The 144,179-nt window shown below is 44.2% G+C and overlaps 1 protein-coding gene across 2 annotated transcripts; it reads right to left on the reverse strand.

Moving 5' to 3' along the window:
* Nucleotides 1-32,442: 32,442 nt before the first annotated feature.
* Nucleotides 32,443-119,810, reverse strand: TMEM82 (transmembrane protein 82). 2 transcript variants are annotated; one of them, XM_085609034.1, is made up of 6 exons: nucleotides 119,382-119,810; nucleotides 90,820-90,892; nucleotides 63,753-63,927; nucleotides 36,453-36,864; nucleotides 35,616-35,803; nucleotides 32,443-33,277 (listed from the first exon to the last, which is right to left on the reverse strand). In XM_085609034.1, exons 1-6 carry the CDS (start codon nucleotides 119,461-119,463, stop codon nucleotides 33,197-33,199), a joined length of 1,011 nt encoding a protein of 336 aa, XP_085465160.1. In that variant the 5' UTR covers nucleotides 119,464-119,810; the 3' UTR covers nucleotides 32,443-33,196. The 2 variants fall into 2 exon arrangements, with proteins under 2 accessions (XP_085465160.1, XP_085465159.1); XM_085609033.1 differs by lacking the exon at nucleotides 119,382-119,810 and adding an exon at nucleotides 117,373-117,775.
* Between the last annotated feature and the right edge of the window lie 24,369 nt (nucleotides 119,811-144,179).

The raw sequence follows: 144,179 nt of genomic DNA on the forward strand, positions 1-144,179 counted from the left end.
ATACAAAGACCCAGGGCTATATTGATATACTTCGGAAATGTTTTATTAAGGGAAGAAGTGTATGCTAAAGCTCGCCCCAATTCTAAATGTCAGTTTGAAGGCCAGTCCTTCTTCACAACTCCAGACTATTGTCATATAACAGTGGAAAGGAGATGGAGATTAAGAGAGCTGATAGACCCCTGCCATCAGATGGGGTTGCAGGCTTATTTGATGAATCCAGCGAAATTGAAGATTATATATAAAGACACTGTTAGAGTGTTCACTTCCGAAATACAGGCAAAAGCTTATTTGGAAACTCTAAAAAAGGACAGCACCACTTCATGAATAACAGCCTGTGTCAACTCTCTGTCTCTTTTTCTCTTTGGAACTGTCAACAAGTAATGATAATCAGAAATTTATAGATACTGGCTAGATACTGGCTACACGCATTGGTTTTGATATTGGGATATGGGGGGCACAACAATTGAACGTGTGGATGCCACTATGATATGATATGAAATAATATACCGGTTCAAAAAAAAAATAAATAAATAAGTACGCATAGGGAGGCTGAGGGTCAGACTCCATCACAGAGACCATCGGTCTACTTGCCTTAGTAGGGGGGGGGGCAGGGATGGGAGGGGGGCTGGGGGGGCTGGGGCTGGGGGAAGGTTACTGGGGGGGGGGGAAAGGGAAAAAAACGTCATCATTGCAAAGAAAACATACAGGAGCAAAGAAGGAGAAAAGGAAAGAGAAGGAATTCAGCAGGAAGGTGGAGGTGCAAAAGGAGGATACAATAAATTTTTATGCGGATAATTACAATTAATATATGTGGTCTGAACGATGCTAGAAAGCGGAGAGAGTTCACAGAGTATTTAAAGCTAACACAAGCTGATATTGTATGTATACAAGAGACCCACATAGAGGCATCCCGAAAATATCTGCTAGAACAACTTGGTTATCAGCTCTTAATATATACAACACAAGGTTCTAGGACGCGGGGAGTGGCTGTGCTAGCACGGGGAGGCCTGGTGACAGTTAAAAAGCAGAAAGCAGACTCTTATGGCCGATGGATTATACTGGAATGTAGGGTGCGGGGTTTTGATTTTACGCTTTGCTCCATTTACGCCCCAATAATTGACGACTCAGAGGTTCTCAACCATATTAATGAACAAATAACAAACTGGCCCTTGCCCATCATAGTCTGTGGGGACCTAAATATAAATGGTTTAAACGGATTATGGAAAAATGATCCAGCCCGGTTCACAGGTCGAAAGAAGAAGCTTCATAAAGCATTAATACAGATGATGCAGGACAACGGGCTGACTGATATATGGGAACAACAATGGGACGGGGGAGGGGGAAGGGGGAGCACTTACTACTCTGCACCACACAAATCATTGGCTAGACTGGACTATTTTTTGGTATCTTCTGCACTGTTGTCAATTTCCAAGATGAAAAAATTACCCCGGGTAGTGTCAGACCACAGCCCGTTGATACTTGATATAGATATTCCAAATCAACAAAAGGAGAGGACCAGCTGGACTTTTGAGAGAGCCTTGTTGTACGACCCAAAGTACATAACCTGGATGGATAGCTGGCTAAAAGATTATCTAAACATTAATAGAGGCTCTGCGCCCCTAAGAATTGTGTGGGACGCTATGAAGGCTGGCATAAGGGGAGAGACAATTAGTTATTCGTTAAAACGAAATAAGACAGAGAAAGAGGAAAGGGAGAATAGGCAAAGCACAGTTGCCGCTATCGAAGAGGAATTTATTAAAATAATAGAAGCCAAACAAGAGACGGAAGAAGTATCACAACGGTTAGCGATGGCAAAGGCAGCTGTGGTTGAGTTACTAGCAAATAAAGCGGCAGGGAAATATATGGCATGGAAACAGGACCAATATGAATATAGCGAACAGATAGGGCGTATTTTAGCTATTAGGACTCGACAGGCAGTCACAAAAGGGGATATTTCACAGATAAACTCTGCAATGGGAGCTGTTGCCACAACGCCAAAAGAGATCTGCGCTATCTTTCAAGAATTCTATCAAAATCTGTACAACTCAGAAAATGGCGCCACAGACGGTGAAATTGAGAGCTACCTAGAGACTGTGCAAACAGAGAAACTAACAAATGCGGACAGAGCGATGACGGACTCCAACTTTTCATTAGAAGAACTAAGAGGGGCAATCAAAGATCTGCCAGCCGGGAAAGCGGTGGGTCCTGATTCTATACCTCTCGAATTTTATAAAAAATTTCTACCCAGTATTGAAGAGGATCTTTATCGATTGATGGGCGAGACGCAAAGAGGGGGGATTCCTCCTGAGTCCTGGAGAGATGCAACCATGGTTGTATTTCTCAAAAAGAACAAAAACCCAACCGATCCTGGGTCATACAGGCCCATAAGCTTGATGAACAGCGACACTAAGATATATTCTAAGATGCTGGCTAACCGTCTAAGTGCTTTTATTGGCAAGATCATCTCCCCTCGCCAGCATGGGTTCATCCCCGGTAGGGGCACTGCGGACCATATCCGCAGAGTTTGCACTCTGTTTGATGGGACGGCAGCCTCACGAGACCCTATTGCTTTAATCTTATTAGACGCAGAAAAAGCGTTTGATAGGGTCTCGTGGGGCTTCCTTTGGGCGGCTCTAGGAAAAGTAAATATAGGGGATGTCTGTATCAGGTCACTGAGAGCTCTATATTTGAACCCAACGATAAGATTGCGGATTATGGGGGAGCAGAGCGGGGTTATAAAAGTCGGACGGGGTACCAGACAAGGATGCCCATGTTCTCCACTACTCTTCGCATTTTACATAGATGGGTTTATTAGAAAGATAGAGGCAAATAGAAATATTATGCCGGTTGTCCTGAACGGACATGAAACGAAAATCTTAGGGTACGCAGATGACCTAGCGGTAATATCTGTGGATCCGGCGACAGCTCTATTAGAGATAGAACAAGAAGCTACAGCCTATGGGGCGCTCTCAGGGTATAAATTAAACGAGAGTAAAACTCAAATAGTAGTTAATAAAAAGGTAAGGCTGGTAGATAATAGAATAATAGAATCAGCAACCTATTTAGGGATAACGATAACCGCCGATCTCTCAAAGATAGTGGAAATGAACTTGGGACCGGTAATTAAAAAGACTAAGCGGGATCTAGATAGATTAAATAACCTATATTTAACAACAATAGGTCGATGTAATCTAATAAAAATGATTTTCTTGCCTAAAATATTATATTTGTTCCGTACGATTCCGCTTAAATTCAACAATAACTGGTTCCGCGAAATAGAGGGGCTTACAAATCATTTTATATGGGCTAAAGGTAAAACACGGCGAGCATTGAAATTTCTGTCATTACCAAGAGAGCGAGGGGGCCTAGCGGCACCGGACTACAGGACTTACTATTGGGCAACCGTCCTACAATACATCAAGGGGCTAGTGGGGGGAAACACAGAGGATCGATGGAGAGTGGGGGAGAGCATCCCTGATATATATGAGTTATTGATTAAGGACTCTGACAAATGGCTCCTTACATTCAACGAAGGCAGTTACTATAAGAAAGTCAAGTTCAAGACTGTGGGTGCAGCAATGGCAGTATGGTCAATTGTAAGGAAGAGAACACAAATTGGGAGGACGAACTATTATACTCCGTTATTTAATAATCAGTCGCTACCAATGGTATTCCATGATCCGGTTATGAAGCGCTGGGATATGAAGGGGATAAAAACAATAGGAGACTTGGTGGGAATCACGGGACTAATAACATTCGAACAAGCATGCCAACTATATAACTTAGACCGTAGGGATTTCTTTAAATATTTACAAATAAGATCGGTCCTGGCAAAGAAACAGGGAGGGGATACTAACTATAAAAGGGTAGAAATTATCGAAATCCTAAGGGCTAATAAAGGCTGTTCAATCTCACAGGTTTATGAAGAATTGACGAGATATAAGGAGGATGATTGTCGAAAAGTGATTGATAAATGGAATAACAAGTTGAATCTAACTGGCAATGAGGTTGAAAAAGCAATAAAATTATCAAACTCTGTGTTAAGAGCTGCTACTCTGCAAACTCAGCAATATAAGACCTTGTATGAGCTATATTATACACCACATAGAATTGCTCAGTGGGGGGGAACAACGGGAGTGGTTTGTCCCAGATGCCGAGACGCACAGGCGGATACCATTCACATGTTTTCCGCTTGTCCCGCCTTGGATCTATTCAAGAACACAATAGAGCAATTCTTGAATCATGCTCTCGGGATCAAAATAAGTATAACCAATGAAGTTATGATCCTGGGAGTAACCAGGGATGGCATAAAATCACCTCATCATGAGTTCATCCATATAGCCATGATCCTATGTAGACTATGTGTGGCAGCTATGTGTAAAGACCCTAACCCGCCAACATTTCAACAATGGATGGCACGACTATTAGCAATATATGTATTAGAAAAAGCTTTGTATGACAAAAAAGGATGGAAGACACAACAGATGGGGAAACGGATATGGTCACCAATTTCCGAGTGGAGAAATAGATTTGAAAATGACTGAAATAACTTATATATAGATTTGACTATGCTTTAATTCTGTTTATTTTGTGTACCTGCCATTTCGGTCTATCTGTTGTTTTTTTTTTTTTCTTGTATAACTGGCTAAATGGAATCTGCCTAATGAAATGTATGAATTGATTTTCTTTTGCAATGAAGAATAATAAAAAAAAAAAATAAAAAAAAGGAAACCCAGCGATAATCTCACGTTACCTTGTTGATAGGGACAGGCAAACTTAGCCATGACATCCACCTTCCATAGGATATCATGGCTAAGTCAGAAAAATATCAGACGTAAAAAAGCAGCGTTAACCGCGGTTAGCGCTGCTTTTTTTGTCTCTAACAGGGTTAGCGATATTCTTGATAATAGGAGAAATGTTGCTTAGCGACATTTCTCCTATTATTTTACTCTGGAACGCCCCCTTTGCATCTCATTAGAGATGCAAAGGGAAGCGTAGAGTAAAAGGGTGCTAACATGCGAATTTTCATGTTAGCACCCTGTTGTTGATAGGGTGCTAGTTTTATCTCTGCTTTTTTGGCTTTTAAAGCCAAAAAAGCAGAGATAAAGCCCTTGTTGATATGCCCCTTAGACAGGCAAGGTTGGACAATTTGGACAGTTAGTATTGGGAGGAAGTGAGAGAGAAAGAGAATGAGTAGGGGTGGGAAGAGAAGGAGAGAAAGATAGAGACAGTAAGAAAAAAGCCAGAAAGAACGAAGGAACTTGACAAAAAAAGGAGCGAAAGAAAGAGGGCAAAGGAAGACAGGACAGAGAGACAGAAAGAGAAAAGAGTTGAAGAGAACAAGAGCAAGAAAGAGAGATGGCAAAAAAGAACCAGAGCGCGCCTCGCTCTGAAAGTGGGAGGGGTGGGGGGAGTGCGAGAGCACACAAAGCGTTTCCCTTGCGGGAGCGAGCCACGGGCACCATGTGTTTGTAAGTTAATTACAAACATATGGTGTCAAGCTCGCTCCCACAAGGCAATCGCCACACATGCACGCGTTGCCATTGAATGCAATGGAACGCGTGCACGTTTTTGGCTGAAAAGCCGAAGCCATTCCAAAAGGTCTTTTTGCCTATGCGGCGCATGTGCGCTGCGTAGGCGAGACCTAAAAAATGCACAGGGGACTCATAGGACTCACAGAAGCCCCCTATAAGGAGCTGCTGCTGGTGGGGAGTATGTAGGGCATTCCATTTCAGAAAAAAGCATTATACCTACTGAAAGTTTACTTAAAGCCATTAAGGAGGTACCTGTTTCCACTTCCAGGGATCAATTGGCCTCTTTTTTGGGACTCTGCGAGTATCACTCTCGTTTTATAGAGGACTTTTCTATTTTGATTGTATGTCTGTGCTGGTTGTTAAAAAAAAATGTGAGTGGAGTAACATTTTTCTGGTGACTTTGATGAGATTAAAGAAAAGTTTATTGCTACACCTACAATGTCACCTTTTGATGAAATGGGGAGCAGAGTGGGTTTAGGTGCTGTGACAACACAATATACAAGAGGGAAGGATTAAAAGGAGCAAGCCATGGCATTTTCCTCTAGGTCATTGATGCAGAGAAGAGATACTCCACCATTGAACGGGTCGGAACTTGCACATGTGAGCTTGCGAGCATTTTAAGAGTTGTGGGGCGGATTTTTCACATTTTAAACAGATCACAAGCCTCCGAAGTCTGCCCTTAACTCTTTGCAGTTCTCACTGTACGTTTTTAAAGCTGTATGTAGCGAGACCTAAAATGGTCCATAAAGAACAGTGCCATCATTAGATCATCATCCAGAACAGTGTCAACTGTCCAATAGTGGCAGCCCATGGCCCCCTCCCTCAAGAGCTGCTAAAGTGGATGCTTCACTACACACTTAGCCAAGATATTTTACTTCTAACTGCTTTTCACGTTTCATTTATGAAGGGCAAGAATGGTAATGCCCCATTGTGAATCTTCTTCTTGGGGTTTTTAAGCAATCACTGTTAACTGGCTGCAGGGCCGGCTTTACTGCTGGTAGCGCCCTGTGCGACAATGTTTGTTGGCGCCCCCCCCCCCAATGACAACCTCCACCACGGATTCTTTCACTAGCACCCTTTAACAGTGACCAAGTCACCATAACCACAATCTCTCAGATGCATTGAATTAGTTATGTAGCGCCACTCATACCAGTGTAGGGTGTCCGAGCACTTTGCATCACACACACATTACACAGAGACAATCAATCATACGTGTGTAAATCAGTGTATAGGAAATGTTACATAAGCCAAAGGACTGAAAGTGTAGGAGTCACATGTCATCCATACTGGTAGGCAGTATAGTTTAAAAGTGCTTGGTGTGGAGAAGCACAAACGCAGAGTCGAAAAAGAAACAGCATAGTTGGGAGTCTTCTTTAATAATAAGAATCGATTTCTAGCCAAATTAACCCTCTTTGCAACATTAATCAATGTTCTAATAATGTATACTTTGCGGTGTGTATGTAGTTCTGGGATGAAAGTTAATAGCTCACTATTCTATATTAGGACTTTAAGTTATAAATTGCAAGTAACAAAAGGATGGCTCTTTTGAAAGCAGTAATCTGCTGATCTGTTTACATCATATGCACTCTGTAATTTACTTGATACACGTTCTATGCAGCAGGCATATTAACCCTCTGCACTAACTTCACCTAAGTCAAAACCTCAACTATACAAAATGCTGATCTCTCTCCAGGAAGATAATTAATCACGCGAGTTATCTTGACATTTATGTGAGGCCTGGTAATTGCAGGCGGAAAGAAACGCTGCAGCAGGTGCTTCAAAAGAATAATAAACTTTCAAACACGGCGCCCCCAGGAAGCCAGCACCCGGTGCGGTGGCACCGGTCGCACCGCCCTAAAGCTGGCCCTGACTGGCTGTGTCCGTCATGGATATTGTTATTTTTACCACTAGTGCCCCATGGGCACCAGTAATGGTGCACGCCAACTGGATAGTAAAGTTACTCCCTTTGGCCACTGGACTCTATTGGTAGTGCTGTAGAGGTTTATTCTAGTAGGTGGTAGGAGTGAGAAACTCACAGACAACATTACAAAGTGCATGGTCCTTGCTCAAACTGTGAGTTTCTGACAGCAGAGGCCGTGGGAAGGAGGATTTAAGGAAGAATATTCAGGAGGTGCCAATCAAAACATGCAGAAGCATGTTTTAATAGTGTTAGCCAACTGGTTAGTGGATACTAACATGTAGATAATGACCCTTAACCATTGTTCGGTGCTAACATCTCCAGATAGGGTGGCAACCAATCATGTCACAATCCGGGCCGGACTGGGAACCCAAAAAGCCCTTGCAATTTTGTTGCACCAGCCCCCTGGAGGGAGGGGGGGATGCAAGTTTGAAGCACTGCTGCTTTTGTTACTGGGTGCCGATATGGCAGGACCAATGCAAAACCGGTCCCCAGTAACAAATCCGGCCCTCACAGCTGCAAAACTGGCCTCCACCCTTCCAGCCTCCCGGGGAAATGCTCAATGCCAGCTACAGCCAGTCTGGCCCTGGTCACAATGGTAACGACTACTTGTGTCACTAATGCCATACTATGGCATTAGATGGAATGTTCAACCTATGGTGGCCAACCAACTTATAGAGAATGAGAGCATTAATTGGTAATAAAGGCCTGCTTTGTATGACCTTGAGACCAGGGAACCACTGTCTACTCTGAACTTTTGTTGCACCAGCCCCCCCACCCCTGGCGCTAGTGCAACAAAAGTTCAGAGTAGACAGCGGTTCCCTGGTCTCAAGGTCATACAAAGCAGGCCTTTATTACCAATTAATGCTCTTATGCAAGTGAGGGGCACTGCTGCTTTTGCTACTGGGAGCCGATATGGCAGCACCACTGCACAACCGGCCCCCAGTAACAAAACCGTCCCTCACCGATGCAAAACCGGCCCCCACCCTTCCAGTCTCCTGGGGAAATGCCCGATGCCCTCTACTGCCAGTCTGACCCTGGTCACAATGGTAACGACTACTTGTGTCTCTAATGCCATAGTATGGCATTAGATGGAATGTTCAACCTGTGGTGGCCAACCAATTTATAGAGAATGAGAGCATTAATTGGTAACAAAGGCCTGCTTTGTATGACCTTGAGTCCAGGGAACCACTGTCTACTGTCAAACAAACTTGTAAGAAGTTTAAAACTTAAAAAATAAATAATCAAAAGAAAGGCCTGTTTCCTGTAAGGATAACTGCCTGCATTAAAACATTTTTTTTAATGTGATCAGAGACATGGTGGTCTTCTGACCTAAAGTGATGATGACACGTAGTCGCAGGAATTTGAACTAATGCAAACTTTATAGGTAGATAACAACACTAGCTATATAAACACTGAGCCCAGAAGTCATATCTAGTCCTCAAGCGCTTCATGCAGTGTCTTACTGGTGCTCTCTCCAGGAACCTTCATATGTCATTATGGAACCTTACCATGTCATTATCCACTACTGGATGATCACATACTATTAACAAACACAGAATACACCTATGACTATACTACAAGACCCGATCCAGCTCTTCGAATTTTGTAAGGCTCTAAAAATGTCTGTATAGTCCTGCTATTAACTTGAAATGCCTAAGCCCTCCCCAGTGTCGTAACTAGGGCTTTGAATACCTGGGGCAATCCTTAATTTGCCGCCCAGTGCCAGTAAGAGAGGGGGTAGTGCTGGCGACAGATAACAACGAGCAGGGCGTGCTTAGTGACACCGACGAGGGAGAATAAAGAACCAGCGTTTGCAATGCAATAGGTCTCGCATTTGTGAGAGTTTGAGCTATTGGCATTGTAAATGACAATGTCTTTTATTTATGTGTTTTGAAAACCTGCACGCGGTGTGTAAACATGCACTTTGAACTTATAGTCCTTGCTTATGAGAAGCAAGGCTGGCAGTAAAACAGGTGCAAATGTGAGACCTATTGCATTGTAAATCCTTTTTCCTTATTACATGTGAGAGCACTTTGAAATATTTCGACATTCATATTAAAATGCCATCTGGGATGAGGAAATACAGTGCTGTTGTGAAATATTTGCTGCAGGAGGCAGACACGTGGGGGTAAAGGTATGACAACTGCTGTGGGAGTTAAGCAGCAGTCCCAGAGCACACTGACTAGAGATGTGCGGATTTTGTCCTGCCAATAAACTGTTCTCCACATTTTGCAGTTTCTTCTATGGAAAGTAGCATTTTAAAGCAAAAGAACGCTCGCTGTTTTATGCAAAGTCTGCTTAGTTTTAAGGATATTTTACAAGAAGAATGGCCCCTAACAAAAAGATTAATGCTAGGAAGATTATTCATATAGAAATATGATGATGTCTATATTTAGTAGTACAACTGGACCAAATCATTTAATATGAAGTTTTTTTTAAAAAAACATACAAGTGGGGACATGTACAACATGGAAATGAAAAAACTCGGGCATTACAGGGAGCTTGGCCAGAATGACATCAATTAGGTCAGCAAACAAAATACTGTGACGCACTCTAGCACATTCAAATATAATAATAAGGTTGTGTTTAAGAGTGCTTAACAGTCGACGACATTTCAATCCCTTCAACTCATTATTGGGATCATCTTCAGGACTGAGGAATAGGTGCCCGAGCCTGATGCCTTTTTGGAGTCTTAAGGATATGTTTGATGTAAATCGTCCTAATACGTGTGATTTTTCTTGTGCGCGTGGCAAAGCGAAAAACTTCATAATATCTGTGAAATTGTAATTTCTTGACATATAACTTTTAGAAGAAAAAAAAGATTGCTCACTTCTATGAGCAACAGCCTTTTTACACGTACTTTTTAAAACATGGAGTCAATGAGCCTGCTTAAACCTACAGAAACTACACTTAGCCTGTCTGTAGTGTGGTGGAGTGCCCAGTGCTGGCTTCAACTTGTTAGGGATGACTAAGTTTACACAAATGAAATCAGCAGGAGGGAAGGCAACTGTGATTAGAAGAGGAGAGACCGTGCCCCAGAATACCTGGCCAGAAAGAGAAGCTTGTAGTATTGTTAAGGGTTATTCTTCTGTATTTGATGTATTTTACGTCATGCATTTGTTTTAGTATTTCCTTTATGTTCATCACATTACTTCACCATGTTCTACATTCCATGTTGCAAACCTCTGGCGTACGCACCTCCAAACATGTTTATGTTTGAAGGTGCATCGCTCGAGGTTCTGTTCTCTCTTGAAGCCAACAACTGTTGAATCATCATTCGGCAGTTGTACTTAAATGAGAACAGCAGTACTCCCGTGAAATGCTGATTTGTTGAAATAAACCATTATTTGGAACTTACCTTCTTCGTCGACTTTGCCACTGGATAAACCCTCATTTCTAGCACTTTACAAGTATGCTACAGCATCTCCTCTCTATGATACTTTCCCCGCTCTGTACGCTTACATTCTTGTATCTTCTTGCTTAGATCATTTGTAGAATGTCATGTCTTGTCTTAGTACTGCCCTTGTATAGAGATGTTTGTATTTGAGGCCAGTGTCAGTTAATGCTGTGGATGCTGGTTGATGGATGAGAACTTCTTTCTGGATTAAACCTGCTTCAACAACTTAACTGCATCCAGCGTCTTACTTCAAGAATGCTACACTGGCGTAATCGGCTGGCGCAAGAAGATCTCAACACAAACGCAAAGCCCATTTAAGAAAATCTCAAATCGCGTGAGAGAGAACCTTTTTATTGACATTCAAAACACTTTACATAGTGTCAATGACTCTTAACGCGCTTGTGGTAAATGAATGCTACACAGCTATTTAAGGAAATTAGAAAGATGCAAGAGTTCAAAATATTACATGATGAAGATTACAGCAGAAACCCCGTACACACATGCATAGAAGGGGGGAGCAGTGAGGACAATCAAAAAGTACCTTTGTCCATGTTGTCAGACTGGCTGGCTGTTTGGAAGCAGTGCTATGCATGGTGCCCCCTCACCTTTAATGCCGCCTCCTGTGAATGCCCCCTGAGCTGTAATGCTCTAAGTTGCTGCCTCCACCGTGGGTTCAGATGCTTGCCGCATTTACATCCTGATGCTAAATTAGCATGACAAATGTTTCAGATGAAGTGAGAAGGATCAAGTAAACAAACTTGCAGCTGCTGTCCGCGCAGGCTAAAAAAAAAAAGCAGTTGTGGGAGAGCATGTACTGCCTGCAATGGCAGCCAGGAGAAGTCATTTAAGAAAATAGTGCCAACGCACTGTAAATAAAACATACCGAGTTACAACACTAGTAAAAGGGCCAGTCCTCATGGGAGGTAACAACTGAAGAAAAGGAGGTAGTAAGGAGGGACTAACAAGCCTGTTAGCAAATCAAAGGGCACCGTTTACAAAGGACAGTGACAGTAGCTAATTAATTAAAAAGCTGGGCGGAGAGTAGGAGGAGCTTACAGTCCATACCTGAATACAGCATGTCTCAAAGAGACAGCGAAAGCATTGCCTTAGCGAGACCTAGAAAACAAAACTTACCTTGCCCATGTGGCTCGCACCCGCCCCCCAAAAAGTGATACTAGGGTCGGACTGTCCCCCTATCTACGCCACTGGCCCTCCCCATCTTATCTCTAAAACGTTGAGATACCTCCTTAAGTTGCCTCTGACCTATAAAAGTTTCATTTTTTCAATCATTAAATCAAAGAGAGTGCATGTAAGCAGAGTAAAGGTGATTAACAAAGTTCCAAAATGCAAAATATGAACGTTATTGTTTCCTGCGTATGTTCTGGACATGCCTTTTACGTGAAAATGTTATGGGAAGATCTTCTGCAGAGGGTGGGACAAAGAGTCCACAGCTGAATTGAAAACATGCAACATGGAAATAACTAGCAAGGTAGGAGGTCTAAAAAATGACGGAAAGTAAAAATACAAGCGGTTTATACTTGAAACAAAAGGGATGTCAAGGACGTTCGTATGAGGACAACTGGAAAAGTAAACACTTAATAGCCTGTGTGATTGGTTGTTTAAAGTGAGAGAGCAGACAGTACAAAAATTGAGATGTTATCAAGCTGAATATCATTATTGAACGTTTGTAATAAACAAAACAAATGCTCAGTGGAAACAACAATAAACATTTAAGTAAGAAAGCCATGGAAACAGCACACTAGTTATTTGATTATTTACTTGAGTATATCCATCACACAAGGTATTTAAGTGTCAGTGTGAAAGAAATAAGATTGATCTAGACATTGTATTGTATTGTGTTACACCAATGATGAAGCCCTTCTTTGTCACGAAGCGCTCTGAGGCCACCCAGAAGCATCACAAGCCCAGGCCCTGGTCGCATTGTAAAGCAAACGGAGAACACTATCTGGAGTTCATCCATGAATGACATATGCACAGGTCCTGGTAAAGCAAACAGAGAATATTGTATAGAGTTCGCCCAGGAGTGACATAAGCCGAAGCCTTAAGCATTGGTAAAGCAAATAGAAAACACTTTATAAAGTCCACCAAGAAATTACTTATGTGCTGATGTCATGGTAAAGCAAAGAAAGAACACTATCCATCCAGTCCACCCAGGAGCGACATAAGCCTAGGCCCTGGTAAAGCAACAAGAGGATATTGTATAGAGTCAATCCAGGAATGACATATGCACAGCCCCTGGTAAAGCAAACAGAGAATGCTATGTGGAGTTTAGCCAGGAGCAACATAAGCCTAGGCCCTGGCAGCATGGTTAAGCAACCAGAGAATATTGTATAGAGTCCACCCAGGAGCCACATAAGTCCAGGCCCTGGCAGCATGGTTAAGCAACCAGAGAATATTGTATAGAGTCCACCCAGGAGCCACATAAGCCCAGGCCCTGGCGGCATGGTTAAGCAACCAGAGAATATTTTATGGAGTCAATCCAGGAGCGACATAAGTCCAAGCCCTGGCGACATGGTTAAGCTACCAGAGAATATTGTATAGAGTCCACTCAGGAGCCACATAAGCCCAGGCCCTGGCGGCATGGTTAAGCAACGAGAGAATATTGTATAGAGTCCACCCAGGAGCCACATAGGTCCAGGCCCTGGTGGCATGGTTAAGCAATAAAAGAATATTGTATAGAGTCCACCCAGGAGCAACGTAAGCCCAGGCCCTGGCGACATGGTTAAGCAACCAGAGAATATTGTATAGAGTCCACCCAGGAGCCACATAAGTCCAGGCCCTGGCGGCATGGTTAAGCAACCAGAGAATATTGTATAGAGTCCACCCAGGAGCCACATAAGCCCAGGCCCTGGCGACATAAGTAAGCAACAGGAGAATATTGTATAGATTCCACCCAGGAGCCACATAAGCCGAGGCCTTGAGCATTGGTAAAGCAAATAAGGCCCGAAAGCACAGTTAAACAAAAGAGAATGTTCACTCAAGAACAGTATAAGCCTAGACCCTGGCAGAGTGGGTAAGGAACCAAAGAATACTCTATGAAGATCATTCAGGCAATGGAGAGCAGCAATTGAGAAGCTTCTGAGAAGTCCTTTCAGAAGGTTGCAGTCATAGGAACAGGCGGTATACAACCAACTGAAAAACATGGGCTGCGACATCGCCATGAAATAAAGAAATTTGTGTATTTGCATTCCAGGTTACGTTCCACTGATGCTGGACTATGTGGATTTCCACAGAGAGGAGCAGATAGGAGATGTCACTTGACCTTCCCTGTATGATGCCTGAAACCCGCAGCTGGCCAGGAGTACTTCTAGGAATGTTTGTGAATTAAATAAAAAACGTTGAAGATTGTTCATGCGAAGATGTAAATATCTGCCCGTACTAGTATATCTTTTTTTGACAATTGGGTCCATTTTGTTTTTCTTGAAATCTTCAAATTATTCTGCAGATGGTAAATTACGTGGCAAGTGTGGGAAGTCTATAATTGTATGAAAAACTCATTGTCCATAGAACCGCATGATTCCGATAGCCCTGCCTATATGTGGCCATTTGTTACACGTCATGTTTAACAAAAGCAGCAAAGTGGGGAAACGTATTTACTTACTCAATTGTACAAGAGTATTGCCAAATATTAATTTCTTTTCTGTTTTTTTTCATAGTGGTTGCATGTCACTACACACTGCTTTAAGGCCTATTGAGAGAAGTGGAAAACTGAATAAGTGTAAGTGGTGAGGGATAGAAAAAAGGGGGATGATTTAGAGTTTGACATACGCACCGATGGTCCAATGGAGTACAGCCCGTCAGAGGTTAACATATAACACGGTCCGTCGATTTAGAGTGGACAGTGTTATATATTGTTTTGTTGTTTTTCGTCACCGGCAAGTAAAACCTGGCAGTGAGGGACAGTAAAAATAAGATAATACCTCCCCATACCATTGAAGCCAACTTCTATGGTGTGGGGCCATTAGTTTTACTTTTTCCACAAACAAACTTATGCTTTGGAAGTTTGTTTTGGAAAAAGTAAAAAGCTGAAAAAGTTGGACGGGCGGCTATCATGTTTGACGAAGTTGTCTGTCAAACTTTTACCACATAACAGTAACCACCGCCATGGTGGTTCCTGCTAATGTTTAGAGTTGTCCAAAGGGCTGGAGAACAAATCTAAATATGGCGAGCAGAGGACCCTTGATTTGGCAGGAGTAACGTACTCCACCATACCGACAGACTCACCTCCGCCCGCCAAACACTATGGGCCTCAATTATGAGTTTTTGCCCTAGGGCAGCGCCACAGAAAACTGCGTTAATGGGAATAATGTCTACAAGGCAGCATTAAGCCAAAAAAAGAGGCTTAGTGCTGTCTGGTATATATGGACCATGCACCTGCGTCACCGAGCGTCACAAAAAGTGATGCACCAACAGGGCAAGGGGCTTATAAATAAGCCTCTATATCAGCACAGTAACTGGGAAGATCAGAAGGGGGGGGAGAGAGAATGTGAAAGTAAAGCAAGGGGTTAGGGTCGCTGCGAAGGCACTGAATTATAGATTAATTCATTTTCTGTTTTAATTATAGTGATAACAGGTCTCATTTTGGCCACCTTGAGTAGTGTGAGTCTTAAGACATTGTATTACTGTGTAAAATAAATAAATAAATAAAAGTAAGTTCCGAAAAGTTTTATAAGGCCAATAAGCCCTCCAGGAAGAACCTTTGTAGACTAGCTGTCTTGATGCATCAAGATAGGCTGCTAAGCCTCGATAATATTGTCCCTAGACGCTTCCAAGGCCTTTGGTCAATACACTGGCCCTTCATGTTCAGAGTTCTGGAGAAAATGTGCTTTGGCCGGAAAACGTACATGGATATGGCTACTTGGTGAGGCATTGAGGTCCAGAGGGAAGGTGAATGAGGTACTCTTGAATGCATTTCTGTCGAAAAGGGATACTAGGCAGAGGTATCCTTTGCACCAATATTTCTTACCTCGACAATAGAGAATCCTACATTCTGGATCAGGTGTGATGCGCGGATCTGGGGTGTAATATGGAGCCTACTTCGAATGACAGGATCTGACACTGAGCAGACAATGTCTTGTTATACAAGACTGACCCAAAGAGTCTAGCAGCAGGATTATTATATACTTTACATCACCAAAGATTAAACAAGATTCTATAACCAAATCTTGACCCCTCTGCTTAATCATTACCATCCAGACATGGTACAATGGAGAAAACTCCCATTGTTGCACTTCGGAAGTGCTCTTTAAGTTGGTGGAACCTGCCATGTTCCTGTATGTGCTACACAATGTCCTATTCTGGGTTCCAGATTCCTTCTATGAGGTAGTGAACAAGATACTCAGACTCTTATTATGGGTGGGTCTGAGATTTCCAAGACCTATGTGAACTGCTGTTAGTGCAGGGGTCTGCTTTCTGAGTGTACAGCACGGGAAAATTCATGGGTGCAATAAAGTTTACACCCTTCCTTAAATTTCGAAAGGTCAATTGGGCTGGAAAATAGCACAGTATTTATCTTGACACTTGAAGTTTGGTGCAGTAAAACCAAAATATGAATGTAATGCCCCAAAAACTGAATAGGTGCATGTGAGAAATTGGGTTGTTGTTTTAGTGGGGTGAAAATCCTGCTCAATCAACAGCCACAATCCCTGTCAGGGTGTACCACAAAAAGTCACTAAATCAACCTGTGTTTAACCCTCTGGTAGCTTGGTGCATTAGCAGTCAGGCTTAACTGAGAGGCAACGTGTATTCATGCAGCACACAAACAGTAATAAAGGGAAAACACAAGAAAATTCCCATTCCACTTAAAAAAATAGAGTACATTTTAATAAATGATTTGACACTAAAACAACAAAAATCCAATCAGTCAAACCGGAGTAATAGATTTTTACATTTTAACGTGAAAACTACCACCTAAAAGATGAAAGCACCAACCCTGGACATCTAGTCGCATGCGACAGGGGCAAAGTCAAAAGTTATGCCGACCGTGATGGAGCACGGGTCAGATACTAGGACTGCATTGGATCTGACCTGCGTTTATCTTCGGACTTAGAAGCATTTTCAAGGAAAAATGTTTGAGAGGCTAAAGTTCAGCGGGACAAGGCTGCAGGCAGTGTCCAAGGAGGAGGCGTAGTAATCGCGGAGCCACTGGATGAAGTCGCTGTGAAGATTTCTACGTTTGGACATTGTTTTTAGGTTGAGCCTGGGCAGCGAATACGCTGCTCTGCGAGGCATGCTGTATTGAGGTATGGAATAGAAGCTTTGCCCATTTCCTGCCCAACTTTGCAATTGGCTCCTGTTACTGTCCTTTCAAAATCGATGCTTTTGATTCGTGAATAGGCTTAGTAGTCCCTCCTTGGTACCGCCTTGTCTGCATTTGAAACCTTCCATAAGGAATGGACCTTTTACTTGTGTTGTTACACGGTCTGCTTTATCTAGTCTGTGAGCACTATTTTCTTAAATGATCTTCCACTATTCCACCTATGCTGTGCTTTCCTACAAGGCAGCATGCCGCCTGCTTTCTATATTTTTAATAGTAATGGCAGTGGGTCCGCTTTAACTATAGCAGATGCACTTAATTATTTATTTAATTTGCAACGTGTCCGCTTTAAATATAGTGGATGTGCTTCTTTATTTATTTAATTTTCCAGCGATGTCCGCTTTACCTTTAGCGGCCGCACTACAAAACCTTTGTTTATTTTTATTTTTTTGGGGGGGGGAAGCGCCCCATACTGAGCTTGCACTTTAATGTTGCCTGTGCCCCTTTCTTTAGACGCTGCTCACTGTAACCTGAATACAGCGAGCAGCGTCTAAAAAAAGGGGTACGGTCATAATTAAAGTGGTCTCGCATTAGCGAGAGTTTGAGCGACTTTTATATGTGTGTTGGTTTTAAAAACACATAAATAAAAGGCATTGTCATTTACAATGCCAATAGCTTAATCTCTCGCAAATGCGAGACCTATTACGTTGAAAATGTTTTTGTTTTTTTAAATCTGGGCGTAGTTCGTGTAGTAGCGTTACGCGTTGCTACGCGAAGTGCGCTTCGCACTATGCGAGATACACGTAGCACTACGCGGACTGTGTAGTACGCTGTTCGCGATGATTACACAGTGCTGGAAGCTTGTCATTGCAAACGGCATCTTGCACAGTGCAAGCGGTCGTTTTCTGCCGCTCTAGTAGATTTTTACTCTAGCGGCAGCTTTCTCAACGCGGAGTAGTAGTTTCTCTTCGCGAACGGTTGCGACCATACACGACCACTCGCAATGAGAAACCTGACCTCCCCGCGTTGAGAGTCTCACCGGGAGGTTTATTTTCCACGCTCGCGATCAGCAACTTGATGTTGCTGATCGCGAACGAGGAAAAAGTCTTGCCGGGATGTCATTTTGCTCGCTCGCGGTTGCCAACTTGACGTTGAGGACCGCGAGCGAGCAAAAAATGCCAACTACGCTACGCAATTTTGCACTGTGCTACGTGCAATTCACGTAGCACGAAGTAGCACAAACTACGCAAACTTTGCGAGCGTAGCGTAGTTGTCTGCCCAGGGTTAGTTTTTTTGGGAGACAAAAATCTCCAGCAGGATGAAGTAGCAGGATGTAGCCGACGAGGGCTCCACGAGGCTGGATGCCCCTTCTTGGAGGAGCTGCTGAACAGGATTTGCTGCTGCAGAGAACATAGCAGAAGCTGGCGTGAAGTAAAGCTGATCGGCGATGCACCTTGGGTGGATCCCCAGGCAGGTAGGTCCCAGTCGCCTCCCGGGTCTCACGGCAGTTTTTTGCCAAAAAGTTTCCAATCCCAAGTTTTTGATTTTGGTTATCTGGGCACCTTTAGCACCACTTCCAAGAGTTTGGGACTCGATGGGCACCACTTGGCGGGACAGGAATCCCTCAGGCTGGGTCCATCAACCAATCAATCAATCAATCAATCAGGGGGTTTGTAAAGTGCACTACTCACCCGTGAGGGTCTCAAGGCGTCCATGTGTGGGTGCAAGATGGTTGGGGCCTTTTCTGTCCCTGAGGCTCTGATTAGGAGGCCAGCCAAATAGCTCTTGGAGTCACTCAGATAGTCCTGTGTTCAAGCAATTGAACAGAGCTTAAGAAACAGGGTAGACCTCTGTGGGTTGAAGGCAGGCTTCAGGCAGCAGAGTAGTCCTTCCAGGTACAGCAAACAGTCTTCTGAAGTACACAGCAGGCCACAGCACGAGACGGTCCTCTGAGAGTCCTTCCGCAGGTCCAGAAAGTGAACTGAAGATTGTACCTTCTTTGAAGTAGAGGTTTTTAGACATCCCCTTTGAAAAGTGCTTAGAAGTTCCCACCTCCCTGCCCTGGCTCCAGTCAGGCTACATGCAGAATGGCCTAGTGTCAATCAATCAATCAATCAGGGGAATTGTAAGTGCGATACTCACCCGTGAGGGTCTCAAGGTGCTGAGGGAGGGGCGGGGGTGTCTGCGGTCTGCTTAGCTGAAAAGCCAGGTGTTGAGGGTGTTCCTGAAGGTGTTCAGGAAGGGGGCGCGTCTGATGTCTGCCGGTAGTTAGTTCCTGGTCTTGGCTGGAATGTGAGAGAAGGATCTTCCGTCTGCTCTGGCTCTGTGGAGGCGCAGGGTTTCGGCCAGTGTGAGGTTGGAAGATCGGAGGTTTTTTTTGGGTACGTACAAGTTGATTTGGTTGTTGAGGTATTTGGGTCCGTTGTTGTGTAGGGATTTGTAGGCGTGAGTGAGGATTTTGAAGGTGACTCTCTTCTCCACGGGGAGCCAGTGGAGTCCTCGTAGGTGTTGGCTGATGTGTTTGTGCCGGGGGATGCAGAGGACGAGTCTGTCGGCGGTGTTTTGTATCGTCTGGAGTTGCGGAGTAGGGACTTGTTGATGCCGGCGTAGAGTGCGTTTCCGTAGTCCAGTCTGCTGGTGATGAGAGCGTGGGTGACTGTCTTCCTTGACTCAGGGGGGATCCATTTGAAGGTCTTGCGGAGTATGCGGAGGGTGTTGAAGCAGCTGGATGTGACGGTGTTGACCTGTTGGTTCATGGTGAGTGGTGAGTTGAGTATGATGCCCAGGTTCTTGGCGTGGTCAGAGGGGGTAGGTGGGCTTCCAAGGGCGGTCGGCCACCAAGTGTTGTCCCATGCTGAAGGGGTGGTTCCGAGGATGAGGACTTATGTCTTCTCGGTGTTGAGTTTCAGGCAGCTGTTGGTCATCTAGACTGCGACGTCTTGCATTCCTTTCTGGAAGTTGAGTTTGGTGGTGGTGGGGTCTCGGGTGAGGGAGAGGAGGAGCTGGGTGTCGTCAGCGTAGGATACAATATTGAGGCCGTGTTGTCGGACGATGGCTGGTAGGGGGGCCATGTAGATGTTGAAGAGGGTCGGGCTCAGTGATGACCCCTGTGGGACTCCGCAGGTGATTTTTGTGGGATCGAAGAGTTAGGGCGGTAGTCGGATTCTCTGGTTCTTTCGGTGAGGAACGATCGGATCCAGTCCAGGGATGTTCCTTGTATGCCATATTTTAAAGAAACAAGAGCGACCCATACGCCCTTGTGAGCTGGGTGAGCACTGAAGCAAAAATAATGTTCACAAGGAACTAATTTATCCAAACAATACAATATATGCAAACTAAACTAGTTTGCTCTGATTTAATCTCAATCAAAAATATCCATTCATGACCTCCAAATTGGGTCACGGTACACTTTACCTCAGATTATATATACAAACTAGTGTATTACAATTCTTTAAAAAAGCCCAACACAACAAAAGATAGTGCTTACTTCAGCCGAAATTAGTGAAATTTATTCTGCAGTTACAGTCTGTACCACAGATGTATTTCCTTATACATAAAGCGATTGGAAAGTTTGCATTAGTTGCACATTAGGAGTGATTTGTGAGCCCCAGTGATGTGACCATAACCTATCTTGGTGAGTACTATGTGTAAAAATGTGAAAAAGCAAGGAAACAGGTTACTGGTAAACATTAAAAAGGATGAGCTATACACAATGGATAATGAATCATTCAGGCTCTCTCTTTTGTTTAGTGTCGACGACGTTTCAACCCTCTCTCGGTACGGTGTCTCTACAGGGCAGCGTTTCTGGGGACAGTACAGCGCAGGGCATCTAATTCATGGTGTATCCTGGAAGTATGGATGAATGCCAGTTGAATGGTAGGGAACAAGAAAATACAGGAACGGCAGATTTATAGAACTATTTAATTAGTTCCAACCATGTAGATGACAGGGATAATCAAGGGTTAACAGTAGAAACCCGAAGCTATTCCCTCAATGCAATGCTGTTCACTCAATGCACTTCTGGGACGAATCAAGCATCACCTTCTTGGACTTCTCAGTGGAGCGGTTGTTCCGTTTTTGCTTCAGTTCCTTGTATGCCAGCATCGGGCAGTCTGGCGACTAGTGTGCGGTGAGAGATGGTGTCGAAAGCAGCTGACAATTCAAGTAGGATGAGGGCTGCGGAATGGCCTTGGTCCAGGAGGGTGTGGATGTCATCTGTGGCGGCGAGTAGGGCGGTCTCAGTGCTGTGGTTGCTTCGGAATCCGGATTGGGACGGGTCGAGGATGGCGTTCTCTTCGATTAATCATGTCAGTTCCCTGTTGACTGTTTTCTCTGCAACTTTGGCTGGAAAGGGAGGAGCAAGATGGGCCGGTAGTTCTTGAGGTCAGTGGGGTCCACTCTGGGCTTCTTGAGCAGGGGGCTGACTTCTGCGCGCTTCCAGTCATCTGGGAAGGTGCCTGATTTGAAAGTGGTGTTTATGGTGCGTTGCAGTTCAGGTGCAATGGCGGCCGCGGATCTGTGGTAGATGTGGGGAGGGCAGGGGTAGGTGGGGGCACCTGAGTGGATGCCTTTCATGGTCGAGGCGTTGTCTTCGGTCGTGATCGGTGCCCAGTTGGAGATGATGGGTTGGCTGGTGTCCTTGGGGGGGCCGCTGTGGCGTCTGGAGGATGGTCAATGAAGTTGTCATAGAGGGTTTTGATCTTGAGGTGGAAGTAGGTTCCAAGCTGGCGCAGAGGTCTTGGGACGGGGTGATGTCTGTGGCTTTGCTGCGTAGGTTGGTGAATTCCTGAATGACACTGAAGAGTTCTTTGGAGTTGGTGGAGTTGGCAAGGATTTTGTTGTGGATAAAGTTCCTCTTGGTGGTTCTGATTTGGTTGTGGTAGTCCTTAATGGTGTCCTTGTAGGTGGAGTAGTTTTTGGTTGTCTTGGTGTTTCTCCAGTTCTTCTCCAGGCGTCTGCAAGTGCGCCTGGCTTCTTGGAGAGTGGTGGTGAACCAGGTGGCTTTCCTGGGGCGCTGTTTGATGGGGCTGCGTAGCGGGGCGAGCTCGTCTGCGCAGTTGGAGATCCAGGTGTGGAGTTCTTTGGCTACGATGTTTGCGTCGGGTGTCCAGGTGTGGCGGTCTTGCGTGAGGGTGGAGTTAAGTTGCTCATTGGTGACCTTGCTCCAGTTCCTTCTTGGTGGGCGTGGGGCTGGTTTGGGTGCCTTGGGTTTGTCAACGGTGAAGTGCACGCAGTGGTGGTCGGTCCAAGGTGGTTGCGTAGTGTGGCTGAAGTGGACGCTGTTTCCTGTGGCGAAGATGGAGTCGAGGGTGTGTCCTGCTCGATGAGTCGGTGTGGTGACGCAATGTTTAAGTCCGATGTTGGCGAGGTTGTCACGGAGGGTGGTAGAGTTGGGGTCGCTAGGGTTGTCAAGGTGGAAGTTCAGGTCTCCAATGAGTATGTAGTTAGTTGATGCGATGACGTGCGGTGCGATGAAGTCGATGATGGTGGTGGCGAAGGGTGTCCGGGAGTTTGTAGACGAGGGTTCCTCGGAGTGTGGCTTTGGGGGTGGCCTGGATCTGGAAGTGCAGGTGCTCGGCAGAGGGCAGGGTTTCACTGGAGGTGGTGAGGTGGAGGGTGCTCTTGTGGGCGATGGCGAGGCCTCCTCCTGGGTGGTTGGGGCGGTCCTTCCTCTTGTATCCGTCCGGGATGGCGATGTTGATGTCAGGGGCGGAGAGGCATTGGTCCAGGTCTCCGTGAAGAAGGCGATGTTGGGCGAGAGGGAGTCGAGTAGGTTCCAGATTTCCATGGCGTGCTTGAGTACAGAGCGTACATTCAGGAGGATACATCTTAGGGTGTCGCCGTTGTTGGCGTCGGCGGTGTTGGAGGCAGGGGCTGTGGTGCGGGTCAGGCGGCAGAGAAGGCAGGAGAACTGGCCGTTGGTCTTGTTCGGTGAGGCCTGTTGGCAGTCTCTGTGTCTTATGGAGTTGAGTGCAAGGAGGGTGGTGGTGTCGTAGCGATGGTTGGTCGGAGATCCAGGGTCACTGGCGCTGGCCGCGGTCGGGTCGCGGACGGGCGCAGACGGGCTTGCCTTAGGCACGCCAGCGGTGCGCCCGCTGCGCTTGTCCGCTGTGAAGTCATTTTTGTGAAGGCAGGACTCAGCCTATTGACTTGCAAGCGATGATGTACCTCTCTATCCTGCCAGTGATGACTGATTGAGGCACACCTAATCCCTCTACTGTGTTACTTTCTCGGCGGAATATACAAAGACCAACTACACCAAATCATGTGACCTAGGAACAGGCTGCAGGCACCATATGGTTAGGGTATGAAAATGGTAGCTTTCTAAAAGTGGCATTTTCAAACTTAAAATCCTATTTTACCATTAAAGAGGATTTCACGTTACCATTTCTCAGACACAAAACATGGCTTTCCTTCGTGCTCCTAATCAAAAGCTAGCACTTAAATGTAAAAAGGCAGCCCAGTGTTACTCTATAGGAGAGGTAGGCCCCACAGTAGAGAAACACGAATTTGAGAGTTTTTCACTACCAGGACATGTAAAATGTATAAGTACATGTCCAACTTTTTAATTACAATGCACCCTGCCCTATGGGCTGTCTGTCTAGGGCCTACCTTAGAGGTGGCGTATATATAACAAAAGGGGAGTTTAAGGCCTGTCAAGAGAGTTGTTTTGCCAAGTTAAATTGGCAGTTTAAAACTGATAACATCCATCAGTGCCCTACTGCTCTGCCGCCCTTTGCTTCTCCTGCCCACCCCTCCCTCTTCATTGCTTACTTCTCCCCTCTTCCTCCTCTTCTGTTGTTTTCATGGTAATTTGAAAGTACCTGGCCCAAAAAACAGTTTGATCACTCTGCACCATTCACCTGCTGTCTGTAGTCATACAGGGTGTATGATCAGCCAGTGTATTTAATACCTTCACTGTCTCTATTTTATTAACGCATTACATTGAAAGACTGCGTACACATCATTTGAAAGGTAACGTTTGCCATTGTTCTCACATTCTTATTGTACTGTAACTATTGGCTTGTGTATAATATCATTACACCCTGAGTTGCTTCTGTATATATGTACATTTATAACTATTCACCACACACTGAGCACACGTTTGCACCGCCTGCATTTGCTTGCATTATTGATTGTATTATGATATGTGAAAAATACATTGCACTTGAAAATCATTTAGAGTCTCAATGGGTAATTGTTACACAACTCTACCCCAGTGAAACTAACATTATTATGTGGGTAGATCTGTGCCTTACCTACACCTACGGAATCATTGTCAGTGTTGTAAACTCCTTCAGATATGGCACACCGTTTCTCCTTAAATGGTAGGTGTGCTTATGCCGTACTCTTATTGCGTCGGTCCACTACCTCTTTTCCATGTCAGCCTCCCTTCCTGTATCAAGTCTAGTGCATCTTTCATCTTCCCCTGCAGCCCTCACACCTCTTCTCACATGTGCCAAGTCGAGTACCCGGTGCCTCCTTTCTTTAACTGTGCTAGTTCAGTTGTGTGGTCTGGTTCCCCCCCTGCTAAAACACCAGAGTGAAACACAATAAATTAATTAACAATATTCTTCTATATGGGCAACTCTGGAAACTAAAATGCACTAGAAAAACTTCTCCTTATCAGAGAAATATCAGCTTAAATTATGTATTGCTAAACATGTACTACCATTAACCATTGACTCTCTCCCAATATTGTGTTCTTTCAATTAAACTGTGTTAGCTCTAATGATTGTGATATAGCTATTGCAGAACAATTGTTCCAGACTGAAACCATTTGGTGTAATTTAAAAGGACCATACCGACTGTAATCACAAACCCATAAAATATGCTATTTTCGGCCAGTGTAATGTGATGCATATGGGAAAACATGATCAGTCAATTACATACTAGTAAAAATCACTTATGGATACAGACTAGCATTAAAGATGCACTGTTAGTGTTCCATTTTATTGGGAGAAACTACAATGTTAACCAGTAAGAAAGCATTAACCCTAAAGTCTGGATCCAAAGGATCTTATCACCTTTGCTACAGCATCTAATATCTTCTATCAAATCTGATATACCTTCAGAATAAATCTGTATGTCTAACTCTCTAAATTTTGATGGAACTATGAGTTCTCCTAAAATCGAAACATAAAATGTATAAGATGGAACAAACAGTTTTTGAGAATTTTCGATCTATCTTCTGACTTAGGAGAACACAATTCCTGATTAATTATTGTGCTCACTCCTGTCTTAAGAGAACACACTTCCTGATTCGAAAATACATTCAAGGTAGTGGTTTCATAAACTGCAGTGTAACAAACACACATTAGAATTAGAAAATTCCCCAGGGAAACAAGGAATAATGTCCTCAACCTATCGCTACCATAATACACTTCATGCATCAAAAGAAAACATGTATCAACGTCCTTGTGATGAGGCTCCTTGATGCTCCATCAAGTCAAATAAACTGTGCAAAAATACAAGTTTATAATCCATAAGGAATAGTTCTGAATTAGGACACAGAAAATAGAATTTGCCTCCATAAACACCCAGGATTGAGTTCAGCCTTCCATTGATTCCAAAAGATGATCATAAAACATTTTCAAAGTTTTCTTTTACTCTGACAACAAGGTCCATGCTGCAGGAACAAGGTCTTGAGTGCCTAGCATGGACGATCTGGACCGTTAGGAACTTCTATTCAGCGACTTCAAGAAAGCTGCCCCACTTGCAAACCTCCTAAGAGTCCTTTAGCTTCATGGTACATGTAGTTTCCTTAATTACACATATGCCTGCTGCGTGGCGCATCCAGTGAAGACATGCTTCTCTCCAAGCAGATCCAATTCTCTGCACGCACCATTCTTTCCTTCCTCTAAACACGCATACAGCCTAACAGTTCAGATTACGTCACTTCCATATTTGTTAAGGGTGAGGAGCTGTTTGCAGACCACAGATCATGGCAGGCTCGCCCCACCTGCCAAAAGAAGCCACTCTCTGAGCAGGGGAGCTCCTGGCTTACCCTCATTACTGGCATAGAACTTGTACATTAAATGTGAAACATGAAGATTGGGGTCCAGTTCTGCGCTTGTCGAGTGCCAAGAAATAAGGGCAGCCCACAGATCATTACAAAAACAAATCAGATGGCTAATCCTTGAGCATGTACTAAAGCAGTGGTCATGGGGGATGTAGATAAGATTCTAATTTTGAATCAGAATTAGTGGATTTCAAACTCAATAGCATGAATGCTGGCATAAATTCATGCATTGAGTGGAATTCTCTGATTCACATTTATTGTCATCCATCACCTGCAACCTTTTATTGTTGTTGCATGTCGTAATATTTTTTTCCAGACAGTAAGTTCCCAATAATGGAGTCCTTCTAGGCACCGAAGTTCCTAAGATTAATTGTTCACATTCATATTGTTTTACTGGCACAATGGATGTGATTAGACTAATAGAGAACCATCCATTTATGTCATCTATCCAACTTCTTGTCATCTCTTGCTATACCAAAATTCCACATCACTCAGCACTAGAAGTAGTATTACTCAGTATAGCAATGACCAGGAATTGTTTTTTTATTTCAAGGAGACCAATTTAGAGAGTAGGGATAGGAGCTGGATTTGCCCCAGACCTAGTAAACATCTTTATGGACAAATATGAATGCTCCCCTATTTACGCAGAGGGTAATCCTTTTCTTGAAAACATTGCCTTGTGGAGGAGGTATGCCGACGATGTTTTGATGATTTAGACAGGGAACAAGAGTAAGCGTGAACAATTTTTACAGTAGCTTAAGAATGGGTGCACTGAATTTACAATATCGCACCGCAATCAAGAAATACATTTTTGGACATCACTATCGAAGAATTAAGAGGAGAAACTTTATACCACACTATTCCAGAGTGTTGAGATATACAAGTCACCATCCCAGGAGTTTGCATGATGATTTGCTTTAGGGACTATTCCTAAGGATCAGAAGAAATTGTTCCTGTAGGGTAGATTATTTTCGCTCTGACGAAGACCCACTTAGATGTAAAGACAGAGCATGCTTTTTAAGAGGTTCAAAACGTAAACAGTTTCATATTTAGCCTGTACTGAAATTTCTTTTTTGGCCAACTAAGGACAGATTAATTTAGACCTGAACTCCCCATGGGAGTCTAGTTTTCAAAGATGTCTGGGTTTGGTAGGTTTCCCTAGATGGCTGCCGAGTGCAGGGCCAAAAACCCAGGTGAGCCCTTTTGCAAAACCAGGTCATTTTGTGATAGGTAATTTTAATGTCACCACAATACGTTTTCAGCCCTTCCCTGACACGGGCACTTGGCCCACCCACACAAGTGAGGTACTATTTTTGTCGGGAGACTCTGGAGAATGCAGGGTGGGTGGAAGTTTGTGGACCCACGCAGATTTCAGAACTTTCCATCACAGAAATGTGGGGAAATATATTTTGTTTACAACGTTTGAGGTATTGTAAGAGATTCTGGTTAACAGAACCTGGTGAGAGCCACACAAATCACCCCCTTCTGGATATCCCTGGGTGTCTACTTTAAAAAAATGTATAGGTTTGCTAGGTTTCCCTATGTGCCAGCATAGCTAGGGTTCAAATTCCACAGCTAGGCACTTTGAAAAAAAAGGGTCAGTTCTCACTGTAAAAATGTGGTCTGTCCACGTTGCGTTTTGACCCGTTTCCTGACGCGGGCACTAAGCCTACCTCCACAAGTGAGGTACCGTTTTTATCAAGAGACTTTGGGGAATGCGGGGTGGGTGGAATTTTGTTGGTCCATGCAGATTACAGAAATTTCCATCACAGAAATGTGAGGAAAATGTGTTTTTTTACAAAGTTTGAGGTTTGCAACGGATTCTGGGTAACAGAACCTGGTGAGAGCCACACAAATCACCCCCTTATGGATTTCCCTGGGTGTCTAGTTCAAACATTTTTATAGGTTTGCTAGGTTTCCCTAGGTACCGGGAGAGGTAGGGTTCAAAATCCACAGCAAGGCACTTTGAAAAAAAAAAGGTCAGTTTTCACTGTAAAAATGTGGTGTATCCATGCTGTGTTTTGGCCTGTTTCCTGTCACAGGCACTAGGCCTACCCAAACAAGTTGAGGTATCATTTTCATCGGGCGACTTTGGGGAATGCGAGTTGGGTAGAATTCGGTGGATCCGTGCAGATTCCAGAACTTTCCATCACAGAAATGTGAGGAAAAGGAATTTCTTTTTTTCCTTCAATGTTTGAGGTTTGCAAGGGATTCTGGGTAACAGAACCTGGTGAGAGCAACACAAGTCACCCCCACCTGGATTACCCCGGGTGTCTAGTTTTAAAAAACATATAGGTTTGCTAGGTTTCCTAGGTGCCGGCAGAGCTAGGGTTCAAAATCCACAGCTAGGCACTTTGAAAACAAAAGGGTCAGTTTTCACTGAAAAAATGTGGTGTGTCCATGTTGTGTTTTGGTTGGTTTCATGTCGCGAGCACTAGGCCTACCCACACAAGTGAGGTACCATTTTTATTGGGAGACTTTGGGGTATTCGGGGTGGGTAGAAGTCTGTGGATCCACGCAGATTCCAGAACTTTCCATCACAAAAATGTGAGTAAAATGTGGGGTTTTTTTTGTACAAGGTTTGAGGTTTGCATGGAATTCTAGGTAACAGAACCTGGTGAGAGCCACCCAAATCACCCCCTCCTGGATTCCCCTGGGTGTCTAGCTTTAAAAAATGTATAGGTTTGCTAGGTTTCCCTAGGTGCCGGCATAGCTAGGGTTCACAATCCATAGCTCGGCACTATTATAAAAAAGGGTCAGTTCTCACTGTAAAAATTTGGTGTGTCCACGTTGCGTTTTGGCCTGTTTCCTGTTGCAGGCACTAGGCCTACCCATACAAGAGAGGTACCATTTTTATCAAGAGACTTTGGGAAATGCGGGGTGGGTGGAATTTTGTTCAACCATGCAGATTCCAGAACTTTCCATCACAGAAATGATAGGAAAATGTTTGAGGTTTGCAACCGTTCTGGGTAACAGAACCTGGTGAGAGCCACACAAATCACCCCCTTATGGATTTCTCTGGGTGTCTAGGATTTTTTTTTTATAGGTTTGCTAGGTTTACCTCGGTACCAGCAGAGCTAGGGTTCAAAATCCACAGCTAGGCACTTTGAAAAAAAAGAGTCAGTTTTCACTGTAAAAATGTGGTGTGTCCATGTTGCGTATTGGCATGTTTCCAGTTGCGGGCACTAAGGCCTACCTACACAAGTGAGGTACCATTTTTATTGGAAGACTTTGGGGAATGCGGGGTGGGTGGAATTTTGTGGATCCACGCAGATTCCAGAACTTTCCATCACAGAAATGTGAAGAAAATATATATATATTTTGTTTTACAAAGTGTGAGGTCTGTAAAGGATTCTGGGTAACATAACTTGGTGAGAGCCACACAAATCACCCCCTTCTGGATTTCCCTGGGTGTCTAGTTTTTAAAAATATATAGGTTTGCTAGGTTTCCATAGGAGCCAGCATAGCTAGGGTTCAAATTCCAAGGCTAGGCACTTTTAAAAAAAGGGTCAGTTTTAACTGTAAAAATGTGGTGTGTACATGTTGTGTTTTGGGTGGTTGGTTTCCTGTCGCAAGCACTAGGACTACCCACACAAGTGAGGTACCATTTTTATTTGGAGACTTTGGGGGGATTTTGGGTGGGTAGAAACTTGTGGATCCACGAAAATTCCAGAACTTTCCATCACAAAAATGTGAGTAAAATGTGTTTGTTCTTTTACAAAGTTTGAGGTTTGCAAGGGATTCAGTGTAACAGAACATGGCAAGAGCCACACAAGTCACCCCCTCCTGGATTCCCCTGGGTGTCTAGCTTTCAAAAATGTATAGGTTTGCTAGGTTTTCCTCGGTGCCGGCATAGCTAGGGTTCAAAATCCACAGCTAGGCACTTTGATAAAAAAGGGTCAGTTCTCACTGTAAAAATGTGGTGTGTCCACATTGCGTTTTGGCCTGTTTCCTGTCGCGGGCACTAGGCCTACCCATATAAGAGAGGTACCATTTTTATCAAGAGACTTTGGGAATTGCGGGGTGGGTGGTATTTTGTGGATCCATGCAGATTCCAGAACTTTCCATCACAGAAATGTGAGGAAAATATATATATATCTTTTTTTTACAAAGTTTGATTTGCAACGGATTTTGGGTAACAGAACCCGGTGAAAGCCACACAAATCACACCCTTATGGATTTCTCTGGGTGTCTAGTTTAATTTTTTATAGGTTATCTAGGTTTCCCTCGGTACTAGCAGAGCTAGGGTTCAAAATCAACAGCTAGGCAGAGCTAGGGTGAGTTATTACTGTAAAAATGTGGTGTGTCCAGGTTGCGGTTAGGCCTATTTCCAGTCGTGGGCATTAGGCCTACCCACACAAGTGAGGTACCATTTTTATTGGAAGACTTTGGAGGATGCGGGGTGGGTGGAATTTTGTGGATCCACGCAGATTCCAGAACTTTCCATCACAGAAATATGAGGTTTTAAAAAAACTATTTTTACAATGTTTGAGGTTTGCAAGGGATTCTGGGTAGCAGAATCTGGTGAGAGCCACTCAAGTCACCCCATACTAGATTCCTCTCGGTGTCTATTTTACAAAAATGTATAGGTTTGCTAGGTTTCCCTAGGTGCCGGCAGAGCTAGGGTTCAAAATCTGCAGCTAGGCACTTTACAAAAGGGTCAGTTTTCACAGTAGAAATGTGTGTCAGGCTAGTATGGATACCCACAATTTCTGAGATGTGCAAATAGCTACTGCTTCTAAACTCTACAGATTGTTTCCATTTCGGGAATACATAGGTGTCCTTGGTACCTATTTTTCACTCATTATATTTTACCAAATAAATTGCTATATACCCGGTACACAATGAAAAACCATTGCAAGACGCAGCTCAGTTATTGGCTCTGGATTCCTCGGGTTCTTGATTAACCTACAAGTCCAATATATCTCCACAACCAGAATGGTCCAGCAGATGTAATGGTATATTGCTTTCAAAAATCTGTCATACTTAAAAGAAGTTACAGGTGAAAACCTTTGCAGTAATGGCAGTTTTCTTCCACTCATTTTCAATTTTTCTTATTTTCAACTGTTAGTTTCTAGAACAATCATTGAAAGAGCTACACAAATGACCCCTTGCTGAATTCAGAATTCTGTCTACTTTTCAAACATGTATAGCTTTCCAGGTTCCAATATTGCTTTTACACCCAAGTCTACCACTAACTGGAAGGTGGTTGAAGCACAAAGAGTAGCAACAAATAGGCTATGTCCCAGTAAAATGCCAAAACTGTGTAAAACATTTTGGTTTTCTGACAAAGGTCTGTCTGTCACTGAAAGCTAGGAAGATGGTAATTGCAGCACCACCAACCCTTTCTTGATACCATTTGCAGGGAAAAAACAGATGCTTTCTTCTGAATCACTTTTTCCTCATTTTTCAAAAAACAAAACCTGAATTTGCTGTATTTTGGCTAATTTCTGCCCCCCCCCCCATGGGAATCCACAAACACCGGGTACTTTAAAAATCCCCATTATGTTGGAAGAAAAGGACGCAAATTTGGCATGGATACCTTATGTGGACAAAAAGTTACAAGGGTCTAAGCGCAAACTACCCCAAATAGCCAAAAAAAGGCTTAGCACGGGGGATAGGAGGAAGGACTAGCAGCGAAAGGGTTAACTATGCTTCTGGTGCTGTAAACACAAGACCACAAGTACCAAAACATCAAGTGATCTGAGCTAAATAGCCAGTCCTGGCTGGACATCTGACTACAGACATGGAGCACCCTAGGACCTCCTGAGAGATCAGTGCTTACGACGCAGAAAACAGGCAAAGTGACATTATGTATTGCCAGTGGTGAAACAGAATCACACATGCCCATTCATTAAAGTGCTGCAACTCTTGGTGTTGTCTTCTTTAATTTCTGTCATATTACCAGAAAACCACTAATTGTTAGTGAAGGTAGAACTTTCTATATGAATGTGTCTGTGCTGGCTAGGCAAGATTTTTCTGATTTTGTTTTTGCAGAGGATTTCGGGTTGTTTTTCATTTTCTTTTTCTCTTAGGGATATGAAAAATAACATATGTATTTAATCATCTGGGTATTTGCTCTCCTCGTCTCTCTATGGCAGTGAATGAAATCTCACTTCAAAGTCACCTTCAAAGAAAAATGGTTTAGAGGAACCATTTTTGCTAAACAGTAGAGACGTAATTTGTTAAACATTATATGTGGAATGATAAAATCCAAATTATGTATTAAAATTAATCAACCTACTTTCCAAGTGAAGTATGCCCCTTGTACATTTGGAGGAATGCGTTGACACTGTTGTATACTACCATTTATTGCAGTCATTTTGTGTTCCCAAGACCTTCATAACACACCTGTTTTAAACAGTATCCTCCTCTGGCATCTTCATTGTTGCTAGACCATTACATTTTAGTCTTCAACAACTATAGATGCTCATAAAATAACAGCCATCATTAAATTAATAAACATAATTCATATTTTTATGATATGAAAACAACCCTCATAGACTAGAAAACGTCCTTGCGATATGATGACTAATGGTGTGTCACCACCGAGTCTTTGCCCAAGCACCCTTATTCAGCAGAAAGCAATACTTATTGCAAGGAGAAATGTATATATAATTACCTGCGAGGGTGTGAAGTTGTGCATTCACACATGGCCAATATTGTGACTATGGGAGAAAAGTGTATGCACAGTGAGAGAAACTGACTGTTATGGCGATTGTCTTTATAATGCAGGCGAACATTCTTGTTGCAGTAGATCGAATAGATCACGTTGTAGAGAAAGTCTTGTTTGCAATACTGGGGCCAGCAAGTATGGAGGGAGAGGTACCCTGAGCCTAGGGAATTGCCTCCTCACAGGTAGACACAAACCCCTTGCCCCTTTCCTTGTGCCCAGAGTGACAATCAAACTTAGGTCTTAAAACATTTCTCCATGTTTGTTTCTGCTGCTTGTCCTCATGACCAGTCACTGTTTACTGAGGATTAAAGACCCCAATCGGAGATTGTTACAAAAAGAGTATCTTATTCTTCCTCCAAGAGTTTGGACTCAGTCATCTTTGTCTTCTATGTGCATTTTCCGAACAGTTGGTCTCCTAACTGGGGTTCGAGTCTGTCTCTGGGAGAAGTCCTGAAAACAAGATACCATGAGAGTTAAATCTCTTTTAAGCTCATCAGAACCTATACACCAGATCCATATTCTAGAATATCAAGTTGAAGAATAAAATCAAGGAATACCAATCAATATGAAACAAATACTTGAGCAATCTAACCTCATAGTTTAATCGTACACACCTTGAGCTTGCCTGTTTTTTTCATAGATGCCCAGTTGGCCATACAAGCATATTATGAATATTAGATATATAAAATATAAATAATTTAAGTGCATTATCCATCAGGCAAAAAGAAAGCAAGAGAATGGGTATTAGAGTAAGGATAGAAGATGTTCCATATATTTTAATGCTTTTGGTTGTGTGAAGCCTAAAGCACCAGAAGGCTGATTTCAAGTGTTGGAAATCAGTGTTAACAGAGGGCTGATGGAGAAGAAGCAGCTTAAATGTGATCATATTTTGGATTGTTTGCGTGCCAGCACATAACGGATGGGTCAAGTGGGCCCAATATGGATCAACAATGTTGGAGGTAATGAACTGGAACATAAAGGTATATGCAAGTATAGTTGCAGATAGGTTATATCATTTATTTTATAGAGTCATTGATCAATAGCAGTTGTACACTGTTATATGACATGAAGTATCAAAGTCATTTTTCTTTTGATGTTCAAGATAAATCATATATTTACATAGCTATTGGCTATACATAGATTTATTGTACTTACCGCCTATACATAAAACTATTTAAGAAGGATTACAAATGTTTGGTGATAAGCCATTAAAATGGTTAACAACTTTTATTAGTAGTCTCACGACTAGATGCCTAATAGTTTATAGATGCATAGGTAGTTACAGGTGGCACAGATTTTCAGAACATCCACATGAAATGAACTTATGTAAATGGAACTTATTTACATTTCTGGCAGTTATGCTAAAAATCTTTTATTAATTGTGCCCGCCTGCAACTATGTTCGATAGCAGGACTGATGAATGAGCAGATATTAGAGAATGGGGACACTTGAAAGTAGCATTCACAAATATACTATCATGGAGTGAGTAGTGAATATTTATAATAATATCCGTGTCAAATGTTTCTGTCAAAAATAGCCATCCTCTGAATGACAGCAAACATTGTCATCACCCCTTAATTTAAAATCTCCTTTTGCACAGAAATAGAATTCATACATTACCGCGGATTTAGATTCAATGATAGATGAGGTAAAGGATGACAGTGAAAGTTCAATAATGTGTCTTTACTCCAGAAATATAAATGAACATTTTTGGGGTTAATTACAGGTTTGGAGTTAATGTTGTAATACATTCAATAAACACTGCAGTGAGGGGATGTCAATTAGCCATAGGATCTATGTAGGAATTTTAGAGGTACCAATAGAAAGTCCTTATGTTGCTGCTTCGAAATCCCTTTCACTTAATCCCCCTGGTTACTGATTTCATATCGTAGGCATGAGTTTAGCTTTGACTAGTTTTTATATCTGTCACTTGAGTCATTCACAATTATTGTTAATTGATAAGAATCCAGATCCTTCTTTCTTGAAATAGAATATTGCTCTTTTTTGTTTGGGTAAATTACAGGAATTTTCACCATGTAGCACATCATACTTCAAACTGTTGGTGAAAATAGAACACATACACACATTTCCTTGTCGGTCTAATTTTACGGTGGAAATGGTTTTACATTATTTAAATTTTTTAAATAGTTGGAAAAAATGGAACAGGAAGGAAATAGTAAGGTGTGATTCCAAGGTAGGCGGCAGAAGTATCTGCTCAACATCCAATGGAAGAAAGGCCCTATGATGAGATAATTCCATTTGGAGATGTGATCAACTTTCAGAGTTGACTCTTTCAGGAATGATCTGCTGTTACCAGACTAGGGTCCAACATAGTCCCGCCCATTCAGTTACCTATTAATCCCAGTGATATTGTACGACTTAAGACAATGCTACCTATTTTCAAAAGTCAAACAATCCAAACCACATATTTAAGGACTTTAGACAAATATGTGGTCAACTATGCATGCACCGAGAATGACTATAGCAAATACCAGGGATAATGTAAATGAGTGATTAGATAAACTCGCCCATATCTGTGCATCTTCTTTCAGCTTTGGATCATTCTGCTTTCTGCAGCTAGCCACTCTTACCACAGCTGTGCCCTCCACAATATCTCCTGGGTACGTTTTTTAAGTACTGTAGTATACATGTGGCTTGGAGGAACATAAGGGCTTGTTGGTTTAGTTCTGAAGTCACAAATCTCTGTCCACTGTTGATCACACCCTATGGCTTAGCTGTCCAATGTTATGCACTCCTCTCTAGTCATATCCCTCACTCTTTCACTTACCTGTTCCCGGCAGATATCCAGCATTACTCCAGCACGAATCACACACCACAGCTCTGCGACGAGGGAGATGAAGATGTGCAGGATGTCAGACCACCTGCCTACCGTCAACATGAGGATCAGGAGGCCACCCATGCGCACACACACCGTCTGGTAGACCATCTGCTCGCTGGGATTCTGCTGCTGCTCCTCTGGTGGAAACAAACAGAAGTTTCATTGGCATTCCATGTCCATCCCTGTCACATACACAGAAGACACTGCTGTCTACCTCTCTACTACCCTAGACAGCTGCAGTCACATTCAGTCTACCCACTGGCAAGAATTGTCCTGGCCTGTTTTTTCCTCATTTAATTAAGAAATAATCACAATGGAAATAAATAGGGAGTAAAGGATACACAGAACTCTACCCAAGCTTCCACCTGCACTTCTCTAAGAATATGTCCAGATCAGTGGCATCAACACTGACGTCCCAAAAGAAGGGCTGCTGTTCTTTGTACTGCATGATCTAAAGAAGGTCTGTTAGGTGAATAATATATCCTTTAATTTGTGTGAATTTAAAGAAGCATTCATAACATGGCCCAAAATGTTAACATTTTGAAAATATATTTTTATTTTTATATATGCTTAAAGATACTCATATAAGGAAAAGAGAATCTTCTTTTATACCCTAAATTTAGGAAGCAAAATGTTCCCACTTTAAAATCTTACCTGAAGCCCCCTCTCCATTTACGAAGTACATTAGCGACAACTGCAACCAACGCACCAGTACACCTGCAGGCAGTGCCACAATACTGACATTTATAGAGTGGTCTGAATGACTGTGAATAAGCCTGTCCTTACCTTGCATGTATATCACTAGCAGGGTATAGCAGATGGTGAGCGGGGTCCAGAAGCGGACCGCCTCTGAGGTGGTGAGGAAGTCCTTGTTGATGAGCGAGATGGCAGCCACGTCAGCCACAATGAAGGTGATTTTCAGGGCATTGCAGAGGCCCTTGGGGATGCTGTGCCAGGTGGTCAGAAGGGAGATGCAGGCTCCACAGTAACGCTCACTGCTGTGGAGCTCGTACATGGTACAGGTATGCCTGCACAGTCGCCGCGAGTAGAACATGATCAGACTAGCCAAGCCCACAGCAAGCACTAGGTTCCAGGTGCGATGAGGAGCCCCCTCATGGAGAAAGTCTAGGCCGCAGGTGATGCCACACCCCAGGGAGTACTGACACAGGAGGAACAATTGGCTGCTGCTCTGTGTTGCCTAGGATAAGAGGAATACAAAGCAAGAGGAAAACAACCAATGAGTATTTATCGTGCTTCCTCAGCGGGCACGCATAAAATCGCTACATGATTGTCTTAATACACCTAAGAAATTATTTCACAAATTGTGTTTTATAACATCTGTAGAAAGCTAAGCTTTATCTAGCACATCACTTATAGATATTTGGAAATGATCTGTTTCTTTTCTGTTCCCTATTTTGTGGAGAAGCTAATACAATGCTCGTTTTTAGTTATTTAAATTCATCACATAGCAGGAGGGATACCATGTCAGCAGGACAAAAGGCGCATTTAAAAAATAAAACAAAGTATGATCTTACACAGACTATACATTTATAACTCTGACTACAATCTTAGGGTGCTGGCTTTAAGGATCAGGTGAAGCCCTTCCTCAGACAGCTGACTGCCTGAGGAAGAGACATTGGACTGGAATAGCTGCATGAAGAAGTGGGTCTATGTGGACTTGAAAGGCAAAACATTTATTTAGCGTACTAAAGTTATCCACTCTTCCTGATGTTGATTATTTCTTTGAAAAAAATTGGGAATGAGTTACTCCTAAAAAGGTGCAAGTCCGATCTGACACCTTTTGGCTCTCACTTTTGTGTTAATTTTCTTAGGATTGTTATCTCTATCCAATGCTGCTCTTTGTCATAGCGTTAAAATATTAGATTACTAATAGCCACTGCATTCCACCATAAACTGCCTGCCGGAAAGACACTTCTAAATTATCTGATATATCTTGGTGGAACGCTAGATGTTCAAACCATAGAGTACATATATGTTATACTTGCTCTATTCATAACAAAGTTAAACAGGATCTATTGTGGGTTTTATTGACTAATATGTTAACGAATAAGCATAATACATCTGCTAATTCAACCAATGTTTATAATCCACCTCAATTATTTTTAACATAGGTGCTTCACAATTTCAACAAAATTCTCAATACCAAATTATTGTTTTTTTCCTAATTTATTTCAATTCTTAATGTAATATGTAATATTATACCTCTATTATATGTATCTTATCTGCTTATTCTTTCGTCCTATTTTCCATTTTCATTGTATTTTTTAATCTAATGTTCTATATTATCTATTGAATTAAATTATGCAAGATAGACTCTTTAGACTAACTGACAGATTCACATATATGTGTTTATACATCTTCCACCAATTTCTCATCCTTGGCCCCTTTCTTTGCAACAAAATTATCTTTGTAGACCCACTGTGCTTTTAGAATTTTCTCTTTCACTTTTTCAGGAGACAATTTTATTTTCCTTGCACTATTCACATTAGCCTTGGTGTACGGTTCCATACTCCGCATGAGAACAAAAGGGCTATACCCTGTAAGTGAAGCGGTTAGGTGATATGCTCACAACATCTTCTTTATCTCAGTCTCCCATTTCTTACCATTACCCCTAGCTATCTGAATAGTACCTTATATCACCGGATTAAAGCGCACAACAGCACCTTTGCCAGCTGGTTGATAAACTGGGGTATAAATGTTTGACCCTATTCCTTCTGAGCAACACCTTCACCACTGCTGCCTTAAATTGGGGTCCATTGTCATAATACATGCTGCAGCCCATGGGAGACCTCTGGGGTACCTATGCCCTGGGTACATGGGTACCATATACTAGGGACTGACAAGGGTACCCCAGTATCCAATCTGGAGTGTACCTAAGTACATATCATAACAGTTTAGGTAGAAAGCATCACATCAAACAAAAAGCAGGGGTAACCATAAGCAGCAGATCCTACTTTCCTACACTCTTTCAATGACAGAATAGGCTATTTCCATAGGCGTAAGACTGCGCAAAGCAAATCCAATCACACATTCTCCTTCTCTCTTATCTTTTTGCATCAATACTGCACACAATCCCTTATTGCTAGCATCCACAGTTATGATGCTGCACGATACTGGATCATAGCTTTGTGTGAGCGTAGCCTTGCTAATGTCATCTTTTATGCTCTGGAATAATCTTAAACACTCTTCATTCCATTCAAGTTTACAGATTCTTCAACATCGGTCTCATGCTATAGTTTTGCTCTGCAAACCTACTCATGAATTTGGAGTAATATTCTGCAATCGCCAAAATTAACGTAACGCCTCCTTATTCTGAGGTGCTGGGGCTTCCTTTATCGCCTCCGCCAACTCTTTTTTAGGCGAAATTCCTTCCCCACTAATGAGATGCCCCAAATAAGTGACTTGTTTTTTTGCAAATTTAGACTTTCCACCGCATGTGGAAGCACACAGAGGGGCATACCATGTGCCCCCCCCCGTGTGCATGCACATAGGTTCCTGCACTGCATGGACTTTCGAGTCCGTGCAGTGCAGGAACCTTGTAGTGCGGTCACATTGTGATGCCTTTTTCAAAAGCACCGTGCCTTTAAAAGGGGCACCGCCAAGGGACAGACAAACCACCCGCCTGACAGACTACTTGTAAATCATAATCTGGCGGGTGGGCGACCTTCGGCGGAGCGGTGGATTGCACCGCCGAAAAGTCATAATCGCCCCTTAATGTCTGTTTTTTTGCAGTTTTTTACAGCACAGGCTTGACCCAAAGGTAATGGAGTGCTTTACATGAGAATCAGTTACATTACACAAGGATACATTCATTTTGGTTTTTCTCATGGGGAAATTAAGTGATTTGACCAGAATGACAGGACGTTGAGCTGACGCTGAAACTCAAACCTGTTTTTAATTTGAAAGTGCTTTGTCGCTATTTGAGAACTCAGAAAATATGTCCTCATTTAAAATCTTTAGAGCACAAACCATAATTTCTATGGGAATAAGAACCTCTTATTTTTTAAAATTCCTAAGGGAAATACTCTAGGCGATACAGTTTCGTGCAACACTTGTAATAAATATAGAAAGTTAGCACTCAAGTTCATTAGAATACTGTTGGGAGACAGAGGTCAGGGGCACAGACTCGGATAATTGAGGGCAGCGAGGAGGGTGCAGAGGCAACAAGTTGACCAAGCTGGGCAGGCGGGAAGGGTAGTGGCAGCCCAACGTACCATGAAGGGTAGAGGAAATGGAGGTAGGGGCAAAAAACAACCATGCAGGACAGGCAAGAGAGGCAGTGGCAATATAACAGATCACTGAGGGCAGAAAAAAGAGGCAGTGGCAGCATAGCCATTCATGCCAAAAGGAGACTCCTGAAATTTTTAAACCCAAAAGGGCTTTATTTTATCTGTCCCCTCCCTAAAATCTACTCTTGTTCAATGTAAGTCAATGGGGAAAATTAATTCCACAGATTGTTATTCAAAATCTCCCTTTTACCAAGTTCGAAATGTTGGCAAGTATGGTACATTGGATTACAGAGGGCAGGTGGAATGGGGTAGGGACATGAACTCAGATAAGAGGGCAGGAGGGAAATGGTGTAGGGGCATTAATCGACCTTACAGGGCAGGCATTGCAGCAGCACAAAACAGCACACAGGGCAAGCGGGACAGGAGTACAGCACAACGGACCATGGAAAGCAATAGGGAGGGGACAGGACCATGCACATGGACATAGAGAGAGTAGAAGGGAAAGAAGCAAGGGCAGCAAGCTGGCCATACTGGACCGACAGGAGGGATAGGTACAGCATAACTACCTTGAAGGGCAGGAGGGAGGGGGCAAGGGCACGACAACGGGCCAGAAAAGGCAGGAGGGAGGGGATAGGGGACTGCACATGGAAAACATAGGGCAAAGAGCAAGGGGCAGGGCATGAGCGGAAAGCTGACCATGGAGGGCACTGGAAACACAACACACCATGGAGGGTAACTGTGAGACTAACATGGCACAGACACACACAACAGAGGGAAGGTGGGATGGGGGTAAGGGGCAGCATTCTGGCTACACAGGGCAGATGGGAAGAGTGGTGGCAGCACAGAAGACAATGCATGGAAATCGGGAGGGTTAGTGGCAGCACAACGGCCATCGAGGAGGCAGGGGAATGCATAAAGGACCATGAAGGACAGAAGGAAGAGGTAGGTACTGGACACAGACAAGAGAGGGCAGGGGAAGCGGCTACGCACCAGCCCACACAAAGCGGGCAGGAGGAGCAGTTGCATTACAACAGAGCATGGAAGGCAGAAGGAAGTGGCAGCAAAATGGACCATGGAGGACAGGAGGGAAGGGAAAAGGGCATGGAATTCAGACAGGCAGGGAGGAGGTGGCAGGGACAGGTGGCAGCCATCTGACCATGCTAGGCAGGTGGAAGGGGCAGTGGCAGCTCAACAGAATACTCAGATTAGATAGGAAGGGCAGTGGAGGGTTCATGGAACATGGTGGGGCAAAAAGGAGGGAGCAGAGGCATGTACACAGACATAGAAGAGCTGGGAAAGGAGAATAGCGGTAGCAAGCCAGTCACAGAGGATAAACAGGAGGGCAATGATGTGCACAGAATTGGGCAAAGGAGGGCAGGAGGAGTGGACAGGGACATCAATCTAAACAAAAAGGCAGTGGCAGTACATCATAGCATGCAGGGCAGGGGGGAGCTGGTGCATGGACTCAGACAACTGTGGGTACGGAGGAGGAGGGTGGGGGAGTAAACCTACAGTTCAGGGCTGGTGGGAAGGGCAGTGGCAGAATAACGGCCACATAGGGCTGTAATGAGGGAGCAGGGGTATGGACTTAGACAATGGATGGCAAGAAGGAGGGGGGCAGGAGCAGCAAGCTTGGGTAAGGGCAGCACAATTCCAGGCCAGGCCCTGCGTCCACCCCCCCACATCGTGCATTGCGATGGGCATCTTACTTAAAGTTAAAAAACCCTACAAATTCACAGAGAAAACAAAGGTTACAGGGACATTATAGTTAGGAAATGGAATTTAAAAAACCTTAGATATTCACTGAAACAAGCATTGGCATAGCCAATAGGTCTCGCATTTGGGACCTTATCAGTGTTTAGCCATGCAACAGTTAATGTTGTTGCAGTAAGGATATTGTGCTGCATAACTAAATACTTATAAGGTCCCAAAGGCGAGACCTATTGGCTATGCCAATGCTTGTTGGCTTTAGTTGACAAACAACCAAGGTGTGACTCCTTTTATTGACAAACATACAAAGTGCATCCCTTTTTGGGGGTGCGCAAACAGCCATTTTACTGCAGCTTATGGTGCGAGCTTGAATAAAAGTCGAGCTCATTTCTGAGCAGGTCTGTTCAGAAAAATACAATCGGGGGAAGATGGCATGTAGAGGACTTCTGTCACAACATGTCACTGGCCCATGGCGTTTCTTCTGTTGTCATAACCCTGGTCAGCATGCCGTATTCGAGTATCGCGCTGCATGTCTTCCCATCTAATGCGGTGTGCTCTGGCAGTTTGCGCTGGACTCTTTCTATTGGAGCACGATCGAGGCTGATTTGCATAAATTGGTCCCTGACTGGAATGGAACAGTGAGCAAAAATGACGCACTCCGGTGTAGGCCAGAGGTATTAGCAGTGGGTAAAATTAATTCAAGCATTCCGCCATCACTTGAGTCTTTCCCAGTAACACGCCTGAAGTCTGAAAAGTGTGAATAAAGGTGGTTGATGTGCGTTTGGTGCTACACAACGGAAGCTGCAGCTCAACCGATGAGCAGTGCTGGAATTGGGGAAACATTACTCCTGGAACCCATACATTAGGGGTCAAGGTGCAGCAGAAGAAACAGGGTGAAGTCACAAGGGCTGAGCTTGTACATTTTTTTTTATATGACGCAAATAAATTGGCAACAAGGATAATTGTGACAGCAATCCTGTTATAACATTCCTAATTGGTCACAAAGAGGCTGCATTTTAAAATATCTTGAAATGTTAAGACACCTGTAGCAGAGATCTTTGTGGCCCAGCAATTGTGAGAGGGTTATAATAGCGGAAAGAAAACTCTGGTGGCTAATGCAGTTCGCTGCACGCTGTGTACTATCCCGAAAGAAGAAACCAAGATAAGGGACCACTGATTGGCATATGTGGCATGCTAATTCATTCATACAGCACCACGTGCATGCTGGAATTCACCACACAAATGTACATGATTTCTCCCACTGCGTGTTGATTTATCACCTCGGTTTACATGAAGGCGTCGGAGCGCTATAGAGAAAATGCATTTACGGTATGTAGGTAATATCTGTGCTCGCGCACTCTTTACTTATGTCTTTATTTGCGCACTGTCTAGAACACCCACAAACCAGGCATTTTTCTAATGAAGCACATACATGTGTCAATTACCGTAGCTCTAGTCTAGCCAATGAAACAGGTGTGTCAAACCTGAAATGAAACTCTTTCAGACGCCCATCATCAGTCGCACATTTTCAAATCTCCATCATGATGACGCAGGCAGGGGAGGGGCCGAGTTAACAGCCCGGGCTCTATAGCAAGATACAGTGTTTATTCCAACATGCGTGGTTTGCAAATCACAAACTACAAGTTCTAATGTTATTTTGTTTCCTGATTAACTTGGGCTACTCTTGTTCGAAAATTGAACTTTTGAGTTGCAAGTTCTGTGGTTTAAAATAAAGTGTTTAAATGAACACATTTGAAGCAACCCATTCAGCATTATATGTGGATAATGGTCGCTGTATTTTCTTGAATTTTAGGTTCTGCTTCTAAAGGTCCTGCTTCACAACGTGATCGTGCCACCCCTCGCTGTACCGCTCATCAGGAACACGGTAGGCACAAGATGTAGGAAGTGAGGCGTGCAAGGAGATAGTACAGGCAGGTAGCAGTTACCCGTATGGAGAAGGGCAAGTGTTGGCAGAAGAGCCAGGGGCAAGCAATGTGCAACAGGTGCAGATATAATACAAAATGTTGCGGCCGGCAAGACAGGCAGGTGGGGGGGTGAGGGTTTGAGAAGCGGGACGGTTAAATATACAACATGCATTGGCCTTGCGGCCGTAAAAGTAACGCCGCGCGGCCGTAAAAGCGAAAGTCATCCCGATCGTGGTGAAAGCGAAAGTGATCGCGATGACGCACTCTGTGCAAAGCACGCGAGGGATGCATGTGCAGCAGTTAGAGGCGGAGCGTGGCGCGCGCGCTTGTGCGCGTGACCGCAAGCTGGTGGCCGCTTTGGTAGCACTTCGAGAAGCAGCTTACTAAATGTCTCGCCAGAGCAGCGCATGCGCTGGCTCAGGTGAGACCTAAAAAACAAAGGTTACAGGGACGTTATAGGTAGGCTCAGATTTCACTCATACAAAAGCAGTGAAATTAAGCAGTTATAGTAACTTCTGCTAATTATAACTTATGCCCCAGCAATGCACTTCTTATGCCCTCACATAAAACATCATTCATGTCATGGTAAGTGACATCACTGATTACTTCACTGATGACATCATCTAGTGATTGGGAGTGTTTTTTAAATGTGTATGAGAGTTAAACATATATACTAAGGTACTACAAAAGTCAATTTACTATACTTTGTGTACTACTAATGAGTGATACTATTTCTAACATTTATTATGTGCATGGCTGTGTGAATGTGTGTATCCATGTGTGAGTGGATGTCTGAGTGGCTATATAGGTGTATGAATGGGTGAGAGTGGCTGTATGGGTGTAATTGGGTGTGTAAGTACCTATTCAGGTGAATAAGTGGATGTGTGAGTAACTGTATAGGTGTGGGAGAGGCAGTGTGACTGTATTGGTGAGAGTGGGTATGTGATTGGCTGTATGGGTGAGTGAATGGGTGTGTGAGTAGCTGTATGGGTGAGTGAGTGGGTGGCTCTATGGATGAGTAAGGTGGTGTGTTTGAGTGTCTGTATTGGTGAGTGAGTGGATGTATGGCTATATGGGTGAGTGTGTGGCTTTGTGAGTGGCTGTATGGGGCTGTGAGTGGATATGTGAGTGGCCGTATCAATGACTAAGTGATTGTGTGTGGCTGTAAGCAGGAGTGATTGTGTGTAAATGGCTGAGTGGTTGTTTGAGTGGATGTTTGGTTAGCTGATTGGTTGTGTGAGTGGCTGTATTGGAGAATGAGTGTCTATGTGAGTGGCTGTATGGGTGAGTGAGTACCAGTGTGAGTGCTTGCATGGGTATGTGAGTGGTTTTATGGGTGAGTGAGTGGCTCTGTTGAGATGCTGTATGGATGTGTGAGAGGTTGTATGGGTGAATAGGCGAGTGTGTGAGCAGCTGTATGGGTGAGTGAGTATCTATGTGAGTGAGTGCGGGTGAGTGATTGGCTGTGTGAGTAGGTGTATGGGAAGTGAGTGGATGTGTGAGTGAGTGGGTGTGGGAGTGGCTCTATGGATCAGTGAGTGGTTGTATGGGTGTGTGCGCCAGTAGGTAGTTATAGTTAGGACCAAGTTTCCATAGGGAAAGCGTTTTTTGACCTGCCTATATGTTTGACGCTGCTAGAAGAATCTTAAAGAAACATTCCCAAAAAAGTGTATTGTCATTCTCGTTGTACATGGAAAGTTTCGGAATGATCTGTCAAGTGGGGCCCAAAAAAAGGGGGGGGTCATAAAAGTGTTTTTACCATGTTAATTCCCATACAGATTTTGAACATGACTACAGCCTGAACTGCTTGACGGAATTACATAAAAGTAGGCAGAAATGTAGCTCTCGGTCCAGAAAGCAAGCTTTTTGTTATTTGTTGTAAATCTATTCAGTAGTTTTCCAGAAATTAAAGGAAAACCAAATTTGTACATTTAGGGATGCGGACCCTCCAGGGATCTGACAGTTTCCGTGCTGATATTTGATGGGTCACTTGGGACTATGCTTCAGCCGAGTTCCAAATAAAAGTTAAAAAAATGAAATGGGGCAGGGTAGGAATACCCTGACCCCCTAACCCTGGTCCTGGGGTGCCCCTGGGACTCCACCAGGGCAAAAAAGCATTGGCTGTGAATTTGCAATGAAGTAACAAATATTCAGCAACAAAAAAAATTAACAAAAAACAAGCGTGGTCTCGCGCACTGGTTTACATTATAGCCCCTAGGTGGGCCAGGTCTGGGGCATATGGGCAATAAAAAAGAAAAGGAGGGGCAAACGGGCCCCCGCTCCTAGGTCTCTTTTCAGCCCTGGGTACCATCCCCGGGGCTATATTTCTAAAATGGAGGTGGGCCGTGTGGTCCCCCAAAAGGATGTTTGAAGCTCCAGAGACCACCACCTCCCCAGGGGCCAAAGACATATTTAAAACTGGAGGTGGGCCAAATGGTCCCCATCCCAGGCTTTATACGGCCCCAGGGACCACCACCTCCCTGGGGTTAGCCCATCAAATAAAAGGAAGGGGGCCGTGTGGTCCCCCCTCCTGGAGACAATAATGTCCCTGGGGAGCACCAAGCCCCAGGGCCGGCTCCTGCTATCTCCCGAGGTGCCCACCCTCGGGGGATAGCCATTTGCTTTTGCTTGGCGGGGGCTGTGACAGCTCCCGCCAATCGAGAGCAAACACAAACTCTGCTCCCAGCAGGTGGTAGCTGTCAAACTGCTTGCTGGCGGTGGAGCTATCATCTGTTTTGGAAACAGATGAAAGATTGCTCCAGCATGCAGGGCACTGCATATTTAGCAGCTCCCAGTGTGATGGAACAATGACAGGAGGCGGGGAGCTGGCAGAAACTGTGGGGGCATTCAGGCTCCACTGTGGTCCCATCAGAGCACAGTGGGTGTTGTGGGTGGGGCCAGGCACCCAGGCAGATGTGGCTGAGACCTGGGTTCCCTGGGGCTGAAATTCGCCTGGGGAGGGTGGCCGCCGGCCTCCCTCCCAGTTTTAAATAGGTCTTTGGCCCCAGGGAGGTGGTAGTCCCTGGAGCCCAGGGGGGTTCCGTGCGCCCCCCTTTTAAAATGTTAGTTTTAGCCCAGGGGAGGTGGTATTTTGTCAAAGGCCCCGGGGAGGTAGGGGTCCACTCAGAGGTCCACTCCTTATTTTGCAAATTTAGCTCTGGGGTGGTGGTCTCCGGGGCATGGTGAAGGACCAGGAGGGTGGTCAAGCACACTTGGTGCCCTGTGTGGGGCCAGGGGACCCAGGTAGACATAACTGGGCCCCGGGGCCAAAATTAGCCCAGGGAGGGGGGCCCCTGTCAGTGTTATTTTTGCAATAAGCCCCGGTGAGGTGGTGGTCCCGGGGCATCCAGGTGGCTCCCCTGCTTATTTTGTACATTCGGTACCAGGGAGGTAGTGGTACCTGGGGCATGGTAAAGTCCGAGGTAGGGGGTCTGCACGCCCCCCTCTACTGATAAAATAATGCCCCTGGGAGGTGGTGGTTCCCAGGGCTCTAAAGAGCCCTTGGAGGGTGGGTCTTATTTGCCCCTCTCCTTTTGTAGCATGCCCCCACTCACAGACCCACTGATACACTCACATACCTACTCACAGACCCACACATACACTCATGCACCCGCTTACAGACCCACTCACACACTCAAGCACCCACTCACAGACACACTCTGAGATTCATGCACCCACTGACAGACCCACTCAGACACTCATGCACCTACTCACAGATCAATTCAAGCATTTATGCACACACACCCACTCCAAGACTCACTCAGACACTCATACACTGATTCACAGACCCACACAGTGATACATATGCTCACTGACAGACCCACTCAGACTCACACACCCACTCACAGATTCACTCAGATACTCACACACCCACTCACAGACCTATTCAGAGACTCACACATGCTCTCTTAGACCCACTGAGGGACTCATGCACCCACTCACAGACCAACTCAGACACTGATGTTCCCATTCACAGACCTATTCAAAGACTCACCTAGACACTACCTCACTCACTCACGGATCAACTCAGAGACTCATCCATCCACTCACAGACATTCTCAGACATGCATGCCCCACTCAAAGACCCTCTCACACATGCATCCACTCACAGACCCACTCAGAGACTCAAGCACTGACTCACAGACCCACTTAGACACTCATGCACTCTCACACAGACCCACTCAGACACTCAAGTAACTATTCACAGATCCAGGCAGGCATTCACTCACTCACTCACAGAGCCATGTACACACCCATACACTTACACACCCACTCACAGACCCATAGAGCCACTCACACACCCACTCACCTACCAATACAGCCACTCTCAAAGGTTACAGGTTACAGTTAGGAAATACATTATTTTAAAGTTGAAATTCACTGAAAAAACAAAGGTTAAAGGGACATTATAGCTACGAAGTAGAATTTTAAAAAACGTGGAAATTCACAGAAAAACTCAGAGGTTACAGGGACGCTATTGTTAGGCTTAAGTTTTACTCGTACAAAACCATAGAAATTCAACAGTTATAGTTACCTGAGCTCACTACAACTTACGGCCCTGCAATCCACTGCTTATGACCTCACATATTACATCACTCATGAAATAGTCAGAGACATCACTGAATACATCACTGATTACATCTCAAATTACATCACTGAACTGATCGACGTACCCTCTCAGATACCTGCTCACACCCCCATGTAGCCTCTCATACACTCACTCAAATTTCCACACAACTACTCACATACTCATTCACAGACCCAAAGAACTACTCACACACTCACTCACTCATCCAAACAGCCACCTACATACTCACTCACCCATACAGCCACTCACACACTCAGTCATACACTCATACAGCCCCTCACGCATGCAGTCACTCACCCATACAGGCACTCACAGATGCACTCACTCACCCATACAGCCACTGATTCAACCACTTGCTCCTCCACACAAGTACTCAGACACCCACTCACTCATCTACACAAACAGTCATACATCCAGTCACACACCCAGAAAAGCGCTCACACGCCCACTTACAAACCCATACAACTACTCACACCCACCCACACAAGCAATCACGCACCCACTCATACCCCCTCACAACCACTCACACATGCCCTCTTAGAGTGCTTATAGGAAAGACATTTTTTCCCTAAAATGTAGCCACATGTGAAGGATAGTAAATCAGAGAGATAGTAAAGAGCGGTGGCCAACTGTAGGGATAAAGACTAGCTAGATGGACAGACAAAAACACATAAAACCATTGAATAGAAAGCAAAAAAATCAGAGTGATAAAATAAAAAGGCAATAGAAAGCAATTAGTGGAGCTGTTTTCAAGATTGGCTGTAAACATGTCCCCAGCAAGTGTTTTGCAACAGACAGCTGTGCTGTCTGGCACGCTTCTATCTAACAAGCATTGGCATAGCCAATAGGTCTCGCCTTTGGGACCTTATAAGTGTTTAGCCATGCAACAGTTGATGTTGTTGCACCAAGGATATTGTACTGCATAACTAAATACTTATAAGGTCCCAAAGGCGAGACCTATTGGCTATGCCAGTGCTTGTTCATTTTGCATGTGTCTGGAGGCTGCCATGTCTCCACAACACGACACAAACTCACTAATCAATTAGAAAACACTTTCAGTTATGAGCCAGAATTATTGCCTTTGCCACTAGTTTCTTAGATGTGTGAGAGTGTGTCCTAGAGTGTTTGACTGGTAGTCTATGAATGGTGTGAGAGTGCTGTTATCAGTAGAGTGTGACTGCTAGTTCAAGAGTGGTGTGAGAGTGCTGTTGGTGATGTGAGAATATTAGTGAGTGTGAGAGTGCAGTCTGAAGTGTGAAGTGTGAGTGCTAGACTTTGCCAGGTGTGAGAGTTCTCTCAGTAGTAAGAGATATGCGAGGGGTGGAGTGTGAGATGCTGGCAGTAGTGTTTGACTGCTTGTCTGTGAGTGTTAGTGCTTTTGTAGAGTGTCCTTACCTTACTATTCCGCCCAAAACTGAGCTCCCAGCACACTCCTTTAGCTCTTAACACTGCCTATCAAGGCAGAGCAGTTCACGTCTTACTCGGGGAGTTGCTGTGCTTTAGAATCTCAGAACACTGCAGTAACACCTAAATCCGTTTTCCAGTTAGAGTTTTTACTTTAAAAAAGACAAAGTACTTTATTTCTTCACAGCTAAACATTTAACCTACAATTAAAAATGTACATTATAACAAAGTAGGGTAAAAGAAACTTACCGGATCCAGCAGCTAGATAAGTAGGCTGAGAGACAAGCACCTCCTGCAGGGGCTAGAGTGACCTCTGCTGAACTCATGTCAAAGGTAGGGTAAAGATGCCTCTCTCATTCTGCGACTAAAATGAACTGAAGTTCCCCGGTCTCTGCAACGAAGCTGGAGACAGCACACCAGCTGTCACTGCGGATGTCACCCGTGCCCGGCACAGACACCTGCCACAAAGGAAACATGGCATGGCAGCCAACATGATGAGAGCAGGAAAGCAGGCGGGTGCGATCACCAGGACCTCGGTCTGGGCCGCACTGGTGGATTACAAGACAAGGGCGGAAGTGAGGGTGCGCGTGCTGTCGCAACTTACACCTGTCACTGCTTGACACGAGTCTATTGCTACTAACCTGAACCTTGTCACTACATTTCGCCACTAGGACTTGAGGCCACCAAGTGCTTAAATAGGCAGGTCCTGTCAGGTATTAAGTGCCCACACTTCTTCAACTTGAATGTGAGAGTACTGTCACTTCTCAACAGGTGTGCAATACTGCTAGTAGGGGAGTTCAGGCATGTAGTTGTAGCAAACAGGTACTCTCAAATAATGAGTGTCTACGCCGGCAGATTGTAGTTGAGGCACAGGGTCTTACACTATCAACATGAGAGCTTTTAGCTACTGACACAAGTCTGTTGTTACTAACCCATTAACTAGTCACTATCATGGTAAGAGAATGTCGCAAGAAACCCATGGATAACACTTTCAACACGTGAGCCTGTTATCACCAGCACGTGAGCGGGTCATCACTCACACCAGTTTTGTTGCTGCTAACCTGTGAAGCTGTAGCTATCATCGTGTGAGCCTTTCACTACCAAGACCGGAGTCGGTGAGCATGTTGTTAGCATTTGAGCATACCACCATCAACAGGGGAGCCTGGCAATAGTAATATGTAGTTTACTACCAGAACTTCAGTGTGCCACTACCAACATTTGGGCTTTGTCACTACCAACGTGTGAGCCTGTCGCTACCAGCCAGGGTATGGTGATCCATTATGCAGCAGGTGAAGTAGCACAAGGCCCAGGGCTTTGAAGGGCCCACTTCACTCCAATTATGGATGCCTTGTCCCGTCGAAGTATGGCTCAGTGACCCATTTTCCTCGTGTGCATTCTATTCCATGGTGAGCATGTGAGCTCATTGCCACCACCACGCGGACTTGTCCCTATCTTCATGTAAGCTAGTCACTACAAAATCAGACTTTGTGAAGCCTGTTTCCCTTCAACCTGATTTCATGTAATATTTTTGCGGTTTGTCTAATGTTTTTCAATACAAAAGGGGGCCAATCAGCCCTCGGGAGCATATTTTGAAAGCTCCAGGCTTCCGTAATCACTAGAAACCACTCTGAGATGCACCCACTAAATCTGGAGGTAGTTTCAGCAATAACTTAACGATGAAACATCGAAGGAAAGTTTTACTAAATTCTAGTGCTGTGTTGGTGAAAAGAAAAAAATTAAAAAGCACAATATTTACTCAGAAATGCGTGCCAATGATGTAATCAGCAGTATTCGTGAAACAAATTGTCATTTTAGTGTAACACTACGGATTGTGCAATGGTGTAAATACGAGAGATTGGCATTTTGCGTGAGATTTGTTTTTGAGGAATACTCTCCAATACAAAATTTTGTGTGCAGGCAACTGTGCATGCTTAAGTACAAAAGGCAAATTCCAGAAGTGCAGAACACTAATGGGCGAGAAGCAATGAGGCCAAAATGTGTTCAGTGCTTTTAACAAGGGCCGGAGGGCTAATACATTATACTGGAGTTGGTGCGCCTGCGAATTCGGGAAAGTAGCACGTAACATATAAACCGTGCCAAATAATTAAAAAGTTGTGTGTTCTCCGAGGCGGGGGGGTGGGGGGCTGAAGCGCAGATAGGCTCCCCGAGCAGACGTTTGCTCCGAGGCAGGGGTTGGGGTGGCTGAGGAGAGGCTTCCCAACCAGCCATTACAAGCGTGCAAGCCACCCAAAAAAAAAAAAAAGAAGGGTTAATCCGCAGCATGTGAGGAAGCCCCCTGGCCTCAGTAAAAAAAACAAAAAAAACAGAGCACGGTGTCCCTGAAGGAGACGCCGCGAAAATCTAAATAAATAAAGTGAGTGCGATGTCCCTAGCGGGCACTGCGCTCATTGAAAGTAATTTAAAAAAACATACAAATCTTTATTAGACAAATGTAACACAATGCTAAACGCACAACCCACATGCCAGTAATGGTAAACAAAAAAGTGCCGAGACAGAAATTGTAAAACAGACGGTTTCACGCCACCAGTAAAAGATCCAGTCTGGGTGGACGGGGCTAAAAGAGGACAGGGCAGTAACCAGGAGGGACGAAAAAGTTACAATCAAAAGACACGGTTTACTGGAAGGAATGACGTAAACCAATCAAAATAACAGGCGGAGTCGAAACACTACTTTTTAAAGTGTATTGATTACAAGAAGCCCTCGCAGAGCGAGCAATGCATGCGCTGCAACACTAGGTGAGACCTAAAAAGGGCCTTTACCACCGATTCCCTTCTTTGCCTGGACAAGACGGGGGGTGGGGTGATTTACAGAGTAATTGCAGTCTTGCCAGATGAGAGGATAAATAGAAAGTAACATAGCAACACAGCAATGAGCATCGAAGGGCTTGCACCCTAAAGCCTCAAAGCAAAAACAAGATACAGACATGTGTGCTGCCTTGTTGCCACTGTCAACCCACCCACTCACATGCTGCCAAGTTCAAGGAGGGGTGTTTTCTTTCATACTCGCACCACATTGTCAGAGACCAAGGGGGATTTTTTCAAATAAAATCTAAGCCTTTGGGCAAATGTAAGCTGCCCTGTGTCACGCTTATCCCCCCTGCGTTAACCAAGTGTGTGGGGATTACCACCAACCTACCTTGCCCAAGGGAACAAGAGTTTTCAATAGTCTCTGCTGAGCCTTGCCACCGGTGCCAGAAGAGGGGGAGAGGGAAGAGGGTACATGCACACCTAACAGCTTCTGCAGCACGAAGGCGCGAAGATACTGTGAACCATCGCATGCTACTTTAATTGTAGGTAAAATTGTGGTGAAGGGGCTCTGACACTCTACCACCATGCTGTCAAATTGCAAACAAGACAGCTAGACAGTTGTGAACTGTCCTGGGCCTCCTTCACCTTTGTAAAAAGGAAGAGGAGGTGGGTCCAGGGCAGCTCATAGCTTTTGCACTGCTTTGTTGGCAATTTAAGAACAGGGCAGCGCAACTCCTCAAGAGCTGCCCTGGACCGCTCACAGCTCAGATGTGAACAGCGCACTTAGGCACTGTAAGCTGGAAGCCCTTGTTCCTGTGGATGTCCAACCATTTTGTTACTAAGCATAATTTGTGATATTGTATGTTATGTAATATGGTATTGTAAAGTGAAAATGTGTTTGATGTTGGATAGCGCATTGCATGTTCTTGAAAGTTAAGGGTAAGTGTGTGAGCTAATGTAAATCTGATACTTTAACTTGTGAATTTCAGGCCTTTTGAGGTTTTGCGCTGTAGTATTATTACACCCCTGTCAACCTGATCTCAAACGAAACTAGTTACTTACCTGTAACAATAGCTTTGCATCCTAGACTCTTCTAGATTCACATACTGTGCATATTCCGCCATCTAGTGGTTGGAGTTGGAAAGTGCTTTGTCTTTTTTCCCCCCCTTGTTGGGAGGTAGTGAAACCTGTTCTCCCTGGTCAGTCTACAACCCCCTTTGTATGTGTGCAACCTCTCAGATTATTTTTTCCCCTTTTGCCTTGTGATTGTGTCTGCTTGCTGAATAAGTAGAATATTGATTGTTTATAGAGCTGAGAGTGCAGGGACACTTGTTGACTTTAAATGGTGATTTATTTATGTTTATTTATAAATATATATATAATATATATAAAGTATATGTGTATATATATATTTTTTAAACCGTTGCTGTGTATAGCGGAGTCTGAAAAGCATTATAACTTATGGGTTATGCTTTTTACAATTTGCTATTTAATTGTTTATTTATGAGCTGTGTAGGTTGCTCGGTGTTACCTTTTGTAAAAAGGGTCATCTGCTGTTATAATAGGGCAGATGTAGCATATTTGCTATGATTAGTTGTTATATATATATATGGCGGAAGCCACTGAGGAAGAGCGATTACTGCTTGAAACGCGTATGGCTATTGCTGGCGGTGATGAGAGAAGCTGCGACTGTTGCTGCCTGCAGCTGTGTGCGCTGACCCCTCCGGGTGTGACGTCCTCACTGGGGCCCCCCTGTTGGTTTTTTGTGTAGCGGCTAGTCCGGCTGCGAGGAGGTCCCACTGCCTGAAAAGGCGGATTCTTGATGCTCGCAAACGTAATAAATAGCTTCCGCTACACGCAGCTACTTCTGTGTTCATTTAGCCACTGAGGAAGAGCGATTACTGCTTGAAACGCATATGGCTATTGCTGGCGGTGATGCGAGAAGCTGCGACTGTTGCTGCCTGCAGCTGTGTGCGCTGACCCCTCCGGGTGTGACGTCCTCACTGGGGCACCCCTGTTGGATATATATACACATCTCAAAGCTCCAAAGTACCCACGTACAAGGAGCACTCAAACGGCAACATGCTCATGAAGAGCCTTTATGGTATACAATCCGCCAGCACAATGATAACTTTAAGCAGTTCAATCTACCATGAATGCCTGATGCATTTCGAAGTGTCCCCACTTCTCTTCAGAGGCTTTGGCAATTGAAGGATGCATAGGACACCGCCCTCATATTTAAATGCTCCAATGCATGTCCAGGATGGGATGCTTTGCCGCGACTAGCAGAGCATTATGGGCCATGTAGTGTCCTTTGTCTCCAGATGGAGCGTGCAATGTTGCTGCTGTAACATCCATAACCCCAGATCGGGGAGGGGGTTTATGACCTTTTGGTCTGCTTTGCAGAAAACATGGAATGTGAGCTGCATTTGGTGCCGTGTTAGAAGTGTTGTGCCCAGCTATTTAATGCCTGGGAAGGGAAAGAGGCTTTGCTTGCAGCGTTATTTAATGGTTTAGTGAATGTATTTTGTGTTCCAATGCTAAATATTTAGGAAATAGAAACCTCCCGTAGGTCTGCATATTGTGTTAGAGATCCCTAGAATCTGGTGTTTATGCCCAAATAAAAACCTTTTGGTACCCTTGTAAACATAGCGCACTACTTGAGTTTTTAGCTATGTTAGGAACCAAGAGGAATACAAGAATATTTTGTTGTCCGGAAGTTCTATAGTATATGGAAGAGGCACCTTATGTGCATTTCCAACATAATAGTAAAAAGTAAGAAAATACATTTAAATGCCAGTCTCTAGCCAGCCAAAACCTCCCCATCTACTACCTATACCGGGCCAATACCATAGGTACAGTTGCATCAAAGCCTCCTGACTTCAGGTGTTGCAATGATGAAGTCTGTCTTTACATTTGAATAAATCACCCAATTGTTATAGCCTACACACCTTTTGGAATGAAGTGCCCATTCCATTACGTCTCAGTATAAAGGGGATTGCTCTGCTCTCTATTACACATTGGCAAAAAACAATGTATAGTTATAGTTCAACCACCCTTCCATCACTTTTGGCCTTGTGGATACATCTGCATGAACTTTGGTAATCGCTTGGCATGGTCAGCTAAGGTCGGGCATGCCAATTTTCATACAGTTTTATGCAGGAGAAAAATAGAAGAGGGCGAGAGGTAAGGGAACAAGAAGTGTGTTGCCTTTTAAGCTCCCTTAGGAATTTCTGCTCATGCGTACAGCCGAAACTGCTGACGGAATTTACTCCAAACTTGGCATGAAAGTAAACCTTTACTTAGAAAATTTGCTTTTGTTGGTTTGGTGTAAATCCATTTAGTAGCATTTAAAAAAGTTGCAGAGCTATTTTTAAATGGTTAACACTTCTGTATATCTGGCTTTTTGGGATTCTCGAATCCACCGCAAGTCTAGAAATAAAAAGTTTAGAAAAGGAATCGGATTGAATAAGCAAGTTCATTGCTCCCATTGTCCATTCCAGAACCACAGTTCCAAGGTAGAAACAGGGTGATCTGATTGGCTGCTCCGAAAGAAAACTTTCTCTTGCAGAAGCCATTACAGGATTTGAGGTACTGTCCTAGTATCCTGGAAAAGAAAAGGACATGTAGAGGGGGCAGGTACCTACGCCCTGACCTCTAGTCCATAGTGGGGGAACCCTCAAACTGCCCCCCAAGGAGTAAATGGAAAACAAATCTTAAATGTGTTGTGGAATCCAAAGCATACTTCTGGGAACCGTGGAATCCAAACACCTAAAATGGCAGCCAGCGACATTTCTTCAATACTGTGGAGCCTGGCTGCTATTCTAGCTGTCGGGGATCCGTAGATCACAAAAGGGTACAGAAAACCCAGCCAAGATTCTTGCCTGTGTACCAAAATCCAGGAGAAGCTTCTCCAACATTTGTATCTCCAATTGCAGATTCATGGTTCCAGGAATGGATCCGCGAAACTCTCATATGGTGGCCTGGTTCAGAGAAGCTTACACTGGGTTGATGGTACCCAGGTATAATGCTTGCTATGGATTCATGGTTCCTAACTAGGAACAGCGAATCCAATTTAAAAAAAAGCACAAAATAAGACCAGGCCAAACATCAACCTCTGTGGGCCAATCCTTATCCGCAGGGCTAGCAATCTAGAAGTTCTATGCCTATGGAAAGTTTCGCTCATGCCCTGTGACCAAATTCAACAGTACATAACCAAAAGCTGTGTGCATCAAGGGCTTATTTGCCTGTGTTGGGCTGGGTGCGGTACCTGGCATCAGGCCATGATATAATGCCAACTCATGCCGATCACAGGCAAAGGCAATGCTCACCTGGGGATGGCTGTCCTCGGGTAAGTGGGCAGCCATGCAGAGCGAGATATGGCTGCCTGCAGGCAGTTTGGGTGCAGGGCCTTGCCATAGGCTACATGCTATGGCCAACCCGTGCTGGGCACAGCCAGGGAACATGGGCAGTGGGGTTGGAACAGGTTCGAAACTCGGAGATGGTGATATGGAGTGATTGTGATTGGGCGTACAAGCCTAAATGAGATGCTTTTTTAAAAGGGGGGAAAATCATTATTAATTGAATGTCTTATGCGGGGAAGGGGGGGAATGCTTACTTTCAACTTCCAGGGAACTGGATAGGCAGCTGGTATTTATCTTTAATGTTTCCTTAAGTGTAACCGGTAGGTGACCTAAATGATAAGAGTATAGTGAAAACATGGTATTTCACAAGTAGTAGGTGATATCTTTGGTGCTACGATTCCTTCTGTATGTACAGTTTTAAATGATTGGCAGAATGTCTTGCAATTAACACAGCTGGAGCTTCAAATGCTATTAATGCTGAGCTTATAGCTATAAGGTCATTGGTTTTGCTTGCTTTAGATATTTTACATGTGAAAGAGGATGGAGTGTGCCACATGCTGCATGTTCAGCAATGCTATATTTACATTCCAGAATGTAACTAACATGTCAGAGGTTTCTCATGAGGTTAAGGATTTGCAGAAGACAGGTGCCCGGAAAGCAACAGGGACAGGATTTTCTAACACTGGTGAGTGGTTTATTTATTCCGGTAATTGTATACTAACCAAAATACTTAAACCGATATTAATAATTATAATTTGTGTGATATGTCTATTTCTTTTTGCAAGCGAATTAAAAAATAATTACTTTAAAGGGGGGGGGGGGTTAAATTGCAATGGAGAGAAGCAGCTGCCTGAATCAAAAGGAAGAAAAAGGAAACAAGAAGATGTGGAACTAGAAGATCTACAGACTAAAATGTTTGAGAAATTGATGTATCTAGAGAAATCCTGGAGCAAGCTGCTACATTTGACAACTCTTGTGTAAAGGAAGTTTAAAAGCAATATGGGCATAATGTTTGGTGCCTCCCAGAGGAAGGATTGATGGTGTTACTTGTTACTTTTTATGTTATGTTATCTGAGTTTATATAGCGCACAGCTGCCTCAGCAAAGAGGCATCCCGGCGCTGCCAGCATCAGAAGGATCAGGGCTAAGAAACAGAGCAGGTAGGCGCAAGAAACAAACAGAAGGACAAGAAATGACTAGGCAGAGGGAAAAAGAAAAGTTTTGATTGCTTTCCTAAAGTCCAGCAGGCGATCCATGCTACGGATCTGGGGAGGCAAGGAATTCCATAGCTTGGCTGCCAAGCAACGAAAGGATCGGCCCCCGACCCGAAGGCGCTTCACACTGGGGACTCTAACCAGATGCTGCCCCAGGGAGCACAGCTGGCGAGTTGGGACATACGGGGCTAACAGGTTAACTAGGAGGCTGGGCGATGCAAGCTTCAAGATCTTGAAAGATAGGCACAGAGCCTTAAATTGGATCCGCTTGGCCATGGGTAGCCAATGTAGCCTCAGGATGGCACCAGTAGAGGGACAATTACGCGGGAGCCCCAACAGGGCTCTAGCGGCAACATTTTGGACATGCTGCAGTCGCATTACCTCAGCCTGATTAGCCGCCAGAAGGAGCGAACTAGCATAGTCTAGTCTAGATAGAATGGCTGATTGAACAATCAGCTGGCGCGTAGACGGGTCAAAGAACTTGAACAGAGGCCTAAGTCCCCGAAGGAGGCCAAAACAAGTACCAACAACTTTTTTAGTATGATCTTGAAAACTGAGGGTAGAATCCATCCATACCCCCAGGTTCTTGACCCCCAACTTAGGGGTGGGGGTACTACCAAGAGCGTTAGGCCACCATTGCTCACTCCAGAGGCTCCTGTCCTTCCCCACCAGCAATACCTCCATTTTATTAGCGTTCAACTGGAGGCAGTTTATGGTCATCCACTCCGCAACTGCGGCCAGGCTGCTCCTAAACTTAGAAGCATCCTGTGTGGAACCATCAGAGAGGGCCACCACCAGCTGCGTATCATCTGCATACGAGACCATGGTAAGGCCCATATTCCTGGCCACCGTTGCAAGAGGCTGCACATATAGATTAAAGAATACGGGGTTCAGTGCAGAGCCCTGAGGCACCCCCTGACCGATGGAATGAGCCTGGGAAAGAAACGGGGGGCCGATACTCGGAATGATCTCACCGTCAGAAACGATCTGAACCATTCTAGTGCTAGGCCCACAACACCGGCTTCCTCCAGACTCTGCAGCAGAATCCCATGCGAAACCGTGTCAAATGCGGCACTTAGATCAAGCAGGATCAGTGCCGCCATGTGACCGGAATCGAAGATGGTCCGCAGATGTTCTGTCACAGCCAGGAGAGCAGTCTCCGTGCTGTGACCGGAGCGGAAACCATTCTGAGAGGGATCCAAGATGTTTTTGTTATTCAGGAATCTCATTAATATGTTATTAACATGAGCCTCTGCGATCTTAGCTACCCAAGGAAGGAGAGATATTGGCCGAAAGATTTCCAGTTTTGCCAGGTCAAGCGAAGGTTTTTTAAGTATAGGGGGTACCCTCGCCTGTTTCCATGGCACAGGGACCACAGCTGTGGAAAAAGAAGTGTTAACAACCTGGCACAGAGGGGCCAGGAAGAGAGAAAGTGAGTCCCTGAACTGGACGGGTTTTAAAGGATCGGCCGGAGAGCCGGATTTAACTTTCCTACTCAGTAGAGTAAACTCTTCCTGTGTGATACTGGGAATAGCTGCCAGAGAATGCAGTGGAGGAGATCTGCAAAGAGCAACAGGAGGAGGAAACCCTTGTGGAAAGGACCGATAGATATAGTCCACTTTGTCAACAACAAAAGTTGCCAGCTCCTCACACTGTTGCTTGGATAGAATCATGGAAACAGAGGAGTTTTTCCTTACTCTGAGGTCCTTGAGAATCTTAAAAATACATTTGGCCGGATTAGGACTTAGCTTTATTTCATTGGCATAATAGGCCGCTCGGACAGTACAAATGGTTCTATGATAGTTTTTAATAGCGGCCAAATAAAGTTTTTTAGCCGCAGGGTCATATTCCTTTCTCCACGCGCGCTCCAATTTCTTACATGCTTTCCGCAATGTAGTCAGAGAGTCATTATACCATGGGCTAGAGTCCAAAGTGCGGCCTTTAAACCATTTAGCTGGAATGAGGTAATCCAACACTTGGACAATCCAATTGCAAAAAGATCTATAGCCCACATCTGCATCGTTGTGCGGTTCCGGGGGATTTTTTTCTAAATCAACATCAATATGTACTCACACAAATGTTTAGAGTGACGATTGCTAAAGTAGGCCAGTGTTTAAAATAGCTTTATTGTGGTTGTCATCTTGCATTATATCACATGTGTACCTTTTGTTTGAAAAAGAAGATGAACTCACATTTTCAAATGTGATGTATCCTTGTTTTCTTTCTCTTTTGAAACATTTTCCTTTACGTGATAACTACAGAATATTTTAATGAGCTGTTACAGTGCACCTGCATAGTAAAGGCTGGGCCAATCTATCTTGTTTGTTGGAGATAATTGTAAGACTGAAGGATGCTTAGAGAAGGTGCATTGTGAACGATGCTGAGAAAAGAATGAGCTAATTACTGTATCTTTCTACTTTAAGCTGATTGAAGCGTTTAATGGGAACCAGTGTAGGTGTAGCAAACTTTAGAATCGTACGAGTTAAAGTAGTACAGAATACAACATTTTGCAGACATACTCTTGTGCACTTTGACACAGCTCAGAGGCGAGTAGGGTGCACTCTTTATGGGACAACTGATTTAATTAGCCTTTTTCTTTTGAAACAACTTTATACTAATGTGTCCTCTCATTTATACAACTCTGATTGATTTTAACTTCATAATTACTACATGCATTCATTTACTGATTATGGACTGATGCTATTTTGATGGTTTTGAATTTGTAGATATTTTAACCTTTAATAAACCTTTAAGGTTTGAAAACGTAACAACTCTCCGTCTTACTTTTGGAGCCTAATGTGATTTGATGACTAGCCTATGGTCACCGATTTAGATTACTCAGATAGCATTTTATGTGCCCCGAATTTGCATGAAGGAAAGTGCACAACATGGGACAGTGGTGATCTCTGAAGCTGGGGAATGGTAGTTTGTCAGGGTGTCAGAGTCATTGTCCTCCACCACCCTGATGGACAGAGCCCTGTCCGTCAGCTTTAATTCTGGCCCTCAGTTGATATCTTAAGTTTAATGCACGGGAGCAGTACAATTACTGCAGCGGTGTGCAACCGACAAAATTAGAGCATTTATAGGTGCAAAAAAGAGAAGAGGTGTGCTAGAGTTTAGCATATCACTTTGGATTTTAGATATAAAATCACATTTTCAAATGTTCCAAATTTCCCATTAAAATGAAAATTTCGATTTTTGTATGTATTTGGGTTCTGAATTAAATCAAATATTTATTGATTTGTGTATTTGTGTGTTGCATACATGTTTATGTGTTTGTATATTGTTTGGGTTCCCGGCTTCCAGTACTGATTCAACAGGGGTGCACAGAATTCAAAAGGTTAAGAACTACTGCCCTTGCACCTGTTGTGCTAACTTAGCTACAATATCCCCATACTCTTACACAATAGCCTGAACACCCTAGGAAAAATGGTAAACCTCTCAAAAGGGCTTATCCCGTAGTGATACATATTATGTTCTGGCAGATTGATAGTGATAAACTCCCACCTCATACAAATGCTTCAATGATTCTTTTGAGCGCCTCTTTTTTTTGTTTTTTTTAAGGTTTGGCTTGCCAGTACAGCTGTCACATGAGCTTATGTGTACAACTGAAAAACAGTTTTAAGAAGGCTAAGGAGGAAGGTACTTTAGCTCCGCCTACATGTTGATTACCTTAACTACAACATTTGATTGGGCAGGCGTTGTGTGCGTCCAGTGAAAAAGAGTTCTTGTCTTGTGGGAAAGATTATGTTTAATACAGTAAGCCTAAATTGCTTATTAGGCAAGTCAATGATGTCATCTTTAAGAAGCCATAAGTATGGGTTGTTCATTATGATGGGGTACAACAAAGGCCCAACATATTCATTGTTAAAAGCATATTTAAAGCCAACAGGTCTTTAAGAAGGATTATTACTATACGTTGTTAAAGGCTATAGGTAAGTATTTGCAACATGGAATCTCACAGATCACTGTAGTTGGCAATGGTTTTGGTGTTCGGTTCCCCTATCTGACAAACCGTTGTGGTAGAAGACTTGCACTGTGATAATTCCTTGTTAGGTCATCTTAGGGTTGTATATGGTTTTGCCCAGTGTAATTTTGTACACATGTCTTATTTTATGATTTTATGCTCGATGGCCGTTTTGTGGGCAACAAAACGATGACTACTGCAACTCCGACTTGGATATGTTAAAATGCCAAAAGATACAGTATACAGACATGATTGATTCATTGTGAAAAGTTATGCCAGATTCCATAGATCTGATCTGCTTATTTTGAAGAAGTATCATTAAAGCAGATGATCCGACTTATTTATTGTGAAAAGCGTATATTAAAGGAACTAGACCTGTAAGTGCTGAGGTTATTACACTATGGCATGCCTGCAGATTTACCAGCTGTTTGGTTGAGTGAAATTATTTTTTCTTTCAATTTGTTGTTGTTTTTGTCATCCAATAACTACCCAGATAGCGCTACTGTTCCGCTTGCTTGACGCTCATTTCATCTGTAGTGCACCGCCTCCCATGGAGCAACGCATATCGCACAGCCACTGTATCTTAACTGGGCAGCCGTATAAGATTGACAGTGTCCACAGTGTACTCTTGTTTTACTGTTCCAGGATGGTTGCCCTGTTCAGAAACAGCATTTCAGCCATCGGTACAGCCATTGTATGCTAAGCACAATATCATTACAAGATGACAGCCCACTGTAAGGTTGTTTTTTTGTGCATGTTTTTTGATTGCAAGTGCTTGCCTGCCATGTTTATGATGCAGTATTTTCTATTTTTTCAACTTTTTTCTTAATGAGGTACTGAGTGCCTAAACTCACCAGTGACTGAAGTGGCACTTCAGTCACTGGAGTGTGGAGAAGTGTGGCTCACTGGTTAGAGGAGGCATACCCTGTGCAGAGGTCAGACCCGGGACCAGGGTCCAATTCCCGACGCGGCAGGGTCTGAGCCCAAGTGTCCACGGACTTGATAATTCTCACTTCGGTGCCTACTCGAATCATGGGTTCACACTCTGCAACTCTGGGCAATAGCTTGCTTAATCTCTACTACGGCCCCCCCCCCCGCGGCGGGATGCCTGGCTTTCACCTTGGGAATGCCCAGTACGGGTTATCTCACAGGGAAAAGCCAGGACGGGTTCCCAATGCAAGCGCCGAGATGCCCAAGGGTAAGTCGAGCGCTATATAAGAACATACATACATACTTTCAATTATAGACCAGACCTACTGGCATTGGAAATACTTGTTCCATAAAAAGTAACAAGGATATATAAAAGTCACATGTGGTGTCCCACCACAATATTGAGATTTAACTACCCACGTGCCGCAATATCGTATTCAGAATACCGACACCACAATATCATGATATTAAGTATATACAAGTAAGTGTGGATTTATAAAGTTATGTAGGAATGGTGATAAAAATAGTAAATCTACGCTAACTTAAATATGCGCACTACCACAGTATTTTGATAGTGAATATTCTGGATACTACATTATGGCAGGACAATACTCCTAATCTGATATTGTAACACAAATCTTCTCTGCAAACCACCCATTTTGAAATATGGTTTCTCCCTTGTACTATATCCCCATGATTTAGGACCTTTCCTATGTGATGAGCCTCTGTCCAATGTGAGGCCATCCACGCCTCAATGTAAGACAATAGAATGGAATCACCACAAAACATCTGTCAACTGACCAGGCCCATAGATAAGGCCTGAACCTCATGATAGGAATCCACTCCCTCTGACATGACTGACACTGACACACACACACACACTCACACACCTGTTTATTAAACAAACCCTTAGATACAGCCTTAACGCCATGATATGATTTCACCCCTTCAGGCACTGCACACACACCTGATTTTGGGATAGCAGCATGGAAACAGCCCTCAGCGAGAACTCCAGGACCACCAAGGCAGCCACACGGGATCCCACAACAGTGAAGATAGCGGTGAGGACACAGAAGTGCAGCTCCTCCATCAGGCGCCCTTGCCCCCGTATCCTCTCCTTCTCTGACCGTTTATCCGGATCACTGAAACAAAATCAAAGGAACCTTAGAGTGACAATACCACTAGTGCCTATACCATGAAGCAGAACACCCCGCATTAACATTACCTGCTCAGATGGCTTTATGTTTCACTGTTCTTGGAAAAGGGGATGATTTACCTAGCACAAGTACTAGGGTGTGGTTATCACAGGACAGAGAATCCCTGTTCTAACCACTGAAGGATAGTCGTTCTGACACAATGTACAGTGAAGATTCCACCTGACTGAGGGTTACTCTAAATTTAGAAAAGCCCTAATCACCCACCTTTCTGTTGATTGGTTTCTGCCTGTTCTTTCCTTCCCGTGCCTTACCCCCTTTTGCTTCTAGCACCAAGATAATGATTCTGGTGATAGCTGTACTCTACAAATAAATAAATAAATCTAAATACAGATGGTGATGTACCTCAGGCAGGTCTGGTCTGTAAGTGAAGACTACAATGACCCACTGCAGTCTGGCTTGAGCACTCCTTATTTTTAGAGTTATTTTCTTTTGATTATTCACTCCGTAATTTATCATTTCCACGTTCCCATGGGTGCACTTGGCCACATACAACAATTGTGAACCTGTATATTGTATACAGGAGTACCCGTGCAAACCTATTGAAAAATTGCACTTTTCTTCTGATAAAAGATATTTCAAATAAACATTCCAAATATACTCTGTGTTATTGTTACTCCATATTTTATTGTTTCATTCTTTTGTAAAGTTTGTTTGTAGTATCAATCCATATCACACATGTTTATTTTCACATTGTAAAAATCTTTTGTTCACCATTTCGTAAAACCATACGATAGGTATTCTCTATATATTCGCATTTGAATTCCTAACCAAATGCATTTGCGCCACTTGGGGTAAATCTCTATTAACAAAAACAACAATCAACCCTAACAGATAAACATCTTGAATCTCTTCCTCACCATTGTTTTAACACACCATGCTGGGATGTGTGACAATCTTCACCAACATCAGAGTAGTGAGTGACGACTATCCTTCCAAGCTCCTAATTCAGAGTACACCTTGGGAGACTTTACCACCACCTTTGCCTAAAACAAAATGCATACTATCTCACTCACCACAAGTAATTGAAGATGTAACACCATGTAAAATCTGGTTTCAAAACAACACCAGATCAATATGCCCATGCGAGCCCCGTAGGAATCCTTCCAGAATTACAAAACTTAGTTAACTGCTAAAAAGCCAGTTATCTCATTTTTCACAGCTTCGCTCGGATGTCAAGTCTCAAAAGCTTTCTCTGTACACATAAACAAAGACAGTGGTCTAGTCTTGAGTGCTTTCTCTATGTGCATAAATAAATACTGACCTGTTATCTTTCCCAGTGAAAGGGCTGGGCCCATAAGTTCTGGACCTAGTCTAGAATCACAATCTGATGGTTCTTTTTAGCAGCATGTAAGCGTAGATGGGAGAAAGTTGTTATTATTGTCAATCCATTTTATAGGGAATTCTCTCGACACATAGTAACTACAGACACCTACGTAAGGTTAGTTCATTTATTACAAAGCCAAAAATAACTGGACTTAAAGACACCTCAAGATGACAGTGTAGAAATACATCGGAAACAGCATAAAGCCAAACCTGTGCATACAGTTTAAACGATGCAACATATACAAAACAATTTAATTCAAGAAGCAGAATACAGAGGATCAGAAAGCACGAGTCTGCGTTTCCCTGCATCGAGGGTCGATGAATATAAATCATTAATCTGTCCCTAGGCTAACTCTAAAATGACATCCCTACTTAAGCATCTTCAGACAGGACAGTTAAAAGGTGTCAGTCTGTGGAGTCTCTCTAAGAAGCCTCTCCACAATATTGGGTAATGTAGCATTAAGCTACCGAGACAGAGCTAGCTCCAAGATGTTCCAAAGGCAGAGAAGTGAGGCACTTTCACTACTCTTAACATTGCATTATTACAGGTATCTTTCCCAAGTATCTTTGCGAGTCACGCCATCTGCTCCGAGTACTATCTCAAAGATAGTTTTCCATGGGATAATGGTGTTTTTGATTTGCAACAAGCTGACCTTGATTCCCAGGCCTGCTCCAGTGCAAAACACAACAGCTTTCCTTTATTGACTTGAGTTTACGATGTAACTTCTTATCTCCTTGTCTGACTAATAAAACAAAGACATTTTCTACCTTACAAGGGCGCTTCTTCCACCTGCAACACAAAACGTGAGAAAGAGAAAATTCCACAGCATACATGAAATGTATCTATTAATTCTAAAGCGGGAGTTTCCAGGGAAATGCATTTCAGGCCTACACGATTCAGTTAACATAAGAAAATGGCATGTGAGCTTTATGAGATTTCATAGGGAAATAAGGCACATTCAAATAAATAATTTTGCTTACATTAAAATGACACAATTAATAAACACATTTAATGAATAAATAATCGTCGGTTTCACAATATGAAATCTTCACGATAAAGTTTTCTGCTAGTTACATTCACTTTCTATGTTCATTTTCCAGGTTACTAGGCAATGGCCTAAACACATCACATTTCATGTTATTACATTTCGAAATTCTAACACTTTACGTTACTACAACAAAGGATTATATGCGGGTGCGCTCTACACATGTGATATTAATGCACCCCTACAAATAAACTTTGATTTTAGCTACATCACCAGCCTGTTACATACAGCCTTCTCATGATTTTTACCTGTTGTTCTTACCTTCGGGAACCAGATTACCACTTAATGAAAATTGCCTTTTCGCCAATCTCCGCAGAGTGACAGGCAAAAGCCTTTCTTCACACCAGTGAAATTCACAACCATGCTTCGCTCTATCCAAGGTACATCTTGCCATAACCTCTTTAATCAAACCTTCATTTATTACCAGAGCTGTCTCTACCCTTAGGTCGGTGTAATCAAACTTTTGGTTCACAGAGCTACACTGCTTTTGCTGGCTCTACCTTCAGGAAGATGTAATCAAACTTTGCTTCACCAATCTACCTGTTCAGTCAAAGTGCCATATTTCACTCAAATTATACGATTCATGGGTAACAGCTGATTATCGCGAAAACTTTTAAGTGTATCCCAGATTTAATCCTCGTACCATGCATCATGCCTTCTATTATGTTAGTGGCACATAACATCTTGCTGTATAAATCATTTCATTTTGCCTATGAAAATGTTATTAATTAACTTGTTTGCCCAGTTCATAGTGAGACAATTTTGATGTTGTACATGTGTACATTGCTGTTGTTTGTATAATGGAATTGAGAGGAAAACACCTCTTAAAATCAGAAGTTCTCTTGCCAGACCCTAGTGGGTCATAGTGGTGTTGACTTTTCTGGCACATCCTCAAACGCAAGCACCCACCAAAATAGCAGGTGACCAGACTGAACAAATGACAGATAATAGAGCATCTATAAATGTACATGCTGAAACACAGGCAAACAAAATATTGTACATACTTAAAGCCACCATTACTGAAAATAGGAGGTAATCAGTCATAAGCATTGAACAAAAATGACAACATCTTGAAACCCTAATGAGAAAATAAATAGGAGAATGCAGGCTACAACTCTGGCAAAATATCACGAGAACCTAGACTTTATATGAAACCTACACTATGTGGCGACCAAAGAGGATTCATAAAGAGTTGGAAGGCCATTTTAAATACAATACTCTTTATTCCTCATTATTCTGACAATAGAAGAATTGGCAAAAGTGTTGGAACACCTTGAAAAAGGGACTACCCATTTGAACACAAAAATACAACATTCCAAGGGAGAGGAATGGAACAAATATCTAGAAGAGATGAAGAAAATACTGAATCAGTATTGCATAGAAACGGAGCAAAGGAAAATAAGGAAAAAATAAAATTAAAAGGGATACCCGATTATGAACTGGATATTGCTTCCACGTAGCAAGAATAATACAGACAGAGTCATAATTATAAACATATTACCACTTCTACAGATATTTTTAGTGAGACGGAGACAAGACAGTAAACTGGAAGCAAGGTGGGCCCCTACAAATAAACCATCTTCCAGAAGTAAACTAAGTGAATTTCAAGCAAGAGATTAATCATCAACCAGTAGTACAAGCGCAGTGTAGATCGGTGAACCAGAGTTTGATTACATTGTCTTGGGGATAGAGGCAGCACTGGCAATGAATCAAGGTTTGATTAAAGAGGTTGTGGGAAGCGATGCCTTGGATGGAGCAAACCAAGGTTATGAAATGCGCAAACAAAGGTGTGAACAAAAGTGTGAAGAAAGGTTTCTGGCAGTCACTTAGTAGAGGTTGGGGGAAAGGGTGCTTTTCATCATAGTGAATGGTTGATTGCCGAAGGCAAGAATAACATAATAAAAAGTCAAGAGTGGGTTGTAGGTAACCAGCTAAGAATTACAACAGGCCTGTGTTGCTTCATTCATGTTTAGAAAGCACTCTTGACTGGGCCACATGGTTTGTTTATATATACAAAGAACGCTCTCAGGACTGCACAGCAGAGCAAAGTAGTGTAAAATGAGAACACTAGCTTTTTAGCTGGTAACACAGAGACGATATACTAAGACTTTTGTGGTCACAAAAGGTCTGTTTTGCAAAATTGGACCATTTGCAGCTACAAAATAACTTGTTACCGAATTGCAATTTGGATTTGTTACGACATACCAAATTGGTATTTGGTCGGGAGTAGTTTTAGGAGGTCTCTTCCAAATAGTGATTCGGTATGAGATGATCAATATTTTGTGACCGAAATATGGTCAAAAATAATTAATATTTTGCTGTCTACTGAAAGGTAGTGGTAAACCATTCGCAAATGGGAAGGGGGCCCCAAAGAACCCTTTTCCCTTCCTGAATGTTGAAAAAACACTTCTTAAGAGTAATATTAAAAATGTTTGTTAAACTTTTATTTATTTTTTCAAAAACATCACATTTTACTTTAAGAAAACAGGCTGCATTAAAAAAAAAAAAAGACTGCTTTATTTAAAAGCAATCACAGACATGGTGGTCTCCTGAACCCCGCAAGCCACCATCCGTATGATGGAAACAAATCATAGTGGATCGCTATTAGTGACATACTTCCTCAATAATTCTTGAGGTAAGATGAATTGTGACCCACGACGATTTGGTGTTTTGAGGACCAACCTATTGGTACATAGTTCAGTTTGCAAAATATCACACTGGTCGCAAACTATTGGTCTTTTGCAATCAGTGTTTGTTAAATCTGGCCTAAGTTTCTAATTCTGGAAGAATCCCCATGAGCTTTGGGATTTGGTTTTGTTTTGAAACAGGATTTTACATTGTATGCTGTTATTAAGAACTGGTGGCAGGTGAAGCAGTGCACATTTTGGTTCTGGAAAATGAAAGTGCCAGTCAGGAGAAATATCATTTGCGTCAAACAAGTAGTATTTTTACTTGAGAGCACGCGGGAGACAATACCTGAGGGGATGAGAAATGAGCACATTCCAAAGGCTAATTAAAGCTTGTTCTACATCCAGCACATTGTTTCATCTAAAATTATTTATGTACACCCAGGGTGAGGAGAGTGAGTCGGAAACTGTAGTGAGGCTGAGCTAGTGTGGAAACAGCAAAGTACACTTAAATCACAGTTGCGATTAGTGCATTTAGATGGCTTACCAGCGAACAGTGGAAGGTAGAGAATTAGACTCCCTCTTCAAACTACTCAGCTGGAAGCAGCACAATGAACAGATGGGGTGAATCACTGTTCCCATAAGTACTGCTGACAAACGTGCCATAGAGGAGGTGATGTAAAACGACCCATGCCCGACTAACTCATTGCAGTGTAATGATGAGGCTAACTCCAAGCATGACACAGTTTCTCTTATCAGTGGTACAGATGTGGAGTCAGAAGTCCAGGACTGATGACAGGTATCATAGGTACGCGAAGACTACATTTATTCCTTACTACATCATCAACAGTCAGCTTTCAACTGACAAACCTCTTGTGAGAACCATCAACATTCTAAGGACAGAACCATGGCATGGCGAGGAAGGGAGATACCATAAAAGGACCATAAAGAAGGTAAAGAAATTGAGACACAATGAATGCAAATTTGAAACAACAAAACATTACTTCTCAGGATTACAACACCTATGTATCACCTGATAATGTTGAAGGTGGAGGTAAAGTCCCCTGTGGTGTATTTGGAGTTGAGAGTTTGGAAAGATAGTGATGGAAAGTATCTACGATATGGTATTATGAAATGTTGAACTGGAGGTTTTTGCAATGTGAAAATAATAATGCATTATATTGATTGATACTGTGAAGAAATTTTACAAAATGATGGAGCAAAAAATATAGAGTAAACATAACAAAGAATATATTGGATTCTTAATTTGAATTGTGTTTATCATAAGAAAAGTGCCATTTTGCAATAGGTGCACAGTTAATCCTGTCTAATATATACAGGTAGACAATGCTGGTCTGTAACTGGCCATAAAAGGCAGTGCTAGTCCTCAAGTGTTCCAAAAGCTGTTTAAAAATGCATAAAGTAAATGTATACAAACATACACATAAGGAATACAAGTGATATTATTTTTTAGTATGACATCGATAAGTTTGTCAACATAACAGGTCACCCTAAACTCCTCATAATAGTTGATGTGTCAACCCAAATGGCAGAGATAATCGGACCATCATGTATGCAAAACAGAGAATGAATCTGTTTATGGGTTTTTACTAAGCTGTAGGACATCCCATCTTGTCATAAGGAAGATCATAAAATCTGGACACGACCTGCTAATGCAGTGATACATAGGCACTGGATACATGTTATGTGAATAGTGCGGAAGAAGTGTTAAACAAAGCAAAAGAATCCAAAATATGAATTGGGTACATGAGGAATTACACATCTTCCAGAGATGATTGACGGTGAACCAAAAGAACACATCTTAATTGGAATGGGGTCTTGTAGGTAAATGAAAAGAATGCATTTTCCAAATGCACCATGACTTTTGGTCCATGAGCCACTCAAGTTTGAGCATTCAATCACTTGGGGGCGGATTTACAGTTTGGTAGAAAGGGTACACTGTTCATAATGGCGAAGGAGTATCCTCTCTCACAAACTCAAGGTCCGCACTGATTTAGAAGTGGGGAGACTGACAGTATGTCATGACGGCCTGATGGAGTACAGGTCATCAGAGGTTAGCCATCAGACTGTCTGCCCATTTTAGAGTGGGTGGTCAGATTATTTTTATTGTGTGTCACCACCAGGGAAAACCTGGAGGCAAGGGACAGTAAAAAAATAAAACCACACCCGGAGGGCAAAGTCAGATCATGGCCATCATGTTTTGACCGGGCCCAAATAACCATATAGGCCTCGGGCGAATCAGTGATAGCGAAGAAGAAACTGGCCCATGAGGGATAGATTCTACCTATTACTTTGTCAACAATGGTCTATTAATTACTATTGGAACACTTACACTTGTTTATCCTAATAATTGTAATAAGTATGTCAAAATCCTACTCAAGATAACTGTAAATCAGTTTTTTTATTTCATTTTTCTATTTCAATATAGTGCTAATATTCATACTATTCAAAGAATTACACAAAGTTACATTTTTTTACTCACATATTTTACATACATAATTAATGGCGACCCACATGTTATTTTTTATGCTGTGTCCGTCTTATAGGTTGTCCACTTATGTATCAACTCAACACGCGAGTCTAATGTCCATAAACTCTATTTATATATTATGCTTAGACTGGCGTTTCTTGTGTCAATATTTTTTTACACCTGTTGTGGACACCTTTAGGAAGAAGTTGACGCGTTTCGGGCCGATAACTTCCGGCCTCCTCAGGACTCTACAAGGCGACTGCTTCCTTCATTTGAAAACATAAAATCAGCAATAAACTGCATGACTATGGTTATCACTAAGACCAAGCACATGTATATTAACACAACGACTTATCGGGGCACAAAAGAGCATGGCTGTTTGCAACGAACACTCATGAATATTTTTAATGAACACTCATATTTTCATGGGCACAGCACCAGATATATTTTCACACTTAATAATTGATAAGAGTCCATAACAGATGTAAAGAAACATTGACACTAGAAAAACCAGTCTAAGCATAATAGATACATATGGTTTATGGGCTCACATGTTGAGTGGATACACAAGTGAACGACCTATAAGACGGAACCAGCATAAAAGAAGAAGACGTTGTCCATCACTGTTTTTGTATGAAAAATATCTGAGGAAAGAGTGTATACTTTGTGTAATTCTTTGAATACTAGCACTATTTTTAAATAGAAATATAAAAAATAAAAAAACTGATTTACAGCTATCTTGAGTAGGCGTTTGACATCATTGTTAAAATTATTAGGATAAACAAGCGTAAGTGGTTCAAAAGTAATTAATAGACTATTGTTGACGAAGTAATAGGAAAAATCTATCTCTCGCCATCATGTTTGAACTGGCCATCCGTTAAACCTTTACAACATTGACAGGAACATCGATGACAGCAGTACCTGCCAATATTAAGAGATATTCACAGGGCAGGCAGTTACCTTTAATTTACTCTCACCCAGATGGACATTTCTCCATTCTCCAAACTCTAAATCAATCCATGGGTAGGTAAATTGACCAGGAAAAGATGTAAGTGACCTTCTCAATTAAAAAGATGATGGCATCCGTTCTGATGCTCTGTTATGTCAGCGCATAGCTACGTGTGATGTCAGGAAGTCGCAGCAGCGTTTGTTGTGGCTACTCCAGCTATACACTACTTACACATTAACTGGCTCAAACCAGTTATGGAAAGTAGGTTTGTGTAGAGTACTGAATACTCTTGTGTATTTTCATGTTACTGTAAAAAGGACTCTGTCCACTTCATTACTTTGAAATTATTTTTGGGGCAAATATTTATGTTTTACAGTGGGCAAATAAAGCACTATGAAGGACTTGTGACACATTAGCGAGTAGCAAGGCACATACTAAAATCAAACATAATATTAGGAGAGATTCCACTGCTACACAGGTATAAACTGCAGCCAGAAGGGAATTCCCAAAATAGACCTATTACTTTTTCATGCTCAGCACTGGTTTTGGGTGGAAACTTTTTATAAGGTTCAGAAAATGTCTTCAATTGCTGATATACCATTGGGTTGACAGCGGGCTATGTCTTCCTCCATGGGTTCCACTGCTAATCATTTCAGAGCCTCAACTCAATCTTCACACTATTTTGCAGCCCACACACGAGTTTATGCAAACTCCTCCTCATGATACTAATCTGCTCCTGAAAGTTTCTAACCTAAACTTCATGAGAGTCTGCACTTATACACCTCCTCCCTCACCAATGAAACCACGAAGGATATCACAAACAGCTGTCCACAGCAGTACCAGACCCCTAACCTCAATGGGTTGATGGAGTTAACACCCTGAGGCATATTCAATTCCGAACTCATCAAACATGGCAACATTTGCTCAACTTATTGAGGGAAACTATTTCCTAACAAAGTTTGTTCATCAAATGCCACTTATGTTGATAAAACCAACTGCCATCTCCCTAAAGGACAATCAGGGGTGGGCTAGACTGCCCGGGAATAGCTGAGAGCCATAAGACTGAGATTTGCTCCAGGTGATGGGGAACTACAGGAACTTGTTGAAAATTATGATTACCCAAATGTTGTAGCAGCCTTAGTAGAGACCAAGCTCTTGTCATCCTTGCCATGTCCACCATCACCAACCCCAGGTCACATTGTACTTTTTTTTCTTTACCTAAAAAGGTGAAACATAAAGTTCCTATTACATCTCTAGTTATTCTGTTCTACAAAACTAGCTACTCCTGTTCGCGATATTGGTTGCATAACTGCTGATCAGCAGTAAAGCATTGTTTGGAGGTTGCTGACACTATTGTTAACCACAGCCTGGGAATCTTAGGTGTTAAAGAAACCTGGCTCAAAGATCTCTCACATCATGTGCTGCACCTCCTTGTCCTACAGCATTCCTCCATTCTCTGTTGTGACTGCAGGGGCAGTAGGTAGGAGATATTCATTAGGATTCGATTCCTTATGGAATTCTCAATGATCAATCCCACTCTCATTTCAATGCCTTTCTCTGCCAGGTTAAATGGTATCTATCATCCCCCAGGTGATAATAACCCATTTGTTGACAAATTCTTGGAGTATATTCTGAACCAACTGATAATCTTCAGTTCCACTATTTGTCTTGGGGACTTAAGTTTGCATTGGGTGATGCGAATGACATAGCTGATAATTTGCTCTGTGATCATTTTTGAAAATGAGCTCCTCCTTTACTGCCAAAACTTTGTACTCTAAAGGCTCCTTATGTGACCTGATTATTTCAAAGGATTTTCTGCTGCCGGTGATGACAGCATCTTAGTTAATTGGTCTGACCAACTGCTTATCTCTTTGAATAAAGGCTTTGCCCACTGAAAAACATTTGGTCATCAAAAAAGTAAACTGTAATTTTGAAACACACGAATTTTGAGTTTGGAGCACCAATAATATTGACATTGACACACATGCAAGTAGGGAGTAGTCTGAACCCCCCTCCCCCCTCCATTTGAACTAATCAAGACATCAATGGCCCCAAAAATAATCACAACATTTGCATGATGCACCTTCTTGGTGATTGGGCTGGTCTGAAACGTAAAATGAAAAGACTATAGCACTCTGCTCCCTGGTTCTTGAAGGAAATAAAACAGGAAGGACAATACCAGAGAAGAATAGAGAATATAGGGGCATATTAACAACAGCTAGCGATAATTATCGCTGGCCGTGCTTAGCGATAATTATATTATCGCAGGCTATCTCTGGTATTTATCGCCATGGTAGCGCGTTATTAACAAAGCGTTACTCCAGGGCGATAAAAATTCCAGAGATAGTGAGGTTATCGCCCTTTTGCAAGGAATATAGCTGGTTTTCCAGCGATGTTTCCTGCAAAAGGGCGATAACCTTGCTGATACGACCCACAGCATAATCCACCACCTATGTTAGGGATGGCTAAATCAGGATTTTAGCAGACGTTAGGATTCCAAAATCTAATGTGTGCTAAAATCATGTGGGCTGCCTTGTAAATATTGTGATGTAAACATCAGCGATATTTGCAACGTAGTCCATCTTGGGTACGCCCAGTAAAGCCCACTTTGCATCTCATTGGAGATACAAAGTGAGGCGTTGGCAAAAAGGGTGCTAACATGCGATTATGCATGTTAGCACCCTCTCGTAAATAGGGCGCTGGTTTTATCTACGCTTTTTTGGATTTGTAAGCCAAAAAAGTGGAGATAAAGCCCTTGTAAATATGCCCCATAGGGAGACATGTCTCCTTCTAATACGAACCAGCAAGGGGCTACCAGAAGAAGTTAAAAAAAAAACACATTTACACAATTACACATCAAAGTCCTCAAAAACCAAATCAGTATTGGATTATTCCAAGAATAGCTCAAAACCTCTCATTGAATTAGTTGGACAATCCAATAGCCCAACATCTGTTGGTACAGTTGATATCCTAGAATCCAAGAGTGGAGATTTTGTGAAGTTCTTCGCTATGAAGGTAAAGTCCATCAAACTCCTTCCTCCAACCTTTGAAATTGTAGTTGATTGCAAGGTAAACCCTACATTTCTAGCAACCTGGTCTCATTTTACTAAAATCTCTGAGTAAGAATTTACTGGAAATGATAACCAAAGTTAAGCCTTAAAACATTTTACTGATGCAGTGCCTAGAAACATTTGTAAGAAACTGCCTAACACATTCTACCCTACTGAACTGCTCTGGTGAATTAGTTGCGTGTCCCAAGTATATTTCATGGCAGTCTGGAAATTGGCCAATGTATTGCTTCGATGTAGACCGTACAGTGCAATGAGCAGCACAGAATTTGCCCAACTTTGGATTGTTCATGTTTTAGCAAATCCCCACTTTGGAGGAAACACTCAGTTGATTTAAATGACCATAACAATATCTACCGTATTTAGAGACTACGTTTCGTATGGAAGGTGATAAAAAGTTATTTAGGCTCGAAACTGTTTCATCACATCTAATCCAAGAATTTCAATAGGACATTCAATCATCCAGGGTTTAGACAGAATTAGAGCATTGATGCAGTTCTTCTACAAGTTGTTAATGAGGCTCTCCACCTTCTTGAATCTCAAAACTCAGATACTTGTGCTTCTAGACATATTGGCTGCCTCTGAACTGGTCAATCAGATCTCTTTGATCAACATAATGAAAGAATGACTGGGCATTGAAGTGTAGTGTTACACTGGTCCACCTCCTCTTTGTCTATCTGAATCCAAATGAATAAAATATGTAATTTATATCTAGTCAGTTTCAAAGAAGGGATCCATCAAAACTCCTTCGTATCACAAACACAGTTTTATCTTTATTTGGAACCACTTAGGCTAACCCTAGGAAATCTGGGTAACTTTGTAATCAATATGCTGATGACGCTCAGGTCTATATAAACATTGTATCCCTGAATGGCATTTTTCTGCTCTTCGACATCCTGGAAAACATCCGCAGATGAATTTGTAATCATCAATTGAACCTCGACCCACTCAAAAACAGAGTTTCTGCAAATCTCCTAAAAAGAAATCCAACTTGCCAGCTCAATTGTGGATTTATTCATCTACTCTCTTGGAGCATAAACTGGCTATTGTAGATAAAACCAAATCCCTAGGTTTATCCTCGACAACAGACTTACCCTGAAAGCACACATCTTTGCTATAGCCAAGAGCTCTTCTTACCAACTTTGGTTGCTTTTGGGGTAGGAGCATAGCCCTGGGTGGGGGTGTGGGGGGAGGTTTCTTTAGTAAATAGTTGGGTACAAGTGAAGTGTCTGTCGGATTTCACCTGGGATTTGTACATGCCCACACTGACAAAAACACACATGCTTTCTTTCTCTTCTATTTCTTGAAGGCCTTAAAATGCAATATTTTTCAAACTAATCAACTTTTTTAAGTACAAGTAACAATCCACATTCCTCTCTCGTTCCACTGCCCCTTACGCCCACCTCGTGTCATGCCTCTCATAAACTTTGTTTTAATAAGATGTACCAAACTCACAAAAAGAGCCCACGGGTCCTACCGGTAAATGTCCTGGGTGCGTGAGATGTGCTTACCATGCTAGAGGGGGGATCCCTTTTAAAGGACGGTTCCCCTCACACACCAAAGGTGTCATGCTTCATCATAGGGGTGCCTCCTTGCGTCAAGAGCCTAGTCGTGATGTGGGCAACAACCCCCTTGCTTCGAGGGGAGGAGCATAGGGATGTTTTGGTAAGAGAGGATGGTCCTAAAACCCTACGTGAGCACGGTGTGTTTAAGTTAAGGTGCAGTGCTATAGTGAATAGTGGTTGAAAACTGCCTACAAGGTTATTTTAAGACAAACTTTAATACATTTTAACCCACTACCCTGTGACAGGATTAAAAATGAATAGCTTGTGACATTAGAGACAGCTGCATCCGAAAATGATCAACATGTTTCGGCCTGCGTTTAATAAGATGTCCCAGCGTGATTGTTGGGAAATCTGAAGCTCTCACCCCCAATCATACTGACCAAGCTACTCCCCAGCTTTGGGGAGTTAACAGCCATAGTATAGGTACTTGTTCCATCAAGACTGGATTATGGGAATTGTCTTCTCACTGCTATGCCAAATGCTAATCTCACTGCCTTTGACCAATTACTCCTTTTTTGTTTTAATTTAAACACATTTTTTATTGAGCACTTAGTCATTTCAACTTGCACTGTCTTACAATTCTCATTTCGGTTAGATTTAAACTGTCTTGCAATTCACCCACTTCAATAAACATTATCATTACAACATGTATGTCTTGTCATTATTGCTTAGGTGACCCACTGCTACCTTGAGTACCCCATCCGCCCTACACCCCTGTTTTACCACACTAACCGTTCGTAGAATACAAAATTATTTTCACTCGCGCCTTGTCAAGGGCCATAATACAACTCAGACAAACGTCTCATATTAACTAATCAGCTAACCTCCCACCCCCCAGCCTTCCCTCCCCCAGGCGTGTTGTGCGCTGTAATCTTCCTGTTCACTCTAACAGTGAAGGATGCCCAGGTTCCCCCGAACTGTCATGTTATACCCTCGCTCCCGTGCACCTCTAGGGAGAGGGCCCATTCCCTTCCTCCCTTCTTCCCTCTGGCTCATCCCTGCAGCGTCAAGGATTAGGAGCTTCTGCTTCCTCCTCCTGGGTCCCCCTCTGTGGGATTTCTTCTGTCTCAATCTCTGGGTTCTTCTTTGACCGATTACTCCTGATCTTTTAACACCACAATAGTTTCCCATTAAGTAAGAGCACAATTTAAGATGGCCTCCATCTCACAAAGCCCTACCCATCTCATCACTCTCCTATGTGGCTGAGAAACTAAAAATCTCTTGTGGTCAACGAGGATTGCAGAATCACTTGTCCGCAAGCTGCGTCCTACACTAAAAAACATAAAGGTTGAGAAGTAAACATTAACTGGCAGTGTCATGAGAATTTGGGATTCAATTCCACTAGCCCTACGTACCACTTCCTATCTTGCAACTTTTAAGATGTAGCTTAAAATTCCCAGATTCAAAAGTATTTTGACTGAGGCTAAGAATCCTATATATTCCTCTAATATTCAAGCCCTAGCTGTCTCGTAACCACAGTTTGGCCCCCTCAGATACCCCCCCCCCCCCTTGCCATTACAACCCTCTCACTGCTTTCTGAGTGTTATAGCCCTTACTTTGGTTTATTTCACTCTTTGCCACTTCCTGGGTTTTTCCAAGATCACTTACTTTCTCTGATTTTCTGCACCTATCTGCTGATACCATCCAGTACTTCTCTTGCTTTCCCTTCACTATGTACGCTTTATGGATTTATTGAATGGTGCGCGAGATATCCTTTTACCAATTTACTTCTATGCCCTGTTCCTATCCCGTTGCTCATAATACCTGGTCTTGTTCGTCCTTTCTTTTCATCACATGTGTACATGTACTCAGTGCTTTAAATGGGAAAAAATAAGTGCAGGTACTCATTAATATGAGCTAGAGGTGTGGTGAGTGGGCGGGGCTAGGGGCGGGGCTTAGGGCAACATATGACGATACATAATGACTTCTATATCAGTTGCAGCAACTATGAAAAACACATGAGAAATGTGTTTATGTAACCAAAACAGGTTAACTCATTACACAAAATGAAACCCAAAAAGGATGATATGTTAACAGTTTATTGTTCTGTAATATTTGCTACTTCTTAATGCCATGCTGTTATGTGGCAAAATACTATATGCTCTCAAGCGTGCACACATACGCACACGCTCTATCTCTCCACATTCCCTCTAAAATCTACTGAGTGTCCTAATTCTCTCCCTTTTATCTCCACTTGCCTCTAATCTTCACCCAGCCTATAAACTTCTCACTAGTTCTGCTCCTCTTTTGCTTACTCTCCACAAGTCTTACATTTTCTCCCTGTTTTTTTTCCGTACTGGTCTCCTGTTCACCCCTCCATGCTGCACTCATCCCCTAAATTTGCCGTCTGGAAAATTAAAGTTAAGAAATGCACCAGATTTGACTTTACAGAAATGTGTGTTAAAATACAATTTCTGAGACAATTAATGATTTCAAAACTCAACCACCTCACGTCTTTACATTCATCCCTACTCCTTCCGAAGTTCCGTCCACAAAGAGAAGCAGCTCCTGTCCTGAACAAAAAGATGAAAAGAAAACCGGCTTTGACGAAGGCAGAGGATTTTGTTGGGCTGTCACTGCTTTAGAATGGCCAGTGCAATCAATATCCTGACTGACTGCCCGTCCCAACCCATTTACACACCTGATGGAGAGGGGCGGGGTGAGGCTAAAGCACTTTCAGCAGAATAGTCCTCGGGCACATGATCGACAGTGAAGGGTCTGTCTAGACCCTGCACTGTTAGTCACAGCGTGACGCACGGTAAGCCCTCTGCCCCCTGCAGGCTCAGGCCATTCACATGGGCGCTGCTGGAATCTCCAGCAGGGACTCAGCATGAGGCTTGGCGCTCTTACAAGCTCCTGAGAAGCAGAGCGGCATCTGCCCTGTGCTAGAGGAGATAAATAACCGAAGCCTGCAGTGCCATCTACTAGGGTACCGGTACTCTCCCTGGCGAATGAGAAGTGCCGGTACTGAGGGCCAGAAAATTCAGAAGTGCCGGTACTCAGTACTGGTGAGTACCGGCCCATTTAAAGCAGTGCATGTACTACTGTCGTCCCTATTTAATAATGTACCATGGACTGAGTCTAACTGCCCTACTCCTGTCTCACCTTACCTAACCTTGCTACTACCTTCACTACCTACTTCCTTTTATAATTAGTATATAGGTGCCTTTGTAACGACCGAAATGAGCAAACATCCTAATGTTTCGACACGCCACTTTATGCCTTTCGTAATTGACGTAACTAGCAACTGTTTGTTACTTTGTATCTCTAGTAATGAAACCTGCTTAACTGAAAAGCGCTCAAACACCTTTGAGTTATTTCCGCACTAAATAAAAATGCACAAATATATACATTTTTGGGCAAACTATGGTTCGTTCCTCTTTTTACCGGTTGAGTTAGCTTTGAAGCTTCATGAGCGCTAAGGAGATTGTTGCTCCACAAGTATTCCCACTCTTAGCCTGCAGGTGTCACTGTAACACCAGAACTTGCCTCTCCGACCACCAGCCACAGAATTTAAGATATTTCATTACGGAATACATGGCCCCAGTCCCCAGCAACACACAAACATGATATTCGAAAGGAAAACGCTATCTACGCTGCCATTTCTAATGTATCAAGCTTAAGAAATAAACTATTACAATGCTGGGAATGAGGCAGATGGATTGGTGTTACCCGTTTTTTATCATTAAGGGGCAGATTTACTAACATTTCCTGCAACACAGCTCAGCAAGCCAACTTGCTCTGCTGCGTTGCGTGAAAGGTAGTCATTAGAAATGTGCCATATTTACAAAGATATGGCGCATTTCTGTTGCATCCTAGCGCTGGTGCACTGTGTGCTACTTAGAGCGCAGACACTCTTTCACCATGGTGCAGGAGTGCCTGTGTTACAGTCAGGATGGTCTTGGGCAAGAAGGGACACCTTCCTGCACAAAAACAATCCTTAAAGGCATTTTCCTTGTTATAAGTCTGATGCAGAATTCATTACACATAGAAAAAAGAAACAACGAGGAGAAATAAAGATATTTCTCCTAGTTACGCCTGGGTCTGGGAGGCATACCACATTGATGCATTCCCAAGTATGCAACTCTTTTTGAATCTGTGAACGCGCCAAAATCCATGGGTGGAAGCATGGGCTCGACCATACTTCACCTATGGAGTGCATCCCTGACGCAAGGAAACGCAAGGCAGTGATATGTGTTGCCTTGAGTTACTACGAACTTACTAAACAACGCAGAGCCCATCAACCTGGCTGTGCGTGGCTTAGTAAATCCCAATAAAGGACTTGTGTTGCCTTATGACAATTTGCGTCGGGCAAGGAGAAGAGCAACACAAGCTTTTAGCCAATCTGTCCCTAGGTACAGATGCATGTTTAAAATATATATTTCCATTTCCCAAATGACTTTGTCGGTCAAATGAAAGATATCATTGGCTCCGGTATAACACAGTGAATTTTGTCTCGGACTAGTATGGCAACAAGACAAGCAACCTTTTCATCAAAAGCAAGAAAATCAACCACCTGTAGCAAGATAATAAAGTCTCACATGCCAGAGGGTGGGTAAACTTTGACCCTAAAAGAAATACAGAATCCACGTCCGTAAAAGGAGTGGAAAAACCCCATCTCACTTCAGGTTAGATAGCTTCCTCTAAAAAGTGAGAGTGAGAGAGAGGGAGAGAAACAGCAAATGAAACATGGAACAAGAGTGCGAGAGAAAGAGCAACAGAGAGAGGGAGATGGAGAGATAAGGAGGGGAAAGAGCAGGTGAGGGAGGGAGAACAGTGAGGACAGTGCAAGAAAGAAAGTGTTCAAAAGGAGAGAAAATAAGCCATAGAGAAAACACCACAACAAGAGAGGCGGAGCAAGGAAGAGTGACAGTGACACATTGTAAGAGAGGGAGACAGCAAGGATGGACAACACCCAAGAAAGAGAGAAGTTAGCTACTGTACTAAAACACATACAACACTGGCCACCATAAAAAACAACAAGCATTGACCTAGCCAATAGGGCTCGCCTTTGGGACCTTATAAGTAATTAGCCTTGCAGCACATTATCCTGGGTGCTACAACATCTACTATTACTTCACGTGTCACTGGTGCACTGCCACTCACACCCAAAGAGGGGCTTCCATCTCTATTTAATAAAAATATTATAAAGTCACTTCAAAATTCAAAAAGGTGCATCTCTTAAACAAAGAAGCTTTAACACCAATAGGCACATTAAAAGAAAAGTAGTCTGATGATAGTGGGAGCTTCAATTAACAATTGCTTCTAGTTTACCAACATTTTCATTCATGATACTGCACCAAAACTCACAGCTGGAAAGAAGCACAACCAAAGGTCACACCACTGTTCTGGTTAATGCCAAGTAGTCTTAAAAGTCCATAAAAAAACAAACAAACAAATAGACACGCTAAATTACCTATGTAACCACATTGAAAATATATTGCCTAGGCTTCTGCTGTAGCTGTTAAAATATGTAGCATTAGTGCAGATTTTTTCATTATCACAGAATTAGGGGAGAGGAGTTGGCCTAGCGGCTAGGGCGGTCGACCTCGAATCTGGGGAACTGGGTTCGAGTCTCGGCAATGACACTGAACATCCTGTGATTTTGGGCAAATCACTTAATCTCCTGTACCTAACAAAAATGAATGCTTTCTCATGGAACGCAACTGGTGCTCTGTAAAGCGCTCTGATACCCAATACCTTCGGGGTCAAGTTCACGCTATATAAAATAAAACTCTGTAAAAAAAAAAATACAATAAGATAGTAAAGTCATAACTTCATGAAAATCTATGAATTGTTTGTGCTAGTAAAGGGTTTATGGAAATTATGAAAACCAACCTCAAATATTTGTAGAAAAAAGTGCAGCAACTTTATTGTACGTTATTTCTGCAAAACTCTAAATGCAGAAGTAATGCACAGTGCAACATTATTACTTGCTACTCCTATATTTCCCCAATGCCATGCATGAAGAGCTCATCAAGTTCTGTTTTTTTGTCCACGTTCTGCAACATTTGGAGAAATGTTAAGTATTAGCCACATACTTTAAATCAGGTTTGAAACATTGTCATATAGCATCATCATAATCCTGACATTCGGAGCTGACAACAAAATACTAATACCATTATGGAATGAATCAAATGATATAACGAGCCCCATAGAAAGGCATTTCTGTATTAATTGCCTGAGAAAATACACGTAGATCTGTCCATCCAGAGTATACTTCCATATTTTGCTTTTAGTCGGCTGGTATGCCTGTTCACGCCCTCAAACTGCGGCTCTGTGTGCATTCTCACTCACACAGCATCATCGATGTAACCTAAATGGCTTTATATAAAGGAGATCAGAATCCACCTAGAGCGTGTCCGACTTCGGGCCGGACTGGGAATACAAACCAGCCCTGGCAATTCTGCCTGACCGGCCCTGGGGGGATGAGGGGGAATGGGGCATGGAGGGGTGCTAGCTAGAAGCAGCACTGCTGCCACTTTTGCTATAGGGTGGTGCTAGCGAGAAGTAAAACCATCCCTCAGTAATAACAGCCCCCACTGCTTCAAAACCGGCACCCACCTTCCAGCCCACCGGGAAAACACCCGGTGCCTGCTACGGCCAGTCCAGCCTTGGTTCGACTGAAGTGGACGCCATAGAGCACAAAACTGAAAGGACTGAATTTTTGGGGACATGTGAACGGGACCTTCAGAGCGTTCTAACCTAGGCATGGCAGGTTGCTAAACAGCATATTTGCACTGAAGGATACAGCAGAGAAGTATTGTAATTCAAGACATCCCTGCCACGCTGGTCTATAAACTCATCAGATGGATGACATGACCGAGGAGACTTGCACGTATTAAGCAAATCATCCCCACCCTCTCTGTGATACGTATTATATCCTATGTGTGTACAACAATTAGGAAGGACTCAGGGCTTTTGGTCACCCCAAACTGTGCGCACATGAGAACAGCACGACCTGACCCCATTTTAGGGGTCAGAAGTCAATACAAAGATACCACAACTGACTGCTTGTTTAATCTCCAGTGATTGAGGTAGGTTGGAGTGGAGTAAGGTAGTTTGGGGTGGAGTGTAGATTGAAGTGAAGCAGAATGGAGTAGATTGGAGTGGGGTAGATTGGGGTGGAGTGGGATGAATTGAGGTCAATTGGTGTCGATTGGGTTAGAGTGGGGTAGACTGCAGTGGAGTGTGCAATTTGGAGTAGATAGAGTGGATTGCAGTGGGATAGATTGGGGTAGATTGGATTGGGAAGATTGTGGTTAGATTGGAGTGGTGTAGATTGAGGTAGATGTGAATGGGGTAGATTGAAGTGGAGAGGAGATTGGAGTGGAGGGTAGATTGGAGTGAAATGGGGCAGATTACAGTGGAGGGGGTAGATTGGAGTGGAGTCGGTGGATTTGGGAAGATTGAAGTGGAGTGGGTTAGATTGGGCTGGAGTCGACTGGGGTAGACTGTGGTAGAGTGGGGTATATTTGGGGTAGAGTGGAATAGGTCAGATTGGAGTGAAGTGGGGTAGATTGGAGAGTACTGGAGTGGGGTAGATTGGAGTGGATTGGGGTAGGTTGGGGTAGATTGGACTGGAGTAGATTGGAATGGGGTAGATTGGGATGGAATAGACTGAAGTGAAGTGGGATAGAGTGGGGTACACTCTAGTGAGGTAGACTGGAGTGGGGTAGAGTTGGGTGGGGTGGATTCAGGTAGATAGGGGTAGGTTGGAGTGCAGTAAGGTAAATTGGGGTGCAGTGGGATAGACTGGGGTAGAGTGGAGTAGATTGGAGTGGGGTAGATTGGAGAACACTGGAGTGGGGTACATTGGATTCGGGTAGAGTGTGGTGGGGTACATTGGACTGGGGTAGATGGGGGTGGAGTGGGGTGGAATTGGGTTAGATTGAAATAGAGTGGGGTATATTGGGGTAGACTGCAGTGGAGTGGGAAGACCGGGGTAGAGTGGAGCATATTGGGAAGATTGCAGTGGGGTAGATTGGAGAAGTCTGGAGTGCGGTAGATTGAAGTGGAGTGTGGTAGAATGGAGTGGAGTCAGGTGGATTTGGGTAAATTAGAGTGGGTGGGGTAGCTTGGGGCAGACTGAAGTGGAGTGGGATAGATTGAAGTAGAGTGGGGTAGATTGGAGTGAAGTGGGTTACATTGGAGTGGATTGGAGTGGGGTAGACTGGAGTGGGGTAGATTGGGGTAGGGTGGAGTGGGTTAGAGTGGAGTGGGGTAGATTGAATGGAGTGATGTAGAGTGGAGTGGAGTAGAGTGGAGTAGGGTAGAGTGGACTAGGATAGAGTGGGGTAGATAGGAGTGGAATGAGGTAGATTGGAGTGGTATCGTTTGGGGTTCAGTGGAGTGGGGCATATTGGGGTATACTGGAGTGGAATAGATAGGAGTGGAGTACATTTTGGTAAAGTGGAGTGGATTTGGGTAGATTGGAGTAGGGTAGATTGGGGTAGAGTGGAGTGGTGTAGATTGGAGGAAAGTGGGGTAGATAGGAGTAGAGTGGATTACATTGGAGTGGAGTAGGGTAGATTGAATGGAGTGAGGTAGCTTGAGTGGAGTGGGATAGATTGGAGTGGAAAGAGTGGGGTGGGGTTGATTGGGGCAGATTGGAGTGGGGAACACAGGAGTGGAGTAGATTTGGGTGGAGTGGAATGGGGTATTTTGGGGTAGACTGGAGTGGGGTAGATTGGTGTATACTGGAGTGGGGTGGAGTGAAGTGGGGTGGAGTGGGTTGTGGGATTGAGGTGGATTGGAGTGGGGTAGATTGGAGTGAAATAAACTGGGGTAGATTGAGGTGGATTGTAGTGGGGTAGAGTTTGGTAGATTGAAGTGAGGTGGGGTAGATTGGGATAAACTGGAGTAGAGTGTGGTAGATTGGAGTACAGTGAGGTAGATTGCAGTGGAGTGAGGTATATTAGGGTAGATTGTAGTGAAGTGGAGTGGATTTGGGTAGTTTGGGGTGGAGTAGATTGGAGTGGAGCAGACTGGAGTGAGGTAGAGTGAAATGGGGTAGATTGGAGTGGGATGAGTGGAGGGGTGTGGAGTAGAGTGGTGTATCAAGGAGTGGAGTTGAGTGGAGTGGCGTAGAGTGGGGTGTCAGAGTGTCTTAGAATGGAGGACCATAGAGTGGAGTGGCATGTCTTAGAGTGGAGTGGCATGTCTTAGAGTGGAGTGGCGGGATGTAGTGTCATAGAATGGAATGGCTTGTTGTAGAGTGGAGATCGTGTGGTAGAGTGAAGTGGTGTGGCGTAGAGTGGAGGGGCATAGAGTGGAGTAGAGTGTTGTAGATTGGAGTGGTGTAGATTGAAGTGGTGTAGATTGGAGCGGTGTAGAGTGGAGTGGCGTAGTGTGGAGTATGAATGGTGTGGTACAGCACTGCCATTACAGACAACACATTTTTCAGTTGAAATGACCATTTCATTTGCACAGACATACAGTTTTATTGCACACAAATAATAATCTGTGGAAATGTCATAACCTAGTGCATTAATGTGTTTTGATCAAATTCAAATATTTGTTTCCAACACACTTCAGAATTCTGACATATTCTGAAATATCAGCACAGCTTACTCTGTTGTATGCTATAAAAAAGCCTTTCGTTTCACAATAAGATTGTGACTGACATGAATTCTCTCACTTTGAAGCTAGCGTAAGAAAAGTAAACACCCATGGCCCTCATGTACAAAAATTCAATGTAAGAAATCATATAATTGCAAAAGATAATGATTCACAAGCTTTTATTCCTTAAATGTAATGTAGAAAATGAATTTGTTAGAAGTGGTCGCATTTGTGCACTTACTTCTAACAAATACATTAATATTTTTAGAACCAACCTATGTATTAATAGGCTGGTTCTAAAAATACCGATTCATAGAAGGTCGTAATTCGACCTACCTCATTAATTTGTATTAGGTAGGTTGTACGTTGCGACCCACTACGAATGGCTACATTCTCAAACATGGCACCCTGCTGGGGTCAGCAAACCATAATGCCTGTGATTGCCTTTAAATAAAGCAACGTTTCTTTTTTTAATGCAGCCCGTTTTCCTTAAAGGAAAACGGAATTTATTTAAAAATAGAAAAAGGAGAGAAATGAGCGATGAAGACTACCAAGAAGCACTGGCGTCCCTCCGGGAGGTGGCAGTAGGTTCTCGATTCTGATTAATACAACTAAAGGTCTTGTATAGAACATACTACATGAGTACGACACTAGCCAAAATGGGCGTCTCTGATTCTTCACTCTGCCCCAAGAAATGTGGTCAAGTGGGAACTTTTATGCGTCAGTGGTGGGATTGCCCGATTATTCAAAACTACTGGGATAAAATAACAGGGAGAATGTTGACACCGTGTGGTAAACAAGTAACGGTTTTGCCTCGATGGGGTTTCCTTAATGTCTGGGACAACAACTACTTCACATCCAAAGAAAGAACCTGGATCGCCCTGGGTTGTATGGTGGCGAAACGCAATATTGCACAGACGTGGAAGGGGGTGGCCGGGCCTAGACTCCGAAGATAGGAAAATGACATGGACTGGTGCATGCAGGCTGAAAGAGTGATTTACGAGGGAAGAGGTTGTCCTCAAAAGTGGACTTGGAACAAAAGCAGAGGAATGTTATGTATGCCGTTTGAGGATTCGACCTTACACGGGGAACAATGAGAGTGGGGAAATTTTACACATGCTACTGATAACTTTGTACATATTGTAACGGATGCGTACCCTGCACTGTGAAAGAGTTGTATTTGTTAACATGTGCTGTAACAATGTGTCATTAACAATAGTTGCTTTGCTTCCAACTTTAAATAAAAAAGAATTATAAAAAATAAAATAGAAAAAGGAAAATGTCTCATGGACCACTGCCAGCTCATAGAAAACTATTTTTGTGAACATTCACAAAGGGTAGGGGTCCCAAAGGGACCTCTTCCTATCTGCAAATGGTTTTACCACCCCTTTTTAGGAGGTGGTAAAATATTAATGTTTTGCGACCTGATTTTGGTCACAAAATATTAATACATAGCTTAAAGATTTGATATCTGGAAGAGGCGCCCTTCACACGCCCCTTCCAAATATACAACTCAGTATTTATTCTCAAACACAATCAGCGATCTGATAACATTCAGTAACGTTACCAAATTGCTATTTGGGTTTGGTGAATAAAAAAAATTCAGTTTTGCTGTCAGAAAGGCTCTGATTTTACAATTTGGAGCTTAATGCCCTTAAAGTGGTTTTGTACACCTAGGGCCCAAGCTTGGAAGACAGAGCCTGACATTTGACCTTTGTATTTGAATGCAAAGCAAATATGAGAAGATAACAAGATTTAAAGGCCTGTTTACAGAAAGCGAGCCCTCAGAACGATACAGTAAACAGGCAATTCTCCATGGAGGAGTGAACTCAAGCTGAACAGCTTAAATCAAATAAAGCCAGCATATAGAAAGCAACTGTGAGTTACAAACAACTAAGCCAACAGTAAACAGTAGGCAGAATGCATTCCCAGGGAAGCTTTCAGAATGCCCACAAGAAGGAGTTAGCAAACCAGACAGCTGCGCTGTCTGCTAGGCTTTGACCTAATGAGGTACAAGAGATTAGGTATCGCTTGTTTGCAGGAGTATGACTTTCAAAGGAGAGCTTGTGATCTTGAACTGAGTTGTGGAAAGTTTGCAGAATTAAAGTATTAGAGATTAAGGCAAATAAACATGCGATTTACAGAAGGTTGTTCTCAGAGAGACGGCTAGCAGAGGATGCAAGTAATTGCACAGATTTGATCACAGATCACAAAACGAGCACCCTAACTGCTTCAACACTCTTTCCAATATAAATACCACACAAAGAACTTTGGAAAGGAGGCAGTGTTTGACTACAAGATATGCCCCCATGAAGCACTTCCCTGGGATCACATCCACCGCACAACCCCACCAATAGTTCAAGCACAGAAAAAGGATGGGCAGTTCTGATCCGAGGAGAACGATAATAGAGTATACCAAGACCCATGTTTCCACCCGCAATGAACATTCAACTAGGGCAAATGAGGAGCAGGTATTACTGAGACCAAGGCTTCCACATAACAATGGCACATGATGATTCGGTACTACTGAGCCAAGGCTTCCACATAACAATGGCACATGATGATTCGGTACTACTGAGCCAAGGCTTCCACCTTAACAGTGGCACATGATGATCAGGTACTACCGAGAGAGACCAATGATTCCACCTGGAATGACTAGATAATTACCCGAGGCACTTTACGAGCATGTACTACAGAAACACATGATGAATAGATACCGGAGGCAAATGATGAGCAGGTACTACTGAGACTCGAGATTAGACCCCTGATGAATAGACACTCACCTGAGGCACATGATAAGCAGGTACCACTGAGATCCATGATTCCACCTGTAATGAATAGATACTCACCTGAGGCACATGAAGAGCATGTACCACTGAGATCCATGATTCCACCTGTAATGAATAGATACTCACCTGAGGCACATGGTGAGCAGGTACTACTGAGGCTCATGATTAGACTCATTATGAATAGATACTTGTGGCACATGATGAGCAGGTACTACCTAGACTCACGTTTAGACAAATCATGAATAGATTTTAATTGAGGCCCATAATGATTAAGTACTTCTATGGCCAAGGCTTTCCTTATATTGATCAGATCCTTACCTAAGGCATATTATGAACAATTGCCATTGAGACCCATAATTCTGCCTTAACAATGGCACATGATGATCAGATACTTCTGAGACCCATGATTCCACCTGAAATTATTAGATACTTACCTGAGGCACATGATGAGCATGTACTACTGAGATTCATGAAAATACTCTTGAGTAATAGATACCTGAGGCACAAGATAAGCCGGTACTACTGAGATTTAAGATTAGACTCCTGATGAATAGATACTCACCTGAGGCGCATGATTCCAACAGTATTGAACAGATACTCACCTGAGGCACTAGATGAGCAGGTACTACTGAGACCAAGGCTTTCACTTGTAAAGAACTGATTCTTACCTGAGGCAAATGCTGAGAAAGTGCTACTGAGACCCATGCTTCCACCTAAACAATGGCACACGATGACCAGGTACGACTGAGACCCATGATTATACCCTTAATCAATAAATACTTATCTGAGGCACATGATGATCAGGTACTAATGAGACCCATGATTCCAACCATAATAAGTAGATATTCACCTATTGATGAGTAGGTACTACTGTGACCAAGGCTTTCACCTGTAATGAACCCATTCATACCTGAGGCACATGATGAGCAAGTGCTACTGAGACCCGTGCTTCCACCTTAGCAATGGCACATAATGACCAGACACTAAGGAGACCCCTGATTCCATCTGTAATGAATAGATACTCACCTATATGTACTACTAAGGTTTAGGAATAGACTTATGATGAATAGATGCCGGACGCACATGATGAGCAAGTACCACGAGACTCAAGATTAGACCCCGGGTGAATAGACACTCGTATGAGGCACATGATGATGAGGTACTACTGACACCCATGGTTGCAACTGTAATGAACAGATACTTACCTAAGACACAGGATGAGCATCTGCTACTGAGATTCATGAACAGACTCATGATAAATAATACCTGAGGCACATGATGAGCAGATTCTACTAAGACTCAAGATTAGACCATTGATGAATAAATACTCCCATGAGGCACACGATGAGAAGGTACTACTGAGACCCATGTTTAAACACGTGCAGAATGGATACTCACTTTAGGCACATGATGAGCAGATACACCTTCATGAAGCTACACAGGATTGAGACAGCACAGGCAGCCACTAGACCTGAGGAAACAAATGGTGGAGAGTTGAACACCTTCTCATGTACACCAACGAATCTATGGCAACACTCCCCTGCCCCCATATGACCTCCTCTTGTCAATAATATAGATTTTGTAATATTTAATGATGCCTGCTTTGAACATACAGCCCAAACCCGGAAATTAAGTGCAATTAGACCTTGGCAAAGATGCACTTTGTATAGACTATTTTGTGGGACTCATCCCAGGGATGCAGTGGTCAGGATAATAGTGTGTTTCCAGTTACTGCTGGCCTGTCTATCCCCCATCCTTTCCTAATGAGGATTACCACGTCCTTTCTCCTTTTGAGGGCAGGAGTAGAATGTGTGAGTGCCTGTGGGAGTGGAATGTCCCATTGTGCATGAATCTGCCTGCCTGGCAGCACTGAAAGTATGGTCCTGCCTAGGGTCCCCAGATGTCTCCATGTCAACATGACACAGTGACTCTAGTGGTGGGCTTTCAATTGACAAATCAGTGCATTCTGGGAGCTGTGGGATTAGTGTGATTCAATTGACCCAAGAGGAATAACATAGCTGAAATCAATGATTTTAAAAGAAAACCAAAGGCGGTGGAAAAAAGGAGGTGTTGAGGAAACATGGAATTTTCTGCTAACCCAAGCCTTACCCCTTATTTGTAAAACATGACCCAGGACCCTCATTTGTTAATAGAGAGTGTACTATAGAATTGCAGTTATCTGTTATCGGTCTGTCTGTTGGGTACAGATGTTGGTACTAATTCACTGCCCATCCCAAAGTTTCAGTGGTGAAAGAGAAATATCAATGAAAGCCACGTTGGACATAATTAACCCATGACTGCGCTAATATCTAATGGCAGAGCTTCCGAATATACACACGTTGGAAGTGCTGTTTGGCTTCTGGTTCTAGTAAGTGATGACACTGAAAGAGGTCTCATTTTGGAATGAGTTGTTGAAATGGGCAGAGTAGATCTTTGATAAGAAATCACATAGATCTTGTATATTGATCTTATTACATTATTTTGGTACTAAAAATCAGTTTTATACATAGCCAGATTTCGTGAGCCATTTGGGCTCTAACGGTGGCTAGAAAGCAAATATTGAGAGTAAGGTAGCCGGATTCTGTTCCCATAGTTAAAAGCTGGAATTTAAGGAATTTCCCTTACATCAAAATTACAGAAAGTATTTTATTTTTAAAAAATTGACTCGTTATTTAAATGTGAAGGAATCTAGTTGCATTTCAATCACATATGATTGGAGCTGATAAACAGAAAAATCTTTTTTTTTCTTGTTAGATCTTTTTCCTTTCTCTCTTCTTCTGATGTTCATGTTGCCCTATGTTGTTTTTTCATCTGGAATATGATGCCTTTTGTTTGTATACATCCATGGTTCCCAAAGTGTGCGCCGCGGCACCCCGGTGCGCCGTAATGAGGAGCCAGGGGCGCCGCGACCACAATGTGACAATGTGAACTCACCCGCAAAAACTGGGGACATGGTTTGTCCCAAGAGGCGCACTGCCGCCATGCGTGCGTACGTATATGCGTCGTATGCAGTCTCCATTACTCATACGCAGCTCGGTCGTTTGCAAGACGTTAATGCTGCCGTCTTCTGCCGCCCGCCGTCTTCTGCCGCCCGCCGTCTTCTTGTAGGACCCTCTTCCAACATCAGGTAAGTGAAGTTGTTGGGACTGTCTTGGGAGGGATTCCTGTGGGTCCTGTTAAGACTTATTTGTTTCTTTAATGCGTTTTTGTATAGCGCGGACTTTACCCGAAGCGAAGGTGTCAGAGAGCTTCACAATAGATAGGGACGTAAATCTGCATCGGGCCACGCGTGCGAATGAACTTGGCGGTCTCATCTCATTCCTTAATTAATTTATTAGCAGTAAAATTCAGTGTTTTTTAATCTTTGCCTGCTGTGGAAGCTGTCTAGGGATAGAAGCAGGTGAAGAGAAATGTTCCGCAAAAGCCTGCAGCCTTCCCACCTCAAGTGAAGCATTGTTCGCTCCCACATGCAGATGCACGGATACGCGACATATCCGTACCAATTAACCTTTCACGACTCAAGCGAAGTATCCTGGACTAAATGGAATATTCTCCCATTGCACCTTTAATGATCCCTTTCAGTTGACTTTTGTTAAAAGCCATTCTTATTCAATGTGGGAGCTGAACCCACCTCCATACAGTATATCCAAATGTCCTTTTTCAAGACACTCCATTCATTCTGCTGCTCTGATTACAACGCTGGCCATTTTTCAATTCTTCTGTCGTTTCTTTTCTTCTCTACTCACACGCCTTCAAGACTCAACTCTAAAGGTTTGCAAGAAAGACTTAGAACGAATTGATAGCACATATTCTTCTGAAACATGAAACTGAAGACAGAAACCAATTGTTCTGTAAAGGCACATTACCTTTTTTTTTACCTTGGATTTTCACTTTTGAACGTCAGGTTTGATGACCATTTCAGCATGATGCCCTTGCTTTACCAAGAACAGCTCTTATATTTTTTCATTTTTGAGCATGGTGAAATAAAAACAAAAACAAGGTTGGTCCTTTGCTCTTCATTTCCTTCCCATTAGTTGTGTTTCACTGTAAGTTACTGCTAAGGCGTTTTATTGGACTCTCTTTTAAATATAGAAACTAATGTCTACCAAGGGACACTGGAGAAAGCGAGCCCAAGGCAGGTCTAATTTCTCAAAATGAAGGCTCTTTATTATGTAACAGGCATATACCTGACAGGGGAACAAAGGTTTCAATTTATGCACTGTAGAAAGGCTCACTTCCATGCAAGTTGCACTGCTTGAAAGCGAGAATGTTATTGCAGTTTGAAATAAATTCAATATCTATTTAAAGCTGATGTCAGTTATGGTCATATTTTAAAACAAATTATAGCAATGCATTTTCAGAAAGTTAGTTTAGACAGATCTTTGTAGGTATATCCAGTGGATCCAGCTACATAAGCCACATTATAGAAATATTTTAACTATACGAATTCTGTTTACACTTAGGGCTAGGCAAAGTAAAGATACAAAGGAGAACAATTACAAGTGAGCCTGTTACAAAAACGAACGTTACGTTACATGAGGCAATAGTTACAATTGTGCAAGTATCAAGAGCAAATAAAATACTAGAGGTAGCAAACGATACGATATAAAAGGAAAAAGTGACGTGTGCAGGCCTTTTATTTATGTGTTCAAAAAACCTGCAATAATAAAAGACATTGTCATTTACAATACCAATAGGTCAGTGGTTCCCAAAGTGTCCCTGCCTAGTCCTGCTGGCCCTGCCTGCCTCTCTGTCCCGGCCTCGCCCTTTTGACCCCAGCTGCTGCTGCACTAAATCAGAGACCCACATCTGCTTCTCTCTTTTAGCCTTCTTTTTCACCTCTGTCTCTTGCGATTTGCACCTCTTTTCAGTTTTGCCTTTCTGTGCCTTTGGCTTTTCCTCTCGCCACCTTCACCTTTTGCCCCTTTTGTCACCTTTAAGGCCGTGGTTCCCAAACTGTGATCGACATTTCACCAGCATTATTTTTACTGTAAAAACGACGCACGTTAAAAATCTGACATAAAATGTAAGCCAAGCCAATGACTTCTCTCAGAGAGAAGAAGGCCTTGGCTTGGCTTACATTTTATGTCCGATTTTTAACGTGTGCCGTTTTTACAGTAAAAATAATGCTGGTGATACTGGTGTAAAATGTAGGTTGGGCAGAAGATTTGGCAAGACTAACCTCTGCTTTTAGTACCCACAAATATCTCTCTCATTTGAGTGTATGGTAGAATCACGATGGAACTGGCAAAATGAATTTTGCTTGGTGATCTGCATGGTAAATGTTCTGTGCAGCAGGCATATCAACCCTCTGCACTACCTAACCAAGAATAACAACTTTGAGTCAAAACTTCTATTAGGCAAAACTCTGATCTCGCCTGGGAGAACATTAATCACCGTAGCTTTATTGACATTTTAATTGCTGCCTGGAGACTGCTAGAGGCCAGAAACGGGGCAGCAGGTGCATTTACGCCCCTGTGCGAAGTCAGCACCCGGTGTGGTGGCACCGGTCGCACCTCCCTAGAGCCGGCCCTGCCTTCACTTTTATGAGTGACGCTATGAAATGTATTAAATGCATCTGAGAGAGAGTGGTTATGGAGACTGTTGAAGGGTAGTAGGGAGGGCATCCGTGTCGGAGGTGGTCATTGTGAGGGGGAGCGCCAAAAAACATTGGCACGGGGCACCACCAGTTCTAAAGCCGGTCCACCCAGGAATCCAGCACTGTTTGAACTAAGTCAGAGTTGCTCATGTTTTCTATTGTTGGTTGCAACCGCTGCACTAAATTGCAGAAAACTTTCCATTTGCCATTTTATTTGACCTTAGATTTCGTGTAAAAACTGAATGCTCTTTCTGTCTGTGCGGGGTGCCAATAAGAATAATAAGTCCAAATGGTCACCATCATCATGGGCTACTATAGCAAAATAACAGAAATAACAGATCCATCATTAGGCAGAGAATAACTTTAGTTCTACTTCTACTTGTCTTACCTGGATGTTTTGTACTTCAGGCTTATTATTCCGTGGAGACTGTGGATGAGACCCGCAAGAAACCTGAAAATACTTCAGCAAAGGAAAAGAAAAGACGGCCAGGAACTTTACAGATAGAAAGACCTTTCTTTATGTATTTTGTATATTCTTCTCAATCCGAATAATTACGACGAGAGGAACTGATTCCCATCTTTCTGATTGACAATGAAGAGATTTCTAATGTCAAGTTCGTCTGAGCAAAGTGAAGTTGCAGGTTCTCCTGACAAAAAAGAGGACGGGAAACGAAAGGCCAAGTACAGAAAGTACGATGACAGGTATTTGGATTATGGTTTCACGTGTGTCCAGGTTAATAACGAGGACCGTCCTCAATGTGCAATCTGTTTGAAAGTTTTGGCTCTGGAATCCATGCTTCCAAGTAAACTTAAGCGACATCTTGAAAGTCTTCACCCAAATGTGGTCGGAAAGCCAAGGGAATTTTTTGTAAGAAAAGTTGCAGAAGCCAAACTACAAAAGTCCACTTTCTCAAAACAAACCAAAATTAATAGTAACGCCCTCCTGTCTTCATATAAAGTGGCCTATCTAGTTGCACAGAGTAAAAAACCCCACACAATTGCAGAAGAGCTGATCTTGCCTGCTGCTGTTGAGATGGTAACAATCATGCTCGGCGATGATGCGGGTAAACAGCTGCTGAAAGTGCCTCTTTCTAATAATACCATCAGCCGGAGGATAAATGATATGGCTGAAGATATTAACGAGCAGCTCATCTGTAATCTAAGAGGCAAAGACTTTGCACTCCGGCTGGATGAGGCAACAGACAACCACAAAGACACCCACCTTATTTGCTATGTCAGGTTTCTATACGAAAAACAAATTGTTGAGGATTTGTTGTTCTGTAAAGAAATCAAAGGTGGAACTACAGGCCAAGACTTGTATGCGGTTGTGGATGATTTTATGCAACAGAATCAAATTGACTGGGAGAGATGTGTTGGAGTTTGTACAGATGGGGGCCGTTCCATGGCAGGATGCTACCAAGGACTTCAAGCTCGCATACGATCTAAAGCTCCTAATGCTGTTTGGACACACTGCATAATTCACAGAGAAGCACTGGCAGCAGGAAACCTCAGTGAAGAACTGCATGGTATTCTGAAAATTGTCATCAGAGTGGTAAATTATATTAAAACAAGACCATTGAAAGCAAGATTTTTTGCTAAACTGTGTGAGGACATGGGTGCGGAAGACTCATGTCTCTTGTTCTACAGCAGTTCTCGGTGGCTGTCTCTAGGTAACTCCCTGCTTAGGGTGTATGAACTGAGGAATGAAATATACTCGTATCTACATGATGATGAACATTGTTTTGCTGACAAGTTTATTGATGCAGACTTTCTAATACAAATGGCTTTTCTTTCTGATCTATTTGAAAAACTGAATGCACTGAACAAGTCCTTGCAAGGCAATAATACTAACATCTTGCAACTGTCAGACAAAGTTTCAGGCTTTAAGAAGAAAGTGATCCTTTGGAAAAGTAGTATAAGCAAAGGTGACTATACAGGTTTTCCTTCATTGGACCAGTTTCTGCAGGAGAATGAGATGGTGTTAAAGGCGGAACTGAGGACCGTTTTTGTTCTGTATTTGTCTCAACTGCGTTTTTACCTTGATAAATATTTTCCAGAGGATGAAGTGGAGCCAATAAAATGGGTGAGAGACCCCTTCAATGCGGAGATACCTCAGCATTTCAGCAATGAGGAAGCAGAACAGCTTATTGATGTTTCAAGTGACTCAACATTGAAAGTAAGGTTCCAGTCTCAGTCACTGCTTGACTTCTGGTGCCAAGCTGGTGATGAATATCCAATGATAAGCAAGAGAGCCCTGCATGTTTTGATCCCTTTTGCTACTTCGTACCTTTGTGAAGCTGGTTTCTCAGCAGTTGCAGTGATAAAGTCTAAATATAGGGCAAAAATTAACCTTGAAAAAGAAATGCGTGTTGCGATCTCGAAAATAACTCCAAGATTTCAGGAGTTATGTAAGGAAAAACAAGCACATCCATCTCACTAGGATTTGTAAGGTAAATTTCAGACTCTGTTGTTTTACCTGTCCATTGAAAAGATATTTTATTGTATAGAAATTTTTGAACTATTGTGCGGTTAAAAAAAGTTTCATGGAAACATATTTGGCTATTAATCTTGTATCGCTTCACACTTAACAAATTTTTATTAAACAGCTGTTATCTTCGTATTTTGTTACAAATATGATTATAATACCTTCATTGCATCCCAATTAATTTAAGGAAGACAACAGGAAGTACTCCCGAGGTTGGGCTTACATCCCCCTCCCACCCCACCCCCACCCGCCCACCCGGAAAAAAATGGTGGGGAGCCACGGCCAACTGCCAATTAGGTCAAGGGAGCCACGGGTCAAAAAAGTTTGGGAACCACTGGTATACATATATTATTGGTGACGTAGATAAGGCTCAAGGCTTGTGAAATATTTCTGCCTAGATATGGGGTATACTTTCATGGTTTGCAATATGAAGGGCTGTTCATTCTCCTAATCCTTCAGCAAAATATAGGTGTTTATAGTCAAAAGAAAAGCATTGAAATGATTTGTATCCATCAAGCTTCCCTGATAATCTAGATAAGTTCCCTTTAGATCTCAGGGTGTTGCCCTGCGTTGTTTGCAATGGATTGGCTGGTTCACCCAGCAGCTAATCAGACCAAAGACTGTCCATTTCAAATCCAAAGGGCCTCACTTTACTCTGGAAAAAAGTGGGACTCCATCCTCAAAAGGGTCATAAATACCAAAATCACAGAGAGGCAAATGTGAAGCACAGGAATTCCAACAAGTAAAAGCAAATGCAAATGGCAGCACTGTGGGTCTTATGATTCTCCTGTTCCTCAGTTCAATGATCAGTGGCCCCCGCCACACGCACATACACATGGCATTCACGCCTTTGTTCTTCACCTAGCAAACAAAATGATCCGATCCCAGCAGAGACGGCTAAAAGGATCTCTGGCCTAATTACACAAATACAAGGCATACACAAAGAGCTACACTGCCTCTCTGTCTTTCACTAAAATCACAAAGGGCCTAGCTTTGAAGAGGACAGGGTTTCCTCCAGAGAGGCTTCAGGGTCCCTGGGAATCATTACTATGCGGTGCACAGCCAGTGCATTTCCATAGATCAAGTTTGCCCCAGCGCCTGCCTCAGTGATATGACGGGGGTAAAAGCACCACCAATACAAATGAAGGAACGGCCCTTGAGATAGAGTTGGCTCAAAATATGCACTTGTGTTAGATGAGCATTATAGAGGTGACCTCACACGTTTCGGCAGTTCATTTTGCACCGAGTGCCCACCAGGCATGCATTAAGGCCAGTCTTGCCGCCTTTGGAACTGGGGAACCAGGTTAGAATCTTGGCGTCAGCTCAACTTCATGTGATTCTGGGAAAATCATGAAATCTACCAGTGCATAAAAAAATATATGAATGTGACCTTGTGCAAAACAACTAGTGCTCATGTAAAGCTATAAAAAAAACATAGTAAAAAATACAAACATGTCCCAACCATAAAAGCTCCCAATGCCCAGTTATAGTCGCAGCATTATGTAGGGTGGTGCTAATCTGAACTAGCAGGATCAACTGGAGAAGATGAGGCCCAACAGCTAGAGCTGCCGACTTTGGAACACCAGGTTCGAATCCCGGCATCTACCAAACCTAAAAAAAAATACCTGCCTTTGTAGCATGTAATGTGGTGCTCATGTAAATTGCTATAATGACCATGGGCCAAATGTCTGCTTTAAAAAGACAAAAAGGCGTGTTTACTGGGGCGGATTGTAGTTTAAAGACCAATCCTGGCTACACCCACCCTCAACAAGAAGCTGATGGTAGCACTAATGTGCATGTGCTGACCAAACTAAACCAAGCTGTTTTCTTTCAGAAGAACATCATGCCAGATCACACCTCTACCTGAAATGCCCTGGCTGTTCAGGGTCTTTCCGAATTCACCTGGAAAGCTTCAGGGAGTAGGGGGGAGACAGTATCACCTTCTAGCAATACCGCATGACCAACTCCAGGGACTGTCGTGACTGAGTACCATGATCACAGTGTCTAACATTGATTTTCTAATAAAAAAACACAACATTTGTGTTTTCGCAACTGGGCCCACAGACCCTTGTTTCCTTCTTCTGGTAACCATCTAAACCCATCCCTGTGTTTCCCGCATAGACCTTTTACTAGCTCGCGTGCTTGTCTTCCTTCCTGTAACCTCCGGTTGGCTGCACCGGAAGTACGTCATTACTTTTATAGTCGGAGACTGTTTGCCTGTTTGTCTTTGAATATGGGTCAAAGTCTACGAACTCTTTGATTTTGGCACAGATGTTAACTGTTGGATTAAAGCCTCACTGTTAAGAGATAAAAACAGCAGCATGCCAATTCTGATTGCAATTATCTTGTTAACAGTAGTGGGTGATTTGTCCAATATACCTGCGCACAGGCGGGCACGAAGCCTGGAAAGTCCCCATAAGTGTTATTTCATAATATTTTTTATTTTCACTCCTCCTTCCTTTGGTACATGGTTCTTTCAGCAGGACTGTGTTCTGGCTTCAGAAGTGACGCCAGTCTTCGGTTCTGCCGGTTATGTACCAATATCATATTTATGTCACGTGCGGCAGGTCGGTGTCCATCATGTCAATCATCTGAATGCCTGAGTAGTTCAGTAGAGAACACTGAAAACAGATCAATGAGTAGCATATCCTCTCTTTGCTAAGGGTCAGTTGATCAAGCGAGTCTCAGGTTGGGTGAGCCCCAGTTAACTATACGCAGACACATCGGGCTACAATGGAGGGTGAGCAGACAGAAAGGTATATTTAGCTTTGAAGAGTAACAAGCTGAACTGTTACCCCTTCGAATATTATTGTGTATGAGACTAAGAAAGCAGCTACTCTCTAGGGTGTGCAACTTTGGAGAAGACCGCTGTTGACTCTAAAGTTCAGAATCCATGCGCACGCTTGCGTCGTTGGCCAATTGCTTGAAACAAGAGAAAGGGTTCATTGTCAAGTTCAATGTCGGCCCACCTCAGGTGCTGACTATTGACAGCCCCAGGTGTTGACGAAGGCACCACCATCCTATGGAAACAAGCAGCTGGTTTATCAATAAAGACTGCCCTGCTCTGGATCGGCACTTCCAAATATAGTTTGTAGAGACTAGAGGCTGAAGCCAGCTCCCTGGCTCTAGGGTGTGTCCAATTTAGAACGCTCAGCCAGGATTTGTAGGGGTGGAAATACCTGTGTCCCAAACAACAACATGAGCACGTTCTCACACCTCACATAGCTGACATTACCGCACAGTTCACATAGCAGATACAACTGAGAAATCGCATCAATGCACCGATTTCTTACATTAGTGTTAGTCTAACCCCAGATTATGACACTTCGTAGGGCTGCTAAAGTATGAAGATATGTTGTAGGTTTGGAGGAGCTTTGTAGAAGGCTCTTTCACTCCCCAGTAAAAAGGCAAGTTGGAAATGTAGCATGGAGAATCTGTTTCACATAAGACGAGTGGATTTGGAAAAAGTAATTTTTCTGTACCCTTAGCTGAGGTCGGAAACAAGGTGAGTGTAAGATCTGCTTCTTATGGTTACCCCCACATTTTGCTAAATGTAATACTGTTTTTGACTAGTGTGGCGGGGAGCCTGCTAATCAGGACCCCAGTTTATCTGCTTTCTCCCTAAACTGTTATGTTATGTACTTAGGTTCAGCTTTCTTTAGCTGCCGGTGGGAGCTCTACCTTGCCAGCCGGGCTTTGGCTTTTGAGGTGGCGTAAAACATGCATTCTAGGCTTCGCTCCATCTGACGTGGCCTCATTTTAAAGAATAGGTTGTGAGTGTCCTGATGACAACCATTAATAGTATCCTCCTGTTACCCATTTGGATTTGATGTCTCCCAATGCTCTTGAATCCTGATCTTACTGCTGGCTTTGTCCATATGAAAAATGATCTTGCCCTTTCTTTTATCTTATCGGGATCAAGTGGGGAATCCATAATTTCTGCCCACCCTGGCCTCTACAACTTCATACTGTCGTCCTGGTTTTTCCTTCCAGGCCTTATTCTTCATGAGTCTCACACTGCACTGCTTCGTCCTGATGAAGGTGTGACCCAGATCCGGGTTTGACACCGAAACGCGCGTCCGCGCTGGAGCTTCTTGTGTCTCCCCTGCCTCGATCTCCCTCCTGGAGAAGAAATTGTATTATGTACTGTACCACTGAATGAGGACTCCTTTTCCCTTATGTCAACTGTTCTTGTTATTTTGAAATCTTATGTCTGCCAGTACTCTTGGGGAAGACCTCTGTTATCACTTGAATACATTTACTGTGGTCTAATGAATTGTGACTTGATGGGTTGTTCGAGTATGTCTGAATATGTGTATGTTTGGCTGCTTTGAAAGAATGAGTGTGTGTGACTCATGATGCTTCTTGTGATATTTATTCTTTTATGTCTTTTGTATTGTGCTGATTAAATAGTGTAAAATAAAAAAGGTATTCCTAACCTACTAGGTTTCTTGTATCCTAATTGGGAATGCCAGTGTTTTCCAAGATTACTTTTATTCTACCTGTGACTTTTTAGCACCAGATAAAGAAATTTTTGGGCAGAGTGGTGTGCTTTCTTGTATTAGAAATGTACTTAGGTATACTCCAGATTGGATACTGGGGTACCCTTGTCAGTCTCTAGTATATTATACCCATGTACCCACGGCATAGGTACACCAGAGACCTCCCATGGGCTGAAGCATGCATTATGCCACCCATGAGAGACCATGCAAAATGAAACTACAGGCCTGCCATTGCAGCCTGTGTAAGTTGGTGAATGCACCACTTACTTAAGATATAGGTTTACTATATCTAAGGGTTACTGCATTTAAAAACAATATAGCAGGCCTTTACAATCCTGAAGGCAGGGTGCTTGGTTCTTAGTGAGAGGGTGCAACTGCATGAGCAGGACACCCGTGCAGCCTACGGAGTCCATTCTCCCGATTGTCAGTGAAGCAGCCATTTACGACATACTGGGCCTCATGTAGGTAGCCGAATACCGGTCGGTAACGGCCGATTTTCGGTAATTATACCGTTACCGACCGGTATTTTGGCTTTTGAGATGTAGGGGGCTCATTTCTGCATTCGGTAATTTACCGAATCGGTAAAATTACCGAATCGGTAATTTTACCGATTCGGTAAATTCCGAATACAGAAATGAGATGTAGGGGGAGTGTGTGTGTGTGTTTTGGAGTCGGTATTTACCACCAACTATTAGTTGGTGGTAAATAATGAATGGATGTGTTTAAGCGTTTTAAAGCGCTTAGACGTGTGCAATGTGGCAGACATACATGCCCTTAGGGCATGTATGTGTGCCACATGTGCACACATGGCCGTCTCAGGGGTGCAACAGGGTGTCAATGTGACACCCTGCCACCCTTGCATGTGTTCCCCTAATTACCGAATCGGTATTTACCGATTCGGTAATGAGGCATACCTTCCCATCAATGGGAAGTTATGCCTCATTACCGAATCGGTAAATACCGATTCGGTAATTACCGACTTTTACCGAATCGGTAAATAATACCGACTCATTACCTACATATCATTTACCACTTCATAAATACCGAATCGGTAAAATTCGGTATTTATGAAGTGGTAAATGGGTCCCTACCTACATATGGCCCATAGAGGGGCATTATGCGACCGTGTGATGACCAACTCTAAAATGGCTGAAACAAACCCTATCGTGTTTGGTGTCAAACATGTTGGAATCATAACCCCACACTGGTAACTGGTGTGGGAGGTATGATTCCACCCCTCTGAAGCGAGCTTCGTGGGGTCCCTGGTGTTCCCAGTACCAGCCTTCTAGTCATGGACAGCACAAAATGGTTGCTGCCAACCAGAGACACATTTCTGCCCTCCTGTTGCTGAGCCAAGCTCGAGCAGGGGAGGGCAGAACAATAGGCATCTTGTCACAGGGAGGTGTGACCACCTCCCAGACAGGATTTACCCCCAAATACTTCAAACTAAAAACCGGTTGCAAACAGGCTGAGAATCTGCCCCTTTGCGACCGGTATTTTTGCATTTGGGATGCATCATCCCAAATGCAAAAATTGCAATTTAAGTAAATCGCAAATATGTGATTACTTAAATTGCGATTGCATTTAAGGAATCGCAAATTGCAATGCCTCAAATGCAATGCATGATAACATTTAAAGTTTCGCAATTAGTGGACGCAAATGACCGTCAAATGAAACTTAACGGTCATTTACAAAAACTTTGAAAAATGCACTAAAGTGCATTTTTCAAAGTTCCTGGTTCCACACATAAGCCAATATGGGTTACCATTACAATTTCAGGGGTGCAACAGGGTGTCCTTTTGGAACCCTTGCACCCTTGAAATTGCAAATGCAATTTGCGAGTACCTAATGGGTAATGTACCCTTTCCTATGCCTTGGTAAGATTTATGGATCTCTTCACTAAGAAGCTAGAGGAGGAGAGATGTGTGCACGATGGTCGGGCAGGTAACCTGACTCCCTGCCTCACTGAGATTACCGTTCCCGGTCACTGATCTACATCTGTTTCAGACCCAACATTAAGGCACGGTATAAGCAGTGGAGCCTATTTGTCCTTACTGTTTTATATACAAACTCTCCCCCCCCCACTAGGAAGACGCCAAACCCTCTTCCGCAGTGTGTCATGGACTGTGCATCAAGCTACAGAGCTTTTTATGTCATAATGACTCTCTTAATGACTTTTCTTAATTCTCAACTGTTTAAACTGGACTTCAGCGTCTTTTTAGATTAGGCTTTCATGATGTTTTTAGATTTTATAGCAAAGCTAAGCACCTAGCAATGAATCTCAGTTATTGGATATTGTTGCAAGGGTTTATTTTTTAAATCATTCAATAAAGAAAGATTTCAATTATTAAACGAGTACCTAATGGGTACTCGCAAATTGCGCATGCAATTCCCATTCATTCCTATGGGCCTGTAGGCCCATAGGTATGAATGGGAAGCCATTCCTTAATTGTGACCCGCAATTTGCGAGTCGCAATTAGGAATGTGTAGGAATCGCTATTTTTTAAGCGATTCCTACATTCCATAATTGTGTTTCCTTAATAATCGCAATTAAGGAATTGCAAAAGCCTACCTTGATGCATGTGGGGGTTAGTGTATTAGGGCTGGATGGGTGCGCTTGTCAGCGACTGAAAGACTGCATGAGGGGCACATTTGGTGTCCCTGTGCATAGTCTAGTTCAAACCAGTCCTGGGAACTGTTGGCTCCCGCTCTGTCGCAAAACCGGACAAAGGACATGGGAGTAATCTCCCCACTGTCCAGACCCTTCCCTGGGAGGGTCCCCTGAATCTTGCCAACCCTCTTCCTTGGGTTCTTAAGGGCTTACCTGGCTGTAGGACCTTAGATTCAACGTGGACAAGATTTTGAACAAGAAACCACTGAACTTCGACCGTCTGGACACTCTTGACTTCGCTGGACTTCATTTGCGCCCAATTTCATCTCCCACTCAGTCTGCTTCATCGTCTGTGCCCGTGCACCATACAGGATCTGTGCAGGACTTGTGGAGCATCAAGGACAACCAAAGACATCTCCCTTGGAGTGAAGGAGTCACTCCACTGCATTTGCAGGCACAGCAACACTGCTGACCAGTCTGCTAATCCTGAGCTCCTACGGACTCTGAAGGCTTCAGCAACACAGGAGGTGGGTTTCTATATCTCTCGAGGTCTGAGCTTCCCTGAGCTTCCCTCTCACCAAGTTTGAGGTCAGAATCCCTCGTGGGGGCTGCAATACCCGAACCCCTGTGCACTGTGTACTTTTGCAAGTGCATATGCTTGTTGGCATTTCCTGAACAAGTGCATTGGGCTCCAAGTAGCCCTAACCTCTGGCAATATTTTCTATCAAGAACTTTAACCTCCTCGCAATGAGTTATTGTAAACCACATAATGCTGACTCAAATGTTAGTCTCAGCAAAAATGACAATTGATGCATTATCACATTACATTTTGATGCTTGGAGAGTTCACATTTCAATGCGGAATTCATAAGTACACAAACGTTATTTGCAACTGATTAAGAGTTAGTATCCCACCCGAGGGTACCACTCCACCGGATCATTGCTGGTCTGGTGTTTCTGCACCTAGTTTCACTTGTGCAGGAACAAAGGGCTGACTTTACCAGCCAGTAATGGGGGTAAAAATCGCATAAGGCTTTGGCTCAGCCGCCAAGCCTCGTTCCACCGCTCCAGCCAGCGTTTTTCTATGGAAAGGGGGGAGCCTTCAATACTCCCCCACCAGAACTAATCTTCCTTTTCCCTCTCGTATACTCCTGACCCTCTTCCCGCCACCCTTTCCTTGCACGGAAGCCCATGCTCCCATTTACTATCTGCTTTGAGATAGTAAATTGGAGTGATGAACCCCACAGAATTGCAAATCCCATGTGGCTTAAAACCAGGTCTGCAGTTATTTCCAATTCTGTGGAGTTTAACTTGTACTGGGTGTAAACATGTGCAGAGAAATCAGCCCAAATCTATGCACAAGTTAACTCCTACATTGTAATTGGGACCTTTGTCTATATGAAGAGAAATACATTTACCATTTTGCTTAGTTTTTATTCCTGGTGGAAGTTTGATATTTCATGAGATAGTGTGTGACCAAAATCAGTCGATTATTGTAGCAAAAAATGGAAATGGACTGAAAATGAGCAAGGTGACCAGTATCCACCATCAACCCCTATGCATGTAAACTAGTGCCTCTTTCTACTGAAACCCCTGAAGGTCACTGAATAATATCTGCTGCCTGGCTGGCACTGCCCAGCAGGACACATCTTTATTGTAATCTGAGCAACTGAGATCTAGAACTGTCCACATTTTATGCATTTCTTAGTTATTGCTCCCAAAAACTCTCAATGTGTTTAGGGGTTGGAAATACTGGAAAATTGAAACTTTGTTTAAAAGGAGACGCAAATTAATTGCGTCTAAGAACCATGTAGGCTGGGAAGCCTTTGCTGGACTGTCCAATTGCTAAATCAAGCTGAGATCCATGCATTACAAAGCGTCCCAGTGCTTTACTGAGAAAATGCATTTCCTCCTCATCCCTCTGATTTGTACTCGTCTGTAGTGCGCTTCTCTACATTATGACCCTCGGATTTGTGCATTTCTCAATGGCGGACTCCTAACATAGACTTTGCGAGTCATCTATTTGTGAATTGGGCTCTTCTAAACTGTGCCTTTCTGGATCCTGATTGCCAGAATTGTGCACCTTTCACTCCTTCGAAATTATTTCTATTTAAATTGCAGAAGTGTGACTCTCTGAATTGTTTCTCCACCAGCGTGCTCGTGTTGCATCTGGGTGGGCCTTACCTCTTGGTGAGACAACTTTCTATCCCTCTGAGTTCCAGCCCTCAGAATTGCTATCTTGAATTTTACTCCTCTGAAAGTGGTTTTATTTAGTTAATACAGTATATAAAAAACAATTGGTTCTGTTTGAGCAAAAACGTATACTTCTATATATGTACAGTCACTTTTGTCTTTGTACAAAAAGGATATAAATCCTCTAGATTTCTTTCATTGACTAAAAATATTAAATGACAAAGCACACATGGGTCTTGTTTCGCATTTCTTTGATGTATTCAATTATTTCATATCAGAATCACATGAAACAAACAAAGGCGGGACCTTAGTGTAAAAGTAATTGATATTTGTAATTCTGGTTTCAGAGTATTACTATATCAAAATGAATTAAAGAACGCCTGTCACCGACACACAAATTCGTCGGCGTGCTCTTGCCTGTAGCGGTCAATCAGTCCTACCTGTGTCCTGTTCTCCCAGCAGCAGTTTTTTGGAGTGCCCACGCCAGCATCCTACGGTGTTCCTCTGCCGCTGCCGCGTTTTGAATCCTCGCGGCCACAGTGCGCAGACTACACATCCCAGCAACCCTAGCGGGAGACACCCGCCCACGTCAGCAACATCGCGCTCGAAGGCGCATAAATTTACCGGGAGCCCCGGCAGAGCGGGCGTGCTCTTGCCTGTAGCGGTCAATCAGTCCTACCTGTGTCCTGTTCTCCCAGCAGCAGTTTTTTGGAGTGCCCACGCCAGCATCCTACGGTGTTCCTCTGCCGCTGCCGCGTTTTGAATCCTCGCGGCCGCAGTGCGCAGACTACACATCCCAGCAACCCTAGTGGGAGACACCCGCCCACGTCAGCAACATCGCGCTCGAAGGCGCATAAATTTACCGGGAGCCCCCGCGACGCAGGATCGCGCGCGGGTCGGCGCCGGGAGAAGCCCGGGACAAGGGCGGGACCGTTTGTGGCCGTTAGCGGCCGGAAGAGGCTGGGCTGGGCCATCCCTTTGAGTCCCACTCTCTTGAGCACTGACAGTCTGAAAGGTTTGTCCAACTATTCGTAAATTGTGGCCATTGGTGTAGTATCTATATTCTGTGTTAAAGCAAACTGTGATAGGGGAGTGGCTAACATTATATTATATTGTAATACATTTGTTGTGTATATGTATATGGTTGACTAGCTGGTTCACCACCCTGTATAATACGCTTTAGGTTTGTACCCCCTAATAGAACTTGTACAATGGGAAAGCGTAATACCCATAAAACCTTACTTGTTCACAACCAAAATGCTATTACACCACAGCTTCCTAGTTTAACAGCGATAGACCGTATGTTACAGAAGACGATTGGCGTGGTGGCAAACGCCATTGAAAGTACGGAACGTCGCCTATCATTGCCTATGGGTTGTGTCCCTCCCCTCCCCCATCCTGATCTGTCACTACTTACTACCAATTCTCAGGATTCCACTCTATTACCTTCCTTTGTATTGCTTCCAATGACTCGTCAGGTTCCTGACACCGTAGTTGTGTCTTCTATGGATAATAATGTGTCCCCTAACCTTCCCCCTTTGCCATTCCACTCAAGGCTATCCCAGTCGCCGATCATATCAGCATCCCCTCCAGGTGGTTCCCAATTAATTACCAATTGTTCGAAGCCACTTAATTTGTCTGGGATCTCAGAGGATGCCCAAAACATAAGCTCGCCTCATGTAATCACCCGAGGTCAGTCTGCTAGGCTTAGATCTGAGCTATCTCATAGGGCAAATCCCTTTGACCAAAGATCTAGTGGGGGTAGGGGAACTGCAAAAAATAAAAAGTACCAAAAATCCAAGAAGTGCAAGATAACTCTTGAAAACTCTGATGTTAGTCATTTATCTGACAACTCTATTGTAATATCGGAAACTGGTGGTGTTATTCCTGGAGACTCACCCTCACATAGGCTTGAAGCACTAGCAGGAAGACTCCCGGTACAACCTAACAACGAAACTACTAATACTAGTCCCATATTACTCCAGAGTGACACCTCAAACCGGAAACATCCCTTAAGCCGTGCTCAAGAGGTTCCTCTAATCGACTGTATTGAAAAAATTATGAAGTCTCTCTTACTTCCGGTCAATGAGAGGCTTAAAGCTTTATCTACTAGGCTGGATAGGCTTGAGCAAGATATCCTTGATAACTTCTTTTCCTTAAAATCTCTTATTAAATTGCACGCAAAAAATAGTTCTATCTCACAGGAACAGAAGTCACAAGATCCATTGCTAATGCATACTGTTGCTATCTTAGAAAATAATAATGTTACCCCTGGGAATGTGGGTAGTGACAACCCCTCTGCATTAAGCTCGAAAAAAGGAAACGAAACGAGCAAAAGTTTAGCAACAAAAACTAGCAAGGTGTTAAGAGCCGATCAAGCTTCCCAACCTAAGGCCACCCTCAACATCCCTAACAATGGAGCTATTGCGGGAAGTGAGAGAGTCGGTCCTGCCACATCTTCACAAAATTCTGGTGATAAATCCACTCCTAAGAATGCAATTGCAGTGAGGGCAAAATTGTCAAATGGTGTAGACAGGGGTGTCAATGAACAGTCTAGTCCCCCCAATATTGACCTACCTTCAGCCAGTATGCCTTATGTGGTAGTATTGTTAGGAGTCCCTCAGCTGCCGTTTGGTAAGACTGAAGCATACTCGGAATTGAAAAATAAAACTATTTATCACTTGAATAAAACCTGTCCTCTCCCTAGACAGCTAGATGGGAAGGTCCTGTTTGTTAGAAGGGTTGGCTGGGTAGGCAACAGACGCAAGGAGGTCCTTGGTGACTGTATTATAGTCAATTTTCGTGATGCACAGGCCGTGAAGTTTATTTGTAACCACCAGAATGAGTCTTCTAGCAGCACAATCAGAGTAGTTGGCTTAGATTTCTTTTATCCCTGTCAAGCTTCCCAAATACAATGGCCAGCTCAGGGCAATAGATTTTGGGTTAGGCATATGAATGAGCACCACCCTTGTGCTACTTCTACCTATGGCTATAAGGGGGAATTTTTTGACCACAACTTAGGGTTTTGACGTATCCATTATTCCCCCTCGTATTTACAAACTAACCCTATTGATCCCTTCTCTTTGGTGTCCCCTTTAGTGGATATAAGTAGCACTCTGGATCTGGAAACATCTTTCCATTGCACTCCCACTCTCAATCAAACCAATGTAGTGGTTAATTCTCCTAGAGATCAATTTGATCCAACATTGAATTGTATTAGTCCTACTCTGGAACCACTTAAAATTATTAGTTGGAACTTGGCTGGCATAAATAGGAAGTTGGGCCTGCCAGAATGGAATTCTCTGGTAGAAGATCATAAGATCTGTATTTTTCAGGAGACCTGGAGTCTGAAGCCCCTCCACAAAGTCGGGTATGTTACCTTCTTCCTGCCCGCAATACCCTCAAGTACAGGGAAGGGCCGCCCATCCGGGGGTCTCCTTATATGGGTAAGCGTCACGCTTGGATGTAATATCACGCAAAAAAATACTAATTGCCCGGATATAATGAGAATTTTACTGAGAGGTCCTAATAGGGGGAGAGCCCTGGAAATAATTAATGTTTATGCCAGGGGTCCCAAAAATGGTTCCATTTCACCTACAGTAACTCTACTCGAAAATGAGCTCAGAGCCGGCAGTGATGGGGCTCAGGTGTTGGTTGCGGGAGATTTTAATTGCTCATTTGAGCCCCTTGCGACCGAAGATATTTTGGACCTGGTGGAAGATGATTTAAAAAGAGGCATACCACCATTAACCATTAAACCAATTAAAAAGTGGTCCCAAAGGGTGATACAACTAAATGCATTGACTATGGAGTTCGGATTGAGAGCTGTAAATGGCCGCACTGTCTCAGACTCAATGGGTGCAGACACCTACAATAGGGTGAATTGCTCCTCACGGATCGACTATATCCTACTTGATTTTTCACTTTGGAATTCGGTTCAGGATATGACGGTCCTATCTACTATTGAGAGTGATCATAACCCGCTGTCTTTAGCCCTTAATGATCTATGGCCTAGAAAGACAAATGGATTGAGTCACAAGCCTGCCCCTAAAGTTTTACTATCCAATTGTGGGCGGCGTCTAAAGTGGAATAAAATAGCTTTAGACGAAATCAAACTCAATCTTATAGACCAGACCTTGTTAACCTCTCAAACAGAGTTTGATGCTATTTCTCAAAGTCCCCTTGCAATAGGTAGGGTAACCCTAATTTTTGAAGAAGCAATCAGAACTATAGGGGAGGTTTTCTTTGAACAAGTGCCCCGGGGTAAACCCATAACGAATTCACAGCCGAAGGGCACCCACGATTGGTTTACTCCTGCATGTAGGCAGGCAAAAACAGCATTAATCAAAGCAATTAAGGGTAAAACGCAATCCCTAATACAGTCCAATAGGACGAATTACAAACGGGTGATAGCTAGTGCCAAAAAGGATTGGGAGGATGAGTATTGGTATACCCTGAAAAAGGCTAGCTCTGCTAAGGATGCTAGACTTTTTTGGGATACTATCAGAGCTAGGAATAGACCTGATAGTAACCACATCACATGCAGTATTACCGGTCAAGCATGGTTTACCCATTTCTCCCAACTGTATACTTGCCCACAGGGGTTTAGCATTGGAGCACCATTTGACTACTCTGCTCTAGAGGGTGATATGACCGAGCCCGATTACACAATTAAAGAAGTTGAGTCTGCTATTAATACTATCTTGCCCCAAAAAGCGGCTGGGCGTGACGGTATTCCTGGCGACTTGCTCCGCTACGATACTCCAACGTGGGGGAAGCTCATACATTCTCTGCTTGTTGCCATCCATAAAGGTGCGGCAGTCCCGGAATCATGGAAGGGCGCAGAAGTCGTCCCTATTTTCAAAAAGGGCTTAAGGGACGAGCCTTCTAACTACCGCCCTATAAGTTTATTGGACACAACCCAGAAGGTAGTTGGGAAGGTCCTATTGGGGAGGATTCAACAATGGATTGAAGATAATGATATCCTCTCCAATTACCAAGCGGGGTTCAGAACAGGTACGGGAACAATAGAGCAAGTATTTAGATTAATGCTGATCTATTGGAAGGTCGTGGTTATAGGCAAAGGCAGTCTTTATCTCGCTTTCATTGACTTAAAGACTGCCTTTGACCTTGTGCCTAGGGAGATTTTATGGGAGGTCCTTTATAAAATGGGCCTCCCACGCTATATTCTTTCAATGTTGATGAGGCTCCACGAAGGTAATTTTGCCCAAATTAGATGGGGTACACAGGGAGAGAAAACAAACAAAATCCCGGTGGATAGAGGGGTCCGTCAGGGATGTGTTCTTGCTCCCACCCTTTTTTCTTTATATGTCAACGGTGTGGTTGAGCATCTGTTAAAAGACCCTTCAGACGAACCATCCCTGGCGGGCGAGCGTGTTCCAACTCTCCTCTTTGCGGATGACACTCTGTTGTTATCCAAATCCCCAATGGGCCTTCAGAAGCTCCTTAACAACTTTCAGATCTTTTGCTTGGAGCGGGGATTGGTCATTAATACTGACAAAACCAAATATTTGGTGATGAATCCCCCCAAAAAACTCGCCCGACCCCCTGTCCTGAACTCAGTACCCTTAGGCAGGGAGAGGGTATTTGATTACCTAGGAATACGCATCTCACAAACAATGCAATGGACCTCCCATTTAACCAAAATGCTTTTAAATCATAAGAGGGTGACAGGGGCCCTACTAAAGGAACAGCGTCTCTGCACAATAAGACCGATAGCCCCGATTGTAGACATTTATAAAGCAAGAGGAGTTAGTTCAGCTCTATACGGAGCAGAACTATGGGGTACCCAAAATATAGATGAACTTTCTAAGTCGGAAAACAAATTTTGTAGATCATTGATGTTGCTCCCTCAGGGTACGCCAACTTTACCGTTGATGTTTGATTTAGGCTGTCGTTCTATAGCTGATCTTGCAAAACTCCGGCCATTGCTTTTATGGGCCCGGTTGTGGCGAGTCCCAGAACTCGCCAAATACGCTAAAGGGCTGTCCGAAATAATGGCATCACCAGGATGGCACAAAATAAAGTGGTTGAGAGATGTAAAAGCTTTACTTATCGCTCTTGGACTAAGTGAAGCATGGGACAATAGATCATCTCCACCAAAGGCAGCTCTAAAGACTCTATACTGGAATTGGGTTATGTCCCGAACATATGTTGATCAGTCTTTGGGAAAACTAACGGAGGACTTCCTGAAGTTCAAGGTCTTACCCATTCGGGAACTGTATCTGGACATTATTGAAAAACCGTTCGATAGAGCTCTCTATTTCAAGTTTAGAGTTGGGACTCTCTCACTAAGAGCGTTTACAGCACGGTGGAAAATTCCGGCACAGACAACTGCCTTTTGCCCTTTTTGCACAACTTGCACCGAGACCCTAGCGCATTTCCTGTTCCAATGCCCGGAATATGTAAAACCCAGGAAAAAGTGGCTCAAAGCACTGTGTCGGCTTTTAGGCACTAGGTCACACATTGAGGCCTTGCGTATCCTAATGTCAGATTCACGCCCACTTTATGTCTGTGGTTTATCTAAATTTTTATCATGGGCCTGGTATTTACGTAGCAAAAGGCTTAAAATTAATGTTTAATTCTTTTTTATTGTTAAATTGCTAACTGCTTTTAACTTGTACAGAATGTATGTATTTCTTCGTTGAAAATTTATGGAATCTAGTGGTTCTTGTAAATGTTTTTTTAAATTGGAAAAATCCATTTATATTCAGCTTTTATGATATGTTTTTATCGAAATAAAGCCTTTTTTTTTTTTTTTGACACACAAATTCATAAGTCCAGATTGTACATATTTAGACATTTATATCTCTTCCGCTGTCCACCGGACTTTGGATATAGTACAGGCTGAATATGTTTCTGTGAAACCGTTTCTCATTTTTATCTAAGCGAATTGAATCACGTTCCTCACCTGATGCACAGGCGTTTTCTTCACCTTTACATCAAGAATCAGCCTTTATATTTGTTTCATGTAATTCTGATATGAAATAGTTGAATGTATCAAAGAAATGTGAAACAAGGCCCATGTGTACTTTGTCAATTAATATTTTTACTTAATGAAAGATAAAGATAAATGTATATCCTTTTTGTCCACATTTTTTTTAACAAAAGTGATTGTAGATATAGAAGTTTATATTTTCACTCCAAAAGAACCAATTGTTGTTTTATATACTGAAATATTCCCAGGTTCTTGAGGACACAGAGTTACCCCATTGTGTAGTAAAGTATTTAGTTAATACAGCTCAGTACATAGCTGTATGTGGTTGATTTTGCTTCTCTAAGATGCTCCTCTGAATTTCTGCATACGACATAGGCATTATTGAACTATGATCATCGAAATGTTGTCCTTCTGAACTGCTGCACCTTACGCACGCATTGCTCAAGTGCAGATCTCTGAATTACAACCGCTATTATAACCCTGTTTCTTACAACTGTCTCCTTCGGAATTGTGAGTCTCTGCATCTAATTGTATGCACACAAAACCTATAGTTTGGGCTTAGTAATCAATTATAACGCTAACCTTTTGTCAGAACTATATTTCTTTGAATTGAGCAAGACTGATCTGAATTGAAATAAAGTTAATTCAACCTGTATCCTCTGCCTTATTGTGGCTTCTATGAAATAAACTACTCTGATTGGTTTTCAGACTTGGACTCTGACCTCACTTCCTAGGGTGTTTTACTCCCCAAAGGTATTTATCCATTGCCTTTCAGAATTCAGCTCCCTCTATTCTACTTTTCTAGATTCAAATATTTAGAATTTATTTTTAATTGTAACACTCCAAATTTTCTCCAAACTTTTGATTACGTCATATCCAGGTAAAAGTGCCACTCTTAGCTCTCTTTTTCTGTATCCTTGTTTTACAAACTCTCTTTCGTTGAATCATCACCCCTATAAGTGTGGTGAATATTTTCCAGTTCTGTGATCTTCCAGAGATTTTCTACTTCTGTTTCTATTTCCTAGGCTCATCAGAAGTTCCTTGACATGTGGACTCAAAGCTGTGACGGGGACATTCTTCAATTCCAGAGCAAAGGCTGCTCGAGCTCATCGGTGTGCTATTTTTCAAGGGAGATTCTTTTGCCCAACAGCTCCCATCCTCTGCCAGCAAATCCTGAAGAGGAAAGTTTTCCTTCGTTGCTCTCAACTGTTCTTTCTCCCCCTCTGATGGTATTCCAGCCACTGCATCTTATTTCTACTCTTCTCTCACAGCACTTTAACACCTGCAGTGCCGCCATCTCAGCTGCTAACCCTCTACCCAAAGAATTCACAATGCAGCAGCAAGACAACCCTACACCTTTCTTTGTGTGATCCTCTAAGGGCATCCTTAAAATGCGGGATGTTTTTCACCGAGGTCGTGTGCTATCTTTTCAAGACTGCAGATGGAATATTACAAAGCATCCTTACAATGGCGGAGGGACGTGTAACTAACTCACTGTTCGAAGAGTCCTTTAGGAAAACCGTCCTAAAAGCTGTGATCCTCTCCGATTCACAAGCTCTTTGGAAATTTAGGGGTAGTGTTTCATGACTCCGTGGATTACTAATCTGCTTTCTGATCAGTTTGAGAAAGCTTTAAGAGACAGGGGGGACTCTTATCCGAAGACATATCTCATAGAGAGATCGGCTGCACTGTGACATATGATAAAGTCAAGATCTCAATGAGGATAGAGTGTATTTCTGTTTTGATGATTCTACCGGGCGTCGTTGGATGCCTACTTGTCTGCAATCTGCTGGCTTCACAAGACATGCACTTAGCTGAAGATGTGCCCTGCTTACTGTGACCTACTGCACATCCTGCAGTCTTGTCCCACACAGGATACGGACTGATGAAGTTCTGGTTGGAAACAGAGGAGACACATGGTTATGGTTTTCAGAGGATTGCATCGTTGGACATTCTCTATGAAGTGTTTGTCACCAAGGCTGTCACAAGCCACCACAGAAAATAGATTGTGAATTATTGGTAAATTGCAAAGATTTGCATTTTTGAGACGGAGGAAAACGGTCAGCTCTCCAAAGGATTGTACTATTGAATATCGACCTCCAGAATATCGTGGACAAAGTATCGAGGGACAACATATTGAAAGGTACGTGCATATAGGGAAGTATAACTGTACTATTCCTCAATCCACATCTACGTACCTTGAAGACATATGTACCTCCTAGGTGCATATATGAACATCTAGACTTACTTACCTGTCAATATATGTTTATTTTTTTCTGCCCTTGACATTGTCTCCCACTGATTTTCTTGGGTTGATATTCAGGACGCACACCCTCGGAAGCATTGAAACTGGATGACGGAGATGACAATTAAGGGCTGCTACAATAAGAGTTTTATGGGTTCTAAAACCACTGGATGCCGTGATTGTATGCGAGCTCCCTTCTTTCTAGAGAGCGGAAGGGCGTAGTGCTGCTGTGACACTACAGTTGCATCGAATCCCCTAGTGATATCCAACATTGCACCACCGTTGATTGTGTGACTTTGTCATGGAGTTTGGCTTCAATTCCTCATGCTTTTTGTCCTCTTCCCAACCTCACCGTTGATTGTGTGACTTTCTTTTTGGCATTGAGTTTGGCTTCAATTCCTCATGCTTTTTGTCCTCTTCCCAACCTCACCGTTGATTGTGTGACTTTCTCTTTGGCATGGAGTTTGGCTTCAATTTCTCATGCTTTTTGTCCTCTTCCCAACCTCACCGTTGATTGTGTGACTTTCTCTTTGGCATGGAGTTCGGCTTCAATTCCTCTTGCTTTTTGTCCTCTCCCCAACCTCACCTAACACTCATAGCACGATTGTGGCTCAAGTTCTCCTGCACTACAGTTTGCTATCTTGTTTTAGTTACTCTGTGGACAATACTTGTGATAGTGATGCGTTAACAAAGATACAATGAAAGAGACAGACGTCACAAGTTGTTGGTAGCCTGCGGGCGGGAACTTCAATCTGCCCCTCGGCCCCCATGATCACACTCCCCTTGCAACTCATAGGCACAGCACAGTTTAACGGTGGTGGACACTAAATGAGATTTTAGTCTAAGCGCTACGATTAATTGAGCCCATCCCTATCTGCTATTGTTACCTCCATGTTTGTCAAGTGTATTCTTCTGTTTACTTTTGAGTACTGCTATGTATAGCGCTCACTTTGATAGGTTAACAACGGTTCAGTCATGTATATATTTCCCAAATAAAGCCCTCTGGTGAGTCTGGTTCACACCATACAACACCACAACTAAGCCAAACGGATGAATGCTAAAATGTGAAACACAGATGGTTGTCGAAACCGGCCCCCAGCACTGTTGCTCTTTGTTACTGAGGGCCGAGCTAGCGCATTATAAAAGTCAAAATAATAATAACGGTAATATTGCAGAATCGCTGCAAAACCAGGCCCCACCCCTCCAACACCGGCACCCGCACTCCCAGCCTCCGGGCAAACGCCCGCTGCGCCAGTCCAGAAACGCGCTGGAAAATACTATTCCCTCAGGACCTCCTGTACTACTTTGGCAGGTTTTACCTCCCAATACCATGTTTGGGAAGTTGGAAACGGGACTCACCTGAAATTAAATCGTATCCAATGTAAAACACGCGTGTTCTTTTCAGCATCTTTTCCATGCACAGATTCTGCCGAGTAGTTTCGGGGCAGGGGCGGGTTCGAGTGGGGCTGTACCATGGGTGGTTGGGCCCAATCGGTATCTACTCCCAGCTCGGACCGAGCCAGCCTGCAGGTGCTGCCCCCTAGCAACAGATCTCCGGCACTTCGCGGAGCGCTACACAATTGGCAGGATTAACCATTTTGCCAACCTATTTTGAGTTCCTCTGCCACTAAATATAAGCCCTGTAAAATATTCAGATCATAACACCCCTCCCCTCGCCATCTTTGAAGAAATCTGACCCTCACAGCGCCTGTCCTGAAGCTTGTTTCTGGCACTGAACCGGCTGTTGCCAGAGAGGAGGCATGACTCATCCAAGCCATTGATCCTCTCATATCACTCAGGCTTGGCTCTGATAAGTGCTCCAGCAAAGATTTGTCTTCCATTAAACGAGAAACAGGATTTGGCAAAGGCGCAGGTGCAAGAGAACTAACCAGGAAGGCAAGGTACATTAGCTCCAACAGGAAAACAAAGGGGGGGCTTCTGGCCTGCCCACATTCCAGAAGCCAATTTATCTAAGGAACTGTTCAAGAGCAGGAACCCCTCGAGCACCTGTCCAAGCTCCACAGCTGTCATTAGCTCTGGGGCAGGGGACTTCAAAGCCACAGGCAAAATTTCATTTTGCCATTTGGGCGCTCACTGTCCCATAGCGGTCACTGTGCCATTTTGCTCCTCGGTACTCTGTGCAATCGCAGAACATAAAGATATTCTATTTGACTACTTTATGACCTTCATCGAGATCTAGGAGCCCGCAGCTCTCCCACTGTCAGGCCTATTCGCTTAAAGAGGTCAACTGGTCCGAACATTTATGGCTTGTCTTCCATCCAGTATTGTGTTTTGCCATTTAGGGCAACAAGCATGGAAGGCCATGCAGTTTTACTGGACAAGTATGGTATTGTATAGCATTTCTATAGCGCTTCATATGGCTTACGGAGCGCTGAAGCACATTAGAGGATCGGTAGGACATTACTCCATGGGGGAGCGGTTGGTTAGAAGCGTGTCGGATTGTAATGTGGCCTATGGGGGGCGTGTTTCGGAATGTGAGAGAGGAGAGTGGGGTACCGACAAAGCTACTGACTCACATAGGTGGGTAGTTGAGAGTGGGATGGAACACATGAGCTTGTAATACATTCTCGTGTTTGGTTGAAAGGGTGTGGGTTGCGAGTGCAGTTTATGTGGGGAATGTTTTGGTAATGGCACGGACGTCTCTTGTTCCTGCCATCCCATCCTGTAGCTTATGCTTGGAGTGAATGGAGATATATTAAAGACATAGCTGGGCCTGGGCCTACAATCAGCAGTATGCTTAGTGCTCTGGACTGAAATACAGCAACTGACTGAAGGGCACCCTTATAGCTTGGGAACGCTGACTGTTTCCACTGTGTATGTGTCTGGTGCGCTGCACCTTAGAGGGGAGCCAGGTCAGACCCTGGATAATCCCTGCACCAGGGGTCCCTGCAGCACAGGAGACCCCAGCCCTTCAGATCCATCCAGCCCATGGCCAACGAATATCTGTGAGACATGGAAGACTCAAGGGCCCTCAAAAGGGGGGGGGGGGCATTATTGCTCTATGCCACTGAGGACATCCAGGACTAAGCTGTCCACTGGCAGCTTGTGAAGCGAAAGAATTACATTCAATCCATGTTATACTGCTAACAGAACAAACGAGCATGCTGGGATTTGTAGGCCAAAATATCTCAGTATCAGTCAGTGCTTTTGGCTGCCGGCCCCGATTCATGGCATTGGGCTTCCCGACAGCTCTATGTTCCGTGCGCTCCACGGAGTGGCCAAGGTGTGTTTTTTGTGTTCAGCGATTATAGAGGTCCTACCTTCCCTGTGAACCTCAAAGCGCCGCCGTGTCTGCGCGCCCCTCTGTACCGCGCCTGCCCTAGAGCACCGCAGGGCTCGCGCCTCACCTTGCAGGAAGGAGTCCAGGGGACTGCAGCTCCATATGTCCCAGGGCAGGCTGGGCAGGAAAGACTTCAGGTAGGACAGCATGGTGAGCGGGGGGCACTGACTGGAATCAGTGATGGAGGAAGCAGCTCTCGGAGCAGAGGAGGAGAGACCGGTGCCCTGCGGGGAGAGGTGTGCGCTGCTACCGGTTGTGCTCTGCGCCTGGTCGGGCAGGGAAGCAGCTCGCCCAGTGTCTGAGCTGTAGACGGGGATCTCTGTGTTCAGCTGGTATCGGCCGTTCCTCTCCTCCAGGGATACACTGTTTACAAAGCCTAGTGACTGAGAAGGTTCAAAGGTCAGTATGGATACATGCGACGTGCGCTGACAACGGCAGAAGGAGGAGGGGTAGTGGATGGAGTAAAGGGCGATGTGCTCCGAAGGTTTCCAAAAAGATGAGCCGGGGAGGGTCAGAAAAGACTCCTAGACTGCTGGGTTACTGGGTAAGAGTGATGATCGAGTCACTCAGGCTCACATTACTTGTCTCACACGGAGTAAGGTCATGGCCCGAAAACGGAGTGAAGTGGTGAGAGCTAGAAGCCAGGCACCCCTAACCTTCATCTTACAGAGTGAGGTCATCATAGCTGCCAGGCCACGTATGCCGCATTCAGGTATTCCTACCCCTTTAGCCAACTGCAGGTTGCATTCTGGGACATGTAGTTTCGCTTTTTCGGGTAATTTAGGGGTTGAAAACTACACAGCTTGAAAAGTGCTGTTTTCGGCCAACTAACCATGTCTGGATGAAGGTATCACAAATGACGTGAGTCATTTTGGCAAATGGGAATCTGTGGAGAGAGGTAGTTAATTCTGACTTTCCTCTTTTATATCACATACGGTGAGGAAGGTTTGGATGAGAGGGCGAGGCAGAGAAGGGATTTGGGGTGACTAAATAAGGGAAGAGGGGGGTCGTAGTTATAAATAACCCTATACCCCTTGTGTTTCTTTCAGCTAGCCCTGGCTTTCTCGCCAGCTTCACTTACCATTCTGGGAGTGGTTCCAGTGTTCTCATTATAAGTATTTACCTAGATATCCCAGCATGCAACGCGCTGTTACATTAAACTCTAGCCGCGGGACATTACATCCTGCCACTTTGCAGCGGCTCCAACCCAGCAGCAGGAGTTGGTATAATGCAAACATGTGTGAACATTTCTTTAATTTGTCTCTACCTAGTGACCCTCTCCCTGCCAGTGTGCTCTGCTTTAACCCTACTGGTCTTTCTTTTTATTATTATCTGTGCGTTACTGGGGTGTATGAAGAATAACTAACCCAGAGTCGCGACCCTTGCCCCATCTAACTGCCCTATTGATAACAATAGACCAAGGTGAGCACAACCCAGAGGCGCAACTAGAGCCAAATTTCAGCAATAGGCAGAGTGGAGATGCAGGAGCTCTAAGAATGGGTGAAAACACAAACAAAGCCTCGTTAGCAAGTAAATGGTCTTTTAAAGACCTCTGAAGTACTAGGGTGGGGCTGTGTGTGTCCGGGAAGCTGTCTCGGCCGGGCTGACACACACGACTGGGGGGGGGGATTCTGAAACCGTTTGAGCCCAATGGGCATTGTGCACCTTTGAGCCCAATGGGCGTTTTGCGCCTGTCACAGCCCCATACCCGGGGTCATGGCCGTCACCCTCGTTACACGCATCACGTCCTTCAATTTGCCTGCGCCGCTATTAGTTTGTTTTGGTACAGCGCCGTTGACCAGGTGAATGGGTAGCCAGGTTATTTCAGGACTGTGTCCGAATGCAAAGCTGCAGCTCCACCAACCTGTTACACGTGCACCTCTAGCTGATTCGATGCAATCTGTTCGGTTCTGTTGGAGTCTGGGCTGGTGCTAGGCATGGGCAGTGTGGGCAGCAGCCCAGGGCCTTGCCCTCAGCTAAAAAACAGGGGGCCCCACTTCACTGTGAAATGCCACACTTTCGCAGTAAGCCCACCTGCTCCTCCAGGGCCCGTGCCCCACACAATCGCACTAAAATTGCGAGATGTCTTGACCTTGTTGGTCAGGGTGTGATGGCATTCCTGGGGGTGCAGGGGTGGGAAGAAGGGACACATTGGGGAAGTCACAGCAGCCGGCTGAGCCATGCCAGCAATTATGTTGGCTCACAGTGTCAGAGGCGAGGCAACACCTGTGTTAAGTACTGGCCATTTCCATTCTGCATTTAGAATCTAGGCGACATTAGGTCCCTTTGTTTCCAGACCAGTCAAACATAGGTAGGGAGAGGTGGGTAAGGGGAGGAGGGAGCTGCCAGATCAACTTTAGGGTGACCAACCGTCCGTAAATTTCACGGACCGTCCGTAATTTGGACCTCACGTCCGTTGTCCGTGAGGGTCCCTTTTATGGGTGGCTTTTGTCCGTAATTTTGGGCATTGCAGGGAACAGCAGTGATCCCTGCATGAAGCCTCAACTTCCTGATGGGGCCAACTTGCACTCCTCCTCGGAGCACAAGAGCAGCCCCACCCGCCCATTGTCATTCTGTGGGCTGATAATTGGCTGATGATTGTCACATACAGAATGACAATGGGCCAGTCTGGGCTGCAAAGCATGTGGTGGGCCTCCCCCAGCCTCTGTCTAGGGCAGGGCATTCTGTGAGACAGAAGAAATGTGCAAGAACGCCAATGCTGCTACATGAGAATCCAGTTGAAGAAAAGAAGCTGGTGAAAGAAGTTAAAAAGAAGGGGCTAGAGTTCTTTCAGTCTCGCCATTTTAGAAGGGATGCATTTTCAATATTATATTCAAGGAAGCCATGATTGCTGCTTTTTTATTTTATGCAACTAACAATCATTGACAAAGCCAATAGTTCTGGCTTGTTGTAGGTGTAACGTTACTTGTTGTGTAATATATCTATTGTTGGACTTGGCCCTTCTGGCAGGTTCACCCCTGAACTTTTTGCTTTTTATTGGTGACTTGGTGTGGTGATTTTTGGTTTCTGCGCACTTTCCCTGTGTCCCAGGGTAAAGTGCGTGCGCGCTCTGAGTGCATGTGGTGAGATAGGCCTGCCCTCCCATAGGAATGCATGGGGAATGTATGTGTCCCTAGTAGTTCCTGATGCGTGGGGTGTTCAGGCCCGAGTTTGGTATGTGCGGACTCGTGTGATTGAATGCTGCGCGATGATGTGTGCGGCGTGCATGTACCTAGTATGGAAGTGCCACTTCTAGAAGTGGGCACTTCGGTGTGCAGTGTAAAATGTGTGCCTTGTCGCATGATTGGCTGGTTGAGGTCATGTGACGGGCTAGGGATTCCCCAGAGTCAGGATGAGTCACCCAGTGGTGAATGGGGAGATCAGCAGCTAGATGGGTGGGAGGAGTACACCTGGGTCCTGAATAGACAATGCTGGCTCCGCCCCCTGTGGTGCGACTGACGACCCTAGCCCTGCCAGTGAATAGAGTGAGGGGCTGAGCACATCAAGGGTGCTCCCCAACCAGCTGCGACTGGTTTTCCCCCTCACCCTGAACCCAGAACAAAGGGATTTGGTGTATAAAAAGGGGCTGTGTCCCCTTACAAAATGTTCTTGTTCTGCACTTGAATCTACCAGGGGCGCGCTGCTGCTGGGGCCCAGGGGAAGGCTTGCCTCCCTGGGCCCTGCCCAGCCCCTGGATGCCCTGGATGCCTTCAGGACTTCTGGGACCATTCTTTTTTTCCATTGCCCCTTACTTTCTAAAGGCCTCTTTGCTGGGAGCTTTGCTGCTCCATTTCTTTGTGCCTCCAGGACTTTACAGAGACTTCATGCAGCCGTTTTAGCGCCCTGGGAGCGCTGTGGTGCTTTATTTCTTTGAGGAGCGCTGGATCGTTGCAGCACCGGGCTGCACATCACCGTAGAGGGAGGGAATCCCCAGCGTAGGGATTCCCCCGCATTTGCCTTGTCGAGCGGGAGCCCACCCCGCTTCATCCTGTTTCTAAATTGCGGGTGCCCACCCCGCGATTGTGCTCCTAGCGAGAGCCCACCTCGCTTCATCTTTATTTGGGAATAGCGGGTGCCCACCCCGCGATCTGCTATGTGCGGCGGGAGTCCACCCCGTGATTGGCCGTGTCCGGCGGGTGCCACCCCGCCTTTTATCTTGAATTTGGAGGGAGCCTACCCCTCTTACAGAAGAAAATCACCGCCGCGGCCCGAGCTGCATTTACCAATCCTCAACCAGCCTGCGGCCCGCCTGGTTGTGGGCGGGGCCGCGGGACGGAAGGGGAAGTGCCGCCACTTCCGGGAGAAGAAGCCCGGGTGAAGTGGGAGAGCAGCGCGAGGCTCCCGTCTGCGAGGGAAGCCCCGCGCCGCCGGAGAAGTGCTGCCGCCCACAAGAAGAAGATTCCCCTGCGCCGGATCCCGGTAAGTAAGGGCTGGGCAGGGGACAGGGCTGCACAGTGCTCGCGCTCCCCCAAGGGAGCAAGCTTGGTGTTGGTGCAAGGCACCGAGTCAGAGCGGCCCGTGTGTGCAGCGGGCCGCTCCAACGACCTGGGCATCAGCATGCTTAGAGCCCCAGAGGGGGGCCAGTGTTGCCAGTGGCGCCACCGTAGCGGGCCACTGTAGTTGTGGGCACGATTGTTTCTAGAGCCAGATGGCTCCAACGAGGCGGGCATTCTGTATTTAGAGTCCATAGGGGACTCCAACGCCGGCCAATATTGTTAGTCAGAGCCCTGAGTGGCTCTAGCACGGGTGCCAGTTTGTTCTTTGAGCCTAGGTGGCTCCAACGCTAGGGGGACATGTCGTTCTAGAGCCTAGGTGGCTCCAACGTCTGTGACATCATTTGAAGGGCCATTGAGAGCCCATGCCTTATTTGCCTACCACAGCTGCGCAGCACTTAGTGCCAGCTGCAGCGTTTAGGCCCTGTGCTTGTCCCCAGCTGCCCAGCAAGTAGTGGGCAGCTGCTACGTTTAGGTTTTGGCGCAACCTGGACTATAATGTGATTTTGGTGCTAGGAAATGTACAGTGTAGTATGTTTTGCGCACCCTGTATTTAATACCTCTAAATGTGGTTATTTCTGCCTAGAAGGTTGTCTTACCTGCTTAGGTTGATGGTAGGGAGAAGGTACTTCCCTGTGCGATGTGCGCCCCTAGTATAGTTTTACTTAGGTGGTTAGGTCTACTGCGTTAGACTAATAAGAAATTGCAGAATATGATTTATGCCCCTGTGATGGATGCAGGATAGGTTTTATACCTGATGCTAGTGTGATGACGCTGAGGTCATTATTGCGCCAGTAGATACTGGTTATGTTCTACATGTACACTTGGTGATTTGTGCTATGTTCTAAGTGCTAATTCCTGACAGTGGTCCATGTGGCCCTGTCCCCTGTATATATAATCCCTTGTAAATTCTGCCCGTGCCTGTTGGCACATTGTAGAGTGTGTGTTTTTATCTAATGTGTTGTGTATAATACAAAGGCTATTTTTATATAATACCTTGTGTGGAGTTTCCTTTGTGGTGGGCCTTGGGTGTTGTTGCTGGGTGCGCGCGCAAACGCTTTACACATCGCCTCAGAGATAAGCCTGACTGCTCGTGCCAAGCTACCAAGGGGGTGAGCAGGGGTTATCTTTGGCGTGTACCTTCCTTGCCCTGACTAGAGTGGTGGTTTCTGCCTGGCTTTGGTGCAAGCCCTAGCCAACCAGAAATCCCATTTCTAACATTTGTGATCAGCGGTGGGATTTGGTCTTGCGTTTGCGCTGTACCGCAGCGGCAACTGGCTGCACCATAAAACTCTGCATCTAGATAAATCACATGGTATAAGGATTATTGTTTTAAATTTGTTCTTAAATATCATTTCTGTGGAAATGTGTTGCTGGTGCACTTTGAGTTGAGTGTCCTGCCAAGGACAGAAACCAGAAACTGTAGGAGGTAACAGCCCTTGTGCAGACAGCGGGTTCTTGGGTTGGCCTGCAGTAGAAGCTGGAGGAGGTAACTGCCCCTGTGCTGTTTGTTATTTCTGGGGTTGGCCTGCAGTAGAAGCTGGAGGAGGTAACTGCCCCTGTGCTGTTTGCTATTTCTTGGGTTGGCCTACAGTGGGGACTTAATTGGTAGTTGTCCCTAGCTCGGGAGGGTAGATCATCCCCCTAAGTGCAGTGTGTTTTCTGGATTCACCAGTAAGGGTGGGATCCAGTGGTGGCAGCAGATGTGTGTCCAGTGCATGTATTCCCATTCCCAGTTCCAGGGGTAATGGTACCTGTGTCACGTGGTGGTCAGGTTGAGAAATCAGGGGCGGTAGAAACTGTCTTACCAGTCTTGGGAGGGGTTTAGGGATGAATGTGTAATGCGCTGGATGAATGTGAACGTCCCATTCCCAGTTCCCAGAGTAATAGTACCTGTGTCACGTGGTGGTCAGGTTGAGAAATCAGGGGCGGTAGAAACTGTCTTACTAGTCTGGGGGGTGTGTAAACTATACTAAGCACCATTGTTTAGCTTAGGTGTTTTAAGCCACACCCTTAATTACATCGAACACCCCCTTTGGAGAGACCCCCCCAGTTTTTTCATCCCACTTAAAGCCCTGGAAACAACACCATGTCACAGTCACCTCATGACCTTGCACTGTGTATCATGCATGACGTATGACTCAGATTGCCTATGTGCAAGGGCATAGTGAACCCTAACCCCACCCACCCTTTGCTTTAGGAACTACAGCAAGGGTGAAATTCTTGATAGGCCTCTTCTGTCTGCCACTCAGCAGACAAAGGCTCAGCTCATAATTAATATGAAAAGGTGGGTGGGTGAGTAAGTGAAGGGATGGGTGGGTGGCTGGATAGATTTGTGAAAGGGTGAATGGATGAATGAACGGGTGAATCGATGGATAATGAGAGAAAGGATGGATGGTTGAGTGAGTGAGTGGAAGGATGGATGAGAGAAAATGTGAAAAAAGGATGTATGGCTGGAAGGGTAGATGGATGGGTAAAAGGGTGGATGGATGAGTGAAAGGATGAATGGATGAGTGAAAGGGTGGATGATGGAAAAGTGAATGGGTGGTTGGATGAGTGAAATGATGGATGGATTGATGAATTGACTAGTGAAAGGATGAATGGATGGACGTATGAGTGAAAGGGTGGATGTAAGGATGGATGAGTGACTGAAAGGGAGGGTAGATGAAAAAAGGATGGATAGATGGGTGAAAGGGTGGATGGATTAGAGATAGGGTCAATGGATGGATTCATGAGTGGATGAGTAGATGGCTGGGTAGAAGGAAGGATGGCTAAGTGAAAGGGTCGATGGAGAGAGAAAGGGAGGATGGATCGATGACTGAAAGGGTGAACGGGTGGAAGGATGAGTGACTGGGTGGATTGATGAGTAAGTGAAAGGATGGCTGGATGGGTGTAAGGCTAAAGGCTGGATGGATGAGTGAAAGGACGGATGGGTGGAAGAGTGGATGGATGAGTGTACCGATGGATAGGGTGAAAGGATGGATGGATGGATGGATGAGTGAAAGGGTGGATGGAGGGGTGGATGAGTGAACTGATGGATGACAGGATACATGATGGATAGGTTTGCAAATGGTTCAATATGTTTAGATGTGGGTGGGCTTAATTATATACTATTGTGTGACCTCCTCTGATGTGTCTGTAAAACTTACCTTTTGTCCCAAAGTTTTGTTCAGAATTTTGACCTCCAGTCCTGAATTGTTGTCCTGAATTTTGACCCCTTGTCCTTAATTTTTACACTCACCGTCCTGAATTTGCACCCATGCCAGTTGGCCACCCTAATCAACTTTAGGTCTCGCTTAGGCAGTGCTTGCACTATCTCTTTGAGACATGCTGAATTGAGGTATTTTTAGGTCGAGCCTAGCGCAGCGCATAGCGCTGCCCTATGGGGAGGCTTCTTGTAATCACTCTTAACTTCTTCTTGTGGGTCTGACTCCTCCCACATATTGGATTGGCCTTTTCGTGTGGCTTTCGGTAATGAAAGCACGCAAATGGCCAAAGGCGGGCGCATGTCCCACCTCTTTGTTTACTGGTCACTCTCACGGCCTTTTGCTGTCGGGAGCGAGCAGGGGCCCGCAGAGTGTCAGCTGCATTCCTCGCATCCCACGGCGTTTTGCCTGCGGGAGCGAGCAGTGCCTCCTTGTTTATCTGTACATTCCTGCCTCGCGCCATCCTTCTTCCCTCCCTCCCCGCCTCCCTTCCCACCCTCCTCTTCGCTCCACGCACCTTCAGCAGCCCCTCTATTGCAAGACTTTCCCGGGGTGGAGGTACCAGGCAGGCCACCCAGCGGGTCGTCTTTATTGGGTACAGTGGGGAATGAGCTCCTCGTGTTCAGCCTCCTCCTCCTCTTGGTGCCCACACAGTGCGCCAGGCTGCCGTGGGAGGGACAGCTGTCCATCATTCAAGCCACAGAGGGCGCCATCTGCCCTGATGCCTCTCAGAGGAGGCAGTGCGTGTCACTGCAGGGCTGCCCTGGCTGACAGTACCAGGAGCCCCAGCCGTGAACACTGTGCCCGCAGCCACAGGGTGCATTGGGTAGTTTGGGAAGGGGGGGGGTTCGTGCAAGATGGCGACTCTACCCCCAGCTTTGCCCGTGATTGAACATGCAGTGCTTCTGTGCCCGTACTGGCCGCACCACAGACCGAGGAGGAAAGCGCGAGTGGGCATCCTTTACTGTGGTGGGGCCCACTCCCAGTGGAGCACCTCCACTTTCCCCCAGTGATGGGGTGATCGGGGCCCAGGGGTGACTGAACTTCGGGGCCTGTCACATGCTTGAGTAGGGTCAATGGCGCGTGGCAGCAGGGTGAGACGCCCGTGGCTCCTCCATCCAGCTTGCATCTGCTCCGAGGCGCTTGTGTGATGTTAAGCTGTATGGTCGTATCCAGTGCTAATGTTTATAAGGAGCCGGGTGCGGTGTTTGCCTGATGGGAAGAGCACCTGGCCTGGGTTAATGATGAGGGCGTTGGACGCCTTCGGAGGGTCCCTCTCCATCCCTGTCTGTGCTCTGGTGCTCTCTGGGTGCAGTATATAGCTCCTAATCCCACCTGGTCCCCCTTTTATCTATTGGCGAAAGGGATGCGTGACACGATTAAGTAATAATTGTAATAGAAAGCATCGATTTTATGAACGGTGAGCGTGCAGGCGGGCCGGTGCGCTTTTTGGCGCCTCTTTATGAACCTACGGAGTCTGCAGCTGTGCCCCTGTTTAGCCCGTGCTGTGCCTCCCGCTTGTCCCGGAGGAGGGGTGGACATTCCCTGGTGGGAGCACCTCTTCAGGATGGGCAGGCCGCTGTTTGGGGTGGATGCTGTGGTGTTGGGAGGGGGCTCGCGTCTCTTGTGGCTGGCTGCAGTAAATAGGTGTAAACTAGGGGTGGGCGGAATTTGTGAAATTAACTTTCGCAAATTATCGCGAAAATATTTAAAATTATCGCAAACAAGCGGAAATATCGCGAAGATGCAGAAGTTTTTTTCCGGCATGTTCGCGAGATTTTCTGCATGGTTGCGGGTCGCCAACTTACCCAAGTGGTTGCTTGCGGGCTCGGCCATCTTGTTTTGAGTTGTCTCGCGGTGCATGATTGCGAGAAGAAAGACGTGATCGTGCGACGTCACTGCGGGCGCGAACTGTCGCGAGACAGCGCAAATGGCTAAAAACAATACAACATCTCATAGAGAACGCGACCGGATCAAGAAAACTTGTCGGCGAACGCAGGGATTCAGGTAAGGCGATCGCGCACGCGCGAGAATGTATAATTCTACAGCGCGAGCAAGAAACAAATTATCGCCAAGCTGCGGAAACCGGAATTTTTGACATTTTCACGCTCTCCGCGGAACGCGAAAATGTCAAATTATCACAATTTCCGCGAACGGAACGAAATTTTCGCCCAGGCCTAGTGTAAACACCGCTCAAAATTACTGCCTGGCAGGTATCACTGTGTCTAATTTACGTAAATTTAACCCAAGCAGCTTCTGCCAGATGGGTGCTGTTCGTTGTTTTACCTCATTTGGTGCCGTTCAAGAGAGGTTATTGCATATTTAGCCTTCACATGGTTTCCATGTTCTGTGTAATGCACAGTGGCAGATTCTCATCAAGGGCGTTGGGGCTCTTCCCCCTTTACTTTTGCCCCACTACTAAAATAAAAGCAAAGTCTAAATGTGTTTGCTATTTTAATCATTTGCAGCATGCATACTTCTTACACATCGTTCATCTTTGTTATAGCTGGAGGTCAGAGGCCAGCACTCACTTTGTAATGATACTGCAGCAGTGGCGGCTGGTGAAGTTTGGGAGTGGTGAGGATGGGGTTGGACTTGAGGTGGGAGGAACAGCATTATTTGGAAAGCCTGTCGGAATTTTCTGTGCAGTTGTTTTATTTTTTAAATCGAATAAAATGATGCATTTCCAGCACAATTTTTTTAAAATAAGAATAAAAAGCAACATAAGGTAGTGCCCCCAAATAAAGAGAGTTACCATAGTCCAGGCGTGATACAGTAGGCACCTAGACAACGGATCTCTACCAGTAAGTCAGAAGCACACATAGAGTTTATGAAGACGTTGAATATAAAAGAAGCAACCAGATACCTCTCTTTGGATTTTGGAAGAGAAAGAAAGGGCAGTGTAAGCTGTGCAAAACACACTGGCTTGTTGTAGTGACTGTTTACATTTTCCTTTATTCCAACTGTTGTCCTGGAATTACATGCTTTGTTCCAGTCTGAACAGCCTTCTCAGTTCACATGAAATAGATAGATATGTGTGTTTACAGGGCAGTGTGTAAAATTCAGAGCCCATCCTGCTGCTGCTATGGATTCAAGGAAGGCTTGAGATTTCCAACAGGCATTTAGACAACTTTCTCTTCCTATACACAGATCCCCAGAAGTCTGACAGCCCTTAGTAAGTTGACCCAGAAACACCTTTGTATTGTCTCCATGCACAGGCAGGCTACCTAAAGAGATTTGTGCCTAAATAACATCTAGGTGGATCAAACGCAGAGATTAGTTGTTGGTCATGGAGGCAGGCCTTCAGTTACTGTTTGAGAAATCCTATTCCTATCGAGCTGGTGCTCGGAGCTGTGATGGGAGGCTGATCGGATCAGGGAAGGCCCGATGCTAGCAGATACTGGAATTAGATTGCAGAATAACGCTGCTCTTCAGGATGGAGGGTCTAGGGGAGGCACAAGAAGAAATCATTCTACCTCTGTATAGAGGTGCAGATTGTGAGATATGTTAATTGGGGCTCTCCTGTTCTCAGTAAAAATTCACAACTTCAGTTTGTAATCCAAAACTATGCCTGTAGTTTAACAATATAGCCAGAGGTTGTATTTCACCACACATAGGACGAAGCATGCAGTTCAACAATGAAAGCTTCACGCTAGAAAAAAGAGCTTCGTGTACTGGCTGCAATGACAGTTATAGATACTGCCTTGGAGTGCGCACAACTATAAATAAGCATGACTTGAGGTCTCTGCAAAAGATCAAAGGACATACATACTTGTTAATCAGGTCGAATGGCACTGAATAAAACCTCTCACCTAGTGGTCCACATGGTTGGGGTCTGGGAGCGCCGTCTGCCACTAAACACATTGTTTATTGCATGTTTCGATATAACTACATCCACCATACAATATTCATAGAAATTCATCATAAAAATCCAAAAATCGCATTACGCGAAGTACCTAAATGCCTCATTGAAAATAACCAGGATGGCAGACCTCTGGCATCGGAAACTACCTTTGACCTCATTTCAGCTGATTGTGAAAAAAGCGGCAAAAACGCATTCACCAATGGAAGACAAAGCAACGTTAAGTCGACGTGCGCACGCATGAATGGAACTACAATCCTACACGAAGCTTGAGCCAGTGACATACCTGGGCCTTGCTTTCCCCCCTTACCTAAAAAGCAAGTTCTTGGAACTGCGCATGGGGAAATTGCCTTCCAATGCTGATCGTCCTCATTGGAAGTCCCATGGCTCAAAGCTTGAAGCCTATGTGGGTCATCAATACAGGACTTCATGCATCTAATATGCATCTGCCCAGTGTTAGGGTACCACCGCCGCTATTTGCTGAGGAGACAGATTAATGAAAGCGGTATCCGCACCTGTAGATCTGCAATATAAAAAAGTCTGGACACAAAGGACCCACAATTAATTTGTCAACTGATAACATTTCTAACCTAGTTTGAGAACTTAACGAAACAATGATACAGGCTACAAACATTATTCAGCTGCTCCTGCCCGTCTTTTTAAGAGTCACACAGTTGTAAATTGAAATAATGAATCAAATTTTAAATGTGGTACTAACTGTCTATACTTACTCTTCCTTATTTTATTTTAACATGCGGAGAAAATGGATTTTATGCATTGGAATATTGTAATGGTTTTAACTAACTATACAATAAATCATTTTTTACTTACTTGCTTACTCATCATAAAAATGAAGTAAAAGGAAACACCCGAATCAGTAACTGATGACCAGATTTTTGGTTCATGCTAAGGTGTCACTGGAAGAAACGCGACGGAAATCCCTTTTAAGTAAATTGAAGGGAGCTTTTCTGGGACAATGTGCCGCCTTGCTAGACTGATTCCCAAAAAGTCAGAGTGATTTAGCTGGATGGGAAGGTGGCGATGCTTCTATTGAAAGTGGTAGCTAAAAGGTAAGTCTGGATTCCTTTCCATGAGTCCAACCCCACAAATCCCTGCAAGGCAGTGGCTGCCCTCTGATTGCTCGGTGCAATAAGTCAGGGCCATACAGTCACCTACAACACAGGTTCCTGTCCTCCACCCTGCCCAGCCACGGACTTGCCTTTCATTGGATGCCTGCTTGCAACCCTCCATGCTGTCTGCCCTGCCAGAAGTGTGCGTTGTCTGTTTTTTGTAGTTTTAAATTGCATGAACTCGACCCCAAGGTTTTGGAGTGCTTTACATGAGTGCACATTACATTACACAAGGACACATTTTTTTATTTTACCCACGGGGAGATTAAGTGATATGCCCAGAATCACAGATTGTTGAGCAAAAAGATTTTTCATTTATCGAAGCACCGGTCCTCTTATTCATACAAAGGCATACATGATGAATAACGCTACTCTATAACAAATGTATTGAAAAGCGGACAGTACACATGTACCTGCAGTGTGCACCACCTTCGCTCCATGCCGCCAGTTCCACAGGCCTTCTCCTGGCTGCCAGACAGTGACCCTGAAAGTCACACATGCCTCAAATGGCCTCCCTCAAAAAGTGCAGAGCGGGAAGACAACACTTCAAGCCTGCGCAGTGTGTTTTCAAGAGGCCTGATAATAAACTGCACAGACTCATTGACTTCCATCCGGCTTGCAACCTCTACCCCACCCTTTCCCAACTTGTCACTGGGTGGGATACATGACCCAACCCCCTGTGACGAGTTAGGAAAACGGTGGGGTGACCATGCTCTCCACTCCCTGATTGAAGTGAAGCCCCACGATTACAGGGCTTCAGTCTAAAACGCCCAGGGCTAATTTCACCCTCACGTCATCAGGGGGTGGAGACTGGGCCTCGAGGCTACGTCTTTGCCGAGCTGATGACCTCACACCCCTCAGGGCGGTGAGATCAGCAGCCCGGCAAATACCGCAGTCTTGAGTCATTCCAGTCGTGGGCAGCAGGTGTAATGCATCACATCAACGTCACTACAGACTGCAGTATCATTATAAAGTGAGTGGTAGCCTCTATACCCCAGCTATAAGATGAACGATGTGTAAGAAGTATGCATGCTGCAAATGATTAAAATAGCAAACACATTTAGACTTTGCTTTCCTTTTAGTAATGGGGCAAAAGTAAAAAAGTTGTTTTACTGTTTTCCCAAGCGCACTCTGAAGAGGTAATACAGCCTGCGTTTAAAAATCATGTGGGCATTTTTGAATACAGAGAGATTTTTCCCGTGACCAAGGCTTGCTAGAGCTGAAATGCGTAGGGAATGTGAGCCTCTTGCCTGCATGTCTTCATGAAAATACAGAAAAGTGCTTGTTAACGACCGCTTGCAAGTTTTTAAAACACATACATAAAAGGCATTGCCATTTTCAATGCCAATAGCTCAAACTCTCACAAATGCGAGACCTATTGCATTGCAAATGCTTGCTTAAGGAGTCGTCAAATTTTAGAACCGCTTTTTACAGTTGACACTTGAAGATTACAAGAAAATGTGCATTTACCCAACTCACAGTGAAAACTATAGTTTGTAGTCGGCATATAACCAACTAGAGCAGTGAAATGAATCCCACACTATCTTTCTAGGATTGTAACTGGCCCCTGGATAGCTCCACAAAAATTCTCTGTGATGGGCTCATTATCTTGGGTAACTATTTCATTAGCAGAGGAAAAGCAGGCTGCACGTGCATATACCAGTAGCTGGTGCATTAATGTGACATGCTATCCTACCTGCATCAAAACTTGTAACTTTCTGATTACACATCTTGGAAGCTGGTGGATCAACTGAACAAGCAGTAAAACCGGCATTGGAACATGTGACCTGCATGATATACACAAGTGTGTGCTTCAGGTCACACAGTTGTCTGTGGCGGATGCTCAAGTCACTCATATGAACCTAGCTTGCTTAAAGTCGTTTTTTTGCGTCACACGCAGTGCAATACTTGAATTTGTTTTGAGACCTTTTGTTACTTTATTACCACATCCCATTCTAAACTGAGGTATAGGAGTACATGAATGAAGTAGCAATTTTACTACAAATTTAAGTGAATTGTTTAGAAGGTGTTTGTAAGTAGGTGATTAGTTTTGAATGATGTGGCGCCTTAGCAAGTAATAAGTAGCAGCCTTCTGTCTTCAGGGCACCAACTACCCATGTTGTAGCACTTGACTCGTTAAAGGTAGCAAGGCAGAGCAGGTCAAGTCCTACTCAGGGCGGTGGTGTGGGCTAATCCCTAGACCGAAGACATGCAACAAACCCCAAATAAATTATTGTCCAGTTAATTCTTTTACCTATAAAAAGCAAAAGTACTTTATTATGCACAAACTACTCAGTACTACCCATTAATTTACAAATATACACCTGATGGCAGGTGTAAATACCTAAGGTAACCATCTTTTTAACAGTTCCCACCCTTAGTGAGGCCTGAAAACAACCACCATACTCACCCATATGCTAAGCACAATATAATAGAGTGTAGTTATCATAACGGACTTTGAGTTATTTTTATTATGAAAGAGAAAAGTGTGCAAGAAAAAAGTAGGGGGCAAGACCGCAGACGCAGGATCGACCGAGGCAAGAAAACTACAGTTCCCATTATTGTAAAAGGGTGCGCATACGGCACGGTGCACGCATATGGGATGAGAGGCAGTTTAAAAATACTTCTGCCATCATCCTAAGGGACACATCACGGTGCGACGCACGGACACAGGATTGTGATAGACATTGGATAAAGGTTTATTACACCTGCACCGCGTTGCTGCCATACACCACTACTTATGATGTAAGTTACAACAGTACAAAGGTTGATGTCCCCTGCTCACTGTACTTCCGCATGTCACCCCTCCACCAGCCGACCCAGAGGGGATTAATGTCAGTACATCATTTTTTACCATCTTATTTTTGTTTTGCTTCAGATATATAATCCACGCGTGCCCATTACGTCACCTGTGAAAGCTCTCGCGCACACCCATGTTAATATTAGCACTCTAAATGCATTTCTAAATCCCTTTAAAATGCCTGGCCCAGTTTAAATTCAAAATAATGCAAAGGTTATCTTTAATACTATGGAGAGCGTGTTTGAAAACTTCATGCATGCAGTACAAACGAAACAAAATACGCAACTTCCCGTGGTTGACAGTAAGTATCCCGCGAGGTAACTCAGTCCTGCGGCATCTGATGTGCGGAAGGCTGCACTGCGCCGAAGGTGTATCTCACGAGCAGCTCACTCCCCCCTCACCCCCCACGAGGCGCCCCATTGCCATGTCCCTTCATGTGCAAAAAGTAGTTTTGTGTACCACCTGTCAGTGATAAAGGCAGTATCATGAGATAGGATCAGAGTTTGAGGTCAAAGGTAAGGTCTCTCCAGATGACTCCATATCATGAAGGAAACAGTGTTCTAGTACTGGAGTGGAGCACAACCCTGTGCATTCTGGTTTCTCTTCCTGGTTCACTTCACTGGTAATCCCAATTGAACAACAAGATTAGAATAAGAGCGATTTGCTCAAACACAGGAGCGCAGGGCTGGAGCACTGCTTCTGTGGCGAGACATCATCTAGTAACTGGAGTCAAAGTGCAGCAGAAAGAGCAGCGTGGTTTAATGGTTGCTCGTCAGGAAACCATCACATTAAATCGCACAGTGTGTGTGTCTCGCACGTGACGTCGCGTCGGGGAGGAGTGAATCAATGGCTAGACCGACTTCACAAGTGCGGAGATTTTTCCGGGACACTTTGCACGATCGATATTAGTGCTCTTGAAGCAAAATACAAACAAGAAACGCTGCAGCATCGCGACTCCGGCCGCACCCACAAACCGGTCAAATGTGAAGCGAATTAAGGTACTCACCGAAGGGTCTACCTTTACCTTCATAACCGCGAGCAGGAAAACAGCGTGCGCGCAGAGAGGGAGCGAGCGGCAGAGCCGTAATAAATCTAGCGCGCGGTGGGAGACGCCATGCGCGTGCACATCGCCTGTCCGTGCGCGCACAAGGTTTGTCTCCCTTGACGACAATAGAGTCTCGCCAAGGCGAAGCAGCTGTGCTGCGTTCGCTAGGCGAGACCTAAAAACCAGTTTAATACACACAGCTTGAGCCGGAGTACATCTTGTCAAGGACAGACAAAGGAGTAAGTGTGTGACATATATATATATATCAACGCCCCTTTCTATTAAGAGAGAAGCTCTGTGGTCTCCTGTAACAGCTTTCCTCAATTATAGTTTCAAAATTCATTATTTCATTATACACAACAACCATATTCAGAACAAGTCTCCACTCCACGTCACAGTGATTATATTTATCCTATTTCAAATTATTATTCATTATTTTTCTTCTCTTTAATACAGTAACAGGTTGTTCATTATCTACACCATATTTACCAGTATGCATTAATGTATTCTGATCACAACCATTATTGTTCAATTTTGAATAGTATAATACTAATGCAATTGTATTATGTAATATCTTAGTGCTCTGATGATATTATGCTTGGGAATATAAAATGTCACTTTTGTATTTTTCTTCCCTTTTGTCCTTTTTTCTTTCCTTTTCAAGTTATTTTCTGCCTTCCTTTCATCAACATTGTTTCATTATTTATTAATAGAAATGATAATGTAGCACTCTAAGCTACTTTCTTGTTTCTGACATTATCGTTAATATGATAACATAAATTGTATTTAACTATATAGTGCTTACTACAGCTAAATGGGGGGTGGTTGAAAAAATATCGATTGATGCTTTGTGTAGCTTTCACTTAAGCTTTAATACAAATCTCTCAAACTTAAAAAATGAAGAAATATTTGTGGTATACACTACTCGGCAACCTTTGCTTCCCATTACAAAATCATAACAGTAGTTGTGTTGGACTTGGCCCTTCTGGCAGGTTCACCCCTGAACTTTTTGCTTATATTGGTGACCTGGTGGTAGTGATTTTTGGTTTCTGTGCACTTTCCCTGTGTCCCAGAGTAAAGTGCGTGCGCACTCTGAGTGCATGTGGGAGATAGGCCTGCCCTCCCATAGGAATGCATGGGGAATGTATGTGTCCCTGGTAGTTCCTGATGCGTGGGGTGTGCAGGCTCGAGTTTGGTATGTGCGGACTCGTATGATTGAATGCTGCGCGATGATGTGTGCGGCGTGCATGTACCTAATGTGGAAGTGCCACTTCTAGAAGTGGGCACTTCTGTGTGCAGTGTGAAATGTGTGCCTTGTCTAGCGATTGGCTGGTTGAGGTCATGTGACGGGCTAGGGAATCCCCAGAGTCAGGATGAGTCACCCAGTGGTGAATGGGGAGATCAGCAGCTAGATGGGTGGGAGGAGTACACCTGGGTCCTGAATAGGGCTGGGTTTTCCCCACACAATGCTGGCTCCGCCCCCTGTGGTGCGACTGATGACCCTGGCCTGTTCTCTGAATAGGGAGAGGGGCTGAGCAAAACAAAGTGCTCAGGAACCAGTTGTAACTGGTTCGCCCCTTCCCTGCACCTTGAGACAAAGGGTTTCACTGTATAAAAAGGGGCTGTGTCCCCTTACAATTTGTTCTCTTGCTGATCCTAATTTGAGGGGGGCCTGCTGCTGCTGGGCGCCAGGAGAGACCGCCACTGGGGACTGCCTCCCTGCTGGAGGGCCCTGTGAGCTGGCCCCTGGGCCCACTCCTGGCCCCCTGCATCTGAAGACTTTGTTACTGGACCTGGTTTTTATCCCTAAACGCCTGGGAGCGCTTTTGTTTGCTTTATAGCGCTAGGAGCGCTTTACTTTGGACCCCAGCGCTGAGAGAGCGCTTCGGTGACGCCTCTGTCGCACCGAACTGTTGCCTAATCGAGGGAATCCCCGGCGTAGGGATCCCCCCTCGTGGTGCCGAGAATTGTAGCGGGTGCCCACCCCGCATTGTGTGCTCGTTGGCGGGTGCCCACCCCGCTTATTTGATTATTTCGTTGGCGGGTGCCCACCCCGCTTCTTTGTGGTGATTGCGAGGGAGCCTACCCCTCTTACGGCCGGAAAAATCCCCGCCGCGGCCGGGGAAGCCCAGGAAGTCAGGCAGCACTGACTGGGACAGGGGCGTGGCCTAACCAGGAAGCGGACGGGAGCCTACCCCGCGCTCCTGGGATCCAGGCCGCGAGACAGAAGGAAGCCAGTGCTTCCCCGAGAGAAGAAGAGCGAGAGGAGTCTGCGAGCAGCAGCGCCGCTGCTGCCCCGTCGGAGTGCTGCCGGTCCCTGAAGCGGAAGCTGAGAGCGGAGCCGACGCGGGAGTCCCCAGAGCAGCCCGGTAAGTGAGAAGGGCTGGGGGGACTCCGTGCGTGCGCTGTGGGTGCCCAATGGTGTAAGAGCGAGTACGCTCCAACGTCTGGGGGCACAAGTGATTTCTCGAGTCCCCGAGGAGGACTCCAACGTCGGGGGCATTGCTTTGGTGGTTAGAGCGGCCCCGGAAGGCAGCGGGCCGCTCCAACGTTATCGGGGGCCACATTCGTGTTCCAGAGCCCACGAGGCTCCAACAACGGCGCATTAGTTGTCTCAGAGCCGCCCTCGGCTCTACGGCGTTTGGGGCATATTTGTTCTTGAGCCACGAAGGCTCTAGGGGGCATTTTGTGCAGCTAGAGCCCAGGAGAGGCTCCACATGAGTGCTGCAGATTTGCGTTGAAGGGCACAGTGGTGCCCACGCTCATTTTCCCAGCTGCCCAGCACTTAGTGGGCAGCTGCAACGTTTAGGTGGTGGCCTTTGCGTCTGCCTTGACTGCGTGCGCAGCCCATCCCTGACTTTGGACACAGGGCGCCCTAGCCCCGACAAGGCCAGTTGGCCTAGGGACTGCCACAAGTGGTGGCTAATGTGAGTTTTGCGCTATTGTTCCTAACCTGCACCTCTGAATGTGTTTTTATGCGTCATGTGCCTTGTTTTACACCGCTGAATGTATTTTATGCATCATGGGTTTTCCTTTCCTGCACCTCTGAATGTATGGTTATGCGTCATGTGCCTTGTTCTACGCCGCTGAATGTATTTTATGCATCATGTGTTTTCCTTCCCTACACCTCTGAATGTGTTGTGATGCATCAAGTGTAACGTGCTATTACCCCTACAGGTATTGTGATACTTAGGTGGTTGTTTTCTCCTAGTACAGGTGGTGCTAGTGAGGTCCTGGTTCCCTGCGCGATATTTTCCTAAGGTGGTTAGGGTTGCGTAGGCGGTACTTACCTGTTACCAGTAGTTACTGGTTGTGTGCTATATGTGTTATTTTGTGCTACAGTCATTTTATATCCTATGTGCTATTTCTACAAAGTGCTAATTCCTGACAGTCGTCCATGTGGCCCTGTCCCCAGTACATATAATCCCTTGTAAATTCTGCCTGTGCCTGTTGGCACATTGTAAAGTGTGTGTTTTTATCTAATGTGTTTCGGTATAATACAAAGGCTATTTTTATATAATACCTTGTGTGGAGTTTCCTTTGTGGTGGGCCTTGGGTGTTGTTGCTGGGTGCGCGTGCAAACGCTTTACACATTGCCTCCGGGATAAGCCTGACTGCTCGTGCCAAGCTACCAAGGGGGTGAGCAGGGGTTATCTTTGGCGTGTAATTCCCCAGCCCTGACTAGAGTGGTGGTTTCTGCCTGGCTTTGGCGCAAGCCCTAGCCAACCAGAAATCGCCATTTCTAACATTGGTGATCAGCGGTGGGATTTGGACTTGCGTTTGCGCTGTACCGCAGCAGCAACTGGCTGCACCACAAAACTCTGCATTTTAGATAATCACATGTTTAGGGGATTATTGTTTTTGAGTTCCATTATTTCCTCTCCTAAAGGTGTCCTTTGTGGATTGTGTACTCCTGTTTTAGCTCAGACACCCAGGTTCCTTGTGTTGAACTTTTCTCAAGAACGTCCGCCAAAATGGAGCCAGCTTTTAATTTCTGTGGTCTGTTTCTCTGTGGTGCACCCACTAGCAAGCATGTCTTAAAGTCTCAAACTGTACACGAAAGCAAAGCATTCTCTTTGGCACACGAGGACACATTAGCAAATGCGGTAGTGGTACACTGCCTCATTATTGTTTTTTTTTTTCCATTAACCCAATAGAAGGTATCAGAAAGGTTTGAATATTGTGACAAGAGTAATATGGGGTTTATCTACACTTTGCACAAGCGGAGCCGACGCGGGAGTCCCCAGAGCAGCCCGGTAAGTGAGAAGGGCTGGGGGGACTCTGTGCTGTGGGTGCCCAATGGTGTAAGAGCGAGTACGCTCCAACGTCTGGGGGCACAAGTGATTTCTCGAGTCCCCGAGGAGGACTCCAACGTCGGGGGCATTGCTTTGGTGGTTAGAGCGGCCCCGGAAGGCAGCGGGCCGCTCCAACGTTATCGGGGGCAACATTCATGTTCCAGAGCCCACGAGGCTCCAACAACGGCGCATTAGTTGTCTCAGAGCCGCCCTCGGCTCTACGGCGTTTGGGGCATATTTGTTCTTGAGCCACGAAGGCTCTAGGGGGCATTTTGTGCAGCTAGAGCCCAGGAGAGGCTCCACGTGAGTGCTGCAGATTTGCGTTGAAGGGCACAGTGGTGCCCACGCTCATTTTCCCAGCTGCCCAGCACTTAGTGGGCAGCTGCAACGTTTAGGTGGTGGCCTTTGCGTCTGCCTTGACTGCGTGCGCAGCCCATCCCTGACTTTGGACACAGGGCGTCCTAGCCCCGACAAGGCCAGTTGGCCTAGGGACTGCCACAAGTGGTGGCTAATGTGAGTTTTGCGCTATTGTTGCTAACCTGCACCTCTGAATGTGTTTTTATGCGTCATGTGCCTTGTTTTACACCGCTGAATGTATTTTATGCATCATGTGTTTTCCTTTCCTGCACCTCTGAATGTATGGTTATGTGTCATGTGCCTTGTTCTACACCGCTGAATGTATTTTATGCATCATGTGTTTTCCTTCCCTACACCTCTGAATGTGTTGTGATGCATCATGTGTAACGTGCTATTACCCCTACAGGTATTGTGATACTTAGGTGGTTGTTTTCTCCTAGTACAGGTGGTGCTAGCGAGGTCCTGGTTCCCTGCGCGATATTTTCCTAAGGTGGTTAGGGTTGCGTAGGCGGTACTTACCTGTTACCAGTAGTTACTGGTTGTGTGCTATATGTGTTATTTTGTGCTACAGTCATTTTATATCCCATGTGCTATTTCTACAAAGTGCTAATTCCTGACAGTGGTCCATGTGGCCCTGTCCCCAGTACATATAATCCCTTGTAAATTCTGCCTGTGCCTGTTGGCACATTGTAAAGTGTGTGTTTTTATCTAATGTGTTTCGGTATAATACAAAGGCTATTTTTATATAATACCTTGTGTGGAGTTTCCTTTGTGGTGGGCCTTGGGTGTTGTTGCTGGGTGCGCGCGCAAACGCTTTACACATTGCCTCCGGGATAAGCCTGACTGCTCGTGCCAAGCTACCAAGGGGGTGAGCAGGGGTTATCTTTGGCGTGTAACTCCCCAGCCCTGACTAGAGTGGTGGTTTCTGCCTGGCTTTGGCGCAAGCCCTAGCCAACCAGAAATCGCCATTTCTAACATTGGTGATCAGCGGTGGGATTTGGACTTGCGTTTGCGCTGTACCGCAGCAGCAACTGGCTGCACCACAAAACTCTGCATTTAGATAATCACATGTTTAGGGGATTATTGTTTTTGAGTTTCATTATTTCCTCTCCTAAAGGTGTCCTTTGTGGATTGTGTACTCCTGTTTTAGCTTGTGTTGAACTTTTCTCGAGAACGTCCGCCAAAATGGAGCCAGCTTTTAATTTCTGTGGTCTGTTTCTCTGTGGTGCACCCACTAGCAAGCATGTCTTAAAGTCTCAAACTGTACACAAAAGCAAAGCATTCTCTTTTGCACACGAGGACACATTAGCAAATGCGGTAGTGGTACACTGCCTCATTATTGTTTTTTTTTTCCATTAACCCAATAGAAGGTATCAGAAAGGTTTGAATATTGTGACTAGAGTAATATGGGGTTTATCTACACTTTGCACATGCAAAACAGCCCAGGCATGTACAATTGCCAAGGCAAATAGGTCTGGCATTGGCTACCAGCGTTTTGACTTTGGCAGTACTGATTTTATTTTCTCGTGCTTGCTGTTGAAAAAAAATGGCAAAGGGCAACATCATTTTGGGGGTCTCAAAAATCACACATTGTCATTGTAGTTATTGGCACTGAAATGAATTACTTTCTACTTTGTGCGTGGATATGCTCCTAGTAAACGGGCAGAATGTCATCACTCGCAGTGAGCTAGGCAATTGCTGAAGTGGGCTGACCAACTGTCCTATGCTGTATTGGGTGGAAAAAACATGTGAGTGAGAAGAAGGCTGGCTAAACTCCCTTTTAAATAAGTGTGCACACACACACACACACTTGTGCACGCGCGCTTGCACACACACACACACATGCACGCGCACACACACACTCTCCCTCTTTGAAAAATATCAAAGCTTAGCCCCTTCAGTGCCACGCCCTTTCCCCCTCCTGTGCCGGGCGTTGCACTAGTGGGTGGGGTTCATGACGAGATAGTCTCGTCATGGGCACAGCGCAACCGTGCTCCATGACGAGACTATCTCGTCATGGGCACTGAAGAGGTTAAAGTGACATTATGTTTAGGTGAAAATGTCAGTTAAAGCGTAAATGTTTTATATTCTAAACATCCTGGAAATTCAACTGAAGTAACTATACATCAAGCCCTCGCCATGCGCAATGTTGTTATCAATTATGTCATTTTGGTTGTCATCAGTGATGTGATCAATGATGTCAGAGAACATGAATGCTATAATATGGGAGGTCATAAGTAGTGCATGATGAGTAGGGGTGGGCGGAATTTGCGAAATTCACTTTCGCAAATTATCGCGAAAATGTTAAAAATCTCCGCAAACACGTGGAAATATCGCGAAGATCCGGAAGTTTTTTTCCCGCCCGTTCGCGGTATTTTCTGCGTGGTCACGGCTCACCAACTTACCCATGCGGTTGCTCGCGGGCGCGGCCATCTTGTTTTCACTTGTCTCGCGGTGCATGATCGTGAGAAGAAAGACATGATCGCGCGACGCATGACGTTACTGTGGGCGCGAACTGTCGCGAGACAGCGCAAATGGCTACCTACAATCCAACATCTCGTGGAGAACGCGACCGGATCGGGAAAACTTGTCGGCGAACGCGGGGATTCAGGTAAGGCGATCGCGCGCACGTGAGAATGTATTATTTTACAGCGCGAGCAAGAAACAAATTATCGCTAAGCTGCGGAATGCGGAAATTTGGACATGACATTTGCGGAACGTGAAAATGCCAAATTATCGCAATTTCCACGAACGGAACGGAATTTAGGCCCAGGCCTAATGATGAGGGCGCAATATATACTGTAAATATTACAATTTAATTATATATCTTTAATTGTAGTGAAATCAAAGCACAAGACTTTAAAACAGCAACCAAAGAAATAAGTTGATAAAAAAAGGGAGTACAGCAGTACCAGAACACAGAACACTACCAGGCTGGCTACTGAAAGCCAATGTGTAACCATTTTTATACACTACCAGAGTCACTGTGCACCCAGAAAAGCTTCCGCAATGCACACTCAAACACCGCTTAGATTAAACCTCAGGTAGATAATCCCTATCAGCCCCAACAAAGGGTTCCTCTTAGTCTGCACCTACATATCTGCAGAGTAAGTAACATTTGCCAATTCTACCAATTTAGGCTGTAGGGTACTGTTTTTAGGTCTCACCTAGGCAGTGCGCATGCGCTGCACTAGGAGATGACCTTTAGAAATTGGTCTGATGTTTTACACACACTCGTGCATGTGGCAGCATCCACGCTGGGGGTCATCTGTTTGTAATTAGGGACACGCGCGAGCTTGTTAGCCTGCTCGCGGTCACCTTGCCGGCGCTCTTTCACTTTCGTTCTCGGCCCCGCAAGTTATGTTATTTTGCTGTGCTGTGTGCTTCTAAATGTTATTTTTTTTGCTGTGTGCTTCTAAATGTAACAGGCTACAATTGCGTATTATAGGACGGTCTCGAAAGCTTATCAGCTTCAGGAGGCGCCCGGGCTTAAATGCATATGCTGTGCGTTGAACGTATGCCCGATAGAAGATTACATGCAGGCTTGATGAGATATGGGCACGTGTGAATGGCGGAAGAATTGGTGCCAATCTGCTCCAGGCCTCTGTGCCAACTTGTATTCCTAACTTGGCATCTCCTGGGGCCCGCCCGTGAACAACTGATGGCATTGCAATGTT

Source organism: Triturus cristatus, chromosome 1_2, assembly GCF_964204655.1.
Source record: "Triturus cristatus chromosome 1_2, aTriCri1.1, whole genome shotgun sequence".
Lineage (NCBI taxonomy): Eukaryota > Metazoa > Chordata > Amphibia > Caudata > Salamandridae > Triturus > Triturus cristatus.

What these genes read in the sequence shown, in the direction of transcription:
- TMEM82 (XM_085609034.1), bottom strand. Translation starts at nt 119,463, where the DNA reads ATGCTGTCCTACCTGAAGTCTTTCCTGCCCAGCCTGCCCTGGGACATA. An exon ending in TGCTGCTATCCCAAAATCAG is followed by an intron (nt 36,865 to 63,752) that starts GTGTGTGTGCAG and finishes CTCTTATCCTAG; the next exon opens with GCAACACAGAGCAGCAGCCA. An exon ending in GCTAGTGATATACATGCAAG is followed by an intron (nt 35,804 to 36,452) that starts GTAAGGACAGGC and finishes TGTTTCCACCAG; the next exon opens with AGGAGCAGCAGCAGAATCCC.